The sequence below is a fragment of the Gossypium hirsutum genome, chromosome A01, assembly GCF_007990345.1.
Source record: "Gossypium hirsutum isolate 1008001.06 chromosome A01, Gossypium_hirsutum_v2.1, whole genome shotgun sequence".
In the NCBI taxonomy this organism is placed as follows: Eukaryota; Viridiplantae; Streptophyta; class Magnoliopsida; order Malvales; family Malvaceae; genus Gossypium; species Gossypium hirsutum.
In genome coordinates, this window is record NC_053424.1 from 2,390,717 (window position 1) to 2,512,612 (window position 121,896).

At 32.4% G+C, this 121,896-nt stretch overlaps 6 protein-coding genes, 5 long non-coding RNA genes and 1 pseudogene across 24 annotated transcripts in view; 5 read left to right on the forward strand and 7 right to left on the reverse strand.

The window, feature by feature from the left end:
• LOC107933118 (uncharacterized) overlaps positions 1-3,647 on the reverse strand; it is a 9,170-nt gene extending 5,523 nt beyond the window's left edge. The window contains exons 1-2 of one of the 2 annotated variants that reach the window (XM_016865268.2): positions 3,433-3,647; positions 3,120-3,318 (exon numbers count right to left, since the gene is read on the reverse strand). In XM_016865268.2, the coding sequence (XP_016720757.2) occupies positions 3,120-3,293 (174 nt within the window). In that variant the 5' untranslated portion in view covers positions 3,294-3,318; positions 3,433-3,647. 2 annotated transcript variants of the gene reach the window in all.
• Positions 3,648-18,904: 15,257 nt separating this feature from the next.
• Positions 18,905-23,764, forward strand: LOC121232258 (protein unc-13 homolog). 2 transcript variants are annotated; one of them, XM_041117906.1, is made up of 5 exons: positions 18,908-19,735; positions 19,819-20,703; positions 21,354-21,809; positions 21,954-22,140; positions 22,384-23,764. In XM_041117906.1, the coding sequence occupies exons 1-5, from the start codon at positions 19,115-19,117 to the stop codon at positions 23,352-23,354; spliced, it is 3,120 nt and encodes a 1,039-aa protein (XP_040973840.1). In that variant the 5' UTR covers positions 18,908-19,114; the 3' UTR covers positions 23,355-23,764. The 2 variants fall into 2 exon arrangements, with proteins under 2 accessions (XP_040973844.1, XP_040973840.1); XM_041117910.1 differs by lacking the exon at positions 21,354-21,809 and having other exon boundaries at positions 18,905-19,735.
• A 1,813-nt stretch (positions 23,765-25,577) lies between these two features.
• LOC121232261 (CRIB domain-containing protein RIC7) lies at positions 25,578-29,068 on the reverse strand. Of its 6 annotated transcripts, none has more exons than XM_041117920.1 (5): positions 28,671-29,067; positions 27,796-27,952; positions 27,528-27,628; positions 26,744-26,822; positions 25,578-25,966 (listed from the first exon to the last, which is right to left on the reverse strand). In XM_041117920.1, the coding sequence occupies exons 2-5, from the start codon at positions 27,839-27,841 to the stop codon at positions 25,608-25,610; spliced, it is 585 nt and encodes a 194-aa protein (XP_040973854.1). In that variant the 5' UTR covers positions 27,842-27,952; positions 28,671-29,067; the 3' UTR covers positions 25,578-25,607. The 6 variants fall into 6 exon arrangements, with proteins under 6 accessions (XP_040973854.1, XP_040973852.1, XP_040973851.1 ...); XM_041117918.1 differs by having other exon boundaries at positions 27,796-27,960; XM_041117917.1 differs by having other exon boundaries at positions 28,667-29,067.
• An 857-nt stretch (positions 29,069-29,925) lies between these two features.
• On the reverse strand, positions 29,926-30,710 carry LOC121232264 (uncharacterized). Its single transcript, XR_005930621.1, has 2 exons — positions 30,586-30,710; positions 29,926-30,261 (listed from the first exon to the last, which is right to left on the reverse strand). It is a non-coding gene; the product is annotated as an uncharacterized lncRNA (long non-coding RNA).
• Positions 30,711-31,527: 817 nt separating this feature from the next.
• On the reverse strand, positions 31,528-32,594 carry LOC121232265 (uncharacterized). The gene is made up of 2 exons (XR_005930622.1): positions 32,136-32,594; positions 31,528-31,816 (listed from the first exon to the last, which is right to left on the reverse strand). It is a non-coding gene; the product is annotated as an uncharacterized lncRNA (long non-coding RNA).
• A 5,727-nt stretch (positions 32,595-38,321) lies between these two features.
• Positions 38,322-38,626, reverse strand: LOC121232266 (uncharacterized). Its single transcript, XR_005930623.1, has 2 exons — positions 38,426-38,626; positions 38,322-38,357 (listed from the first exon to the last, which is right to left on the reverse strand). It is a non-coding gene; the product is annotated as an uncharacterized lncRNA (long non-coding RNA).
• Positions 38,627-51,267: 12,641 nt separating this feature from the next.
• On the reverse strand, positions 51,268-56,742 carry LOC121232271 (uncharacterized). 5 transcript variants are annotated; one of them, XR_005930634.1, is made up of 4 exons: positions 53,256-55,687; positions 52,290-52,399; positions 51,513-51,758; positions 51,268-51,409 (listed from the first exon to the last, which is right to left on the reverse strand). It is a non-coding gene; the product is annotated as an uncharacterized lncRNA (long non-coding RNA). The 5 variants fall into 5 exon arrangements; XR_005930631.1 differs by having other exon boundaries at positions 51,268-51,758; positions 52,339-52,399; XR_005930632.1 differs by having other exon boundaries at positions 51,268-51,758.
• Positions 56,045-56,602, forward strand: LOC121232267 (uncharacterized). Its single transcript, XR_005930626.1, has 2 exons — positions 56,045-56,165; positions 56,371-56,602. It is a non-coding gene; the product is annotated as an uncharacterized lncRNA (long non-coding RNA).
• A 6,311-nt stretch (positions 56,743-63,053) lies between the features above and the next one.
• LOC121232273 (tuberculostearic acid methyltransferase UfaA1) lies at positions 63,054-71,232 on the forward strand. Of its 2 annotated transcripts, XM_041117954.1 has the most exons (25): positions 63,054-63,231; positions 63,349-63,547; positions 65,971-66,191; positions 66,274-66,379; positions 66,469-66,570; positions 66,720-66,776; positions 66,866-66,944; positions 67,060-67,207; positions 67,362-67,485; positions 67,645-67,813; positions 68,064-68,092; positions 68,221-68,369; positions 68,459-68,561; positions 68,667-68,762; positions 68,854-68,906; positions 69,003-69,126; positions 69,354-69,416; positions 69,541-69,600; positions 69,689-69,850; positions 69,961-70,034; positions 70,118-70,211; positions 70,354-70,490; positions 70,578-70,658; positions 70,746-70,851; positions 70,938-71,232. In XM_041117954.1, the coding sequence occupies exons 2-25, from the start codon at positions 63,374-63,376 to the stop codon at positions 71,022-71,024; spliced, it is 2,598 nt and encodes an 865-aa protein (XP_040973888.1). In that variant the 5' UTR covers positions 63,054-63,231; positions 63,349-63,373; the 3' UTR covers positions 71,025-71,232. The 2 variants fall into 2 exon arrangements, with proteins under 2 accessions (XP_040973888.1, XP_040973892.1); XM_041117958.1 differs by lacking the exons at positions 63,054-63,231; positions 63,349-63,547; positions 65,971-66,191; ... (4 more) ...; positions 67,362-67,485; positions 67,645-67,813.
• A 976-nt stretch (positions 71,233-72,208) lies between these two features.
• LOC107936105 (uncharacterized) lies at positions 72,209-73,078 on the reverse strand. The gene has a single exon (XM_016868766.2). It carries the CDS (start codon positions 73,076-73,078, stop codon positions 72,209-72,211), a length of 870 nt encoding a protein of 289 aa, XP_016724255.2.
• A 1,291-nt stretch (positions 73,079-74,369) lies between these two features.
• LOC121232276 (protein PROTON GRADIENT REGULATION 5, chloroplastic) lies at positions 74,370-76,285 on the forward strand. 2 transcript variants are annotated; one of them, XM_041117962.1, is made up of 2 exons: positions 74,370-74,849; positions 75,943-76,285. In XM_041117962.1, exons 1-2 carry the CDS (start codon positions 74,577-74,579, stop codon positions 76,045-76,047), a joined length of 378 nt encoding a protein of 125 aa, XP_040973896.1. In that variant the 5' UTR covers positions 74,370-74,576; the 3' UTR covers positions 76,048-76,285. The 2 variants fall into 2 exon arrangements, with proteins under 2 accessions (XP_040973896.1, XP_040973899.1); XM_041117965.1 differs by having other exon boundaries at positions 74,383-74,849; positions 75,971-76,285.
• A 5,047-nt stretch (positions 76,286-81,332) lies between these two features.
• On the forward strand, positions 81,333-120,206 carry LOC121232277 (pre-mRNA-processing factor 19 homolog 1-like; annotated as a pseudogene).
• Positions 120,207-121,896: the final 1,690 nt, after the last annotated feature.

The following is a 121,896-nucleotide window of genomic DNA, read 5'->3' on the forward strand; positions in this document are numbered from 1 at the left end:
CGGACCTGTTAATCGCTCTAGATATAGAAGTGAACCGACCTTGAATAAATTGTTCAAAACTAATAAAAATCGAAATTTTTAAAAAATGTTGAATTTTTTATAAATTTTAAATATATTCTTTAATTTTTATGAAATTTTAATTATTTATTTAATTACTAAATTTTTTATTTTCTATTTTTAATTAAATTTAAAAAACATATTTTAAATTTTAAATAATTATAATTATTATAATAATGAGACGGCTCACATTTGTCCGTACACATACGGATGTGAGCTCCCTCCCAAATAATTAATATTTTATATAATACAAAGAGATAAGCTATTCATTTATATATATATATATAATTTAAAATGCGTAATGGAGCTGGTAAAAACGACAGGTTAATATATTTTTTTCATTATTAAAATTAATTTTTTAAAAAAATTAAAAAAAAGTCTCTACTGGCAAACTATAAATTGTATAAATATAATTTAAAAATATTAATAATTAATACTGGTTACATTCATAATAATATAAATATTTATACTATATATTAAATCTGTGAACCAAACATAAACTTAGTTGAATAATGATTAAAATATAAAAATACAGGAGTTTAAACTTTAAACATTATAAATTTTAAAATCTTTATTAGAGGCTTAGTCAAGGGGGTTGGCAAGGCCCCAACCCCTAAAATGAAAATTTTTCTATTTAAGTTTTTTAAATTTTTTTAAAAATTTTAAATTAATAAAGATAAAATTATACTTTTGTCCTCCTTAAAAATGATAAAATTTTGATTTTATCCTTTAAAATTTATAAAGATATATGCTATTCAAATAGTAAAATTGTATTTTTACTATCGCAAAAATTTAAAATTTTATTTTGACCCCCTAAAAAAAATTTATACCTTCGCCCCTAATCTCTCAATTAAAATTTTATTTGTTTTTATATCAACTTTATATAAATATATTTGTTATATAATTCAAATTTTCATCTATATCATGCGTGTACTATATATAATAAACATAGAATAATTAATAATTTTATCAAGATTTTCAGAAGTCGAATCAATAGTTGAATCAGTCTGACCATCTATTTCCGAATTTAACTAATTCGTTCTATTTAATTAAATAAATTATTTATATCTATCCCTAATTCAACTGTTTGCAAATCAACCTATCTGACTATATTTTTTAGATCGATACTACGTTGGGTTTAATTCTATTTGAAACCCAATGGTCCACACTTATTACCAACCTCTGAAAGTACACCATACTTGGGGCCAAGTGTACAAATACAATTTAATAATAATTTTTATTTATAAAAAATAATTAAAAACAATATATATTTTTTATTTCACTATCTATCAATCACTATCCACAATAAAGGAAAAAAATGCCCTACTGTCCATAATGGAGGAAGCAAAATAAAGAAAGTCAAGAAATTCCAGGACTAACCAAAAACAATGATCAGCCGCCACAAAAGAAGCACTATATAAAGAAATTTGATACATTTTTGAAAAAAATTTGGACTTTAAGTTTTGTTTGACAAAAAAAATGTTGAAAGTACGAAATTTAATCAAAATTCATTATGAATATCGATAGTGTCTTTGTACCTAAATTAGTAATTGGTTTAATTTATCCGATTTGATTAAATAAATTATTAAAATAAAAAAATTCTGATTTTAATTATTTAACTTCTTTTTTATCCGACCAAAAAAAAAACTGTTCCAATAACTTTGACAACAATACAGTGGGGAAGCATTTGTCATTTTAGGTGATTTCAACATCCACTTGAATGATAGAACCAATCCAAAGGTACTTCAATGCCATCTTAGTACCCCCAATAAAAATAATTCTAATTTTATTTTACATAATAATGTAAATTAAAAATAAATTTCGACTCGGATTGGGTTGGCTTTATAAAATGTTGACTAAAATTATATTTATTTATTTTAATTTGATCAGGTTTAAAATAAAAATTGTTTAAATTAAATCGGATTGGATCGATCGATTAAGGAATTAATCGAAAAAATGATGTTGAACCGATTAAATTGTAAATCGGTTGAATCAATTGAACCAAATTTTTTAAATTTTTAATATTTTTAATCGGACCAACGAGACCGATTTGATGATATGAGTCATTGAGAAAATGACTCAATCAAATTTGTTCTTAGTATTTGTAGTTTGTCAATGCAACCCGCTGTTAGTGCATGTAATTGCATTATTTTTCTAAAGTATAAAAAAAATGTGGACGGCCAAGCGAAGACAAAATATTTGTTGAAATTAATTTTTTTAAATGTATGATTTTCTATTTATTTAAAAAACTATTTAAAATGAGTAATAAAAAATTTAATTAAATTTAATTAATTAAAAATTTGATACAAAGATAAATATTAGATATTTTAAAATTTTAAAAACACATAAACTATTTATTTACTTATAAATAAAAGCTTTTGGGTTTTGAAAAAAATTGGTTAGTGCGGTAGTATTTTAATTTGGTAAAGTTGGTGTAAGGCAAAGCTTGCATAATAAACGTGACTGATGTGACTCAAACGCAGGTCATACTTAAAGCGGTGGATACTCTTAACCATCAAATCATCGAATGAAGTTTAAAGTTTAAACTAAAATTAATTTTCAAAAAATCAATTAAATAATTAATTCTCAATTTAATTGATTAAATTACGGGATTAATAATAAATAAATAAAATACATGCAAAATTAATTTTTTTTATCATGAGCAGTATATTTAAAAGTAATTAATTCTCAATCACATGATTAAAACATGAAATGAGCAATTATTACGTTATATCTTGTCAAATCCTTTTTTGTGAAGAAAAATGTTTGATACTATTAAGAATTTAAGGTTAGTACAAATAAAATTACTTAGCGTGTTATAAGATTATTTTTGTCGAAATCCTTTCAAATATTGAATAGAAAGTAAACTCGGATAAATTATTTGTATTTTAAAAAAAGAATACTATTTTTATAATGTAATATGAAGAGAAAAATGGTTTGTATAGTTTTAATATTTAAATAAATTTTAGATATTATAATTAAAAAGGAAATACTTGATTTTATTGTATGCTTATTTAATAATAATAATAATAATAAATAAATAACAAAGAAAAATGCCTTACTGGATTGAGAAACAAGAAGCCAAGGTCTAAATCAACGGCGTCGAAGTTAACAGTCTTTGCATGGCCGCCTAATTGTTCTTCTTTCTCGTAAACCACCACGTCCACGCCGGCTTTGACCAGTACGTAGGCCGAAAGCAACCCTTTTATCCCACCTCCGATCACGGCCACTTCCATCACTGCCGCCGGTACACTGCTTTACCTGTATTTACGCCCAAAAAACACCCGACCCAAACTATCATTTTTCGTCAAAAAGTGAAAAATTGAAATGCAGCTGTCATGTTTGAGGAAAAACTACAAAGAACTTGAAACCTACGTTTAAATGGCTACGAGATCGTAAAAGAAAAATCCAAACGCCAAGAAAAACGGCCAATGGATCCCTTATTGCTTTCCCCAAGGTCATATATATATGAAAAAAAAGCAGCAGGACTTGTTAAAATATATTATCATTGACTAAAAAATAATTCATGCACATAAAAATTGGCATTAAAAATATTATCTCAATTTATTGGAGGATGGTTGATTCAGTGAGTATTGTTTTTTCTGCTGTAAATAGTCTAGTATTTGTTATAATCCCATAAGTTGGTATCAATCACTCTCCCTTCCTACTAAATATTAAAAACATAAGGTAATTTCCGATTTAATTACATCTAAAAGCACGTGTTTTAAATCAGATTCGATAAAAGCATAATTTTTTTAAAAAAATTTAATTATTTTATTTTGAATGATTTAGGTGAGAGAATCATAAAAAAGTGAGCAAAGATTAATTTTAACAAGTTTTATGAAATGGACATCTAACTTACACTGATTTTGTATTTTGGTAATATCTTGAGCTATAGCACTCCGATTTGGTCGATAATGTACGGTTACAAAGGGAATTAGAAGATTTAAATTAGACTTATTTCACAACTCGATGCCAAAGAAACATACCCAAAATTGGCCTAGAAGTTCAGTATGAAAATATGCTAAAAACCTTGAAAAACTCCTTTAATTTATTAAGGGTATTTTTGTCTTTTTGTGTGAATTTTACTTTATAAATACATAGTTTTACCCTATATATATTTCCTTTTTCTTGTTTTCTCTCAATTTTTTTAATACCCAATTTGAAGGAAAATGAGAGGAAATAAAATATAATAATTTTTTAAATGTCATTTTCATCCTTATTTATTTTAATATTTTTTTCTTTGAAATTTCTCTTACTAATATGCTGAAATTATTCTATTTTTTAATATTTTATTACTTTGTTGTAAATGGTTTTATTATTTTTTAAAATATTTTTTATGAATTATTACAACTCTTTAAAAATATTTAAACTCTTATTAAATTTCTACATTTTTTATAATTATTAAATTTTTTTTATTTTTAAAAATATATAATCAAACTAATAATTTTATCAAATTAATTTATACTTTTTTTGGTTAACACTTTTAATTATGATTTTATGAACAACATTAATTTTCTATAATCTATAATTTAATTTAATTATTATATCTCTTTTAAGTAAGGTTATAATTGAAAAAAATATCGAAGCAAATCATTTTTATTTTCCCCCTCTTAGCCAAACAAAAAATATTAAAATTATTAAGCATAAGTTATAAATGCAATTCATGTTACGTGGATATGTAGTTTAGTTTAAATAAATTATGTTAATTTGTTTGTTGGCTTTCAATAAATTCATAGGCATTCGTTATAAGGTTATTTATCAATATAAATAATAATAATAATAATGACATTTGTTGATAAGGATGCGTGCAGAATAGGATCACAAGTTTGACAAGTCGCGAATTTGACCTAGGGCTCTAGACGAATGAAGGAAACTTGCAGCTTGATTAAACCTGAAACGCAACAATTCGAGTTACATCTAATTAAAGAAAGCAACAAATAAAACAAAATAACGAAGAAATTAAGAACAAGGGAATTGAATTAAACTAGGACTCTTAAGAGAGAGTCTAATTCGACTATAGAGACACTTGTTGTAACATCCCAAACCCGGCCTAAATGTTACGGTCGAATTTTGAAGGCTACATGGACCATCAAAATGGCCAAATAAAAATAGTTCTTTGAACATCATCATTTTTGTCAAGGCTTACAAAACTCGTCATCTTTGTTAAAACATCAAATTTTAGGGTTGTCTTTGTAATTATAGTTCATTTACTTAGTAGTGACATTTTCGGCGAAAAAACGCAATCAAATTGCAAAACAGTTTATATTTTCAAAATCGATTTCTTTACTACGCAGCGGAAAATCATAATTTTTACTTAGGCCCAAAATTTTGCAATTACCGGTTATTAAGTCAATTCAAAGCAAAAAAAAAAAAAACATGCAAGCAATTAAGCCCAAAATATTAACCCAAGGCACAGTCCCAATAAAAAAACATTTACAATTCCAACCAAAAATTAATTTTAAATTCAAAATTTTAAATAAGTCCAGTGTCTGATATGAGAATTCCAAAGGCCCAAACCCAGTCCTTAGCTCATGGATTACCTGTAAAGTTTAAACTAAGGGGGTGAGCTTCAAGAGCTCAGTGTGAGCCTAAACAAGGCAACTAAAGAATATTCACAATTTCAACTAGTAAGACAATCAATAATCATGTAGCAATTTTACAAAAAAATTATGGCATCAATTCAATCAATTTCTCAAAGTCATGTTCATGGTACACTTTATGCAACAATTGAAGTCCTACACATACCATTTGCTACACATTATGAGTTCCCTAGAACTCGTCATCCAAACACCAAACAATTGGAGCCGAAGCCCAGCGTGGTTGAATCTTAGAAACAAGATGAATCAACAACCTCTTCAAACGACTCTAATTTTCCCTCTAAGAAAGTGTTATTCGCAAGAAAAAACTTGAAGACGATTCTCATAATCTAAAATATTGTTAAAACTTCTTTTAAAAGAAAACTTAAGTGAAATTCTTGAAGAGAAAAACTTAAAAAGAATTTGTAGGGTGTGTCTCGTATTTTCAGTCAAACAGATAGCGATGTCACGACGAGAAGTTTCTCGACATTGCAATGACGGACAACGTCGTGATGACGTGAATGAGGACGTTGCGACGTTGCGACGTGTTCCCCCTATAAATCGAGTTTTTTCTCGCAATTAAACTTTGTTATCTTTTCTCAGTCTAACTCTGATTATTCTAGGGATGTTTTAGTGATATTTTCACACGAATTTCAGCCTATAAATAAGCTTTTTAGCAATCCTAGATAGTTAGAATAATAACAACAAAATTAAGAGAGAGTTTATGGGAATTTCGGGAAAACTTTGTAATTTTAGGTTCGAGTTTGTTTATTTCTCCATCTTGTAACTCCCTTTTGATTTTTGTCGTTGTTAATGAAATTTTCTTTACTCATGATTTTTTATCATCTTCAGAAAGATTTTTCCACATAAACATTTGTGTCCAATTTTATCGATTTTCGTTCATATTCGTTATATAATCGAATTCAACCTAGATTTGAGTTTTTTTTAACCCATAAGTATCAATATATCTAATAAAAAATAAATACAAGTAAAACAAATGATGACCCACAAACAGCTCAATGATATTCATATATAAACTATTTAAATCATATAAATATCCCAAAAAGGAGATAGGTCCACGATTCCATGGCCATTCGGCCAGAATTCTTTAAATTTAATTTTGGGGCGTAAAGTGAAACAAACTTTGGTGCAAATTGCAAAATTATGAGGGGGTCAGGTGGCAATAATATCAAATATTACATACAAATTGAAATAAAAAATTAAAGAAAACAAGTTGATTGTGGTGATTAATTAATGCCAGCATTCGATATTAAATGTAGTTAGGTGTTACTCCGACAAGTATTTTTATTATGCCACCACCGTCTTCAAAAATTATAAAATAGTTATTCAACTATTCAAAAGTTTTTATTTAAATTACTGGGTTGTTAAGTTTTTTTTTTTAAGTTTGATTTGCGATCTCCAAGAGACGATCTGATGATCAGTATAGTGGATCGATACCCGCCAATAAGTAGAAGAACATACTTATATCCAAGTTGATTTGACGGTCAATATAGGAGATTGAAAAAAAAAGCTATTTGGATTTTGGTTATCAAGTTTAAGGCATTCAAAGTTGTTACATGAAAAATGCTAAATTATTAAAGAGAAGAGAAATGAGAGCTTTCGATTAGTGCAAGCATTGTGAACATAAGGCCATACAGTAGTGACTTTCGAATAGTCAATGACCATTTTGTAACTTTTTGAAGTTGAGGACCAAAACATAAACTTACTAATAGTTTTGTGACATTGGGTATAATTTATCCTAAAAATTAAAAGGTTGCAATATGATTCAAGTTATTGTACTCTTTGTACTTTTATTTTCAAGAATTTAGTTTCTTTATGTTTCGAATTTAACACTGTTAAAATTATTCTATTAATTCGCTAATATAATATTTTAAGGTTTAAAAAAAATACTCACTTAATAGTAATGTAACAAAAAATGATATTGTAATGGACCTAAATTTGACAGAAAAATTTAATGGTGTTATCAATTCTTAAAAGTTTGTATCAATATTTTCCCTCACTATTTGCTTCCACTCACTTGATAGTCATGTAACAAAAAATGATATTGTAAACAACTAAATACTTCCGCTCTTGTTTCTACTAATACAATTTTCTGTCATATTAACATCATACCTTTTCTTTTCACCTTTCTTCCTCACCAGATCCACTTCACTTTCGTATAACTTTCGACTATACCTCAATCTTTCACACCCCAAACAAAATCAAACCATTTATCATATCTGCTTTTTGTTGGCTCTAGTGCTCTAAGTGTAGTATATTCGTTTTGTATACTTGTATTTTTCAAACAAATTGATTTAATAAAAATATTCATTAAGTACATTAATGCATTTTTTTTATTGTTCTCATTGTTTTTGCATGCAAAGCAAAATAGAAGCAAATATTGACTCGTTGGTTATCTAACATTTCACTAATACTAAGCAATATTACATGGTTGGATTGTAATATGAAAAGACAACTTGTCTTAGTAGAAGAACCTAAACATGTCCCTAGTTTAATCGAAAATGAACAAATCAATTTAAAGACTAATATGTTGTCTATTAAATCCAATTGGGGAAATGCTTTTGTTTTAAGCATCGGAGCATATGATTCCCAGAAAATAGAGACATAGATATGACTGACTAGATTAACAGTACATCAGACAATACTTAAGTAGAATAGATCTTAGATCCATTTATAGATTTATTCACTTGTGACATTCATAATGTGACATACATTAATCTTAAGTGGATAATGGATTATGTATGCATGACTCGTATACTTTGCTATAAGTAAAAACCTGAGTGCAAATAGATAAAAAAACTGAAAGCTAGTGTGTTGAATACACGACTTCTGTAGTATGTGGCATCGTTTACAACAGTGGAATTCGTAGCTCAATTAATGGATAAATGATATTCTCTCATTGCATTACATGATAGATGGAAAGTAAATGTGTCCACGAGTTGTTTGTCTTTGTGATAACTATTTAATAATAATTGACTTTTCATTAAGGATTATGTAATGATTATTATGAGATAAAATATGATCATATTAGGAGAACATATAGAAAGGGAAAATGATAATTTTATATAGCGCAATGGGGCAGGAAAGCAATTACCATAAACATTTCATATCCACCGTCTAAAAGAAAAAATTCACTCTGTCTCACCCTACATCCACTTTTCAAAAATAATTTTCCCTCATTTCCTCTCACTTTATTTATTTTGAAATTTTCATCTACTTTTTTATTTTATTTTAATATTTAAAATTTTCTAATATTTTTAAAACAATTTTTATCATTTTATATATAATCAAGGTCAAATTGACAAAAAAAAGTATAAAAACAGAGGAATAAATTTATTATTATACAAACTAAAAAGTGCCACTTAACAGTTGGGTGACAAAAAAAAACAATTTCAAAAACTGTAGTAATTAAATTGTAACTTTTTTTAGTTAAGTACCTAAAACAAAAAATTTCTCATAAATCACTGACTGATTGTAAAATTTACCCATAGATTATTGTATTAATTGAGTAGCTTTGTATCAAACCCAGCTTTTTTATTTAAATAACCCCAAAAAATTAATTAATTTTTAAAATGACCAATTTTTTTAATTAAACACCAAAATGACCTAAAATCTACAGTAAAAGTTGTTGGCGCTAAATGATTTGGCGCCACCAACATACCACATCAGCATCCATGAAAAAAAAATTTAATTTTTTGGTGGAGGCATGTAGAATGACGCAACATGTATAAATACTATAGAAATACTGTAAGTTCTAGAAATATGAGGGACTTCAAAATAGATTTGCCCTTTTTTGATGGAGCCAATTAATATGGCGCCACCAGCCTGACACCACCTGCCGCCTTCTTTCTTTTTTTTTTACTTTTTTACTTTTGTCCCTTTTTTGTGTTTTTATATTTATTTATTTTATTTTATTTATTTTACTTATTTTTTATTATTAATTTTAAAAATTTTGAAATGTATATTTGAAATATTTTATAATATATATTTTTAAAATTTTAAATATATATATTTGAAATTATTTTTAAAAATTTTAAATATATATTTTTGAAATTATTTTTTGAAATTTTGAATATTATTTTTTAAATATTAAATATATATTTTTAATAATATAAAATATTTAAATATTTAAAGATATGACCTTTCAAATTTATTATTAGTTTTTTAATATTTTTAATATTATTTAATTTGTTTTATAATATTTTAAATTATGATTTTTAAATTATTTTTAAAGATATTCGACTTTTTAATAAAAATAACTCAAAAAATTTAATTAATTACCACATGCCCACAAGGATAATGTAGTGTTTAGAACATCCCGCACTCACACCGCCTGTTTTGAAGATCAACTCCTTAGGGCCGTGGCGGGATCCCCGACCGACGACCGATATATTCTGTCAATCGAAAAGTTTCTAAATTTCGGGAATATAGTTCTGCATTCATCGACCTAGCCCTTTGAGCGTTCTCTTTCATGGCATCCCTAATTTTTTGGTAATTAATTAAAATTTTTAGGTTATTTTATTAAAAAGAAGAAAATCTTTAAAAATAATTTAAAAATCATAATTTAAAATATTATAAAATAAATTAAACAATATTTAAAATATTTAAAAACTAATAATAAATTTGAAAGACCGTATCTTTAAAATATTTAAATATTTTATATTATTAAAAATATATATTTAATATTTAAAAATAATATTTAAAAAATAATATTCAAAATTTTAAAAAATTCAAAATATATATTTAAAATTTTAAAAATAGTTTCAAATATATATATTTAAAATTTAAAATATATATTATAAAATATTTCAAATATACATTTTAAAATTTTTAAAATTAATAATAAAAAATAAGTAAAATAAAATAAAATAAAGATAAAGATAACAAAAAAAAGGACGAAAGTAAAAAAGTAAAAAAAGAAAAAGAAAGAAGGTGGTAGGTGGTAGGTGGTGTCAGGCAGATGGCGCCATAACTCCACCAGAAAATGAAAAATTTATTTTTAAGTCCTTCTTATTTTCAGAACTTGTAATATTTTCATAATATTTATACAGGTAGCGCTATTCTACATGGCTCTATCAAAAAATTAATTTTTTTTATGGATGCTGACGTAGCATGTTGGTGGCGCTAAACCATTTGGCTCCACCAACTTTTACTGTAAATTTCAAGTTATTTTAGTGTTTAATTAAAAAATAAATTATTTTGATAATTAATTAATTTTTTAGGTTATTTAAATAAAAAAGCCATAAGAGAAATTTCTCTTGTCCAATCATTCAAGCATTAAATATTGAAGAGCCAAGGAATGTCAAGTGGTGAATTAGAGAAAAAAAAAGATTTAATTATAGAATTTGCCTTCAAATTGTATTATTTTTTTCATTTAGTTACTTAAAGTTTTTTCAAGTCCAAAGTGATATTAAACTACTAATATCGTCTCATTTATCTAATAAAAACGTGACACATAGTACATTCATACAAAACGCTTTGTATGGGATTTGAGTAAAATAAAAAGATTGATAGTTTATGTATTACTTTTGGCGAAACAAACTTTAAATACCTAAATGAAAAAAAAATATAATTTGGGGGGCCAAATTTATACTTAATCCAAAACAAACAAACAAAACCAAGCAAGCAAATTGCCAGCCAAATTGCTATTTTTTTTTCCCACTATATCAGTATTAGATCACTCAAGTCCTTTCATTAGTCTAGCCATCAATTTTGACATTAAATATCCATTCAAATATGACATAGACCATATTTAAAACACATGCAAACATAATATCTCTAGTTGGATTGAATATGAATTCAAATATATATTTTTTATTTTTAAAGTTTGGTTCAAGTTGAATAGAATAAAGATATTTCATTTTATTTTAAAAGTAAAAAATTGATATATATATATATATAAGGGCGAAGTCAGGAAAATTTTTTAGTGGGCAAATGAAATTTTAATTTTTAATACTCTATATCTTTATAATTTTTAAAGAATTAAATCAATTTTTTATAATTTTAAGGGGGCAAAGTGTAATTTTACCTTTACTAATTTAAAATTTTAAAGAGCCTAAATAGTAATTTTCTATTTTAGGGGGGCTGAGGCCCCTACCAGCCTCCCTAGGTTTGCCTCTTATATAGATATATGCATATATAGAGAGTTATAGTCAATGGCGAAGCCTATTTTTTTTTCTTTAGGAGGGTCGGAATTAAATTATATATTTTTACGATAGTAAAAATACAATTTCATCATTTTAAGAGTCTATACCTTTATAATTTTTAAAAGGTTGAATTAAATTTTTAATATTTTTTGGGAGGCCAAAGTACAATTTTACCATTACTAATTTAAAATTTTATAAATTATAAAAAAATAAATTAAATTTTAATATTTTAGGAGGACCATGGCTCCACTATGCTCCGCCACTAATTATAGCCTTATCCTAGATTATTCACATTAAAAATTGACTTGACAAATTGAAAATTATCCGAAAATTATTGACCAAGAAAATAAATTCCAAATGTCTTATAACTTAGAAAGTGAAGCTTAACAATCAACGTTCAACATACAACCACCCGATGGACCCGATGGCTCTATTTGTATAATATTATTCAAGGGATGTTATTAATTTAAGGGTAAATTGTAAGAATAGTCATCCAACTATTTAGTTTGTTCTATTTTGGTCACCTAATTATTAATTTATTTGTTTTAGTTACTAATCTTTTCGAAATTAAATATTTTAGTTGATAGCTACAAATGTGCTTAAAATTTATATGCGTGTTTTAAATATACTCCATGTTAGATCCTAGTTGACATTTAATACCTAATTTATTGGCTAGATTGGCAAAAGGACTAGATTGATACGATACTAATATTTCAAGGACTCAATTAAAATATTTTGAAGTTCAGGGACTAATTTACAAGATGACTCATTGTTGGCGCTTGGTGTAATTAATCATTTAATATAAAAAGTGATTTAGAAATTTTTATTTGATATAATTGTACATATAATTTTTTTTATATAATATCTAGACTACCCATAACACTTCCCCATCCCAATCCTTAAATAACGATATTAATAATATATTAATCAAAATTAAAATTTTATATAACAAATTTTAAGCCGAACTCTAAGTTGTAGTCCATTGGTCGAGTGATCGGGTATTCACTTTCTTTAGGAATTACTTAAGTTTAAATTGCAAAAGTGTTACCTATTATAGTATGTGTCGGTAGTAATTTACTCGTGCTAAAAAACTCAAAATCTAAGCTTAATTATAAACTCTTTTTTTGAATAATCTCGTTATAGGTTATGATCATATTTACTCTTTTTAACACAATGCCCAGAACTACTCATAGTCCCTCCCTAATCCATAAGTAAAAAAAGAATGTGTTTCAGCGCATTCGAACTCACATCCTACTGCATTGACAGTAATGCTCATGCGCTAGTTTTAAGTATAATTTAAATAAAAAATGAAATTTAAAACTAAACCCTCATTTAAAAATTATTCTTTTTTTTTCAGCATTAAATTATTGTTAATGAAAGAAAATGATTGGTACATTACCCAAAATAGATATGTTCATTAAAAAGACAAAAAGAAAAAATTAATTTAAGATAAGGCCAAAATACCTGTGTAATAGGAATTTTTTTAATTTTCATATTTAAATATATAATTTTCTTTTTTATATATTTATACATACCTATCATCGACAAACATTTATTAAAAAATGTCGCTTTTTTAAAAAAAATTAATAATTTATACTTCTTTTTATATTATTTAAGAAAATAAGTTGATTTTAAAAATTAGAATCTAATGTGATAAAAATCGCAGAAGTGCTTTTCAAAAAACATTTTACACCAAATGCGGCTTTTGGTTTGTTGGTTAAATGCATGCATTTTCTACCCTTTAATCTTAGGTTTGAATCTTCCTCCCATATTTATTTGGTTTTCTTTTTTTAAAAGAATTAATTGATGTTTTTAATTTTATTTTTTAGTTAACAACTTATTTATTTATATAGACAAAATAATAAATAATATAATTATATAATAAAAATAATTCATATGTTAAATATATTTTAGGGTAAACTGCACTCATGATCACTTTTGTTTACCTTATATTTTATTTTAGTTACTGAGCCGTTAATTGTCGTTAATGGTGTAATGATAAGCTGACGTGACATATTAAATCATCATTTCAAATAAAAATTTTAGGTTAAATTATATAATTTGTCTCCATATTTTTTAATTTTGAGCAATTTAAATTTTTTTGTTTTTTATTTTCCATTCTTTTCTACTTTTTCTTTTTCTTTTAACTATCCAACCTAATTAAAGTTTTAAATTAGCACTATTTATACAGTGAAATGATAAGTCCGTTACGTCTATAATAAAAAATAATTTATAAGATTAACTTATTATTTTTTAAAATTGAGTTGCTGTTATTGCCCTAAAAAGATTAGATGCTTTGACAAAGTCCACATTAAAAATAATTACTTTTTGTCTCATTATTATATTTTTCTATTTTCCTTCCAATTGCGCTTTTGAAAATGTATCCCATTTATTACACATCATCTTTTCCAGGAAGAATAATATACAAAGAAACAAATCTTGAACTGATATTTTTACTTTTATTTTTTTGTCACAGCATCTTCCTAAAGTTTTAAAATGGTAAATTTTCAATTTAGACCCTTTATAATTTATAAAATTTTAAATTAGTAATAATAAAATTATATTTTAACTTTTTTAAAATGATAAAATTTTGATTTAACTGTTTTAAAATTATAAAAATATAAACTATTAAAATAATAAAATTATATTTATTACTCATCATCTTTTCAAAAAAAAAAGAATAATATATAAAAAAGAGACAAAATTTAAACTAATATATATATTTCTAACTTTTGTCACATCATCTACTCCATTCGGTTCAGTCCACCTAAAAAGCAGTGGCGAATCTAAGGGCATGTCTCTTAAAATAGTAAATTTTTAATTTAGATCTTTTATAATTTAATAAACTCTAAATTAATAAAGGTAAAATTATATCTTGACCTTTTAAAAATGATAAAATTTTAATTTAACTCTTTAAAATTTATAAAAATATAGACCATTAAAATAACGAAATTACATTTATTACACGTAATATTTTCAAAAAAAATAATATATAAAGAGACAAAATTTGAACTAATAAGTTTTTTTTATATTTTTGTCACATCATCTACCCTATTTTGGTCCACCTAAAAAGTATATCTATACTTCAATTATGAGGGGGGGAACTAATTCACCTTTCTCCCCATTCATTCCCCTTTCTATTACATTCAAAGTTGAAATCCAATACTAAAAGAAGAAGAAGAAGAAGAAAGTAAGGAAAGCTCTGAAAGTATCTATATTAATATTATTATAAGGGTATTTTTATCTTTTCAGATTTATATAATTTTAAATAAAATAATTTAAAAAATCATTATTTTTGAATTGAACGCAATATCAATAATTTTATGTTTTAGAAATCTCTTATCAATAATGATAAAATCTAGTTATGATATTAAGATTATAAATGTCCAGATTCGAGTTTAAATAAAAAAAATTAAATATTTATGACAAAATTTACGTTTATATGTGAAAATAAAGGAGGGGTAATTAAACCTAAATATAATATAATTAATTAAAATTTAAATAAAATTAAATATAAAAAATAAATTAGACTCAATAAAAATAAACAAACAAAATTAAAATTGAATAAATCGATGTAACGAAAGCTCTAAAATTGAATAAATGTAATTATTAAAATAATCCTAATGTTTAAAAATCTTGTGTTTCACTTCATTTCTCATGTAAAATTTTCATTGTAGTCCGCATCTCGACTTGTTTTTTAATGCATCAGATAATATCGTATTTACATCGAAAATTATCAATAAAGTATCAAAATTAATAGAATTTATGTCTAGAAATAATTAAAATGAATAAAAAAGTATCTCAATTCAGCAATGTATCAAAAGGATAAAAAATAAAATTTACCAAATTCCTTTCCTCTCATTTTATCTCAAATTAGGCATTAAAAATAGAGTAAAATAAGGGAAATATTATTCTTTGCTATCAAATTTTTTTTATTTATTTTGAGCTATTTTTTAAATTTTGATAAAGTTTGCCACAAAAAAAGGTTCATTTTGAAACAAATAAGTATTGAAGAATATTGGGGATTTTTCTATTTATGACCAAAACTAAATGCATACTTGCAAATTTGTCCATTTCAATTTAATTACTAGTAACACCTTGAAATTGGGGTTAGAAGAATTAAGGTATGTTGGTTGAATCAGAGTTTCGGTTGGGCTGTTAAGTTAGTTTTTGTGTTTAAGGAAAAGAATGAGTCTACTAGTTTAGTGGTAAGACTTTAGCTTACGTTTAGGTCTTTGTGCGTTAAGTGAGTTTTTTTTTTTGGCTTTGGTTTCAAATTAATGTTAAGCGATATTTAAATTGCTAGAGAAAATTATTTTCAAAAAGAAATTTTTAAATATTGATCAGCGTTTTGTGTTGGGTCATTTCGATGGCCAAAGTGACCTTCGAATTTTGATCGAAACTTTTGGGCTGGGTGAAGAAGAATAAGAAGAATAGATTTTAGGTCTCATGAGATATCCAAAATGAGTTAGTAAGAAATATGTTGGTTAATAGTACTTAGTGTTTCCAATTTATGATAAAAATTCTAAATTAGTCCTCAAATTTTAAAATGTTCTAATTGAATCCTTAAAGTATCAACATTGTATCAATTAGCTTTTTCTGTCAGCCTACCATAATCTTAGTCTCTTAGATGTTAAATATAACATCAAAGATGACATGAAGCATATTTAAAATATATGGATCAAAATTTCAATACTTGTGTCTTACCATAAGGACAACTTTAGAGATGACGTGTTAAAAAACAAATAGTTCATGAAAATTTACAAGGGATGTTTCTTTTTCTTTTGTTTTTCCTTTTAACGCGTTAGATCCAAATTTTCCATGTGATAGATTTAAATGTGTTTCAGATTTGATGAATGGGTTTTAAATATATTCCAATTCATATTCGAGTTAACATTTAACATCGAAGCTAACGGCTAGATTGACAGAAGAAGTTGATTAATATGATATTGAAACTAAGGACTCAATTAAAATATTTTAAAGTTTAAAGACCAATTTAAAATTTAATTTAGAGTTCAGAAATGTTTGGTGCAATTAACCCAAATAAGTTTAATACTTAAATATTAAAGAACAAATTTAACAAATCTATATCAATAATCTCTCTATATTTGTATCTATATTTTTTCTCTAATTTTCCCGAATAAGGTAGGTCGAAGCTAAAAATTTATTTTAAGGGGGTTGAAATTAAATTATAAATTTTTAAGGATTAAAGTATAATTTTATCATTGTATATACTTATTTTTTTAGAATATTTAAATGGACTAAAATGATATTTTATCATCTTAGAAAGCGTAAAACAAAACGTTACTATTACATTAACTTAAAATTTTAAAGGGACTAAAATAATATTTTGTCCTTTTGGGATACAAGATCCTTACCCATCCCTTGGGGTCATCCCTGCAAATAATGTTTTCTTTTTTATTTTCCTTTTAATACATTAGACGTGTTAAAAAAATCAAATTTGAGAAATTGAATTTAGATTGATTGGGTTTGAATTATTTTTTAATAAAATATACTTTAATTTAATTTTAATTATAAAATATATAATAATAGTATATTTTAATGTGATTTATTTTGATTTTTATTATCATTTATAGCTCAGATAATTTATTTTTCTATATTTTCTCTGTAGACATTGAATTTCATTCCGACCCGAAATATTAAATCTTATTTAATCTAATTTTAATTTTCAACTTAATAGTCCACAAAATCACCGATTTATTGAATTATTTTCATTTGAAATAACTTAATTGAAAAATTTTCAAACTTTTAAATTTAATTTTTTTTACTGGACTTGCATTAAAATTTAATTTTGGACTTGTTTGTAATTTTGCGAAATTTGATTTGAATCTTTTGAATTTTAAAGTATGTGTAATATGGGCCTTTATTTTACTATTGGATTAATTTTGGGCTTTTAACCCATTAGTTTTTGAGTATCTACATCTACATCTCTCTCTCTCTATATATAAAATATAAAAATCAAAAAGGGAAATTACAAAAGAGTCTCTCAATTTTTCAAATCTTTTCAATTTAGTCCCTTCTCCCTTGTAACTTTGATTTTACAAAATCAAAGAGGAAGACAAATTGACGGTTTCTTCTTTCTATTTGGAGATGTTGCAGCTGATTGGTATGATTGGATACACCGTAACAAATAGTTGGCAGCTTGGACTGCCTTTATCGATGCTCTTGTCAAGCATTTCCGATCTGGTGATCTTAAAGAACCAGAGAAGTTATTGGCTAAACTTCAACAAGTTTCCACAGTGAGTGATTATCGCTCTCGATTTGAAGCAATCACCAACCGTACCATGTACTTGCCTCCACAATTACATGAGCAACGTATTACTTTAGAGAAAGGGCTTGTTAAGCCGACATATATCATTCAGACAAGTTTACTCTTATTTAATTTTAATGTAAATAAAATAAATTTATTCATTTTAACTCGAATTTTATTTCGCTCAATTTGATTTAAAAAAATTTAAATTGAGTTAAGACAATAAAGTAAGACTCACCAACTCGTCTAATTCAAAAAAATTTCATTTAAACGCATACCTCTACATACAGTAGTGTATCTAGCATGTAGGCAAAGGTCTTGTCCTCTCTTATTGAGTTGAGGGATCAATCTATATATTAAGTAATAATTCAACTAAAACTCCTAAAAGATATTTAACCAATGTTTGAGATGCTAAATCTGAACTGAACCTAAACTCTCTTAATAAGACTTAGTATGCCTTTGGACGGACGATTGGTATGATGCGGTAAAATCTTTTACCTCACAACTATAATAACTAATCTTATCGTTATCATTGTTCTTAATCTTATCGGAAGTAAATACACCGCCCTTCCAAATACACCCTTAATAACTAGTCAATATAAAGACTAAAGCATGCTTTTTCACTAGGGTTTTTGTAAGAGTCTTAAATGCCATGATTGGGAATATGTGTTTAATTTAATTTTGATGGAACCAAACGTGAGCAAATGAAGTCCATTGAATTAATTGGGTTTAAATTTCCATGTTTTTTGGACACTACAATGTTGGCAAACCTTAAAAAACCATTACCACCACCACCAACAAATATTTTTTTGTTTGTTTGTTCGTTTTCTTCTGTCTTTTTTTTTTCTTAACACAAAAATGCTGGCATCATAACCAACAAAATCTCTGTCTTTTTTATTTTATTTTTCTCTCTCTTTATTCAAAGAAATGAAAAAATCTTTTGTCCATCCGTTTTCTATCTTGTCGGATTCTCCCACCATTTTTCCCGTTTGTTATTGAATTCCTCTTTTCCTCAATCCCCAACTCCCTTTTTTGTAGCCATGGGCCGGCAATCTCACCGGGACTATTTCTCCGGTCATGTACATGGCGCTTCCACCGCCATTAGCCCTACCTCTACTAGTACTTCCATATCTGATGACAACAATAACACGGACCTTGTATGGCCCTTTGGCAAGCTGGAAGATCTCGATCACGATGACATCCGTGAAGCGGCGTACGAAATATTCTTCACGGCTTGTCGTTCATCGCCGGGGTTCGGAGGTCGGAATGCTTTGTCATTTTACTCTTCGCAAGATCATCATGGGAATGGGGATGGAGGATCAATGCACGGGTCGGGCGGGCGAGTGAGCGCGGTGGTGACGATGACTCCTACGAGTAAGGTTAAAAAAGCCTTAGGGTTGAGGATGTTGAAAAGATCGCCTTCTAGGCGGATGTCGATGTCGTCAGTTAATGGTGGAGGTTCGACGCCGTCGGTGTCACCCATTTCTCATCATGGACACAGTAATTCCGTTTCATTTTATAGCTCCGGAGGGTTTTCAACGGTGCCGACACGGCCAAGGCGACCTTTGACGTCTGCCGAGATTATGAGGCAACAAATGAGGGTTACCGAACAAAGTGATAATAGGCTTAGGAAAACTCTCATGAGAACCCTTGTTGGCCAAGTAAGTATACTACATATCAATGCAATATGTATATGATTGTATTGATTGATTGTGATTGTAATTTCTTCTATTATTTTCAATAGATGGGAAGGAGATCGGAGACTATCATCCTTCCTCTTGAGCTTCTTCGTCAATTAAAACCATCGGAGTTCAACGACATGAGCGACTACCATTTTTGGCAAAGGCGTCAACTCAAAATCCTAGAAGCAGGCCTCCTCAATCATCCGTCGATCCCTCTCGAAAAATCGAATTCTTTAGCGAAACGTCTACGAGAGATAATCCAAGCCAGCAAATCCAAGCCTATAGACACTGGCAAGAACTCTGATACGATGAGAACGTTATGCAATTGTGTCGTTTCTTTGTCTTGGCGAAGTGCTAACGAAACTTCTAGCGATGCATGCCATTGGGCCGATGGGTTCCCTCTCAACATCCACATATACATCTCCCTCCTTCAAGCCATATTTGATATTCGAGATGAGACATTAGTCCTCGATGAAGTCGACGAATTGCTAGAGTTGATGAAAAAGACTTGGTCTACATTGGGGATCAATAAGTCAATCCACAACGTTTGTTTCACTTGGGTGTTGTTCCAACAATACGTTGCGACGAATCAAATGGAGCCTGATCTTCTTTGTGCCGCATATACTATGTTGACGGAGGTGGCGATTGACGCTAAGAAGATTGATCGAGAGGCGGCGTACGTGAAACTATTGATGTCTATGTTGGTTTCGATGCAAAAATGGTCGGAAATGAGGTTACTTCACTACCATGAGTATTTCAACAAAACAACAGTTGGTGGAGTGGAAAACCTTTTACCTTTGGCCTTATCATCAATGAAAATATTAGGTGAAGATGTTACAATAAAGGAAGGGGAAGGGAGCAAGAAAGGGGACACAATGCTTGTGGATTCAACTAGTGATTGCGTTGATCATTACATTCGATCTTCTTTGAAAAATGCGTTTGCAAAGGTGAGTTTTATTTTTGAATTTTAAAACATTTTAATTAAATACTCAAAGCAGCAGTATTAAAATCAACCAGTTTCTTCTGTCAATCTTGTCATTAGCTTGAGTTTTAACACTGAGCATAACTAAACACATGGATAAAATTGTACCTACTTGTGTACGTATTCACAACTTAGATTTAGGGATAAGTAAAAGCTGAATAAAACCAATTTAATGACATGTTTAATTTTTTGGATGTGGGTTAAACTGGTGATGGATTAAGGATTCTATTAGAATTATTAAGTTGATCAGTTATTGGATATTAAAATTCATACTCGAATTGATTGACTTAATAAATTTAATATATATTTATTTTTAAATTATTTTAAACTATTTTTAAACAAGTCAAATCCAAACCATCAATATGATAGGTACACTCATCTTTATATATATAGTTTGATCCACATGTTTTAAATATGCTTCGCATCAAGTATAAACTGACATTTAATGTCTAAATAGATAACTAAGTTGAAGGAAGAACTTATTTAATACAATATTAATACTTTAAATACTCATTTAAAATATTTTAAAATTTTGATATCAATTTAAAATCTAAACAATACTATATTTTACTGTCAAATATAAACTCATTTGCTTGCATAACGTTTGATATATAGATAATAGCAAATGAAAATTTGAAAAACGCTAAGGTCGGAGAACGGGCGGAAGTTAGCGAAGCTCTGCTGCAATTGGCTAAAGAAACCGAGGATTTGGCCGTAAGGGAAAGGGAGTTATTCAGTCCGATATTGAAACGGTGGCACCCGACCGCAGCCGGGGTCGCGGCAGTAACGCTACACCAATGCTATGGTGCAGTGTTGAAGCAATACTTAGCCGGGACGAGCATACTCAATAGCGAGATTGTTGAGGTACTACAGCGAGCCGCAAAGCTAGAAAAGGTGTTGGTCCAAATGGTAGTCGAGGATTCCGAAGAATGCGAAGACGGAGGTAAAGGAATTGTCAGGGAAATGATGCCCTATGAAGTCGATTCAATCATAATGAAGCTTTTGAGGCAATGGCTAGATGAAAGGTTGAAGCAAGCCAAAGAGTTGCTTTGTAGAGTAAAAGAAACCGAAGTATGTTGCAAACATGGTGCATTGTCAGTGAACAAGATGATGGCACATCATCTAATTTTTGGACAGTGCATAGCATTATATACTATCAGCGCATCAAATATGAAATATACCATTATAGTGATTAGGGTTTTTAATGTGTTGCAGACATGGAACCCGAAGTCGAAATCCGAGCCGTACGCACAATCAGTTGTGGAGCTAATGAGCATAGCCAAGGAAATGGTGAATGGTTTCTTTGAGATCCCCATTGGGATTACAGATGATTCAGTTCTTGATCTAGCTGAAGGCTTAGAGCAACTCATCCAAGAATACACTACGTTTGTAGCCTCATGTGGTGAGTATAAAACCTTTGCATTGTGTTTTATAGACCTGTCTGAGTGTAGGGTTATCTATCTGAGAATAAATGAAGTCGAAAACTTTTTCTTAAAGTGGGAGTGGGCAAAATTCAATTATTAAGTTATGAATTTATAATTTTTGGAGGGATTAAACAAATATTTAACCATTTAAGGGCTAGGATTGAATTATAAATTTTTAGGGATTATATGCAATGTCACCATTACATTAAATGCAATTTCAGGGTCAAAGCAGAGTTATCTCCCTTCACTTCCTCCTCTAACAAGATGCAACGGAGATTCGAAGTTTTTCAAGCTTTGGAGAAAGGCAAATCCTTGCACCACTAGAGTGACAGAGGTAACCCAATTCATGAAGACGGAAGGTCAACATCCTCGCCCGTCGACGAGTCGTGGGACGCAACGTCTTTACATTCGTATCAACAGCTTGCACTACCTAGCCTCCCACCTACACTCACTCGACAAAACTCTTAGCCTCTCGCCAAGGGTCTCGACACGGAACCGTTTCAGTATGCACCTTGGTGTTGGTTGCACTTCGTCTTCCTACTTCGAACACGTCAACGCATCCATTCAAGCAGCGTGTGATCACGTGTCGGAAGTTGCCGCTTACCGCCTCATTTTCCTCGATTCAAGTCCCGTATTTTACGAGACCCTATACGTGGGTGATGTAGCCAATTCAAGGCTACGACCCGCGATCCGGATCCTAAAGCAAAACCTAGCACTCCTTACCGCTATACTCACGGACCACGCTCAAGCATTGGCAATGAAAGAAGTGATGAAAGCATCGTTCGAAGCTTTCCTCATGGTGTTGCTCGCGGGGGGACCGTCTCGGACATTCCAACGGTCTGACCATGAGATGATAGAAGACGATTTCGATAGCTTGAAAAGGGTTTTTTGCACTTGCGGAGAAGGGTTGCTATCCGAGGACATAGTCCAAAGGGAGGCCGAAGTAGTTGAAGGTGTGATATCATTGATGGGACAAACCACCGAACAATTAACTGAAGATTTCAGCATCGTGACATGCGAAGCCAGCGGCATTGGCTCCATCAGTGGAGGCCAAAAGCTACCTATGCCACCGACGACGGGTAGGTGGAATAGAGCGGACCCGAACACGATCCTAAGGGTGTTGTGCCATCGGAATGATAGAGCAGCCAATAATTTTTTAAAGAAATCATTTCAATTGGCAAAAAGAAATTGATTGGGGGGAAATCAAATTTGTATAGATATCGCATATACATGAAGAAGATGAGGTTTTCTAGCATTGATTTTTTTCATAGATGTAAAATATACTAAAAAATTAAAAGGAAATCAATGGTTTAACTTAAAATGTTATTGTCAAGATCTTGTTAGTTGGGCTAGAGAGAGCAAATGTACATTTTTTGTTTCATTTTTAGGTTTCTAGCATTAGTTTTTTTTTTTAGTTAAAATCATTAGGTATTTTTAATTGGGTAAACTGTTAAAATAGTCACCTCTGTTTGCCTCGAGTTACATTTTAGTCACTTATGTTTGAAATGTTACGCTTTAGTCACTTACATTATTGTGTTGTAATATTTTAGTCACTGAGTAGTTAATTATCGTTAACAGTATAACGGTAAGCTGATGTGGCACGTTAAATCACCATTTCGAACAAAAAATTTAGGTTAAATTCTACAATTGGTCTCTATATTTTTTCATTGTAAGCAATTTAATTTTTTTTATGCTCCTTCAACTTTCCTTTTTATTTATTTTCCATTCTCTTCTGCTTCTCTCTTTGTTTCCCTACTTTCTCCATTTCTTTTAACATAGTTTTTCTATGTTTTCCATTTGTTAAAACCAGCCCACAAGCTCGCCTCACTCGAAAAAATTAAATTGCTTAAAAAAATAAAAGTGTAGGGACTAGTTTTAACAAATGGAAACATAGAAAAACTACATTAAAATAAATGGAGAAGCAGAAAAGAAGGGAAATTAAAGAAAAATAAAAGAAAGTTAAAAAAATAAAAGAAAAAAATTAAATTGCTCAAAATGAAAAAATATGGAGACTGATTGTATAAATTAACCTAAAATTTTTGTTTGAAATGATGATTTAAAGTGCCACGTCAACTTACCATTACACCATTAACGGTAATTAACGACCCAGTGACTAAAATATAACATGAAGTAAATAAAAATGACTATTTTGATAGTTTACCTTTTTTAATTTCTTCATAGAATGTAATTAATTGCATATTAAAAAATAAGAAAAAATTATAAAAAATGAAAGTCATGGTTAATTGCCTAAATACGAACTAATTGCTTTTACCCAAATCATACCTTTAAAATTATTTTATGACTTGAATTAGGGTAAGATATTTCAATGGGATTTTCATTTGAAAATTTTGATAATTTTTAGAATTTTTTTTTAAAATTTTGAGAGAAGATAGAATTTTCTTTCCTAATTTTTACAATAAAAACTAAAGTTTCCCTACTATATATTTGGTGCCAATGAATTTGAAATTATTTTTTGATATAATGCTTTCTACCTGTAAATCAAAGAAAATTGAGCTTAAGTATCCTTGTCCAGGCTTAGGGGTCTTGACCTCAAAGTTTTAAAAAATTTTAATTAGACCCTAAAAATTTTAAAAAATTATATTAAATCTTTGAAATTTTAAAAAAAATTCAATTAAACCCTTCAAAATTTTTTGTAAATTTTCATTAAACCTCCAAAATTTTTAAAAGTTCTAATTAGACCTATCAATTTTTTTTTAAAAAAATTATCATTTGAAAACCCTCAATTTTTTTAAAATTTTTAGTTACCCAGAAAAACCCTTAATGCCAAAATCCCCACTGGTAATCAACTTCACGTGTTCCTAATTACTACAATAGTAATAATGTCAATTAAGCTAAAGTTCTCAGCAATAAATTTTGAATTGATTAAATCAACCATAAATATATAGAATAAAAGAGAACAAAAAAAGTTACTAAAGATTTCATCATAAAATTACTCTTTTATAACTAATTGAGTTTTAACTCGACTAGTATGAGCATTGTTATCAATCCAAGAGGACATGAGTTCGAGTGCGTTGAAATGCATTATCCTTTCATTTATGGGTTAGAGAGGAGCTATGGATAGTTTTAAGCATTGTATCAAAAAGAATAAATATGATTAGAACCCTAAAAAAGATACCGTAGCTTTTACTATAGTTGACAACTGTTATTTTAAAGTTTCAAAATAATGTTTTAAGTAGCTCTAACAATCGCCAATACAATACAATGGTATATGCTCTCTCTTTTTTTCTTTTTTTCTTAAATTTAATTTCAACGAATTTCCCCAAGATTTTAATTTCGTTGTTTAAAAAAAATGTTTTCTGTTGACGTTTAAGCCATGAAAGCCATGTAAGCCATGCAAAGCACTATCACGTACGTTGTTATCCTCCTCTCCTCTCTCTCTCTCTCTCTCTCTCTCTTTTGGTTCTTTGAAAGCTTCCGTAATTCTTTAAGATTCGAGCTCGGTGACATCTGGCAAAGAGCCTTCTTTCGTTCTTGACGAGATCGAAGACCCGTCGGATCCGCCTGATGATGCCTTCGACTTCTTTCGTCGAGATTTCTTTGGAATGTCGGGTAAGTCTTGTGAAGGTGACTCACTGCCGTTGCTGCTACGATTGGAGTGGCGCCTGCCTTGGGAAGATGATTCTCGGGCGGGGGAATCCATGGAGTTGTTGGATGAACGGTTGCCCCTCGAGCCTTTCTCGCTGACTTTCGACGACTCTACGGCTGTGCCATTTTCTATTGATGCTTTGCGCCTTGGCTTCTTTGGCTTCTCATTGCTTGTCGGCGGCAATGACTCATGATCTCCTGCACCAAAAAAAAAAAATCATTAGCAGGTTCAACAATAATTAATTAATTAATTAATTATATAAGTCATAAAATTTAAAAAATTATAAAAACTGATTTAATGGTCAATTTTTTATCTCGATTTTTTTCCAATTTCGAATAGTTCACACAACAGCGGGTTCAATCCTATGTTTGAATTAATACAATCCTCAGTTCTAAATCCAATCGGCCAAATTAAAATGACTTTTACATCAAATTTATCTAACAAAGTTAGCATAAGTGATTTAAGATCCAAATCTCAACATTATTTGCATGGAATGAACAAATTCTTCTACTATCTTTAAGGTCAATTTATTGTTTACATCTTCGTATTATACTCTATTTGAGAATTAATTATTATAATTTGACATAATTTGATCCTTCAACTTAATCCAAATTAGCAATATTATTAAAAAAATCATTTGTAGAAAAAAAAAGTTAAAATCAAGAGACTTGAGATAAAAACTTTATTTACATGATAAATTATTGAAAAATAGCTATATATTTTGATAATTATAATTTCAATTTCAAGTTTTGATTTTCGATTTTTGATTTTTTTTTTTAAATTTCTACAAAAGTGAATTAGTGAAATTTTTAATAATGTTAGCAATTTTAACTAAAAATAACACTAGTCGTGGTACGAAAGCCAAAATAATGTCAAACTAAGTTATAGAGACTAAACCCTCCAAGTTAATCACAGTATAAGGACTAAAACTGTAAATTGACCTATTTTAAAGAAGCAAGAAATAAGGAGCAAACCTGCAGCTGAAGGCGTCTCTTGTAGATTATTAGCTAACGTATCCGATGAGAGCTCTTCAGCTGAATTAAACTCATTCATCTACATGAATTTAAATAAAAAAATCACTTACAAATTATAAGTTACATATATATAACTCACAATTACGACTAGAGGTGCCGAGACGGGTCAGATTCGAGCTAGCCTAGGCATGATACTAACATACTTTATGTTTGTCCAAGTTCGGTCCGGTCTGAAATATGGGCTTAAAATTTTGTCCAAATCCATTCATATTTGTAAAAAACTAATCCAAGCCCATTTTAGGTTCACCCTATAGTAGTATTATTTATATTATATTATATAATATTTATATTATATTATTTTAATATTTAATAATTTTATACATTTTTATTTATTGAAATTTTTTATATAGTCATCTTAACATTATTTTAATGTTTACCCTAGAGTAGTATTATTATTTGGTATAAGTTTATTTTTTTAATGTGTTCTAAATTACATAATATATAAAAATAATATAATATAAAGTATTATAAACTTAAAAACGGGTCGGGTTAAGCTTGACCCTTGAATGTTTAAGCCCGAGCATGACCCATATTGTAAACAGGCCTAATTTTTTTTACCCAAACTTATTTTTCGAGCCTAATATTTTTACCCAAACCCTCCCCAAACTTTGAGTAGGCTTTTGGACTTGGGGATAGCCCGGTCCGTGAATAAATCTAATTACGACGTATCAATTACAACAAATATCAACGACAAAAAGAATTCTAAAAAAAAAAGAAATCATACCCAGCTAGGCTTATTGGCAGAAGGACCATCCATACCAATATGAGCAACATGTTTTACATCTGTAGGATTCCCTATTTGCATTTCTTGTTCCTTTTCCTGTTCTGCAAAATAAAATAAAAAAGTGTCAAATCTTTTCGTATTCGATATAATTCTTCTACTTGCATACAAGTTATCGATACATGAATTAACCGAGTTAAGCTTAATTACGTAAAAAATAAAAAAAAAAGGAGTTGAAAGTGAAAAATAAAAATTTGGGGGGTATACTCACCAAATATATCGGAAATGTATCTTAAACCTTTTAGAAGACCCTTCATATTTTGGTGTCAAGAACGGTGGAAAATTCCCTTTGGCAATTTGTCAATATGAAATGTTCTTCTCCAAGGTTTGTTGATGTCAAAATCAGAATGAAACTAATAACCCACAATCTGTTTGGCTTTATAATATTAAAAAAAAAATAAGGTCTAATTTTGTCGACTGAGTCTTAGCTCAATTGACAGCAATATAGGAGGACGTGGGTTCGAGTGCGGATTCAGGAGGGGCTATGGGTAGCTCTAGATTTTTGTGTCAAAAAAAAACACATATGACCAAAACCTATAATGAAATTGTTCAAAAAAAAGTCTAATTTTGATTTTAATCCTTTAATTTAAGTATAACACTAATAACACTGATTATTGTTGCCGTTGTGATCACATGAGAAAGAAATCCACATAATCTTTTAAAAAACGTATTATTAATTTGAATTTAGCAGATAATTAAATTACGTTTAATTAAATGAAAAATACACTATTTTAATAATTAAAATAAATTAATTTTGTACCTGTTTTTTCCTATCTATTCTTTTTCAATTTGATGCTTGAATTCACTTGGTTTCAATTAAGTACATAAGTTTGGTTTCAATATTCAATTAGGCACCTGAGATTTTTTAAATGTTTGTTTTTTACTAAAGCACTCGTTTCAAACATTTATTGGGTTATATGATGCCGTTTAATCTAAGTACCAAATTGAATATGAAAACCAAACTCAGCTGTCAAATTAAGACAAAAACAAAAAGAAATCCCGGATATCAAATTAAGCATTAAAATCGAATTCATATACCAAAATTATATTAACCCTTGAAAGATAGAAGGGAAGGGAAGTACCTACGAGGAAAGCTGCATGAGCTAATGAAGAAACGATTCTCAATCAAAATGAATTCATTTGCACTCTAGAATCTCTTCCTTCAACAGAAAAATATAATCATAAATCATTCAAGGAAAACCAAAATTTTTCAAAGGGTATGAATTTTCATACGAAAAAAAAAGGAAAAAAAATCCAAAACTCAAGGGGGATGAAAAAAAATTAAAATAAGAAAAAATTAAAAACTCTCCTCCAATTCTTGATTGTAATTAATAAAGATGTTTCCTTTTTTTAATTTTTTTTTTTTTACAATCAAGAAAAGAGAGGGAAATGTGGGTGAAAGGGAAATTCTCGAAGTATGAAAGTGAAAGGGAGGAAGAAGAGAGGAAAGCTTCGCTTTCCCATTGTTGGGGTCAATAATAAAACCGCATTTTTAGGTGGAAAAACCATGAGAGGAGGAGGTTTAACTTTAACTTTCTCTATTTTTGGGAGGTTTCTATTTTTTTTTTTTTTGCTTATTAACAATTTCCCATGAGGGAAATACAATTAAGGAAATTAACGGCAATAACCTACCTTTGCCTTTATCTATCTATTTATCTAAATCTATATATCTACATATCTATATATATATAGAGAAAAGTAAGAGATTCTATATTAAGGGTTGAGATTAATGTTATCGGTCACCAAACCGTTTATACCAATTTAAAAAATCAATCGGTTCAAACCGTCAAATTTTTTTTTGTCTCGATTTATTTCTTTTTACCTAGGAAACCTTCTTTAAAGTGGTACTTTCTTGCTAAGACAAGGGTGAAACAAAAAAATTGCTTTAAGGGATAAGAGATAAATAATAAATTTTGGGGGATAAAGTGTAGTTTACCATTATTCTAATATGTAATTTCATAAAATTTTAAAGAATTATTTGTTTTCGCCGCTATTTTGAGGTCTCGCTAGAAAGCCCACTCTCTTTTTGAATCATCCTCCATTGCCTTGCAAGTAAAGCTTGGTTCATATGCTCATAATATCTCAGCCAAGACCACCCTTTCATCTTGAGATTTTTTATGTTATTTTTAGTGAATATGAACACCTAATTAATAGACCACAACTTGGGGCTCACACTTTGATCTTGATTGACAAAGTTTATCCCATCCTCTAAAATGCATATTTTAAAAAAAATTATTCTTGTAATTTCGCTAAAAGTTTCTAATGGTTGTATTAAGAGTCTAAGTAAAAGACATTGGTGCTTTGAAACAAGAGAAGATGTAATTTGGGGCATTGGCAAGGATTGACTTAATCATAATGGATTTTGTAGAAGCCCAAATTAGCCCGGGCCTTTTACAAAAATAAACCCAAAATTAAACCCAATACTACACCCAAATCCAACAGATTTAACCCAACTAAACCTACCCAACCAGCCTACATCCACCAAAACCCCAACCCACTAAATTAACCCAACTACCAAACCCAAAATAAAAAGAAATCCTAACTACCCTCAAAGCCCAAAACAATGTGGCCCAAACCCTAACAAATAAACAACAAAATTTCCAAACCCTAGGTGCGCCGCACCTAGGGCCTTTTGCCGTCTGCCATGGTCACCTGCTCCACCGCCCATGCCAATCCCCTGCAAGCAGTAACAAGAAAAGACAGAAAAGAAAGAAGTAGACAGTGTAACAAATGGGCTATAAAGCCGAATGGAAACTATTGTAAAAGGGGATTTCTTTTTCAGTCATTTTTCGATCAATACAAAAGGATTTAAACACAAACACAAACAGTAATCCGAGAGAAATCAAAAGAACACAAGGATAACACCAAATCGAGCAACCAAAATACCGATATAAAAATTTTAAGGTGATTTAGCCTTTTATCATTTATTTTCAGATCTACTTCTATACACTTCACATATATATATTCAAACAAGTAAAAAATATAACAAAAAAAAACTTACCTTTCGGGATTCCGGCCACCGCACACGCCGGCGCCAGCGACGGAGAAGGTCCGGCGATCGGACCGGTGACCAGCCCATGGCCGGAAATCTCTTCCCTCCCCCTCTCCCTTTTCTCTCCCTTTTTTTTTTTCTCTTTTCCCCATTTCAAATGATTTTTAATTTTTTTTTGTCTTTTATAGGGACCAAAACGGTTCGTTTTGATCCCCCCATTTAAAAGAAAACGACGCCGTTTTGACCCCGGGTCGGATTGATCCGACCCGACCCGCTAGGATCCGCTAGTTTTTTATTAAATGGGCTAATTGCGCAATCGGTCCTTCCGCTTTTTCTATGTTTCACGATTAAGTTTCTGTATTTTTTAAAAATCCCCCCACAATTTTATTCGCATTTCAAATAAATCCTGGTTGATACAATACAGTCTTAAGGGCTTGGAAATATTGCGCTTTTGGTCCCTCTAGGTCATGCGCGCGTTGCAATTTGGCCCGATTTCCTATTTTATTTCTAATTTCACCCCAAGAATTCTGTTTTGGTCTCAATTTCATCCTTTTTTGTTTTTGTTAAATAGTATTTGTAATATTAATTTTGCTATATTATTATTATTTTATTGTTACTTATTATTATTATTATTATTATTGTTATATACATATTATTTATACTATACTTAATATTATTATTATTATATTTAGTATTATTATTTATAAATATTAGTGTATATTTTTATCATATATGTATATATGTATACTCTTTATATATGGTATTTTTTTAACATTATTATATTTACTATTATATTTATTATATTTTATATATTATTATTTACTTTCCTTACCTTATTATTATGTCATACTTTCTTTTGTATTTCTACTATTATTGTTATTATTATTATATTGTTATATCCAATTTTGGCCTGGCCAACAAGAAATAAAAACCCAAATTAATTCCAAAATATAAAAGTCCCAAAACAAAGTCCATTTTACAAAAAAAAAAAAAGAAAAGAAAAAACAGCAAGCCTAATTTTCACATTGAATAGCTCAAACCCAAAACTAATGACCCAAATGATACAAAACCCTAAAGCCCACCTAGCCCAACAAACTAAACATTTTTCAGCAGCAAAAAAACCTAGCCATCAAGATTTCAGCCGTCACTCCCCTCTGCCCTTGGCCATCACGCGCACCACCACCACCGCCTGGGGCACCAACCACCGGCCTTCCACGCGTCTGACACCTGCAAGATGAAACTAGCACGCGAAACACAAGAAACGAAGAAGAAAAATTAGCAAACAACATGGAAACGATAAAAAGAATAAAAACACAAAAAATGAATCTTGTATTTTTCGGCTTTAAAAGCCACATCTCTCCTTGTAGTTTTTTTTTAAGCACACTAAAATCAAAAAAAAGGAATAGAACCGAAGTTTAAAAGGTTTAGTTTTGTTTCTTTTTCTCTTTTCTTTTGGTTCTTCTTTCGTTTTCAATTCATCTTGTTTTTTATTTATTGATTTCCCTTTGAAAAATCGATTTTAACAAAGAAACGTAGACAAAAAAATAAAAGAGGCGTACCTGGGTTGCGCTCTTCCGCCGTATACAGCGGTCACCGCCATTGTCGACCGGCGGTTGCGTCGGACTATCGAACGGCCCTATAGGCCGGATATGAAGGAAGTTTTGAGAGGAGAGGAGGAGAGAACTCCAAAGTTCTTTTAGTTTTTTTTAACCAAAGGCTGAAAAATGAAATTTCCAAAAAAAAAAACTAGGCTTTTATAGAACACTAAAACGACGTAGTTTCAGACCCTCCCCACACGCCTCAAAACGGCGTCGTTTTGGGGGGGGAGGGAACCCGAATCCGACCCGCTCCACAAAGGGGATCCTTTTTTTTTGGGGTTATTTTCGTAAATGGGGCTCCCAATTTTGCTATGTGCTTCGATTAAATCCCGCCTTATTTTCCTTTATTTTTTTAATTTGACCCTTTTATTTTATTTCGCATTCAATTTAGTCCCTCGATTTACCCAGGGAAATGGCTTACTTGATGTGTTTGGGACATTTTCCCTATTAGACCCTTGCCTTTTAAACGCATTCTATTTCAATCCCCGGCGCCCCTTTTATTATTTACGATTTATACCCTACATTTTAATCCATTTCCAGCTCGATCCTTAACCTTTTAAAATTAAACCGTTTTATATATTCTGCTTGTTTATTATTTATATATATATTTTATTTTAAACAATTTTATATATACTATTATCTTAGTTTTTTTTACATATTAGTTCTTTTCAACTATTTCATGCTTTATTTATTTTAAAATCATTTTGTAATATTCATTTCAAATTGTTTTATTATACATTGTTTTAAGTTATTTTATACTTTTATCTTAAGTTTTTCGCATAAGTTATTTTAAACTCCTTTACATATTATTTATTTTAAATATTTTTATATGTTATTTTACTTTAAACTTTTGATATGCAATCTTTTTTTTTATATGTCGTTTAGTTATACCATTTTATATGTAAATTTCTTTCAAATACTTTTTTATTATTTGTTATAAACCTTTTATTATTATGTATTTTAAGATTTCATGTATTATTCATATTAAATTATTTTATGCACATTTTTCATATACTGTTTGTTGTGAATTTATTTTATTTCAAAGCCTTTTATATGTTAGTTTGATTTGTTTTATTTTAAGTTGCTCCAGATATTACTTTATTATTTTGAATACTAATGATTTTTAAATTACTTTATATTATTTATTTTAAATTGCTCTTATAGTATCTATTCTAAACCTTTATATATATATATATATTATGTATTTAAAATATTCTTATTATTTGTTTTAAGTAGTTTATATTATGATTTCATTTCTATGTTTATTAAAGATGATATTAAAAGTAATGTACGTCGTGTGAATATTGTCATTACATGTTATTGAAATTATTTATTTAGCATCCTCATATTGTTGACATTCATTAACTTTGCATTTGATTCGTGTTTTATTATTCAATGCTCTATATTATATTTTTTGTTTTATTCCATTTAAATCGCATCGTGTATGAAGTTCAAACGTATTCATCCAATATAGGTCGTTTCGTTTTTAGTTTAAACCAAATAAATACACATCGTTTTAAATTTCATATTTGCTATTATGTCATGAAAAGAAAATTCTCTAAAGTAAAAACAATATTCCGTATTTGGAAATTCGAGAAATCGTGCCCTACGTGTTGGGTTTCGATTTATCATTTGACCGAATAAACGGATATCCTTTTTAAAAATTTCAATGCATGAGTTTTGGAAATCATAAGATGATTTTGGGTATCGAAGGTTGGAAGTGTCGTGTCCTACATGTTGGATGTGATATTTTACTCCTTCGAAACAAGAGAATCTTAATATCTACTTCAAGTTAGCTAAACACTCATAAAAAGGGATCGTATTTCAAAATTTATTTTAAATCTTTTCAATTTTCGATATTAAGGCATTAATTAATCAATTACGTACCAATTTTGGACGTTACGAGGGTGCTAATCCTTCCTCGTACGTAATCGACTCCCGAACCCATTTTCTCAAATTTCGCAGGCCAAAATCGTTGTTTTAGTAAACCAAAACGTTTTATTAAAATGACCAAACTTCTTGGTGATTCGATCACACCTAAACAAAAAAGATTGGTGGCGACTCCCAATTTTCGTTTCCATTTTCAAAACCAAAGTCGATCCCCGTTTTTGTCAAAAAAATGGTTTCGACAATTATTATATTATTATTATTTATTATTATATTTATATAATATTATTGATAGGTACTTTTAACATTATTATTTCTAATACGTAAATGCTATGTAAATATTTTAATACTATATTATGTATGTATTTTTCAACGCCATATTATGTATATATTTTTAATGCTATGTATACACTTTGTAATATTATTATTATGTATATATTTTAATATCATTAGTTATACATTTTTGTACTATTTCATATATATATTTTTCTATATTATCCTTATTATTAGTATTAATATTAGTGCTTTTTATCATATGTATATATACTCTCAATATTATATTTTTATATGTATACTCTTAATACCATATTATTCTTATTATTTTCACTATTATTACTTACTTTTAATATTATTGTTATTATCTACATATATGTATAGATATTTTCATGTACTTATTATAAATGTATCATTTTCTTATTTTATTATTATGTACATACATTTTTCAATATTTATTTTATATATATATGTATATATTATGTATATATTTTAACATTACAAGTTATATTTTTACTATCTTAGGTATATACTTCAAACACTATATATAATATATTTATAACACTATTACTATTTATATATATTTTACGTACATACTCTTAATATCATTATTATGTATATATATTCATTATTTTTTTTTCGTGTTTGATACTATTATTACGTTTAATATATCGCATGCATTGTCATTGTTTTTAATATTATTGTCGTATTTATTATGTGCTTTGATGTATTTCTAACTCTTATTTTTCGTTTCCCGCCCATTTTATATCGTCTCGCTGTTCACCGTTTTAAAGATGTTTATTCATGTTTTTTAATTTAAACAAGGCAACGTACCGATTTAACATTAAGTCATCGATTTCATCGCTATGTTGGGTGAACATCAATCGATTCGTGTTAAAACGGTATGTCCTTCTCAAAAATCAAAAAAATTAAAAATTCTCATGTTTCAACCGGATCACGATGAAATGTTACATTGAACTCGCATTTTTGAAATTTGAGGCAACACATGTTTAATAAGATACCAATTTCGGGCGTTACGAGGGTGCTAATACCTTCCTCGTGCGTAACCGACTCCCGAACCCCAATTTTTCTCTGAATTTTGACGTAGACCTAAACTCGGCCTTTTTGTTATCCCAAAATAAATTTTTCTTTGAAAAAGAGGATTCATTAGGTGTCCGATCACACCTAAGGAAAAAGATCGGTGGCGACTCCCCTTTTTAATAAAATCGCAAGTCGATTTTCAAATTTTCAATAAATCGCCTCAATTAGCGACCGAAAACAAAAATTTACGTCACTACAGATTTGTCTTATGTTGCTAGTATCTTAAGCTTCCAATGTGCAAATTTAGCTTCCATCTTGTCCATCACAAGTTGAAATATTTCCTTTTTCTCTTGTATGCTATTAAGGTCCACTCCAAGACAGCTTCTAGGTTTATTGGTTGCTTTGACCTTTAGGGTTTTATATATTGAACATCCTTTTGAACTGGGATAATAATTTTTGCACAAGTAAATGTTACACTTATCATAATTAATTCTAAGACCTCACATTAAGTTTATCAAAGCTATTATGTCCCACCTTCGTTCTTTGGATTTCCCTTTTTCCTATTAGCACTCATCATGAATGCAAGAGGAATGTTTTAGCATAAGATAAACAAATAAGGTGACAAGAGATCACGTTATCTAGTTCCTCTTGTAAGATTGAAAGGTTCTATTGGCTCTCCTTTCAGAAGGATCCGGTGGCTTACTGTGGTGATTCACGTCATGATGAGCTATTAATACAATGATCATTGAATCATATTATCTCGAGATCACATTGAAGGAAGGGAGGTCCAACTTATCCTATCATAAGCTACGCTGAGGACCCGTTTGCCTTTACTTTTACAGTTAATATCTTGAATGATTTCAACACTAACTAACATATTGTCATTGATATGTCTATTGCTCACAAAGGCATATTGTAAAGGATTAATGAGTTTCCCTAAAACTAGTTCAAGCCTGTTCACTGAAGTCTTAGCGATAATTTTGTAGATGACATTGCAAGGACTAATGGGTCTATGAGCTTCTACGGATTCTAGATTGAGCTTATTGGAAATCTAAGGCATTATAGCTCCTATTGAGCAAAGCTTTGCCTCAAGACTTATTGTTTGCCTATGTAAATTCAGCTATGTTGTTCTTTCTGCCTATGAAAATTTTCTAACTTGGCTCCCCTTGAGTTGATATAATTGCCTCTTTAGACCTTTAAACTTTTGTAAAATTTAGTCCCCGCTATAAAATTTTTGTCTTCACATCTTACCCACAATAGTATGTCACACTAAACTCATACCTACTTTCAACTATTTCCCACTTTGGGTTCACATTGTTGAAATATCCTGTTCCTAATTTTGTCAAAATATCTTGGTTGCGTTCACGTTGTTCAAATATTCTTTGACTATTATCAACAAAAAAATATTTTTTTTACGATTTTTTATACAATATTTAAAATTATTTATAGTCCAACTTTTAAACAAGAGAATAATGTGTTCACTACAGGAGAATAGACTTTTAGCGGCGATTTTTTTAGCCTTTAGCGGCGCTTTTAGGCGCCACTAAAACTTTTAGCGGCGTTTTAGAAATCGCCACAAAAAACGCCGCTATAAGTAACGCCACAAAAATTTGTGGCATTTATTGGAAAAAAACGCCGCTAAAGGTCAAGGCTTTTAGCGGCGTTTGTGGGAAAAACGCCGCTAAAGGCTTTTAGCGGCGTTTGTGGGGAAAGTGCCGCTAAAGGTCAAGGCTTTTAGCGGAGTTTGTGGGAAAAGCGCCGCTAACGGTCAAGGCTTTTAGCGGCGCTTTTTCTACAAATGCCGCTAATTTTGGCAGATTTGTAATATTTTTTTTCACCAATATCCAGCCCTTCCTGCATTAAAATCCAACCAAATACAACAAATATAATATAAAATGCAGCCAAAAACAGCAAATTTAACATAAAAATACAACCAAAAACATTAATTCTAAATGATACTTCAAATTTAACTAAAGATATATGATATAATTAATAAATAAAGTATAATTTAAAACATTTTTACAATAATGTTAAACGTGACAAAACTTAAAAACATTCTTACAATAAGAAAACTAATGTCTAAAACGGCGGCTTTGGCGATTGCTGAAACATATGCATCATCTGCTGAAGCTGTAGCTGGAGGTCATCGTACTTTTTGCTCTGTTCTGCTACCATCGCTCGTGCCTCTGCCTCTCTCACTGCAGCCGCTGCCTCCCTCTCTGCTGCCTCCGCTCTAAGTTGTTGCTGGAGTTCTTCATATTTTCGTTGAACCTCGGCAATTTGCTCAACCGTGTTCGCTTGCATCTGAGCTGTCTGGTCCCTTAACCTCTGAACTTCAGCTTGAGCTTGGCTTCCGGAAGGCATGTATTGCTGGGAGCCGAATCCAAAATATTGGGTCGGGGTAACACCAGATCCTTGAAATCGAACCCGACCGTACCTTTCAGGACCCAAAACTTTAGTGATAATTCTGTTATCAATGTTCTCAAGATTAACAGAACTATCACTCGAAGCAATCGCTTCATATTCCGCCTTCTTCTCCTTTAGTTTCTCCTAAAAAATCAATTAAATAGTTAGAAACGAAATATATAATAAAAAGAAATGCAACATAACTTAACATTATTTAAAACTACTAATGATGAATTGAATTAAACAATTATAATTAAAGATTATAAATATTTAGAATAAATCAAATATTATTAAGTGAATATACCATAATTTCTCCAGCTTCGGATGTCATAGGAGATCCATCTTTCTTCCTATGCGTAATCTCAAAAAGCTGAAGGCGTCCACCTTTTTGTCCGGATTTGACTTCCTACAATATAGTAGTAAGAATATTATTTAATAATAGAAAGTTATTAATATTTGAAAGAATTAATAAATTCATAATACCTTGGCCTCAGCTACAGAAGCAAAACTTCTCGACCCTGCCGTGTGCGTGAATTTTTGTTTTTGCCTGCTGCTTGTTCCAACTCGCTCACGGTCCTACATAATAAAATTATTATTACGTATATAGTAAACACTATATATAAGAGTTTGGAAATACGCAATACCTCTCATTTCTTTGAATTCCAAAATCTAACCGCATCTTCCCATTGATACCTCAGCATTCCTGGCGGAACATTTCTCAGTTTTTCCTCGAGGCTTATGTCTTTCTTAAAATATTGTTTCTTTAAAGTGCTTTTATTGTCTCTCCATCTTTTACCTAATGCCTTCTTGATATAATCATCGGAGACTTCTAAAGCAAATCACTCCTAAAAAAACATAAGTTTAGAATGTAAATATAAATGAAACTTAAACCAAAGTATTATAAATTGCATTTACATTTTGTTACCTTAATATTAGCGAGAGCCTGGTTTTTGTTGCTATCAGGCATGTGATGCCATGATTCGTAGTTGATGGGCAACATATTTGCATTCCGTGCTAAAATGCCCAAATAGCCTGCTAAAAGTCGAGCTTCAGATCCAACAGGCTGACCATGAGTATTTCTACTTAATTTAACACGCTCGACAGGATCTAAGTCGTATAAATCTCTAAGTAGCGTACGTCCTCGAACTCTGCGCGTCCCACCACTTTCAGCTGAAAAATGATATACTATTATTATATTAAAATTGAGAAATAATTCAATAATAAAAGTCAACACATGTAAAATGAACATAACATTACTTTGAAATTTTTCAGGCTCATCAAGTGTCTCCGGCACATTCGAAGATCCAACAACTGTCTGCTGTTCACTATTTCTTTCTTCCGAATTTGGAGTATTCTGGACAATACTTAAATCTCATACTCTTCTTCTATGCATTTTTCCTGCAATACACATAAAATAATTAAAGTTTTAGTAACAAATTACAACAATAGTAGTACATATAAAATAGTTAAATTATATAACATGACAAAGATTAAAATTATAATATTACATATAATTAAAAAATTGTAAAATCTTACTACATCATTATTCGTAAATATCTTCATCCACATCATGTCGAACCCATTGATGTTGTGTATTAGTACTAGGGATATTTTCATCTAAGTTTTGTTCTGGAAAAGGTAATGTTTCTGATCTTTCGACGATGTCATCTCTACTTCCATTACCCATTTCAAACAAGTCTCTAGGGGTGTTCCGGAGTACAACATACCAACCCTCATCAGTTGGATCTTTCGAATAAAAAACTTGTTTCACTTGAGAGGAAAATACATATGGCTCGTCTATCAATTGTTGTCCAATGTGAATCAAGCGAGAGAAATTCAACATTGTAAAACCAAATTGATCTTCTTTAATTCCTCGAGCAGTATTAACATCAGCCCAATCACACCGCAATAAGACAACTTTCCATCTGCCATAGTAATCCAACTCAATAATGTCGGTAAGAAGTCCGTAATACTCCACATTACCCTCAACCGGATTACTGTCCCTAGCACTAGCATAACTTGTAATTGAAGAATTAACAACAACTCCACAATTTTGAGTTCTCCTCATTCTCTCACGATACTTTGTATGAAATCTGTATCCATTGATGAGGAAGGCACTATATCTTTTTATTATTCTGTTTGGACCTTGGGAAAGCCATTTAACTTCGTCATTGACGTCCTTTCCACTCCAAACCTATTGAATCAAAAGTAAATTGAATAATTAACTAAATTTCGGGATTATATGTAACTTATTAACTTTAGTTACATACCGTTTGACTTAACCATTCATGAAAAGATTCTGTGAATAACTTATTAATCTCTCGATGTTGCAATCTTCAAGAGCGTGCACGAGATCTCAAAATTTGTTTGTACTCACTATGTTAAAAACAAGTGTAATTGGTTAGAAGATAAACAAATCAAAACGACAAATATGTGAGGAAATTTTAGAACTTACTTGCGTAACGATTCAACTAAATCGTGGTGAAAAAGTACATATCGATGTGCTTGTATCCATGATATATCATCTAATTCTGCAATTTCAACTTTGCCGATTGGTTCTCCATAACTTTGGAATAAATAAGTTTCGGCCAAGTTATGATCATTGAGCCCAGCATTTCTATTTGGTCTATTCAATCGTGTTTCAACATCTTCTAAATATCTAGAACAGAATGTCATGCACTCCTCTGCCAAGTAGCCTTCAGCAATTGATCCTTCTGGATAACGCTTATTGCGACAATAAGATTTCAATTTGCTTAGGAACCTAAACACGATATACAATATTTATCAAAAGTTGTAACTAAATGTATAGACACGAATAAATAAATACTTGACAAATAAATTAGCACATTTCTATTGGATACATCTATTGATAAAAAACCGGTCCACCAAGTATTGCTTTGTGAGGGAGATGGATTACCAAGTGCACCATAATAGTGAAGAAGGAAGGTGGAAAGATCTTCTCCAAATTGCATAAAGTCAAAGCAGCTCGATCTTGTACTTTCTTAAGTTTTTCAACATCCAAAACTTTGCCACAAATAGCTTTCATTATATTGGATAGTTCAATTATACAGGACGTCACATTTTTTGACATGCAGCACCGTAAAGCAACTGGGAGTAAATCTTGCATCAAGATGTGGTAATCATGTGATTTTAATGAATATAATCTTCGATCTTTAAGACTCACACATCGAGATATATTTGACGCATACGCATCTGGGACCTTTATATCCTTCAACACCATACAAAACACCTCTTTCTCTTCCTTTGACATTGAAAAAATAGAAGGCGGCAACCGATATTTCCAATTCCAAGAAGACACGCACCTTTGAGGAAACACTTAAAAAATCCCACACTTCATGTTGTTCAGCCACATTGGGTATAGACAACAGATCCTGTAAAGAGGTGGCTTAGTTAAAGAAACAAGTTCAAAAGTAACCATCCTAAAAAAATGAAAAACTAGGACATAAATTACTTGCAGATATTTGTCAAGATGAATGCACCGCTAATGAACAAAAGCATCCTCTTTGGGGGGCAAATGTAATGAATAATTGGGAATTTCTTTTAGATGTCGATGCAACCGTTCAAAATTTCTGTATCTGCAATTTAAAAAGAGAGAGAGAAGATTAACTATTAAAGAAGAAAAAATCAAATTCTCATAGCTTTATTTTTTCCTCTTGAGATCAATACATTGCGGTTTAAACTTTGGCACATAACAGGGACACTGTCCAGCAAAATAGCTTTGGCACATAAAATATCTTAAATATGCAAACATTTCGACCTTTTTCTTTTTTTTTCCAAAACCTACTTAAACATACACTAAACACACCTATTGAAAAAATGTAAAGCCTTTGCCAATCAACAAAACTAACAAATAAACATATGATAGGGAGAAAGCACCTACTGATTCAAAATAAACAAACCTTAAACATGCATATCATATGTCTATATTTATTGTTCACTCAACTAAATCTCAATCATTTTTATTAACAGGTATGGATTTGAACCAATAGAAAAAGAGCAACTATGTTTTCAATGGAAATTGAAAGGTAACCATGGGTTTTGAAATTAGATGCTCCACTCAAAGTTGGGGACCAATAGTGATATTCCAACAGAAAGATACCACATGTTTATTCATTGTTGAAGCTAAGAAATTCTAACTGGAACTACTCCACATTTAAATTAGGCACAAACCTCCCTAGCAATTTCTGAATTAGTACACATGTTCCGAAATAGGAAACACGAGCAACTCAATTCAGTAAAACTAATGTTCCTACTATATTAGTTTATTAGTATAAAATTTTTGGGTAAAACAAATAATTCACAAAATTCACAAACTTCAGAATTTATGTATTTAGAATTATGTATTTATATAAACACAAAAACAATTCATATAAGTTCAATCACGAAGACGACATCCAAACCTAACTAAGTTATAGAACACACACACAGATAAATATATATATATAACTCCTATTAAGCTTTCCAAGAACAAGATTCAAATTTTCAAATTCCAGTTTTCCAGCAGGAGCTATTAAAAGAAAATACAACTCCACTTAGTACAAAACTGAATCAAGCAACACAAACCCAGATAAGAAACTTGAATGAACTTAGAATATAACATAGCAAATAACGAAAAGAACCAGTCAAATTGAAATCTGAAGCAGAAAAGAAATATGCTTTTCCGTTGAACCCAAAAATTATCGAGGAGATGAGCAGAGAAGAACTTACAGGTGTAAACGAAAAAGGCAAAAGGGATAGTTAGAAACCTAAATCCAACGCCTACAGGACACTTGACACTTCAAATACCGATCATTAATATAGAAGAAACAAACTTTGAAAATCATTAATCGAAGAAATAGGTCTTTAGTATATCAAGCAAAATGGGTGTAAACATACAGAGCACATAAAATAAAGCATACATTGTTTAACATCAAGATCAGTTGAAAATGCAGCAAAGACAACAAAGAAGCCGAAAGAAGAAAAATTAAGGCATACCCAGATCTTCCTTTCAGCAAAGATTTCTGGGTGTTTATTTTCTCCCTCAGATCTAAACCTTTGATACTTGCAGAGAGCAATTTTGTGAGAGTGAGAGAAGCTTAAAATTAGATACAGAGGGGAGGAGTGGGAAATGCAGAGTGTGGGAAATTTAGGGTTTAGGGGCAATTTCGATTTAGGGGAGAAAGAAATTTTAATTTGGGGAAATTTAGGGGTTTCGGGTATGAAAAGCATGAAAAGGATGAAACAAAAACGGCGCCGTTTTGCTAAAGATAACCACTTCACTAAATCACACTTGGAACGACGTCGTTTCAATTAAACATTTAGTGGCGTTTTACAAAAGCGTGCTATTTCTCAGTCTTTGCGGCGTTTTTTACGAAAGCGCCACTAATTCTCTATTTTTTAGTGGCGTTTTTGTAAAAACGCCGCTAATGCCTCTGCACACAAATCATAAAACGACTTCGTTTTGCCTGATTTGAACTTTTTTTGCGGCATTTTTTACAAAAACGCCACTAATGCATTTAAATTTTAATAGTTTAATTATTTCTTAAATTCCTTTTAAACTAATTTTGTTTACTTTCAAACAATATATCTAATTTGAAAAAAATTAAATTATATTGAATAATTATTATTTAAATTTTAGGTAAATAATTTCTAATAATTATTTAAAACATGAAATGAATTCAAATAAAAAATATATATATATATTCAAAACCATTTATGATAAAAATGAACTTGACAACCTTGAGAAAAAATGAAAATTTTTAAAACATTGGGTTTTTATTAAGAATATTTTTAACTAGGTGTGACCAATACTTATAAAATTAAATTTCATAAAATAAAATTTTAAAAAAATTCTTTTAAGAGATCATTATTATCTGCATCTTAAAATTAAAGTAAGACGAGTTTAATTTCGAGAGTCCATTACATGCAAAGAAAGTTATAGCATCTTGTAATACTCTGAAATTGATACATTATTAAACACATATTATTTTTTAGATTTTGAAATTATAAATTCAATTTCAATATTTAATCATGAGGCTATAAATTTTAAAGCGCTCATGAATTTTATAATTAGAATTTAATTTAAAAAATAAAAATACTAATTTTATTTTATTTTATTTTTAAAATTGATTCAAGTTTAAGAATTTCATGTTAACATTTCGTACTCAATAATTTTATGAACCACCTCATCAAATTTCATATAATACTAAATCCATGCGTAATTATCTGGGAATATAAACATATACATCGTAAATACATGTATAAACATGAGATCAAGTATTTAATTAAACCACACTACGAGCACTCCAAAACCTAGATTCAACCAAAACATCATTTAATCAATTAACCCTTAAACCCTAACACTAACCCTTATAACCTTAAACATTAAGACCCTAAACCCTAATTAAATACTTTAAAATAGTAACAAACCCCAAACAACAAACTAATTTAAAACACTATACCCCAAATCCAAGATAACAAACCCGACCCATACCATTAACTTAATATATATACTATACCATTGAACCGGCCTAAACCATAAACTTAAAATATATTCTACCATTGAACCCTAAACCATAGGCTTTAAACCTTAAATATTAAACCCTAAATCTAAAATAAATTTAATCAATATTAAGTACTGCTTCCACAATTTATTATAAACATAAGCTTTTACATTAATATCTATATATATACACATCAACATCCATATGATTTTTTGGGGGGGGGTTTAGGGTTTTGGAGTTTATGGATTAGTGTTTATGTTTTATGTTTTAAAATTTAGGGTTTAGGGTTTAATGTTTAAGATTTAAGGGTTTACAGAAAGCCATACAACGTCGATTTTAATAGCTTGGTAACTTAAATAAAAATTTGTAAATAGTTTAGTTATCAATTTGTAACTTTTCATAATTAAGTAACAAAAATGAAACTTTCTCATAGCTAAGTGATGAATAGTGTAGTTTATATTTTTTTATAAAGTTAGCTTTAAATACGAAAATAATTAAATCGAATTCAAAATAAAAATAAGAAAATAATATGAAAATTAAATCAGATCAAATCAAAACGAGTGTCGGTTACCCTACTAAAAAAAGCCTTCTAAACTTTTTGCGGCGTTTGGACCAAAAACGCCGCTATTAATCAGTTTTTAGTGGCGTTTTGGATAAAAACGCCACAATTGATCAGTTTTTAGTGGCGTTTTGGATAAAAGCACCACAATTATTCAGTTTTTAGTGGCGTTTGGGATAAAAACGCCGCAATTGATCAGTTTTTAGTGGCGTTTGGGATTAAAACGCCGCTATTGATCAGCTTTTAGTGGCGTTTTGCGAAAAACGCCGCTATTGACCAGTTTTTAGTGGCGTTTTTGCCAAAAACGCCGCTATAGTTTAGCTTTTAGTGGCGTTTCGGACAAACGCCTCTAATGTTTATTATTTGCGGCGTTTTTTGTTAAAACGCCACTAAAAGCGCCGCTAAAAGTCTATTTTCCTGTAGTGGTTTTAACGCACTCAAATTTATGTCATTTTACACTGACAATAATATTAATGTCAATTAAAATAAGACTCAATCTACCATGTTGTCCAAATATTAAGTTCTTACCGTGATGCTATATGCTACCCGAAGGTGGCTTTGGGTTGAAAAATTTCTATGATTTTGAATATTACTTGCATTCTTATACATGTATCACTTATTATTTTGTCATAAAGTTTCGATAAGAATTAATTGAATTTTCACAAAAGAAAATTTTCATGTCAAAACATTTATATATAATAGATTTCGCTTTCACATTTTCTATCAATTTAATTTTTTTAGTTACATTTAACCATTAATTTTTAAAATCTGTCAATTTGCTCTCTTTTTTAATGAAAATACAAACTAAAACATTAATTTCTTTTAATGAAGTTAGCGTGATAATCCACGTACACTTTATATTGGTATGATACTATTTGTCTTATATGACACACCCATAAATATTTTAACATTTTAGTCAGTATTTTTATTAAAAAAGAATCAATTCTGCTTTTTCTAAAAGGTTGATGATTAAATTTAACTATTTTTTAAAAATTAAAATCAAATTTAACTAAAAAAATAAGGACCAAATTGATAAAAATATAATCATTAAAGACTAAATTTATTATTAAATCTATACTAAATCACCAAAGTATTGTTCTAGTTGTTGTTATCACACCACAATTGTTAGAAAGTTCTAAGAGTAAAGTAAAAATTAATACAATATTATTTAATGCAAAATCCTATCTAATATTAGTAAAGTCGAATCTGTGTCGAACAATGTAGACCACTTATGAATGCATGTCCTGTCTTATTCGTAATAATGTAAATATACATGCCCCATGTATGAATGCACTGCACGTCTCAGTCCTATTCACAGGGAAAAAGCTGGACATACTTGCAGAGATTGCAGTAAACAAGTGTGACTTTACATTGCAAAGTATTGCCTTTCCTTACTGAAAATAGAAAATATCATTCGCACTAAACTTATTCCTACTTTAAATTATTTTTAGTTTTGGTATTTACATTGTCGCCAATACAGTAAGACGTGGGTTCGAGTAAGTTGAAGCACATTAATTATCTTCTTATTTATGGGTTAGAGAGAGGTTATCGGTAGTTTTAGGTATAGTGTAAAAAAATATATATGATTAAAACATATAATAAGATTATTACCATAAGGCTATATGCTACCCAAGGACGAAACTACAAGGTTGGTAGGGACCCCGGCCTCTCTAAAATGGAAAATTTTTCATTTAGGCTTTTTAAAATTTTTAAAATTTTAAATTAGTAAAGGTAAAATTGTATATTGGCTCCCCTAAAAATATAAAATTTTGATTTAATCTTTTAAAAATTATAAAATATAGACTATTAAAATAGTAAAATTACATTTTTACTATTGTAAAAATTACAATTTAATTTCAGTCCCTAAAAAAAATTTCTGATTTCATCCCTAATGCTACCATAGATAAGAAGGCTGCCTTGAGTTGTTTATAAGAATTAATTAAGTTTGAGAATTGGTTGATTAATTTTATTTTTTAATGTATGATTCAGTTGTAATTGGACTTATTGATAGTATAAAAAATAAGAGGCTAATATATATAGATGTATCTGAATTTGACAATTTATACTTAGTTGATATTTAAAAATTTTTACAAACCTAATTAGTATATCTAAACTTGAAAACCGTAAATCAACTTGGTACTTGTTTTAGGTACTTGACTAACACCGTTAAAATACATTGACGTGGCACTAACGATCAATATTATGGTGACACATGGTAGCCTTACATTTTTAAAATGTAGGGTTGCTGCGTATTTTAATGATATTAATCAGGTACCTAAATAAATTACCAAGTTGGTTTACAGTTTCTAATTTTAAAAATTTGTTAGGTCCAAAACAAAAGTTGAAGTGCCAAATAGGGATAAGTTGCTAAGGTACCTCCATATTTATTAACCAAAAAATAAGAGATGGACATAGAAGTTTGGTTACACAATTTGAAAACTTCCTATATTTACAAGACCTTATTCAAAGAGTAATCCACTTTACATCTGCTTATATAAGGCGTAATTTCAATTCAACTCATTTACCAAGTTCCAGTCTCGTCACTATAACAAGTATTCTCTTAAATAATCATATAATCAATGATCTTTTTAGCGTAAACTTCTTCAAAAAATAAATCTTTTCAAATAAAGAAACTCAATGACATTGAAAGTCTTCAAAAATATTCTTTTTGGACTTGATTTTCTTCTTGTTTTGATTTCATTAAAGTGTACTAAAAATCCTTAAAAGATAAAAGAATTCAATAGTTTTGATTATGACAGTAGTTTTAAATTTTTGAATTTTCAATCCGATAACGATTAAATTAATTGACTAAAATGGTGTAGCTTTTTCTTTTTACGAATATTATGAGAAGATAGCAAGCAGACAGGGTAATATATTTATCACATAATATTTTGAAAATAACAGGTAATCATTTAAGCCATAAATTCGAAATGCATGTAGATTAAGAATGATACAGAAACTAAACCCATAATGTTCACATAGCATAAGGACTAATACCAAATTTGACCATTCTAGAATGCATTTTATTTTGGTCCCCATGTGATATCGAAAACCCATAAAATCTTGATTCATTTATGGTTGAAGATATTTAATTCCAAAATAAATTGCTAAATGACAAATTTCTCTTAAAACTTTAATAAGATTCAACAATTATCGGAGTCCACCAGTCCCTCGTTTCCATGAAGTTGTTCCCCAAGCACGTGTCGTTTTGGTCCCCTTCTTTGTTGCTCACTCACCGATGCATGCCCGTGAAATTTACAATTTTGTTGTTTTCCTTGTCGAGTACGATTTCAGAAATGGATAAATAGCTGAATCAATTCAGTTACCGATTGGTTAGTTGAATCAGTTTATTTGATTTTATTAAAATATTGAAAAAGTTTACTTGGTTCAATCGATTTTTATCCAGTTTAATTGGTCTATTCTGACAATAATGTTTGAATTAGATTGAATTAGCCGGTCAGATCAAGAATCGGTTTGAGTATCGGTCTGAAGAATACTATCAGATCAATCAAACCATGAACCGATGTGAATCGATTGAATTTTTAATGATTTTTAATCGAATCAATTGAACTGATGAACCGATGGCTAGACTAGTTCAACCACCAGCCTCATTTTAAAAACATTGCATGTCAACTCTCGAGTCAACTGGTTTAATGCCTTTTTCGGACCGATATCCCGACCGGTTCAAACAATCATAAAGATAATTTCGTTATATATTTTTTTTATAAAGGAAAATTGCATTTTATATCACTAACTTAGGGGTAAGTTCAATTCAGTTCAATTCCATTTGGTCAGCTTTTTCTTTTAAATTTTTGGGCTGATGATTTGATTTATTTCGATTTTGTAATTTTTCAAAATATTTTTATTTTATAACCTTTAAACATTATTTAGTAAAATTTTGAAGTATTTTTAATAAATATTTCATTAACTCTCACATAACTTTTTTATATAAAAATTTAAGTTTATTTCACTATTTTAAATAAAATTATTTATTTTTACATCATACAAATAAAATTAATTATGAATTAAGTAAAAATAGAATTCGGTTTAGTTCGAATAATTGCAATTTTTTAACTTTTTTTTCAAAAATCATCCAAACACTTTGACTCGAATCGATTTTTATTGTTCAATCCTACCCAAAATTATAATCTACATTTTAAATTAATCTCAAATTTTAGAATAACTCAACCGAGTCGTATCATATCAATTGGATTGTTTTGCCGATCTAAAGTTTAATTATACCTTTGGACTTTGTACCCTTTAAATTTTTAGAATTTAATCTCTCTATTTTTAGTTCAGGAAAGTTAATCCATTTACTTGCTTGATTTAAAAATTAAATTCTAAATGATAATATTATTAACGTACTTCAATTGAATTTGAATATGTGACATTTTAATATTCAAATATCTTATTTGAAAATTAAAGTCAAATTGATAACACGTATTTAAATTTAACGGGAATCAATTAACAATGATATCAATTAGACTTTAAATTTTAAATTAAACAAATAGAGGGACTAAAATCTAAATATCTAAAGATTACAGAAATTGGAAGCATAATTAGACCTCAGTCTGACCTAAAAAAATTGGAGGTGTTTTTTTTTTTTATAAACAATTAATTATACCTCAAAATTTCTCAATCAATTTGTATTTTTAAAATCAAATTGACATGTATGCTCTATTTTATATTTTTTTTAGAAGTAAAAAATAATATTAAATTTATTTCTCACTATGCCATGTTGGGTTTTAGAATCATAAGATCTAGAATATAATATCCTCCTTTTGGGAAGAAAAATCATAGTTGGACATGAATCACATGTTATCTACTATAATTTATTTGTTGGATGAAAAAATAAAAAAAAATTCGTTGTATACCGAGGAATCATAATGAGGTTATCGGTTATATAATTAAATGTGTTGTAATCAAAAATTTAAATTTACAGTTATTTGAAGAACTCCCAATTTTGATATAAGATTTATTGTTTGCTGACAAGCTCGTTCTTGCTATTTTTGGGCCCTAGGTTAATCAATAAAATAAGATTTTAGGTTCCTTAAAAATTAAAGAAATTCTGTATTAGGTCCCTCAAAAGTTAGTAAAAAGAATTTGAGCCCTTAAAAGCTAAATAAAAATAAAAAAAAATTAAACACTTAAAAATTGATTTTTTTTTTACTTTTAGAAGTTCAAAAAAAATTGACTCTTTTAAAACAAAAAAATATTATTTTAAACCCCTTTTAATCTTGGACGCTAGGCAGCTACACTTTCAGACAACCCAAATCCAGACCTGATTGCTGGCCATAATGTGTCAATGTCAAATTAATTTCAACTGATTAATTTATTGCTTTTTATGTTGTTTCCCGCCAAAAAAAAGTGAGAAATAACACATTAGACATGAATCACGTTGTATGTATTATTTGGACAAAAAGTAAGAGAATTTAATGAACAAAATTGGCAAGTTGATATTTTCATTTAAATTTCCCATAAATTGGGAAAAATCCCAATCTACAAATTTCATATATTTAACTCTGTTGGAATTCTAGATTTTTTTTTCTTTGATATATTTAATGATAGATTTTAAGTATACAAAATGATAAATTTAACCTTAAATATTTATATATTTTTTATTAATTTAATTTTTATAGTTAAATTTAATTTTTTAAAATATTAATTTTTTAACGATACTGATATGACGACTCACGTGGCAGGAACCTTATATACACGATGCTTTGCGCTTGTCCAAATATTTGTTATTAAGTGGAATCTAGAATAGATTTTAGGTAAAAAGTATGTTACTAACTACTACAAAGTCAAGAAAGTCACAAAGCATATAAGGAATGATGGATTATGTGTATTTATATTCTAGAAGGACTTAACACCTATTGAATATGCATGTTCAATTTCTAGACTTACAAAAATTCGAGGAAATTAATATCGGACAAAGAATTTGTGGAAGAATACCAATTAGATCGTCAGTATTTCATTCCAAAAATGGAAATCTAATGAAAGGATAAAAAAAGTTACAAAAATAACAGAGATTACATATGGGTTCTAATGAAATAGTCGATGAAATTAGAATAAGTCTTATTTAAATTGTAACAATTCTAGTGGAGTGGTAAAGAATGAATATTTTGCATTTGAGGATAATGCGACAACTGGTTTCATTAAGTTCTAGTGGTTAGGAAACTTTGTAAGTCGTGTAGAAAGATATAAGATATGAAATATGATTCATTTACTCCAATAACGCAGTGAGAGATTGTTAGGTTTTTTGCGCTCTAAGTATAGTAATTTCATCATATTTGATAAAGTGTTAAAATTGTCAAATTAATTATTCATGGAAATATACGAATGTCATTCCTTATCATTATTATAGGTGTCATCAATGGTTTTGCATGTAAAGCAAAAGGTTAAACAAATATTGACCCATTGATTATCTAAGGCTTAATTAATATTAATAGGTAATCTGAATGGTTTGTAGTCCATAGGATTAGATTAAACAAATGGCTCATGTTGTAACACCCTTTGCCTGACCCGATCGCCGAGCTTGAGCTACAGAATGCTACTCTAGTTACCTGAGCATTAACCATTAAATAAACATACAATTCATGATATTATACACTTAGATACAAGCAAGCCAGGTATATGATTCAATATATAACTAATTTCGGGACTTACATAGGCTTAAGAATACTCTTATATTAGTCCACTCTTGAATTAGGACCAAATTGTAAGATTTCAAAATGTTTGGATCGACATCGCGGCTTATTCATTTCCTCATCACGACATGGCCATCTCAGTATGTCACGTCGCATCAACATGTCTATGCTCGTCACGACGTCATTCTGTGATGGCAACGTTGCAACGTCAAAAGCTCGAGGTCACGAAATTATTCATGTTTTTGGCAAAATGCATATTTGGTACCTAATTCAAGAGTTGTAAACCATGTCTTTCTAAGTATTTAATCAATATTGTACAAAATAATTTATTAAACCATTCCAAACCATATCCAAGTACAAAAGCACCTAAATCAGCCATTCAAGATTATACTATCCAAACATTCACATTTCACCATTCAAGTTTATTTACTTCTCAAGTCAATTAGCCATATTTAGAGTACTATTATCTTCAATTCCTATCCTCAATATGCAATTTAAAGACTAAGTAATTTGCTAAACTTGATATGAACTAACCAAATCAATCACCAAACCATATAACATACCTAACATTCAATTCACTATTTACAAGTCATCAAGCATTCGAGCTACTTCAAATGGTCCAAATTCAAATCATAGCAAATCAATCATTCATGAATAAGATCATTACTTTCATAACATCATCTTAACCAAATTATGCCTCATTTGGTTTCATACCATAGGTCATAATCAAATCAATCATTATCATTGTTAACATGAGACTACCAAATTCCAAAATACCCAAATACATACTACGTACTTTTAAGTACATGTCACATAGTCTAGATTCAAAATGATTTTATAACTACCGTCTTGAGATAGTGTGTGCTCCTCTGCTGATCTGGCTCGACAGTTCTGCAAGGTTAAAATCTACAACGAAAGTAAACAACTAAGGTAAACATTAAGAATGCTTAGTAAGTTCAAATAAAAACTAAATCATACATTGATCATTAAGGCATAGTTAACTAATCTATTGGGCAACCAACTTAACTATCCTTGGCGCATTATGACATAACTATTCATATAACAACGTCAACAATTAAATGCATTAGTTACATTCTAGAATCATAAATAATATTACAATTTAAACAAAATCTTGTAACAATTCATAAATCAAGCATCACTAAATACCATTTCATTTCCATCCCATAATTTAATTACCATTTTCATTCAACTAAATATCGCTCGATAGAACTATAGTAAAACGGATTCGAATATACGGGAATAAGTTGCTCGCACGAGCTGACAGTATACCAGGGTTGCTCACACAAGCTAACATTATAATAGAGTTGCCCAAAAAAGCTGGTATTATATCGAGGTTACCTGTTCGGGCTAGACCTATTATACGTCTAACTCAAGAATCTACAACAGACGCTAGATCTCGCAATAACATGTAAAATCCTTGATCAATCACATATATAACCCTAATGAGATGTCATACGTATCCTAATATTTTACTAAGTTCACTCGAGCATCATTTCTATATAAATGTCAATATAAATTCTTGTACATAATTTAATTTTTCATTTTCAAGTCATGCAATCAATCAATAATCATATTTACGTATTGTATTGTTTCCATAAAACTGATATTTACACGAATTTACAATTCAGTCTATTTCGAGACATATATGCCAAATTCAATAATTCTACTCAATTCTAATATATAAATATAAATTCAAATATAATTCATACATAGAATAAATAGAGTGGTATATGGAACTTACCTCTTTAAAATATGTAAAGCAGATACTTCAAGGGCTAATCGGTAATGTTAGCTTTCCCCCGATCAACTCAACTTTGACCAGATTCTTGATCTAAACAATTATTTTATATAACCAATCAATAACAAATATTCTCATTATATGCTATGATACGTACGAATATATATGAACTCAACTTTTTTATGTCCATATAATTTATTCAATTTAGTTTTTAAACTCGAGATAATTATAATTTTCAATTCCAAACCTCGAATTAAAATCCGATTTAAATTATTCTCACTAGGGACTTTAAACTTTCTATTTCTAAAATAATTTTGTAACAAGTTTTACATTTATTCAAATTGGTCTCTAACGTAACAAAGTTAACAATAAGCTAATTTAACTTTACAATCTAGTCCATTCCATATTCTGAAAGACAACTGTCGAAACCATCTTTCAAAATTTTAAATTTAATGAAAAACGGGGAATCAAATTTTTTGAAAAACGGAACGTGGAGTCGCCACCAATCTTTTATTTAGGTGTGATTGGGTCACCTGATAAAACACTTTGTTTTATTAAAAACGATTTTGGCCTACGTAAATATGAGAAAACGGGTTCGGGAGTCGGTTACGTATGAGGAAGGATTAGCACCCTCATTACGCCCAAAATTGGTATCAAATCGATTAGATACTGTCCTTATGTCTAAAAATTTTAAAAATGTTTTTTGAAATGAGATTCTTTTTAATAACGTTTGAATAACCCGAATTGATTGCCAAAAATCTTCTTGTTTCGACTGCCGAAAGTTTATAATTAGAAAATTACAAAAGGATGCTCAACTATTTAGTCCAACGAAAAATCGAAACCCAATACAGTAGGGCACGATTCCTCGAATTTCAAAACATTAAACATTGCCTCGCCTTAGAAAACACGAGTGAAATTCTGAAGGGATACTTGATTATTTTGAACAAACGGGAGATTGCAACCCAGCACGATAGGGCACTATTCCCCGAATTGCCAAACATCGAACATTTCTTTCGTTTTAAATAGTTTTTAGAAAACGTGAGTGAAATTCCGAAGGAATCTTCGATTGTTTTGAACAAACGAAAAAGCGCAACCCAGCACGATAAGGCACGATTCTCAAATCGCCAAACATCGAACATTTCCTTCGTTTCAAAGATTTTTTAGGAACCATGAGTGAAATTCTAAAGGGACGTTCGATTATTTTGAGCAAACGAGAAATTGCAACCCAGCACGATAGGGCACTATTCCGCGGATTGCCAAACATCGAACATCGCCTTCGTTTTGAAAGGTTTTTAAATGAATAATTATAAAACTAGCTTAAAACGCCTTAATAAGACGAAATTAATCATAAAAATTTGGATTTTATAGAACCATATTTCATAAGCCAAGTGGAAAACGATGATATGGGAAATAATATGAAAACTAAAACAACACATAACATACAAAACAATATGGAAACAATTTGAAAACTATTTAACATGAAAAGTTACAAATGAACAACATATGACAGGGTTTGAAATGATTTGCATATATAAAAATAAAACTAATAAATAATATTGAAATAAACATTGTGAAAGAAGAAATTTGGAGCAAATAACATACACAAATATTTTAAAAACAAAGTATATCTATTTAAAGGTGATGATATATATACAATAATAAAAATCAATGTAAACAATATATAATGAAGATATGATAAAAATAAAGAATAAACAATATGCATGACAGAATAACAAATCAATATATAATAAAACGATATATACATGGCAAATTAATATAAACAAATCTTCGAATGATAATAAATGGATTTAAAATAAATGAAGAAAAAGAATTTTGAAACCAATACATGTATATAATTTTAACCTAAAAACTTTTAAAACTAGGCAACACATGAGAGAATTTGAAGTAAAGTATATAATGAGGATAAGTAATAATCTGTGGAGGAGCTCTAAAATAAATATTACATGAAAAGAAATATGAAATACCGAAAAAATCTAAACAAAATATATTGCCTTAAAATTGATAACACATAAGATAAAAGCTTAATAGAATTAATACATATATAAAAGTGATAGATGATGATGTAAAAAAAAACAAAATAAAATCTCTAAAAGAGATAAATTGTGTATAAACAAATTTTATATATATATACATATATGTACCTAAATAAATTAAAAAAAAAGAGAAATATGTACATAAAATAATATGAAATCGACAACATATTTATATGAAAAATAATGCATAACATAATAACATATGAAATTATTTAAAATAAATATTAAATAAATTTTGAAAACCCAAAGAAATCTTAATATATATATAGAAGAGATCACAAACTAAACAATATAATAATTTTAAAACAATGAAGAATAATATGTTTTAAAATATATATATATAAAAGAAATATCATTAAACTAAATAAACTCAATTGAAACAAAAATAAGTTAAGAGAACAATTTATAAATAAATACAATTATTAAAACAGAATTGAGGACCATAATTAAACGCGCCCAAACAAACAGGGATTGAAATCGCAAATGTCCCAAGTCCCCCAAAACGAAGTGCTGAGGCACGGACCAAAGTGCAAACGCGCGCAAATCATAGGGACAAATTAAAAATAAAGCAAATTAAAATTAGGGCCCGATCGGATGGTAGCATGAAAAGGGAAGGACGAATCATGTAATTATCCCTCTTTTAAACAAAGGCGAGGATCCGACTATGGGTCGGGTCAACGCGCGGGTTCCACGACACATTAAATGACGTCGTTTGGCTTGTGCATAAGAAACCCCAAATGCATTTGTCCCCAAATCGAATAGAACAGAAGGGATTTCTCCCTTCCTTCCTTGCTAGGGAGCAAATGGATCAACCCCGCCGCTAATCCATCTCGAACGCGAATAACAGTGGCCGGAGAAGGTACTCTCAACCCTTTTCGCTCTCTTTCCCCCCCCTTTTTTCGTATGTTTGCCGGATTGATTCAAAGTAAAGGAAGAAAAATGAAATAATCACCCTTGATAATCTCTGAGTATATCTCTTTTTTTTTGTAAACTGCTTTTGAACTGATTTCTATTTTTTCAATATGCGTGTGCTCCCCCTTTGGTCGGCTCGTGGGTTTCACCAGCGCATAATGCGCCTCCACCACCGTCGCGGTTTCAACCAGAGCCAAAAGGATCTGTCAACCTTCGACCGGTTGAGCCAACGTCGACTAAATCGACACAAAAACAGTAAATAAATTCTCTTTTTTAGATTCATCGAATCGATTCAAAAATAAAGTAAAAAAGAATAAGAACTGAGAAAAAGCTCCAAATCACCTTTGGTAAACTGTTTTTGAATTGATTTCCTCTTTTTTTCAATCGGTCCTCTTTTTTCAATCGGGCCCCCTTAACAATTTTTTATTGCTTTTTATATAACCAAAACGAAAAGAAATCAAACTTGGAACTCAAGGATAAAAACACTAACATTTAACTATCTAGCCAAAGCTGAAAGTGTACATAATTAGAAGCATTTGCCTATCATATCTATTAAAAACACGTTCAACTAGACTTGTTTTCTTAAAATCCTGATAAATTTCACAAAAACCAACTTAATCCGATAATTATGGTTAAAAATCTAATATTTTTGAATTATTCACCCTAAAACCTATTAAAAATAATTCACATCAATTAAATCCTTCCATCTACCTCGTTCAATAGAGGCAGCACACCATGGGCAAAGTGTCATTGGCTGTTGGTCAAATTACATTTTAGATCCTTAACTTTATAAAATTATATAAAAAATAGTACTAAAATCTAGCCAATAAAATCTTCATACGATTGACAAAATCAGGGGTCCAAAATTCGAGACTTATTATATATAATTATATATTTTGTCTTCTTATAAATATAATATCATTTATGATCCTTTACATGAAATCGGTTAATTTGGATCTGATACAATTATTTAACGATTAAATAAATAAAACTTTTTTTAAGTATATTTTAAAAGCTTAATTAAAATATTTTGGTAATAAAAAATAATAATTTAGATTTCAAACCATAGTAATTTAAGAGGTTAGGTGGAATATTAAATCGTGAAGTAATAGTATCAGAAAAAAATATCATATCATATCATATATATATAATATGTATATTGTACTGTGTTTGTCTTTTCTGTGTTCTCCAACCCCCATTCAATAATGGTGTCTCAGCTGCCATCACTTTCAAACCGATTTCAGGGCTTGTAACACGTATGGTTCTGCTAATATAACTTATTTCATATGTAAGGGTAATTAAATAATTTTTTACGTAAATTTATGTTCGATTGATTGGTGACACTAACTAATAATAGTATAGATTATTACTTCTTATACTATCTCACGTGACACGAACAAAAGTATCCTTGTAAGGATATTTCAGATGTGCAAGGGTAATTTAATAATTTTTCAACCAAAATTAGTTTTAAATTGACTCTTGACACCAACTAATATTATTATTGCTTATTTTGTCTCATGGCACCAACGAAAGTACTATTATAAGAATATTACTTAGATCAAATATGTAAGGATAGTTTAGGAATTTTCCAACCAAGTTAGGCGTAATTTAGTTGTGTTTTTGAAAAGTACTTTTAAAATGTACTGTCAAAAAATATATTTGAGAAAATAAATGTCTACTTTAGACATGATTTTATAAAGTTACACATATGCATTTAAATAATGTTCAAATTAGTTAATATTATAAAAAAAATTACTATAATTTGTTGTTAATATTTTAATATATGAAATATAAATTTTGAATATTTTTTAAGCAACTAATATTAATTATTTATAAAATTTAATTCGAATATATAAATTATATCTTAAATATTAAAATATAATCAATAAAAATTTAGATATATAACATTATATATTTCAATAAGAAAATAATTACATACCTAATATAAATATTATATAAAATATCTTATAAGGGTTAAAATTATCCTTTGATCCTAAAAACTTTTTTGTCAAAAGTAAAAGCTAAACAAAAGCATTGATTTTTTTTGAGACAAAAGTATTCCTAGACAAATTGTTTTTTGCTTTAGAGAAAAAACTGTTTCTCCTAAGCCAAAAATTGGCCCAAAAGCATTTTCTTTAAAAAGCTGAAACTTTTAGGTAAAAAAAACACTTTTGATAAATATTCTTAAATTAGGTCATGTATTGCTTATGGTTCCGAAAGCGTTTTTCAAAGGTAATGCTAAACTAATTCTAAAAGACCGATTAACCCGTGACACCAATTAATAATTCTGTAGATCACTATTGCTTATACTATATCGTGACATTAAGTACCGTTGTTATAAGAATATAACTTATTTCAGATACGTAAAAATAATTTAATAATACTTTATTTCAGTTAATGTAGAGATGAGACGCGACACCAATTAATAATATTATAAATTTCACGTGATTACTGACGCTTGGGTACAGTACATTTTGGTTTCATCTCTCTCATAATAATAATAATAATAATCCCATCCGCATCTCAATGGAATCTTTAAATGATTTTCTTTTCTATTTTTTATTCAATAAATTTCCCATTTTCCATGAGACGTTAATGACACATTTGAACATTAATCAATAATGGAAGGGAAAAGTATCATGTATTTTGTTTAGGGGTTAATTCCATCAAGTGTGTGCGAAATTTTATTCAAATTTTAAATTAGTCCTTAATTTTCATAAATTTCTAAATCAATTTATTAACCTTGTTGTTAAATGTTAAATAATATATGACATTTAATGTATTCGGAGGTGAAGTTAGAAAATATTTTTAGGGGGTAAATTTAAAATTTTTATTATTTTTAAGAGGGGTAAAGTATAATTTTACCTTTGTAAAAAAATATTTTAAGAATGTATTTAAAACATGTGAGTCAGATTGTAATTAGGTGTACCTACTAGGCAGAACGTAAGAGGCAAAATTTTGGAAAATTATCATTAACTCTACAATTTTTTGAAAATTTTACTTGAGCTCCAATTCTTTTAGAAATTATAATTGATGCCTACAAAAGTTTTAAAAAATTTAATTTAACCCTCTAAATTTTTTATAAGTTATAGTTGCTTTTCTCAAATTTTTTGAAAAAAATTTAATTAGACCTTTCAATTTTTATTTTTATTTTTTAAAAATTTTAGTTAAGCTCCTCAAAACTTGACGCCACGCTCTGTCACTGGTACTATCACATATATAACTTGAATTAGGGGTGAAGTTAGAAATTTTGCGTTAAGGTTGTGTTAAAATAAATTGAATTATTAGTTTTTAAACAAGTCCAAAAATGAAACATTATCATTTAATCAAGAGGCTAAAATGACTTTAAATGATTTTTTTTAGAGGGTTCAAGATCGGAATTTTTCCATTTTTCAACCGGGGGAGGCACTTTGTTTGAATATGACGTGTTAAAAACTGTCAATTGAATTTAAGAATATTTTTTTAACATGTTAGATCCAAGCTATTATTTTAATAGGTACACATGTATTTATAATTAAATTTACGTATTTTAAATATTTTTACATATAATTTGCGCTGACATTTAACAGACAAGCTAATAGGTAAAATGATGAAAAATATGATTAATACGATACTGATAATTTGAATATTCAATTAAAACGTTTCGAACTTTAGGGACTAATTTAGAACAATATCATAATATAAATACGATTAATGCAATTAACCTTATTTAAAAGAAAGTGTTCTTTGAAGAAGATTGATTGATTTGGAATCATGTGTTTTGTTCCCCCAATAATTATCCCAAAGTGCATGCCACGGTTGCATTGATAATTACGGAAATTATTATTTTAAAGTAAATTTAACCTTTTTTTCTTATGATTACACGTTTGCAATTAAAATGTTTAAAAATGGAGATTTATATTTAAAAATTTTTGAGATTTGTCAATTAAGTCTTAGCTTGATTAGTATGAGTATTCTTGTTAATACAGGAGAACGTGGGTTCGAGTGTGCTAAAGCATACATCCTCCTATTTATGAGTTGGGGATGGACTATTAGTAGTTTTAGACATTGTGCCCAAAAAAAAAAGATATAGTTAGAATTTATAAAAGATTGTTCAAAAAAATTTCGAGATTTTAAAAAGATATATATTAAAAATAAATTTTATTTCATAGGCTTAATATATCATTTGGTATTTAAGTTTGACACATTTTTCTAATGTAGTGTATGTATTAATTTATCAATCTAATTTAATACTTGTATTTGACAGAAGTTATATATTTTGGTACCCAAAGGAATTTTTTACCTAAATATTTTTTAAAAAAATTAAATACTGAAATAGGTTGTTAGCTGAATTATATACGAAAAAGGTATTTTTTTTGGGTCACGTCTATCTGACAGGCGCAACCAACTTTTTTTTATATTAAAACTTTTTTTTAAATTATTATTTTATTGGTGCAGCCTGCTTGTATTTTTTTTTCCGGATTAGTATATGACCCGTGTAGAGATACAAAAATGGTATACAAAAATGGCAATTTATAATAGATTACTAACAAAATATTTAATAAAATAATTTTACATTACTAAAAACTCACCAAATACTAAACTGAACACAACAATTTATAACATTATCCTAAATTACTATTAAATTAATTTTAAAATAATTACAAACACAACAATTTATAACATAATCCTAAATTACTAACAAATTAATTTTAAAATAATTATAAAAAAATTACATTTATACAAAATATTAACTCAAAACCATAGACACTAAACATAAACAATTTATAAATAATAGTTAAAAAAATATTTTTGTGCGGGGCAGAGGAGGGGGAGGTAGTCATGGCTACCTGAGCGACTTGTCTCGGGTATTTTTACCCGTATTTTGACATGTTGATTGTATTTTAACCTTATATATATTTAAATATTTTTTAATAAAAATAAAATAATAATATTTTACTTGAAGTGAAAAAAAATATTTTAATATAAAAAAAAGTTGTTGCGCCTATCAGATTGGCGCAACCCAAAAAAACATACAATTTTTGTATATAATTCAGTTGACAACCTATTTCAGTATTTAAATTTTTTAAATTATTTAGATAAAAAACCAAATCCAAAAGTAACGGTGTTAATTCTTTACTGTTGAATTAAGAGGGCCAAGACTAGAAAAACACATACATGTGATAAAATTTGAACCTAAAACTACGGGTCTGTTTGATTGCCAGTAAAATATTTTCCGTAAAATGATTTTTGGAAAATGTTTTACTTTTCTGTAAAATGATTTACTGGAAAATATTTTCTGGTGTTTGATTGAATCTGTGTAAAATATTTTCGGCTGTTTGGCAGATTTCCTGGAAATATTTTTCGAAAAAATTGTTTTTACATATATTGATATATATTAATAAATTTTTATATTTTAAATTATTTTTACATATATTGCAATGATTTATTTATAATAATACTCAATTATTAAGCCACAATATTAATCGTTATAAATTGAAAAAAATTAATATCAAATAAATTATTTGTAATTGTGTTAAAAAAAGTATTGAATAATTAAAAAAATAAGTTACTGAAAAATCGATAAATAGAAGCAATTTTCTACCGGAAATGAAGGAAGGAATGAAGGAGGCGAAAGAGAGGAGAGCACGGAAAATGTCTTACGGAAATTGAAAGGGTAAGACATTTTCCCTAAAATATAACCCATTTTCCCTTGTTTTGGAGTTCATTTTCCAAATGGAAAATGTTTTCCGCCAATCAAACGCTGGAAAAGTTAGAAATGATTTTCCGGAAAATCAATTTCTTCAATCAAACAGACCCTACATAACATCGTTTATCGCATTGGTTGTTTGTGTGCATTAATATTATAATATTTTTTAAAATTACTTAATGATTTGAAAAATATATGATTTCACTTTAATCAATGCTATTAAATGTGTTTTTACTTAAAATATATTTAAGTTTAAAATAATTTTAATATTATCGATATTAATAAGGTGACAGATCATATTTTGAAAGAAACTCGAGGCGAAATGGAACAATTAATTATTCATAAAGAACCATTAGGTATTACGAGAGATTTATTGAATGATGATATCTATCACGCTACCTATCCATTACTTGAGGAAGATTATTTTCGTGACAAATGACAGTTTATAAACTATGCCACATAGAAAATTTTTTTTTGTCGAAACCAAGGTGTCCACTGCCGATAACAGTGACTAATCTTCTCATCACGGATGCTTCCCAAAGAGGTAAACGACTAGCAATAAAATGTGTTCCATTCCAATGAGTAGAAATTTCTTTTCTTTTTGGAACCTTATAATGCTATAGTATATATATAATTGTCTTCACCCACACAGTGAATATACTATAATCTAGTTTTCTTATTACGACTCTACTTATGCGGTAAAAAAAATATAAAAGCTATCAATATCTTTAACAATAAGATTGAGATTTTGAGAATTTTAAGAACTCAAGTTCGAAGTTTCATATCACGCGCGGATTTTCAATTCAATTTTTTTTAATTAAATCTCGTATGCTTAAGAGAACTACATACTTAGATGAAACTAACTGATAATAAAATATTAAATATGTACAATATTAAAATGAAAAAATGAATTAAATTGTAAGAAAAATGAAATTAAAATACGAAGAGACTTTTTTTTTTAAATTTCTCTAAACCAATTGGTAATCGATTGACTCGTAACACTAACTTAATCAAAAAATACTCTATTTAAATTTATTCTCGTATAAGTTGAAATATATTATGATTTTGAAGCACATGTGCATTGTAAGGGTATGGGGTTTTAATTATAATTTGTGATTATTTTATAAATATCATTTTCAGAAAATTTTAAAACATAATATTAAAATAATCGTTCTCGATTTCCAATTTTTAACATTTTTCTTATATATATATTATATATCACCATCGGGAAAGCAATTTCGAATCAATTGAGCACTATAATGCACTGCAACTGCTAGTGTTGAATTTTAAGTGAAATTTTCAAAGCATTACTTCTTCGTAAAACGTAGGTTTCAACTTCTTTCAAGCCTTTCATCAAACATGGCATCTACATTTTAGTTTACCACTTTCTTTCTGACGATAAATGATGATTTGGGTTGGGTTTTTTTGGACGTAAACGCAGGTAAAGCAGTGTAACGGCGGCAGTGATGGGAGTGGCGGTGATCGGAGGTGGGATAAAAGGGTTGGTTTCGGCCTACGTACTGGTCAAAGCCGGCGTGGACGTGGTGGTTTACGAGAAAGAAGAGCAATTAGGCGGCCATGCAAAGACTGTTAAGTTCGATGCCGTTGATTTAGACCTTGGCTTTTTGTTTCTCAATCCAGTAAGGCTTTTTTCTTTGTTTTTAATTATTATTATTTTGCATTTTTTTTAAAAATAAGCTTATTATTAAACCAAGTATATATATAATTAGTTAAAATAAATCATATTATTGCGATAGTATTTTTATATTTTAATATCATCGAGTTTAGTATAACGTGTTAATCGGATATTTATTTGTATATTTTTAACTGTAACATTACTCTTAATTAAGTAATTGGTTCAGTTGATGTTTTTTTTGTATATTTTTAACTGTAACATCACTCTTAATTAAGTAATTGGTTCAGTTGATGTTTTTTTGTAACTGAATCACTCAAACTGTCGGTTTTTTATCCGATTGATTAGTTTAGTTTAATTAAATAAAATACTAAATATTATAAAAATAAAAAAAATTCTAATTCGACCGGTTAAACAGTCAATTTAATCAATTTCTCAATCTGATTCTATCGATTTATAGATCTAACTGATTTAACTTTTTTCTCTAAGTCATACTATCGGTTTGGTCTGATCCGGATCTATCAACCTTGGGTTACTAATAACCATTTTCTCTTATTAAAAAAAAACCTACATAAAATCGTACTAAAAAAAGGAAACACAAGCTTTGCCTAAAGTACACTCGAAAGTTACAACTTTTTTATTTTAAAAAAGTTGCAATTATATTGCATGCACTTATAAATTATGTTATTAGCCCTGTGTTTTAAAAAGTTATGAATTTAATCAATGTATTTTTTTAAAATTTAAAATTTCAATACTCACTAAATGATAATCATTAAATTTATTAAATTATGTTATTTCAAAAATTTAATGCATTAAACATATTATCATATATGTAATATTATGTCTGCTTATTATTTTTACATATTACTCACTAAAAGCTTGATTAATAGATTAACGACTGTCATTTGTGTCAATACTGAAATTTTAAAATTTGAAAAGTATAAGGACTTAGAGCCAGTTTAGCATTACTTATAATAAACACTTTTGGGACAAAAAAAACACTTTTGAGATAAAAACATTGTTAAATAAGACGCTTTTGAGCTTTTGCTCACAAGCGTTTTTGGGACAAAAAAAGTAATTTTTTAACCAAAAGCAAAAACATAAAATTTTAGGTTTTGCTCACAAGTGCCTTTTGGCCCAGAAATACTTTTTGAGAAGTAATGTTAAATTAAGTCTTAGAATGATCTAATTAGATAATATAAATTAAATCTACAATTGTACATATAGGACAAGACTGGTAATTAAATTTAACCTAATGGATTAACAACTAGTGTTTAGATGAGAACCAAAATTTTAAATTTTGAAAAGTATAATAACTAAAATTTATCAAAATAAAATATTAAAATTAAATTTACAATTTTAATAAAGTGTAAGGATTAATAGCAGAATTTTACATACATGCACACCCTTACCTTAGTACTAAAACATTTAAGTATGATTTGATTGGTCTGTCACTTGTCTGTCGGTGTGGGATTAGGATCTTTGTACTTTTAATATTACTGCACAAACAGTTTCACCCACGTCATTAGTGTTCATGGTATTCAATCACCTCTTACGAAAATTAAGTAAATATTTTTTCGTATTTAAAATAATCATTGAATATTATTTTTAAATTATAAATATGTTTTAAATACGTGATTTTATATGTATATGTGTACGTGATAAAATTGTTAGTATGTATAAAAAGTGAAAATATTTAAGAGATCCTTGTATTATTGGAACTGTTTTAAATTAGTCTATTTATATTATTAAACGGATTGGTTTAATCTTTATACTATTAAAAAAAATTAAATAAGGTCAAATTAAAATATAATTAATATTTACTGTTTCACAGAGTTCATTTTTTTAAAAATTTTTTTGGTTTTATAATAAAATATTTTATTTAAAATTAAATTACAATTGATAAAAAATAAATTTTTAAGACAAATTTTATATAAAATAATATTAACTCTATTTCAATTTAAACTCATATAATTTTTTTTAATAATATAGAAATTAAATTAATTAATTTAATAATAGAGGGACAATATCAGGTCTGTAACACCTTTGAGTTGAAATGTGGACCAACCTCATTAATTAAGTCAACGCTAACTGTTTTACTATAAATTTAATTATTTTACTATTAAATAAGTCTAAATTTTAACAAATTAATATAATTATTATTTAAAAATATATGATTTAATCCTTAAAAAATAATTTAAATAAGTATAAAAATTTTAAAAATATTTACTCTATTAAATAATATATAATATTATTTTAATCTATAAATGTTTACTCTAAATTTAGTCGTATTTAAATCTTTTTAATAGAATAATAATTTATTTAATAATTAAATGACTAATTTGATAATTTCGTAATTTATTTAATAATGTTTGTGGTATACGAAACACTGCATGAAATTTATTAATTGTATGAAAAAAAACATGACAGGCAAGATATGCAACACTGTTGGATATGTTCGACAGCCTTGATGTTGATGTAGAAACATCCGATGTTTCATTCTCTATAAGCCATGACAAAGGCAACAATGGCTATGAATGGTGCAGTCAATATGGATTTTCCAATTACTTTGCTCAAAAGAAGAAACTGTTGAACCCTTTCAATTGGCAAAACCTCAGAGAGATCATCAAATTCAGCAACGATGTCGAAAGGTTAGCTATTGCCTCTTCCAAGCTATCTTACATTATTACATGTTTTAACCAAATGAAACATTTTGGACATTGTGTGTTGCAGTTACCTTGGATCACTTGAGAACAACCCAGACATTGATCGTACTGAGACCTTGGGACAGTTTATAAAATCAAAGGGCTACTCTGAAAATTTTCAAAACACTTACCTGGTGAGCATTTTATCTCACTATTGAGTTTTTTTTTTATATATATATTACTTATGGGAATTAATCAATGGGAAATGTTGAAATTTGAGTAGGCTCCAATATGTGGTTCAATGTGGTCAAGCTCCAAGGAAGATGTTATGAGCTTTTCAGCTTTTTCCATCCTTTCATTTTGCCGTACTCATCATTTGTACCAGGTGCTTGATTATTTTCCTAAATGGATACTACTTAGTCTTTATATATGGCTATCATATTGTAGGCTTAATTTGCATTAGACTCTTCCTATATAAAACTCAATGTGTCGGTTTCGTTTGTTGATCTTTTTGTTTTCCTTTTCCATCTTCAGCAATTTGGGCAGCCACAGTGGTTGACTATCAAAGGGCACTCACATTTTGTTAAAAGGGTGAGCATTTTTCTAGTTTCCTAAACTCTCCACATACGGTTCTATTGATGTAAGCTAATTAAAAGTATAATCCAATTCAATGAAATCAGGTTAGTGAAGTGCTGGAGACTAAAGGTTGTCAATTTAAACTTGGTTGTGAAGTACAATCTGTTTTGCCTGCTGATAATGGTGAGTGCTTGCCTCGAAAATCATCCATCTTTCAATATTTACCAGGAAAAATATGACTTTTTCATATCAGATTTTACAGACCCCTGAGGATAGTTGTGTATAAATGGATTGACAGGTACCACCATGGTCTGTGGAGATGGTTTTCAAGAAACTTACAATGGATGCATAATGGCTGTTGATGCTCCCACTGCCCTAAAATTATTAGGAAATCAAGCAACATTTGAAGAAACAAGAGTACTGGGTGCTTTCCAATATGCTACCAGGTACTAAAATTTGTACTCCCTCGTTGATCTGTTTGCCTTCGAACGTCTCAAAATTAATATGCAAGTATAATCTAATCTATTTTGCACGTTCTTTAGTTTATTTAAAGTGAGCTACTAAAATTCATGAAATCTAATCAATTGTTTCTGTTGGCAGTGATATTTTCCTTCACCGGGATAGTACTTTAATGCCACAAAACAAATCAGCTTGGAGTGCATTGAATTTTCTCAATAGTAGCAAAAATAATGCATTCTTAACATACTGGCTCAATGCATTACAGGTATGTCAAAAAATTAAGTTTGCTAATATTGTCTAACATCTAGGGAAGCATAGAAGATTCTTGTCAGATACCATTTATTTCATCAGAATTACTAAAATACTTGGTTGTTTATCCAGTTATAACTTGAGTAATGCTGAGTGGTTCTTATTCTTTTTACAGTATATTGGGAAAACAAGTGAGCCATTTTTTGTGACTGTCAATCCAGACCATACCCCGAAGAATACCTTGCTTAAGTGGTCGACTGGCCATGCAATTCCCTCTGTTGCTGCATCAAAAGCTTCACTTGAGCTTGGTCAGATTCAGGGGAAGAGAGGAATCTGGTTCTGTGGTGAGATCCTCATGAAATTAGTTAACATTTTGGACCAAAATTTTGGGGAGAAGTAAATTATCAAGGGATGAAACTAGCTCTTTTAGTTCTCTTCCACTAGCTATAGATTTGTGAAGTATTATTGCTACTGTTATGGTGCTGTGCTTTTATATTTCTTGTGTTCTAAAACCTTCATTAGCTGTCATTATAAGATAATAAAGCACGATGTCAACTGCCTCTCGTCTGAGTATCTGTTTTACAATTATTTCAGGCTATGACTTCAATCAGGATGAACTAAAGGTACCTCTACCTAGTAATTTCTGCTTATTTTCAACTCTTAACAAGCAAGATAAATTCCTTTAGTTTAGGCTGCAATGAAAGTACAAGAATCCACAAAGCATGTTTCTAAGGTGCTCTTTTTTTCTCAGGCTGGTATGGATGCTGCACATGGTATCTTGGGAAAGCATTCTTCTGTTCTGCACAGTCCAAAGAATATGTCACCCTCTTTCATGGAAACAACGGCACGCCTCTTTGTTACTAAATTCTTTCAACAATATATATCTATGGGCTGCGTAACGTGAGTTCTTAAATATAATCACTCAATGTTAGTTCACTGCATGTTTTTCTACTTGAATTTGACACAATTGACCATGTGGCTATCATCAGTTTCTTAGAGGAAGGAGGCAGAATTTTCACTTTCAAAGGAAACATGGAAAAGTGTCCTCTTAAAACAGTTCTGAAAGTGCATAATCCTCAGTTTTACTGGAGGGTACACACCACACATTACTTAATTCTTAATTCAGTTGGATTACTTGTTAATATTAAACTCTATTGTCACCTTTGCTTATGAGCATTATATGTGCTTTCCCTCCAGATCATGAAAGAAGCTGATATAGGCCTTGCAGATGCATATATCCATGGAGATTTTTCTTTTCTTGATGAAACTGAAGGCCTTCTTAATCTTTTCCGGGTAAGAAAATGTTATCGAGATCTGTTCCTATACATACAATAGAAATTAGGTTTGTTATGATTTATCATAATCTTCATTGATAACTTTGCAGATTCTTGTTGCCAATAAAGAGAACTCAGCTGCCTCAGGATCGAATAAAAGAAGGTTCATTATAAGCTTGAAGAAGAATCTAGATTGCAATACTGGTAGAATCCATAAATAAAACCGGTTTATTAAGCATGGACATTTATTTGGTTGCAGGACTTGGTGGTCACCTGCTCTGTTAACAGCTAGTATATCATCTGCAAAGTATTTTGTGAAGCATCTCTTAAGACAAAATACTATTACACAAGCTCGTAGGAACATTTCTCGTCATTATGATCTGGTAAGTGATCATGACTCCAATACCGACATATTAGAACGACATAGAGTATTCAACCTCCAACATGTTATTTTTATTACACAGTTGCAAACTCTATCCGGATAACTCTTTGTTAAAGAACTATTTGTCTTTGTAATTCGGTGTTACCTAGTGCTACCAACAAAGAAGACTATTTGCAATAGGATTTATCGAATCAAAGCTAACTAATTCCCTGCTAATTGTGTTTGCAGAGTAATGAACTTTTCACTCTATACTTGGGTAAAATGATGCAATACTCTTCTGGAGTCTTTAGGGTCAGTATCCCAATTTCTATAATTTTTTTCTTTAAAGTGTATGAACAAAGGACTTGTTTTCCATGTCATGTTGGGATTTTATCCTTTTCGAGATTTGTGACACTAATATTAAGTTGCTTTACAGACGGGAGAAGAACATTTGGACGTTGCACAGCGTAGAAAAATCAGTTCTCTAATTGAGAAAGTGAGAATCCGAGATGATCTAATCCGCATTCTTCATTTTTTTTTTGCTACGATCATTTATTTGATTGTGTTGTTTTCTGTATATACAGGCAAGGATAGAGAAATGGCACGAAGTTCTCGACATTGGGTGCGGTTGGGGAAGTTTAGCTATTGAAACTGTGAAAAGAACAGGATGCAAATATACTGGCATCACTCTATCAGAACAGCAACTGAAATATGCTCAAGAAAAAGTGAAGGAAGCTGGACTCCAGGTATCCATGTCTGAAAATGGCTTCTGTCTGCAAACTTCTTGTTCTTTTAGACTTAGTGAAAAAACAATTTGCACCTTCTTTTCCCATAGTTAACAAGTTTTTATCATCAGGATAACATCAAAATACTTCTCTGTGACTATCGTCAGTTACCTAAGGAACACCAATTTGACAGAATCATATCTGTGTAAGTTATAAATTCCGTCAGTTAACTATAATTAATAGTGACATGTCATATAGTTTTTAATATTTTGCAATTATATCCTTTAGAGAGATGGTAGAACATGTTGGTGAAGAATATATTGAGGAGTTTTACAGATGCTGTGACCAATTACTGAAAGAAGATGGACTTTTTGTTCTTCAGGTAATGTTAAAATGGTGAAAATAGTACTTTTGCCTTTGTATTAGCTTTTATAGTAACTTCAAAACTCCAATTATCTGTTCTTCATTGCTTTTTTTCCCATTAACGTCCAAGAGTGGTCTTCTTTTTTTGTATTTTTTTTCAGTTCATATCTATCCCAGAAGAGCTTTCCAAAGAAATCCAGCAAACAGCAGGTTTTCTAAAGGAATATATATTCCCCGGTGGAACCCTGCTTTCTTTGGATAGGAATTTATCAGCCATGGCTGCTGCAACAAGATTCAGGTAACATTCATTGTTGTTTAGACAAATCAGTGATGCTTTGTCCTTTGTTCTACAATACAAATTGACCAAGTATTATTATGAGTGCAGTGTGGAGCATGTGGAAAATATAGGAATGAGTTATTACCACACACTGAGATGGTGGAGAAAACTTTTCCTGGAAAACACAAGGTACCTACATATTGTGCCAATTTTGATTCGCATGAAAATCGAGTTTGGGGTTCAATGAAAACTAACATATTTTGTTTTCCTCTTCAGCAAAGTTCTAGCTCTGGGATTCGACGAGAAGTTCATGAGGACATGGGAATACTATTTCGATTACTGCGCTGCCGGTTTTAAGACAGGAACCCTTATAGATTACCAGGTAAAACTCCATACATGTCTGTTAATGCTATGTGAACCTAAGATGTTAAAGCTAAGATATTAATCCATTTGTGTATGTGATTGCAGGTTGTATTTTCGCGGGCCGGAAATTTCGGTACACTCGGAGATCCATACAAAGGTTTCCCTTCTGCATACTCCTTCATGGATGATTGAACAAAGTGTGGTTGAACATTGATCCAAAGAAGCAAACAAAATTATCACCACATGCCAGTGTTAAGAACAACCTATCTCCCTAGTCCCTACTTTTCTTTATTATGGCTATGTTTGCAATGCAAGAATAAGCAAACATTGTAATGTCAATAAAGTTTGCACTTTTGTAGACTGGATGGATGTTATCAATGAAGTACCTAGTTTATAAGTATTATTGCCTTGGTCACAACTTTTTGAGGTATAATTCATACCATACATGCATGCAAGCAATACATATATATATTACCTATATGAACATAACTCGTTGATACTAAGTACCAACAAGGAGCAAAAGATGATGGTAATGTGATCCGATTCCTTCGTGAAGGATGAAGAGCTGAATGGTAAGGCTGAAGGAGGTCGAGACGAGGAAGAAGGAAGAGAATCCCTTTCTCTCGTGTGCCTAGACTTATATAGTAGGTCATCCTTTGTCTCATCAATGCTTGTTTGGCATCTAATCACTAACCTTTGATCGATCCGCACACCTATACGGTCCACCATGTGGCACTGTGAGACAAAGGGATTCTCCAAGTCATTCTCCTCCTTCTTCCTCGTCTCGATGTTCTTCAGCCTCACCATTTGGCTCTCCACCCTACATCAGTGAACCAGACCACATCACCACCATCTTCTCCACTTTGTTGGGGGTAAAAGTGCCATGGAGGCCCTTCTATTATGAGCCAAATTATATTTTACCCCTCTATTGAAAAAAGTAGAAATGGATGAAAATTTTAATTGAAAGAATCAGGATTAATTTGCTCAATTTTGAGTAAAGAGGCCTTCTATTATGAGCCAGATTATATTTTACCCCTCTACTGAAAAAAGTAGAAATGGATGAAAATTTTAATTGAAAGAATCAGGATTAATTTGCTCAATTTTGAGTAAAGAGGCAAAATACAATCTAAGTCTACGGTACTTTTAGCCTTTGTTGGGGTACTTAGTATCAACATAGCTTAATAAAGAAAATTTCACTACAACAATAACAATAAGATCAAATCAACCAGAGAGGCAATCTAATTCCATAGTTAAGTAACGATTAACAAGTAAGAAAAATGTATGGTTATATAATCAAAATGGATAACTCTTCAAAGAGGTAATATATGTACTAAGACTAGTTGAGGGTTCAAAAAACATACACAAAATTACACATTTCACTCCATCTCAAGTTCATGAACAGGGCGCATCAATAAATTATCTGTAGATTCAAGCTGAGCCAACAATGGACCACTTGTGTCTTCACACCTCAAATTCTTAAAGCTTGACAAAATCCCAAACCCAACAAAACTGATAATCATAATCAAAATCCCATGAACAGCAAACAAAAGATTCACCAAAGCCACACCTCTCATAATATCATCTTCAAGCTCACAATGGACATCAGCATTAGGACTACGAGGCAAAACTTCCATTTTCTTACACCCTTCGAAAACAAAAGCATCAGTGTATAAACATAACCCAGTTTGTAATAACCAAGTCCCTTTAAAAACCAATCCAAAACACAACAAAAACTCAGCAAAAAAAGCAGTTTTTTTAACAGACAAAACCAAACAACACCCGGCACAAAGGAGGGTTAATTGAGCAAGCAAGTTATAAACGATAGTACCAAGACCAGTTATACCAACACCAATGAAATAATACTCAACAAGAAAAGCTATACAAGCGTAAAGAAAGATGAAACTTTCATTAAAAAGGAGATGATCAAGGGAATCATAAAGAACAAGGAAAATAATGAGTATCCAAAACAGAGAAAGGCTTGAAAATTGCTGGAAGAAGGAGAAACGATACGTGGAATGGCCTGAAAGTGATGAAAAAATGAAGATTTCGGCAAAAGAAGCAAGGGGAAGAGCAACGGCGAGGATGTAAAGATCTAAGTTTTTCCATTTGGGATTGGAGAAATACCATGGTTTTGATTTGAATAAAGATGGGTTTTTTAAGAAATGGGATGATGAACAAAGGAAACGTCGGATGCCAATTGGGGTAAAGAAGAGACTTGCTAACAAATGGGTTTCTAAAGAAGCCATTGTTGGATTTTGGAGTCGGGAATTGTTTTTTCTGCTTATTTTTGATGAATCGATGATGGTGGTGGGTTGCAATGGGAATGTTGTTCTTCTTGGTCGGATCGGTAGAGCTGACTTTTTCAATTTCAATTTTTATTTTTTGGGTATAATTCTGGTTCTAGTCCCTATTAGGTACCTGTAATTATAAATATGGATAAGTCTTTGTACTTTTTAAAATTTGGAGTTAAGTCCCTATATTTTATTTCCAGGAATTTAATCCATTACTTTTTCAGATTTCAAAATTCATGTCTAACTATTAACACTCTTAATTTTTTTATTAAATTCAAGTTAAATACAATGTTATTTTTTTAATTACATGGCTTTAAGTAAATTTTTCTATTTAAAAATATCACACCAAGAAATTTAATTAAAATAACTGTATAAGGACTAGATTTCAAATTTTTAAAAAGTTCGAAGACTTGTATTAACCTTATAAATAATATCTGTGTGAATATAATTAGAATGGAAGGGTTAATACACTATTTCATACTTAAATTTGACTTCAATGTTCACTTTGGTACCTGATTTCTTTTCCATTCTATACTTGATTTTGTTTTTGTCTTAATTTGGTACCTAAGTTTGGTTTTAACTTTCAATTTGGTACCTATATTTTTTTACCTATATTTTTTCTTTGTCTCAATTAAATACTTATGTTTTTTTATTAGAGCTTACGTGCGTAATATCCATTGAGCCACGTAACACGTAATGTTATTTATTTTATGTATTAAACTAAACATTGAAATCAAACTTATGTACCAAATAATATATTAACTCAGAATGAAATCAATACAAAGCACAATCAAACTAAAATCTAGAATATATTCAGGCTCCAATGGTGGATTTAAACCTAAGGTAGATTTATGTTGACCTTATAATTTTTTTAATAGTACACAATTAGAAGGTTAGTACACACACGTAGGTAGAAATATATCCGCACTACACATTATGTCAAAAAAAAAACTATCCAAAGAAAGACCTACCATTTGCTCCTCGAAAACTCAAACTCAAGTGAATTCTATAGGTTAACAACTCGTTAACCGTATAATTATCATACATATCTCTCTTTTTAAATCAAGATTATTTGAATTAGACTGAATAGATTGATTGAATTAGTTGAACTGAGAATTGATTGAGATATTAATTTAGAGAAAGATATTAAATCAGTTAATTCATAAATCGATTGAACGAGAAAATTAAATCAAAATTTTAATATTTTTATTTTTTATAAAATTTTTAGTGATTTATTTAATGGAATGAGAGCTAAAAATTCAAGCCAACGCCAGAATTTGTGGCTCCTAATGCTTTAACAAAAAAGAATGGAAAACATCAAAAGTTCTGGAAATTTCACCAAAAAGATATTCATATCCCCTCTTTCACTTACAGAAAAACCCAGCTTCAAAAATCAAGCTTCATCTAATTCACAAACTTCTTTGACTCGCCGCCACATTCACTGGTTGTTTCAATGGTCGTTTCGATTTCGGCAACCGGGTTTAAATCAGGTTTAGGAACTTCCTTGTACGGAAGTTGGGGTCCTTGTTCTTCAGATTCTGACTGGTTGGTTAACTCAGTTCCGAGCCAGGTTCGAGTTGGGAAACCTGTTAGATCAAAGCCTATGATGAAGAATGTTAATGAAGGGAAAGGATTGTTCGCTCCGCTTGTGGTTCTTACTCGTCAAATCATTGGCAAGAAAAGGTTTAATCAGCTCAGAGGAAAAGCCATTGCCTTGCACTCTCAGGTTCGGTTTTTAATCATTTATGCTATGATTATTGTGTTAAATAAGTGATTATAAATCGGATTTCCAAGTTTATTTATTAAAGAAATTGAGTTAGTGTCATCGAATACGAATTTAATTAGAGAATTTTAAATATATATTAAATTATAAAAATTATAAATATATAAACTATTAAATTGTTTATTATTGTTAAAATATATAATTTAATTTCAACTCCTCCAAACAAATTTTTTACCTTCACCTTCGATAAGTTCAAACTATGTTCATTGAAGCTCTAATTTAATAGCAAAGTTGATCCCTTTACTACGGAAGTTTTTATATTAAGAATCAGATTACATTTTGTCTCTTTTATTAAAAGATAGACAAATTAATTTTTATATGTTAAATCAAAGTGCAAATTGGTACTCGTGCTAATAATTTCGTTTATTTTTACGGTTAAAAATTAATCTCAATACATCAGTATGAGGTATATATAAAATATTTGGTTATTTCGTCATTCACATCAGTTTTTAACAATAGATATTGATGAAATTCTTAATAGACAGGCTTGGCCTAGGGTTATTTGGAGGTGCAGCCACTCAGTGTTCAAAACTAAAAATGGTTCAAAATATTATTTTCCAATTGTTAAGGGGTCTAAAAATTTTTTTTTTTTAACTTTTAAAGGCCAAGAAGATTTTTTTACTAACTTAAGAGACCTAAATTTTTTTTTTCAACTTTTAAGGAATCTAAAATTTCATTTTTATTATTTTGCCTAGGGGCCCAAAAGTGTCAAGAACGGACCTGTTAATAGAAATGGTTAGTTTACGCTTTGATCTAACATATATGTACTAATTTACCTATTTTTTAAGTAATCTAACAAAATACAATTCGACTTTTAGTATAAAGATTTTCATGATACTTTTACCAACCCTAATAACTTTGAATTTTTATGTTCAAATTTCACCATATATGAGCTTTATTTAAATTTAAGTTTAGATATATTTTGATTATCCATTCATCTATTTGTGTATTATAATAATTAATTATGATGTGTTAATTAATTTTGATTGTAGCTGGCAATGATTGTATGAAATATTTGCTGAAATTTGAAATTCAGGTAATTACTGAATTTTGCAAATCAATAGGGGCTGATGCTAAGCAAAGGCAAGGGTTGATTCGTTTAGCCAAGAAGAATGGGGAAAGGCTTGGATTCCTTGCATGATAATGATAACTTATGAATCAAGTTCCGGGCTAAAGTCGGACATAGGTATACGTTAGAGATGGATGTGTTTCGATTTTTTAAACTTCTTTTATATATTTAAAGGATGATATTTTTATAGATATAATACGAAGAATTTAACACTATGTTTAATTCGATGTAATATAATAAAACTGTAATGAAATAGAGTTGTAATGTAATAGAGTTGTGATCAGTAATTTAACTTTTTGGTTGAATAGAATGGAATAGAACTGTAATAATATTTGTCGAAGCCATTTTCAAATCAAGTTTTGGAAAATGAGAATCGATTTTAAAAACGCAAACGGGAGTCGCCACCAATCTTTTTAGGTGTGATTGGATCACCTTTAAAACATTTGGTTTTAAAATCATTAGTTTTGGTCCACGAAATAAAAGAACGGGTTCGGGAGTCGGTTACGTACGAGGAAGGATTAGCACCCTCGTAACGCCCAAAAATTGGTACCTAATTGATTATCAAATGTCTTTAATGTCGAAAGAAAAAAAAATTTAAGATGTAGTCCTCTTTAAAATATTTTAACTTTGAAAATTGGGATTCACTAGCGTCAAGTATTGACATTAAGTTAACCCTTTTTTGAAATTCCTATCTCGAAACAGTAAAAAGTTATATCTAATAAGTTAGGACATATTGCTTTGAAATTCCAATATAGTGGCTTGCATTTAGAAAACCTCTAAAAAAACTTAGAAGGGTACTTAATTATTCGAATTCAACGAGAAAAGCGGCAACCCAATAAGTTAGGGCACTGCTTTCTCAAAATTTCCAAACACCAAGCATTGTCTTATTTGCAAAAAAAATCTTATTTCGAGGTAACAAATAAATGAATAAAACGAATAAAAAGATAATAACGAATAAGCTATGAAATATTCGAGATTAAAAAAAACTAGTAATAAATAAACAATCATTATGTAAGACTAAAGAATGATAGTATAGTGAAGATAATAATAATATTAATAGTAATAATACAAGTAAAAATTTTGGAATGATGTGTGAAATTATATATATGTATGTGAATATATAGATAAGTAAATAATATATATAGTGAGTGAAGAGTAAAAGGTAAAATAAGTGTATTTAAAGAGTAATGGGTAAAAATATAATAACAATATAATAGTAGTAATAACGTAATAGTATTAGAAATATACGATATATAATATTGAAGGTAAATACATAATATATACATATTAGAAATAATCATAATATTAGAAACAACTATTAATAATACTACATAAATAGATATATAGTAGTAGCATATACATGATATAGTTAAAAATATATAAAGTAAGATAATATGGGAAATAAAAAAAATATAAACGATATAATATTAGGGCATATGCAAAACAATAAAAATACAATATTAAAAGATATATATATAAAATGTATACATAATATAATATTAAAATATTTACATGGCATATACATAATAATGTAAAAAATAAACTATTAGTAATATTATAAATATATACATATAGTAGTAATAATAATATAAAGGTATTTCATATAAACAGGCATGCACGTAAAAAAAAAAGAAAAGAGAAAAATAATAATTACAAAAGTATTAAATCAAAATAATATGTAGAAACATGTTTATTTTAAAAAGAATAACTGAAACTTAATTGAGAGAAGAAACAAAATCCAAGAGATAACTTACAAGTAAAACAAATTATTGAAACAAAATTTTGGGCTAAAATTAATTGCGTATAAATGTCCGAGATCTAAAATTAAAAATGCTCCAAATCTTAAAATACCGCGCAAAGGGGGCAAATTGAAATAGCAAACAGACTGCAGGGCCAATTTAAAATAATATAAAAAACTTAAATATGGCCCGATTGAAGGCTAGCACAAAGGAGGGGACCAATTGCGTAAATTACCCAATTAAAGGTAACATGCATGGTCCCAAGCAAAAAGCTGATTCCACTCCCCCCATGCTACTTTGTTTTATTATTAATCAAAAACACTCCCCCATGCTATTTTGTTTTATTGTTAATTAAAACTATTTCCCCATACTATTTTGTTTTATTGTTAATTAAAACTACTTCCTCATACTATTTTGTTTTATTATTAATTAAAATCATACTTTATTTTCTTTTTCTTTTTTTTATCGTGAAAAAAACCTTTTTTTTTTTTAAAAACAACAAAAAAAGAGTTAAAACATCACCCTACCACCCTACATTCATTTTTCAAAATAGAGAGAAGGCTCTCAACTCTCTCAACCCTTCCCCTCCTTCGGTCATCAGACCGGCCATCAACCGTCACGCCGGTCACCGGTCACCGGCCACCGACGGCGGCGCCGCCGTCCACGGTGGCCAAAAAATCTTTCAAGGCCTTTTTTCGCTTCTCTTCTCGAGTAGAGCCCGGATTTGGGGTTAAAACGACCCAAAAACCTTCAAAAATTAATGAGAAGCACCCTAGAACTCAAGAATCTATTCGATTTTTGGCCACCAATCTTCGGTGGTGGCTTCCTCGGTCGTCCACGATGTTGGAAAACTGAACACCGGTAAGTTCCTTCCCTCTTTCCCTTTTTTATATTTTTTTTGCAAGTTTTTTTTGTTAAAAATATTTGTAAAATAGATAAAACGAACGAATAGAAAGAAGATCAAAAAAATAAAAATAAATAAATAAATAAAAATAAGGACAAACACCTTTTGAACTTGTTTTCTCCTTTCGATTTCTCCCAAAAATCTCTGTAATACAACCCCTCTAATACAATCTCTTCTCTCCAAAATACAATCGATTCCCCCCTCTCCCTTGGCACAAGGAACATAGGGCTTTTATATAGCCCAAAATCCAAAGAAAAAATACAAAGAATTTTATTTTTTGGTGTTTTTCTTTGCTGTCCTTTTTTTTGTCTTCTTTTGCAGGTATAAAGTGGTGGAGGCAAGTGGGTGTGCTGGTGGCAGACAACTGGTAGTGGCGTAGGTGGCCAAGGTGGGGTGACGGCTAGGGTTCATCACCACTTTTCTTTGCTGAAAATTGCTTAGGTTTGGGTAGTTCTAATTTGGGCTGGTTTTGGGTATTGGGTTTGGGTAGGTTTAGTTATTGTAATTGGGTAGTTTTGATTTTTGGACTGTTTAACATTGTAAATGGACTTGGAATTTGGTTATGTGGATTTTATTTTTTGCTTGTTTGCTTGGGCCAAAAATTGGCCATTACAATATTCTTGTGTTTGGTTGAATGAAATGATATTGTAATAACATAATTAAAAAAGTCAAAATGGCTAGAGTACTCTTAGCAGAATTTCTTTAAGGAGATGATATTTTAATATTATTTTTAATATAATATTTTTATATTAAATTATATTAAAATCTTCTAAATATTTTATTTTTATATTTTTTAAATACAAGTTTTAAAGGACTATTCTGAAATATTTTTTGTTATTCAATGTTACATGAAATAGTCATTCTTTGCTTATATCAAAGAATAACTATTATATGAAGACAAGTAATAGGAAAGTACTTGCCATTCTATTAAATTAGTATTACGTTTAACCAAACAAATGAATGGTTTACTATTTAATGAATAAGGATAAGGATAAATACCTTACACTCTAAGTCATGTAGTGCACCTTGTAAAACCTTCAGTTTAACTATTCTATATGATTTTCATGCCATATATACGCGTGAAATTAAAGTATATAATTATAATTGTTAATGCAAGAAGATATGGATTTGAGTATGTTGAAATGTATTATTATTCTATTTATATTGTGTCAATAAAAAATAAATATGATTAGAATCTATAATCAGGATTATTAAAAAAATGTATATAATTATAATTTTATTTCTTAAACATGGCAAGGGATAAATATATATATATAATTTTAAAATAACATATTTCAATTCACTATTTATATTTTTTTTAAACTTAAAATTTTAAAATAATTTTGGAAATCAATGTAAATCAAGGTTTTATTTTAACAAAAGGTTGATTAAACACTACAAGTTTTGGTTGACTTATTTTATATATTTTTTTACATGGACAAATGGGAAGGGGGCAAGCAATGGACTCCCTAAAAAGGGAATGGTGGATTTATTATTTATGAAATTATATATTTGTATAATAGTAAATTTATATTTTGGTTTTCAAGTAATTTTTTGACTTCGTTCTTACTCACGACTTATGCCGTAAGTTTAAGTAATGGGAATTACTTGCTTGTAGTGTACCCGTGATAATAATTTACTCTAGCATCGTCTCCAACCTAAAATTTCAAATATTTGGGAATCTCAACTTAAGTTTAAATTTAACTCAACTTCATTTGGTTATAACTCTAAGAAAAAAAAAATTGAAATGTCATAATTTTTTGTATTTTTTATTTCAAAATTCAGGTATAGCAGTTAACACTATTAATTTATTTGTTAAATTTATTAGTATGACATTTTAAAATGTGAAAAGAATACTCATTTGATAGTCATGTATTTAAAAAATAGCATTATAATTAACATGGATTTAACATAAAAAAACAACATTAACAATTAGAAATGAATTTTGAATTATGAAAAGTTGAGGGACTGGTTCTTTGGAATAAAAGTCTAGGGACTAAATTTCAAATTTTCAAGGATTACAAGGATTTATGGCACATTTTAACCTAAAAAAATATCATGGTAATAAGGTATAAGAGAAAGCTCAATGTCATTGAACTTTTTGTAACTTTACATTTTAGTCTCTAAACTTCAAAGTTACAAAATGGTCACTAAACTATTTGAAAGTTTTCATTTAAGTCACATGTTACAAAATAGTCATTAAACTTCAAAAAGTTACAAAATGGTCACTAAAAAAATCGTTGTTGTATGACATTTTTTATTCGAACTGTGTACACCCATCAAAAGTTCTGGTTCCCCTTCTCTTCTACAGTACAGTTTTTTTTTTCCATGAACAATTTTGAACATCATGAATTTGAGAACCAAAATTCGAACGACCTTTTGGTTTATTGCTAACACTGATTGTCGAATCGACTTGGATAAAATGTATGTTTATATACTCGTAAATAGGTATTGATCCACCGTACCGATCATTGAATCGCCATTTGGAGTTTGTTAACTAGACTTAAAAAGGAAAACATAAAAGCCCAGTGACTTAAATAAAAACTTCCGAATAATTTAGTGACTATTTTATAATTTTTTAAAGTTTAATGACTAAAATCTAAATTTACTAATAGTTTAGTGAACTTTCGTGTAATTTACCTTAAAAAAAATCTCATGGTAACATGGTAAAAAAGAAGAAGATTAAATCACAAATTTGATAAAATTACAGGTACTAAAAAAAAATTGATTTGTTTATTTCTTTCTCACTATTTTCTAGCTGCTGGTTGGCTGGCTGCTGGTAGCGGCCTCCTTTTTGGCTCCGAATTTCAGACCCTAAAACGAAGCTCGAAACCGTGAATTCCTCTTTTTCACAATGAACTGTTCAAGTAAGCTCTTCCTTTCTCTCTTTATTTATCTTTATCTTTAAACGTTTGTTTTTGTATTTTTGGTGATCTGAGAGGTTTTGATTGTCCGTACAGTCTCCGGCGAAGTGCCGGAGGAGCCCGTCGTCTCCAAGAAATCCGTTTTGCTTTACGAGAAACGCTTAATCGAGCGACACATTGCGGTTTGGCTTCTCTTTATAATTTTACGCCTTTTTTTGAAAAAAAAACGTGTCTTATGTTTGGTTTTGTAGTTTAACATTATTTCCTTAGTATTTGGATGAATTAGCTGCAACGTTTAATAGATTACTTTGTTTTTTCTGTTTTCATTAGGATTATGGGAAGTGTCCGGTTACCGGAGATCCACTTACTATGGACGACATTGTCCCGGTCAAAACCGGCAAGGTGATTTTTATTCTTGGTTGTTTTCCTTACCAGCACCTGTTTCTATTACTTCTTTTGAGCTAATTTGTTTGTTTCTATGCTGTTTGATGCAGATTGTAAAACCTAAATCCTTAACCGCGGCCAGCATTCCCGGGATGCTTGGAATGTTTCAGAATGTATGTTTTTCTTAATTCATATAACCCTTGAATATACTTTTTTCCCCTTATGTATGAATTAGTATAAAGCATTGTATACTTCCAAGTTTTGAGACCATCCTTCTTTTTTGTTATGCATAGTAAGTGGGAGATTTTCGCTTGTTCTTTGTGATTTTGTAATAATTCTATTGTCAGTTTTGCCACATAGGTCAAACTTTGAAACTTTATTTTTAGCTATTTGTTACTAAAGCAAAACTTACAGATAAATTTAGTTGTGTTTATGTTGATTTGCTTTAGTGTTTTGCTTCTGATGTTGCATTACTTTGCTCATTGCAGGAATGGGATGCTTTAATGCTATCCAATTTTGTATTAGAGCAGCAGTTACATACAGCTAGGCAGGAGCTGAGTCATGCACTCTACCAGGTAATGACGTTAAGGTTTTAGGATTCTGTTGATCTTTTGACATTCATATAAACCTTTCAATTGATTAGTTTTTTAATATTATATTAAACCATTGCATTAGAAAGACCAGGATATTTTACATGTTTGTTACTTTTATTCTAGATTTATGCAAAAAATCTTTTTTATTATGTGGTGTTAGATCTTTCGTCAAAATTTATTTACAGTCTTGCTAGTGGTTTAATTCCTTTTAACATTGAGAAGCTGAGTAATTTAGCTCAATGGCTGTATAAAAGTCTTTTATTTTTAGCCTTGACTTTTGATGTATTGTATAGTGTGTGTTGCAGTTTCTTCATTGGGGATGCTTTGTTTGTAAGATATTTACTTTCATCTCAGAACTTAAGTGATTGAAATTATCTTTTTATGATCCATCATGTTGCGAAATCTGATAATAAAAGAATATTGAGTTTTAGCTCACCGAGTGATCTCCCCCCCTTTCTTTTCCTAGTCCTTTAATGTTTTTATCAAATTATAATGTAGTTCTGTCTATCTTTTTTACAGCATGATGCTGCCTGCCGAGTGATTGCAAGACTTAAAAAGGAAAGGGATGAAGCCAGGTCTTTGCTTGCACAGGCTGAGAGGCAGGCACCCTTGACAGCGTCGGCTGCTACTGCCAATGTTTCTGCTCTTAGCAATGGAAAGCGAGGTTCTTTCTCAGTATGTTATTCATTAATGTTATATATCTTTAGCTAATTCGGTATCTTATTTGAGATCTATATCTGTGATCATAGTTGCTGAGGATGGAGATATGGGCCCTGGTTCAAAGCAAATGCGCCCTGGGGTTTCTGAGAGTATTATTGCTGAGTTAACTGAATGTAATGCAGCTCTGTCACAACAGCGTAAAAAGCACCAGGTATTCCTCATTCAGTTTAGCTCGAGTAATTCCGACTATCTCTTTGTTGACAATATCTATACATTGTCTTTCTATCCCCTCCATCAATCTCTTCAATGTGTTCTCTTTTCAGATACCTCCAACATTGGCTCCCGTTGATGCTTTGGAGAGGTACACCCAACTTTCTAGCCATCCCCTTCACAAGACAAATAAACCAGGGATCTCTTCAATTGATATCAATCTTTCAAAGGTGTGTATTTTCCTTAAAATCATCCTTTTCATGTAACTATATTCTTTTCTTCATTTTACTAGGCTGGACATAGTTATCTTTGGATGTTGCATGTAGTGGACTTGTTATTTAGCAGCAAAATAAAGGAAATGGGGAATAGATCTGTTAGCAACAAGGTTTGAATGTTAAATTTGGAAATCCTGTTAAAGAGATTACCAAGATGATGGCTAAGCTCATTTTACATTTTTTCATCCATGTGATGTTAGACTAGCAATTTCCTACATTTTCATGCATTTTGAAGGCCACATTGGTCCACCGTGTGGAACCCAAAACCCTGTGCCAGGTTCTAGTCTACTGACTGCATTCTTCTGCTTTTAGGGGAGTATAAATTGCCTAGCAGATGCTAAAATCACTGCACTAGTGTATATTATAGTTATAGAAATCTGTTTTATAGACGAGTATGTTAAATGTAATTGGAATAGCCTCTACTTTCTATTTTTCTCCATTCTTTGAAGCTTGCGCATTTTTTTTTTCAATCTGTGTGTTTTTTTTTTAAATTAATGTTAAATGTAATTGGAATAGCCTCTACTTCTTATGTTTCTCTGTTCTTCAGAGCTTGTTCATTTACTTTCTTTTACATCTGGTGTTTAGGACATTGTTGCAACAGGAGGAATTGATTCAAGTGCTGTACTCTTTGACCAAACATCTGGAGTGATCTTATCAACCCTGAGTGGCCACTCTAAGAAGGTTTATTCAGTTTCTTTTATGGTTTTAAGGGATGCTGTTTACATTTTTCTTTTAAAATTTTATTCTCTGACTCCATTCTTTTTTAGGTTACAAGTGTAAAATTTGTAGCTCCAAGCAATGTAATTTTAAGTGGATCAGCAGATAAGGTAAGCCAATTTTTCAAGTCCCACAAGTTCCAGTTTTTGTTCTTTTCTGTGTTCCTTATGTCAGGTTTAATCTTGCATTATTTCTTTAATTTTTAACTTGCATAACTAAACTACTCTGTATTTTTTTAACCTTAATAAACTACTACAATTTCTTTTTAATGTTTTAGCTTGCATCACAGTTTGATTGTCTTTCAATTTTTTTAAGACTGTACGCATTTGGCAAGGGTCTGAAGATGGAAACTGTGACTGCAGGCATATTTTGAAGGATCATACTGCTGAGGTGAATATATGCTCAAATCTAAATAGTCTGAATACTATGATTATCAAATTCTTATTCTTGTTTATTTTCTGCCTTGTGGAAATCCGAATAAATTTATCTTCTACACTTTCAGGTGCAAGCTATCACTGTCCATGCTACAAATAACTACTTCGTAACTGCTTCCCTTGACTCAACATGGTGCTTTTATGATCTTTCCTCTGGCTTATGCTTGACACGGGTCCTAATCATTGTATCCATCCCTCTGGTCTGTACGGTTTTCAGTTACTGTGAATATGTAAATCATAGCTTGTGAAGTAAATGGATTGATTAGTCAGTTGTTAATTTGAAGTAACTTATGTTAGAATCTCAATCTTCCTAATTGACTGCAAATGCCATGTTCACCATTTTCTTTATTACTTTCAAAGGAAATATGTAGCCACAGTTTTCTTTAGTGGTAGGGCGATGGTAAAATGATTTTCTTTTTCATTGAACTTAAGGTATTTGTTTCATTTATTTTGAAGTGGAAACCCTATAATACGAGTCAGTTTTTGATTTCTACAGGTTGAAGACCCTTCAAATTCAATGGGCTATACATCTGCTGCTTTTCATCCTGATGGTCTCATACTTGGAACAGGCACCACTGAAGCCACTGTTAGAATTTGGGATGTGAAGAGTCAGGTATGTAGAAACCATGTTATATGAGACCTGAACTTATGTTATCAAATTTCATATACTGTTTTTGTGTTCCATTTTATGAAACAACTATTTTATGACCCTTCAGGGAAATGTTGCCAACTTTGATGGACACACTGGATCAATAACGGCCATATCTTTCTCAGAAAATGGTTACTTCCTTGCAGTAAGCACCTAATCAAATATGCACATTACGTTGATGGCATGAATTATGCAATCTGATTTATGTTTGAACTCCAGACTGCAGCGCACGACGGTGTTAAGTTGTGGGATCTGCGCAAATTAAAAAAATTTCCGGTCATTTGAATTATATGATCAAGATACACCAACAAACTCTGGTACGTAACATCTTGATAACAGTTGTGCCTGGCTTATTAGCTTGTTTCCTATTGGCTCCCTCTTGAGAGCAAGCAAGATACATGATGGTGTTTTTGGCTTACATTTTTGTCTTTGAAAGTATTTTTTTCCATATACTCCATGCTTCTCACATTGGCAGCTTTTGAGCCAAGGGAGAATGTAAGGCCCAAATTTTGCCCGGGGCCCAATAAAACCAAACCCAAATTAAACCTAGCCCATTACCTAGTTACAAGCCCAAACCCAATTTTGGCCCAACCTAATCCCATTACACTAGCCCAACCCAAACACAAAAAAAAAATAAAAAAAAATAAAAAAAAAACCTTGGCCACCTACTCCACCACCCTTGTTGGCCACCCACCTTGGCCATCTACTCCACCGCGCTTGTTGGCCACTCACTTTGGCCACCTAAATCACCCCAACCACTTCACTTGTTTACAAAAACTTTATTTGTAAAATTTGGCTATAAAAGCCATTCAAGACTTTGTTTTTTAGGGGTTGTTTTTTGTTTTTTGGAAGAGAGGTTTTTTTTTTGTTTTTGGAGGAGGTTTATTTTTTGGAGGAGGGTTGTTTTTTGTTTTTTGGAATAGGGGTTGTTTTTTGTTTTGGAAAGGCTAGTTTTTGGAGATTAATCAAAGATCAAAGCAAAAGAGGTTTCTTTTGTCTATTCTCATCTTAAGTTCTTTGTTTGTTTATTGTTTTCCTTTCAATTTTATTTTGTTTTTTTTATATACGAAAGTAAAGATAAAAGTAAGAAGCTTACCCATATTTTCATTACCGAAAAATGTTTTTTTTTGAGGTCCGGCCGCCGTGTACGGTGGCGCTGATGGCGGCCCATGGGGGTCCATGACCGAAGCAAAGCCGGACCAACGGCCGGATTTAAAAAAGAGGGAGAAAGAGAGTGGAGAGCTTTGTTTTATTTTTTTTATTTTATTATTTTTACTATTATTTATATTATTATTTCTCATGTATATATTATTATTTATATTATTATATTATATGCCCTCTCCATATTTATTTATATTATTACTATCATTATTGTTACTTCTATTATTTTTATTTCTGACTACTATTTTTATATATATATGTTTTATTGTTTGTATTATTATTATTATTATTATTACTATCACCCCTATTGTTATTACTTTACTTTTGTATTCTAATATATTATTAATATTACTTATATTTTCATTATTTTTGCTATTACTATTATTATTATATATTAATGTATATTTTTATGTATATATATTTACATATAGTATTGTTTTTTTATTACTTTAATTTAATATTTTTATTATATTTGCTTTTTGTATTTCTATATTATTATTATTATTATTATTATTATTATTATTATTGTTATTATTATTATTTTTATCATTGTTTGTGTTATTTATTTATTTACATATATATCATTTACTGAAGTTTTTATTTTACTTTTCATTATATTTGATCTGTGATTATTTCGCGTGTTAGCTAATTTTTGTTATTCTCGTCTCTTATTTTATTTTATATTAATGCATCTATTATGCTCATGTATATTATCCCGTTTTTTTATTTTATTTCGATTTACAAATATTACTTTATGATTTCTAATTCTCTAAATCTAATTCAAGTTAAATGAGTATATTCCAAGCCGGTTTATAATTATTCGTTTAAAAATTCTTTAAAACGGAGACGATGTTCGATGTTTAGCAATTCGGGGAATCGTGCCCTATCGTGTTGGGTTGTAATTTCTTGTTTGTCCAAAATAATCGGATGTCTCTTTAGAATTTCGTTCAAGTTTTTTAAAAACCTTTTAAAACGAAGGAAATGTTCGACGTTCGGCAATTCGGGAAATCGTGCCTTATCGTGCTGGGTTGCAATTTCTCGTTTGTGCAAAATAATCGAATATCCCTTTGGAATTTCATTCACATTTTCCAAAGCGAGACAATGTTCAACGTTTAGAAATTCGAAGAACCGTGCCCTACTGTGTTGGGTTTCGATTCTCTCGTTGGACTAAATAATTGGGCATCCTTTTGCGGTTTTCAACATATAAATTTTTGAAGTCAAAATTTGTCATGTTTTTGAGGGCTTAAAGGATCATGTCCTATCGTGCAGGATGTGATGTTATATTCCTCTTAGGCAAGAGAATTTTGATGACTAACTTGAGTTACTCAAATGTTATAAAAAAGGAATCACATTTCAAAAACATTTTTTAAAGCTTAGACATAAAAACAGTATTTAATCGATTTGGTACCAATTTTGGGTGTAGTGAGGGTGCTAATCCTTCCTCATGCGTAACCGACTCCCGAGTCCGTTTTCTAAAATTTTTGTAGACCAAAATTGTTGTTTTAGTAAATCATAAATGTTTTATTAAAATAATCAAATTTTTAGGTGATCCAATCACACCAAAACAAAAGATCGGTGGCGACTCCATGCATTTATTTTTCAAAAGTCGATTACCCTTTTTTTTAAAAATTTTAAAAATTTTAAATCGAGGAATGGTTTCGACAGCTTGGCGACTCCGCTGGGGAAATTTGAGAGTCGAGCCATAAAAATCAATTATTTACTGTCTTTTTGACGAAAATTGAAAATTTACTTTAAAAATTATGTATCTTTTGGTTGCATTTGATTGTGTGATTGTTTTAGTACGGGTCTTGTAAAAAAAAACACTGCATTTCATTGCATGACCACTGTGGTCACACCTTCTAAGTGGGAGTAAGAAACTACGTTTTCGTGAGGTTTTCACCTTCGCATGGGCTAGTGGATTGCTTTCGGGGTACATCCGTACCTATGATTTCGTGAGATTTTCATCTCCGTATGGTCATAGTGAAATGTATCCCCCTGAATCGAACTCGATCTATATGAGCCTATAATGGGTGAGGATTGAGGAATCTGCTAGTTCGGGTACCTTATCTCTAAAACTAAACCGCATATAATAAACCTTAGGAACCATCCTTGGATGAAGCCGCGTCAAGCCTTAGTACTTACCCGTATATGCGTCATAATTATCGTTTGTGCTTGCATTCTATCGCTATTATTTGACACTAACCGGTGTTTTGTTTTGTTTTGTTGTCTTTTTTGCATAACATTGCATAATAAAGGAGGCGTTAATCTGTATTCAATTACTAAGTTAGAAAATTTGACATGGAGAATGAATTTCTTAGTAAAGTTGAGAATAATGCGACCGTTCGTGCATGGTCGGAGAGGCTGCAATCAGAGAGAGGGGATAACTTGGTAAAAGGGTATGTATCAGAGCTGCAAGATTTCACTCGCGTCAATGTAATACAGAACGAGCTACAAGAGTTGAGAGACATTTGGGCTAGTTGGAATGAAGGAATCAAGCAATTGTTTTACCAAAATTATGGTGACGTATCCTACCTGCTAAGCATTAGAGTGGATAAGAATTTGTTCCGAGCCTTGGTGCAGTTTTGGAATTTTGCGTACAAGTGTTTCACTTTTGGGGAAGTGAATTTGGTATCTACCATGGAGGAATACACTACTTTGCTCAGGTGTCCCAAAATTTAGGTCCGAAAGACTTATGCTCGGGTTTTTAGTAGTTAGACATTCGTGAAGAAACTGATGAGCATTTCTGGGATTAGCGAGCCTTGGGTCACTAGTCGGATTCAGCAAAAAGGAGATAGCAAATGTATCCCTTGGGAGAATTTGCGAGATTTGATCTTGACACATCCAGATGAAAGAAAGAGGGTTGATATATTTGCCTTAAGCATATACGGATTAGTGATCTTTCCTAAGGCTTTGAGGCACGTGGACGAGGCGGTCATTGACTTGTTTGATCGTCTTGAAAAGGGAATCACACCGGTGTCGGCAATATTGGCAGAAACGTTCAGATCTTTGAGTTCATGTCGAAACAATTACAAATCGCCCCATCAGAATTGGAAATTGTAAGGCAAGATTTCAAGAAGAAGAGTTTGGAGCTTAGGAAGAAGATTGAACAGTTAGAAGAAGAGAAGATGCATCTAAGGTTAGACACTGATGTTCAGAGGTCAGAGGCTGAGAAATGGAGAAAAGGAAAAACTCAGGCTGAAGAAGACCTAAACAGCTTGAAGACAAACTACAAGAAGCTGCGCCTATCTATGAGGACTGCGGGTTTAGGTAAGACTTCCGAATAATGGCGTCACGAAATTCGAGAAGAAAAAGCCAATACCGATCGGTGGGAAAGAAAATTTCGAGAAGCTCAAGCACGAAACGAAGATTGGGAGAAGAGTCTGTCGAAGAGCAGAAACGAGCGAGGTGAACTAAGGGCTAGAGTGGCAGAACTTGAGAAGTCCCTACATCAGTACCGAAACCGCAACACCCCAATAGAGCTGAGGGTAAGCTTGAGCCATATAGAAGAGATGAAAGGAAGGATAGGAGAGTTAGAGGCATCACTGCAGAACTGTGAGATGCAGATCCAGTTTTTCGAGGCAAACGAAGATCGTTGGAAAGAGCAGCTTCACCATGCGCAAGACCAAGTCAGAAACAGAGATTACCTTATTGGGGAAGCCATGACCCAAATTCGGGAGGTAGCAGACTACTTGCAAACTTTAGCGGTTCAAGCAGACGTACTGAGCGTGAAGTATGAGTTGGAGTCGGATCGCGGACAAGAGCTGGCCTTATTGCTTAGAAAAATTAGGACTTTAAGTGTTAGAGCGAAATTTTATTTGTAATTCGACTTTACGTAAAAGATTTTATTTTCGAGTGAAATTTTCTAAGGGTAATTGAATCAAAATTGATGCCTCCTTTACATTAATGCATTTGCATTACATCATATCATTATGCATTAAAGGCCATAAGAGTTTTCTAATTAATTAATTAAAAATTATTTCAGTAACCTGGAAATTAACGAAAACCAACCAACTACGCACTCTTACGGTACAAGAAAAAAATCAATGGATAAGAGACTCGAGAAATTGGAGCAAATGTAAAAGGACATGCAAGAACAAATGCAGTCTCAGATAGAAGAGCAGCTAGCCAGGATTCAGCGAGAGATAAAGGAGCAAATGATGGAGTCCCAGAAAGAAATGATGTCCTAGTTATCCAAATTGCTGTTGGGAGGAATGGATAAGGGAAAGAGTCCCGTGGACCAAGTTGAGGAAACCAATGAAGATCTATAATATCCCTTGGCTTTACTCCGGTGCATATACCGATGAAACCCGAGATTAACCTACAAAAATCATCGGTCACAATCATGCCCCAGCAAGTTCAGGCCGGAGCTTCAATTCCGATAAACTTCCAAGCTGGCTCAGGCTCTAACTTTGTCAACAACCCGAACTATCCTCCCGTTCTCGACTTTGATGAAGCTGCTGAAGAGGAAAAGGTGAGGATGGATTCGCAAAAATAATTAGAACATTGTAGATGGTTCGAGGAAAAATTTAAAGCCATCAAGAGCGCGGATCATCATCAAGGGATTGATGCCAAGGATCTGAGTCTGGTCCTAGATTTAGTCCTCTCCCCTAAATTCACAATGCCTGAATTTGAGAAATACAATGAAACAAGTTGCCTTGAAGCCCACATCACCATGTTTTGCAGGCGAATGACGGGATATGTTAACAATGACCAGCTACTAATCCACTGCTTTCAAGATAGTCTGGTTAGAGCGGCGTCTGAGTGGTATAATCAACTGAGCCGAGCCAAGATTAACTCATGGAAGGGCCTGGCTCAGGCCTTTATGAAGCAATACAATCATGTGACGGACATGACCCCCGACAGAATCACTCTCCACAATATGAAAAAAAAGTCAAATGAAAGCTTCAGACAGTATGCACAAAGATGGAGAGAGGTGGCCATACAGGTTCGGTCGCCACTTCTAGAAAAGGAGACGACAATGCTCTTTATTAACACATTGAAAGCCTCTTTTATCACCCATATGTTAGGAAGCGCCACAAAAAGCTTATTCAACATAGTGATGACAGGGGAAATGATTGAGAATGCTGTGAGGAGCGGCAAAATAGAGTCGGAAGAGAGTACCAGAAAATCGGCCTCAAGGAAAAGGGACAATGAAGTGAACAACACGAGCACATTCAACAAGGGGCAGTCCAAGTCAATTACCGTGAATCAACCCAAAACAATGACTACCAATCAACAAAGCTCTGTAAGATAAGAATCCAATTCGAGAAAGAACACAGAAAGGCCACAATTCACCCCTATACACATGACATATAGGGAGTTGTACCAGAACCTACTCAACACTCATATAGTATCCCCTTTCTACCTAGAGCCACTGCAGCTCCCGTATCCCAAATGGTATGACACAAATGCCCAATGTGAATACCACGTGGGAATTACCGGGTACTCAATCGAGAATTGCACTGCGTTCAAGAAAGTAGTCGAAAGACTCATTAAGGTGGGGATTGTAAAATTTGATGACCCAGCCACGCCCAATGTAGCAGGAAACCCACTCCCCAATTATACTGACCAATGAGTGAATGGGATAAATGAAGACTTGAACAAGAAGACCAAGTATGAGGTGGCAGAAGTCAGGACCCCGTTAAGGCGGGTATGGAAGGAGATGGCCAAGAGAGGATTGATTGTGTTGGACTCGAGGGAAGAATCCAAAGAAGAGAGAAACTACTGTGAGTTTCACGACAAGGTGGGGCATGAAATCCAAGATTGCGTGGAGTTCAGAGCCCTAGTACAAAACATGAACAATAAAGAAATTGAATTTTATGAAGAGATCGAAAACCCCGTAGGAGATATATGTGCGTCGAAGGAAGAATCAACGGCACAAAATCGAATGCCTAACTATCCCGTGGTGATCATTTCAAGACCCAAAAATAATGAAGCCGGAGTACAAATGCCACCGAGGGTCATAATCCAAAGACCTACAGTTTTTCCTTACAAAGACAGTAAAAAGGTCTCATGGAATTATGATTGCAGTGTGATGATGTCGGGAAAGGAGAGCCCAGTTAACGCTTTAAGAGGGGACTAAGGCAAGGGTTTCTATACACGTAGCGGGAGGCGTTACGATATGGCGAATGAGGAGGTGCAGCCCATAAAAGGAAAAACCCAGGTGGTTAAAGAAATGAAGGGAAAAGCAGCCAAACATATTAATGAGCCAGTTAACGAAGAGGAGGCCAAGGAGTTTTTAAAATTCCTAAAGCATAGCGAATACAGCGTGGTGGAACAACTATGTAAACAACCAGCCCGTATTTCGGTGTTGGCCTTACTTCTAAGCTCGGAAGTTCATCGTAGCGCGCTGATGAAGGTCTTAAACGAGACATACGTTGCCAATGACATCTCTGTTAACAAGCTGGACCGTTTGGTGAACAACATAAGTGCCGACAATTATATCTTCTTTAATGACGATGAGATACCACCCGGAGGCATGGGGTCGACTAAAGCTCTACATATCACCACGCGCTGTAAAAGGTACACGCTGCCAGGCGTACTGATTGACAATGGGTCGGCTTTGAACGTCCTGCCTTTGACCACGTTGAATAGATTACCTATAGACAGTTCTCACATGAAGAAGTGCTAGAACATCGTAAAAGTATTTGATGGCACGGAGAGAAAAGTGATGGGCAGAATCGAGGTGCCTCTTCAGATTGGGCCAAACACATATGAGGTGGATTTTCTCGTAATGGACATCAAGCCCTCATACAATTGCTTGTTGGGAAGGCCCTGGATACATTCGGCTGGGGCAGTGCCTTCCTCGTTGCATCAGAAATTGAAGCTAGTATCGGAAGGGAGATTGATAACGATCAAGGCTGAGGAGGATATTATTGCAACTGTGAGCAATAATGCACCCTATTTGGAGACAGATGACGAAGTAATCGAATGCTCATTTCGATCTTTGGAATTTGTTAATGCGATGTTCTTCGCCGAGGGAAGCGGAATTCTGGTGCCAAAATTGTCCAAAACCACGAGGATGAGCCTCCAGCTGACGATTGGAAGAGGGGCCCTACCCGAAAGGGGACTTGGGAGACATCTGCAAGGAAAGGTTGAAATGCCAATGCCGGAAGACAAGAGAGATCGCTTAGGTTTAGGATTTAAGTCGAATGCGAAGAAGGGAGCTGGAAAAGAAGCAAGAAAGAAGAAAAACTCGATTAACGGGGGAGGAAATCAAGTGGGAACCAATGACATTCCCCCATATATCGAAAACATTTGTGTCCGGAGGAATCATTCATTCCGAGAGAGACACACCAATTACGAGAGCTATAGGAGAAAGGCTGAAAAGCTTGGACATCAACGTCATATGCGAAGAGGAGACTGGAAGAGAGAATTTGTCGGGCATTTACCTCTGTACGCCTGCAAGTGTTCTGGACAACTGGACTGCGGAAGAGATTCCTGTAGTTTTTAGAATGGATTCAGAGTAATGTCTAAAACACACTTATTGCTCTAGGCCTAGGAGTAATAAGAATCTTTTGTGAAATAGGCCGATGTTTAAAAATGTCATTTCAGTAAAATGCACGGTTATTATCATTTTTGGGCAAATGTTATCTCGTCATTTTAATTTCATTCATAACCATACAAATGATTACTTTCGGATTCTTTTATTCTTGAAACATTCTTTTAAATATTCTTTCATTCCTCATTCATAATCATATCATGCAAATAAATGTTTCGAATTCTTTTGATTCTTTGTATCTGCCTTCGTCATCATAACAGGTCCCTAGATATTAATGTTACGAGTGACATTGTTAGCGACTCAGAATTTCCTTTCGAGCAAGATTTGTGTATGGATGATTCTCAGGATTTTGAAGAGGACCAAAGCTGTAACCTATCTCCTGATTTGTTGAGGATGGTAGAACAAGACGAGAAATAAATCCTACCTCACAAAGAATCAGTCGAAATTGTGAGTTTAAGAGGACAAGAGGTGAAGATCGGAACATGTATCATCGCGGAGATGAAGCGAGACCTCATTGAATTACTTCAAGAATTCAAAGATGTGTTTGCATGGTCATTCCAAGAGATGCCCGGGTTAGACACTGACATCGTGGTGCACCGACTCCCCATAAAAGAAGAGTGTAAGCCTGTTCAGCAAAAACTCCGAAGAATGAGGCCTGATGTCTTGCTAAAAATAAAGGAAGAAGTTCGAAAGCAGTTTGATGCTGGATTCCTGAAGGTGGTAAAATACTCAGATTGGGTAGCCAACATCGTCCCTAATGTGTGTGGACTATAGAGATTTGAATAAAGCCAGCCCAAAAGACAATTTCCCACTACCTCATATCGACACCCTAATGGACAACACGGCGGAACACTCACTGTTTTCATTCATGGACGGTTTTTCGGGATATAACCAGATTAAGATGCATCCTGAAGATATGGAGAAAACCACATTTGTAACTATGTAGGGCACGTTCTGCTACAAGGTGATGCCGTTTGGACTAAAGAATGCAGGGGCAACTTATCAAAGAGCAATGGTAACCTTTTTTCACGACATTATGCATAAAGAAATCGAGGTCTATGTTGATGACATGATAGCTAAGTCTCGAACAGAGAAGGAGCACATACAAGTCCTGGGGAAATTGTTCTTGAGGTTGAGGAAGTTTCAGCTGAAACTTAACCCCGCCAAATGTACCTTTGGAACCAAGTCTGGAAAGTTGCTCGGATTCGTGGTTAATTAGAAAGGGATCAAGATTGATCCAGACAAAGTTAAAGCCATACAAGAGCTATCCCCGCCACACACTCAGAAAGAAGTTCAAGGCTTTCTAGGAAGATTAAATTACATTGCTCGGTTCATTTCACAACTGACCGAGAAATGTGACCCTGTTTTTCGACTCCTCAAGAAACATAACCCAGGTGAATAGAATAAAGAATGCCAAAGGGCTGTCGACAAGGTCAAACAGTATTTATCCAACGCCCCAGTGCTGATGCCACCTAACCCCGATAAGCCGTTGATACTATATTTGGTAGTATTCGAGAACTCCATGGGATGTGTATTGGGTCAGCATGACGAGTTGGGAAGAAAAGAAAAAGCTATTTACTATCTCAGTAAAAAGTTCACGGAATGTGAGGTGAGGTACCCGCCGATAGAGAAGTTGTGTTGTGCCCTAATTTGGACAACCCGAGGACTGAGGCAGTATATGTTATATCACATCACTTGGCTTATCTCAAAATTGGACCCCTTAAAGTACATGATGGAGTCAACAGCTTTGAATGGAAGGATGACCCGATGGCAGATTCTACTTTCTGAATTCAACATAGTCTATGTGAACCAGAAAGCAGTAAAAGGAAGTGCAATAGCAGATTTTCTGGCCAGTAGAGCTTTGGAAGACTACAAGCCTTTGAACTTTGACTTCCCGAATGAAGACCTAATGTGTGTTGTTACCACTGAAGAAGGTGCCCTAGAAGAACTTCCTTGGAAATTAAACTTCGATGGGGCGTCAAATGTTGTGGGCAATGGAATCGGGGCCGTCTTGGTATCCCCAAATGGAGATCATTATTGGATTTTGATTGTACGAATAACATGGCGGAATACGAGGCGTGCATCATGGGAGTCCGTGCAGCTATAGAACGTAAGATTAAAGTGCTAGAGGTGTATGGAGATTCTGCGCTAGTGATTTATCAACTCAAGGGAGAATGGGAGACCAGAGACCCCAAGTTAATCGATTATCGGAAGCTGGTCCTGGAATTGATTAAAGAGTTTGATGACATTACCTTCCACGAGACGAAAATTAGATGGCTGATGCTTTGGCTACCTTAGCCTCCATGATCAAGGTGAACAAAAAAGAAGATGTCAAACCCATCCGGATGAGCATTTATGAAACTCCGGCCCACTGTTATAATATTGAAGAAGATGAAGAGAGATATGATCACCCTTGGTATCACGATATATTGCAATACATGAAGAATCGTGAATACCCAGACCAGGTAAGCGAGAATGACAAAAGAACGCTAAGACGATTGGCCATCGACTATGTCTTAGATGGAGATATCCTATACAAAAGAAGAAAGGATCAAGTGCTATTAAGATGTGTAAATGCTGTAGAGGCTAAGAAAATCTTAGAAGAAATCCATGAAGGCATCTGTGGGACACATGCTAATGGCTTTACAATGGCCAGGCAAATTATGAGATTCGGGTACTATTGGTCCACCATGGAAGGAGACTGTGTCAATTACGCTAAGAGATGTCATAAATGTCAAATCTACGGAGACAAAATTCATGTGCCTCTTTCACCGCTGCATGCCATGGTTTCTCCATGGCCATTCTCTATGTGGGGCATGGATGTGATTGGACCAATATCACCGAAAGCTTCCAATGGTTATCGGTTCATCTTCGCGGTTATCGACTACTTCACCAAATGGGTAGAAGCCGCTTCGTATGCTAGTGTGACTAAGTCGGCAGTGAGCAAGTTTCTGAAAAAGGAGATTATATATCGATATGGAATGCCAGAGAGGATTATATCTGACAATGCATTAAACTTGAACAATAGTACGATAGCGGAAGTCTGCAGTCAATTCAAGATTAGACATCACAACTCGTCACTGTCGAAACCATTCCTCGATTTAAAAATTTTAAAATTAAAAAAAAAGGGGTAATCGACTTTTGAAAAACAAATGCATGGAGTCGCCACCGATCTTTTGTTTTGGCCTAAAAATTTGGTTATTTTAATAAAACATTTATGATTTACTAAAATAACAATTTTGGTCTACAAAAATTTTAAAAAACAGGCTCGGGAGTCGGTTACGCATGAGGAAGGATTAGCACCCTCACTACGCTCAAAATTGGTACCAAGTCGATTAAATACTGTCTTTATGTCTAAGCTTTAAAAAATGTTTTTGAAATGTGATTCCTTTTTGATAACATTTGAGTAACTCAAGTTAGTCATCAAAATTCTCTTGCCTAAGAGGAATATAACATCACATCCAGCACGATAGGACATGATCCTTTAAGCCCTCGAAAACATGAGGAATTTTGATTTCAAAAATTTATATGTTGAAAACCGCAAAAGGATGCCCAATTATTTAGTCCAACGAGAGGATCGAAACCCAACACGGTAGGGCACGGTTCTTCGAATTTCTAAACGTTGAACATTGTCTCGCTTTAGAAAACGTGAATGAAATTCCAAAGGGATATTCGATTATTCTGCAGAAACGAGAAATTGTAACCCAGCACGATAGGGCACTATTTCCCGAATTGCCGAACGTCGAACATTTCCTTCGTTTTAAAAGGTTTTTAGAAAACATGAACGAAATTCTAAAGAGACATCCGATTATTTTGGGCAAACAAGAAATTACAACTCAACACGATAGGGCACGATTTCCCGAATTGCTAAACATCGAACATCGTCTCCCTTTTAAAGAATTTTTAAACGAATAATTATAAATCGGCTTGGAATATACTCATTTAACTTGAATTAGATTTAGAGAATTAGAAATCATAAAGTGATATTTGTAAATCAAAATAAAATAAAAAAAACGGGATAATATACATGAGTATAATAGATGCATTAATATAAAATAAAATAAGAGACGAGAATAACAAAAATTAGCTAACACGCGAAATAATCACAAATCAAATATAATGAAAAGTAAAATAAAAACTTAAGTAAATGATATATACGTAAATAAATAAATAACACAAACAATGATAAAAAAAATAAAATAATAATAATAATAATATAGAAATACAAAAAACAAATATAATAAAAATATTAAATTAAAGTAATAAAAAAACAATACTATATATATACATAAAAATATACATTAATATATAATAATAGTAATAGCAAAAATAATGAAAATATGAGTAATATTAATAATATATTAGAATACAAAAGTAAAGTAATAACAATAGGGGTGATAGTAATAATAATAATACAAACAATAATACATATATATATAAATAGTAGTCAGAAATAAAAAATAATAGAAGTAACAATAATGATAGTAATAATATAAATAAATATGGAGAGGGCATATATAATATAATAATATAAATAATAATATATACATGAGAAATAATAATAATATAAATAATAGTAAAAATAATAAAATAAAACAAATATCTCCACTCTCTTTCTCCCTCTTTTCTAAATCCGGCCGTTGGTCCGGCTTTGCTTCGGTCATGGACCCCCACGGGCTGCCATCGGCGCCACCGTACACGGCGGCCGGACCTCAAAAAAAACTTTTTTCGGTAATGAAAATATGGGTAAGCTTCTTACTTTTATCTTTACTTTCGTATAAAAAAATTAAAAAGCAAAATAAAATTGAAAGGAAAACAATAAACAAACAAAGAACTTAATATGAGAATAGACAAAAGAAACCTCTTTTGCTTTGATCTTTGATTAATCTCCAAAAACTAGCCTTTCTAAAACAAAAAACAACCCCTATTCCAAAAGACAAAAAACAACCCTCCTCCAAAAAACAAACCTCCTCCAAAAAACAAAAAAACACCCCCCACAAAAACAAAGTCTTGAATGGCTTTTATAGCCAAATTTTACAAATAAATTTTTTGTAAACAAGTGGAGTGGTTGGGGTGGTTTAGGTGGCCAACAAAGGTGGTGGAGTAGGTGGCCAAGGTGGGTGGCCAACAAGGGTGGTGGAGAAGGTGGCCAAGGTTTTTATTTATTTATTTATTTATTTATTTGTGTTTGGGTTGGGCTAGTGTAATGGGATTAGGTTGGGCCAAAATTGGGTTTGGGCTTGTAACTGGGTAATGGGCTAGGTTTAATTTGGGTTTGGTTTTATTGGGCCCCGGGCAAAATTTGGGCCTTACAGCTGCCCCTCTTTACTCATTGTTGTGTAAGGAGAATGGAACAAAGACTATAAAAATGACCAAATTTGCCCGGTCTGGCTAAACCTCAAAATCTTGCTCATTATCTTTCCTAAAGGTATTCTGATGTCTTCAGGAGTGTCAAATTTGCTATCTTCAACTTCCTTCTTGAAAACTCAGGAACACCGATCTGTTATTTTCGATCTGCTCTCTACCGCTACAGAAACGCCAAATCTGTTATCTTCGATCTGCTCTCCGCCGTTACGGAGACGCCAAATCTGTTATCTTCGATCTGTTCTCTGTCGCTACAGAGACGCCAAATCTGTTATCCTCGATCTGCTCTCTGCCTCTACAGAGACGCCAAATCTGTTATCTTCGATCTGCTTTCCGCCGCTACAGAGATGCCAAATCATCTTCAATCTGCTCTCCACCGCTACAGAGATGCTGAATCTTGTTACCTTCGATCTGCTCTCCGCCGCTACAGAGATGCCAAATTTGTTATCTTCGATCTCCTCTCCGCCGTTACAGAGATGCCAAATCTGTTATCTTCGATCTGCTCTCCGCCGCTACAGAGATGCCAAATCTGTTATCTTTGATCTGCTCTCTGCCGCTACAGAGACGCCAAATCTGTTATCTTCGATCTGCTCTCCGCCGCTACAGAGATGCCAAATCTGTTATCTTCGATCTGCTCTCCGCTGCTATATAGACGCCAAATCTGTTATCTTCGATCTGCTCTCCGCCGCTACAGAGATGCCAAATCTGTTATCTTCGATCTGCTCTCTGCCGCTACAGAGACGCCAAATCTGTTATCTTCGATCTGCTCTCCGTCACTACAGAGATGCCAAATCATCTTTGATCTGCTCTCCGCCGCTACAGAGATGCCAAATCATCTTCGATCTGCTCTCCGCCCCTACAGAGACGCTAAATCTTGTTACCTTCGATCTGTTCTCTGCCGCTATAGAGATGCCAAATCTGTTATCTTCGATCTGCTCTCCGCCGCTACAGAGATGCCAAATCTGTTATCTTCGATCTGCTCTCTGCCGCTACAGAGACGCCAAATCTGTTATCTTCGATCTGCTCTCCGCCGCTACAGAGATGCCAAATCTGTTATCTGTTTCAAGGAAGGTCAGATCTACTATGCTTTAGCATGTTACAATACTGTTTAGGGGATAAAGGCACATCGATCTTCATTGTCCCTTGAAGGACTTAACCTGTATAATGTATATGAGTTCATGCCTAATGATTAGGATGCCATGACTCGAATGAGCCAAATGCTCCTAACTAAATGAATGATTACGAATGTATAAATATCATGAGAGTGGTTTCTTTTTAAATGTTTAAGGTATCGTTGCTAATAGTTCATCTGGGTTCTCATCGATGTACTATCGTGTCTTCTTGCTTAGTCGTTATCTTTGATAAAAGATTCAAAGAAATAGTCACAACTTGGACTATTCTTTCTCCAATGTTTCCTTCTTTTGAGTCTGGTTAATTCTGCCTAGTGGCCCTGCTTCAGGTCCTTGTACTGTTTAGAAACTTTCCAGAGTAATATGCGTAACCTCTTTTATGTGAATGTTATAGGTCTAAAAATCGTGATTTCAAAAAATGCTCGAAAGAGATTATCATAATGGACAAGATGAAATTTTATTGAGCAAAATTTGAAGTGAATACATTAAACAGGACAACAAATCTGGTAAGGCTCAAAATAAAATGAGGAAAAGGTGCCCCAGATATGCAGCACAAGCTTCACTATTCTAGTTTCTCAAAGGCTCATTCGAACCAAATGTGTGTTCAGGAGATCCCGCGTCTTTTGTTGATGCTCTAAGGTGTAACATTCTTCTGTCTTGCTAATTTCGGGAGGACAAGACTGTCATATGCCCCATATTCAAAATTTGAGCTGCCCGTTTTCGGGTTTTCAACTTAAAGGCCCTTTTGGTTCCAAAGTGCCCTTTGTGAGTTTTCACCTTTGCCTTTTTTTTTTTGCGAATTCAAAGCGCCCTTTGCGGGTTTTCACTCTAGCCGCCCTTTCTTCAGGTGAAATACTTCTTGACCGAATCCGAGTTTACAGGATTGGGCAAGTTTCTACCGTCCATTTCGGCTAGAATCAATGCTCCTCCAAAGAAAACTTTCTTCACCACGTAAGGCCCTTCCCAATTAGGCATCCATTTCCCTCGAAAGTCATTCTGTATGGAAAGGATCTTTTTCAAAACCAGGTCTCTCTCGTGGAATTCTCTAGGGCGAACCTTTTTGTCATAAGCCCGCATCATTCGCTTTTGGTACATCTGACCATGACGGATAGCTCTTAACCTATTTTCCTCAATTAGGTTTAATTGATCATATCGAGACTGGATCCATTCAGCTTCTTCTAACTTTAACTCTGACAACACTCGAAGAGACGGGATCTCGACTTCGATTGGCAACACCGCTTCCATTCCGTAGACCAAAGAGAAAGGGGTTGCCCCAGTTGAGTTTCTAACTGACGTTCGATAAGCAAAGAGGGCAAATGGCAACTTCTCATGCCAGCCTCTGTAGGTTTCGTTCATCTTCCCCACAATTTTCTTAATGTTTTTATTGGCCGCTTCCACTGCCCCATTCATCTTTGGGCGATATGATGACGAGTTATGATGTCTGATCTTGAATTGACTGCAGACTTCCACTATCGTACTATTGTTCAAGTTTAATGCATTGTCAGATATAATCCTCTCTGGCATTCCATATCGATATATAATCTCCTTTTTCAGAAACTTGCTCACTGCCGATTTAGTCACACTAGCATACGAAGCGGCTTCTACCCATTTGGTGAAGTAGTCGATAACCGTGAAGATGAACCGATGCCCATTGGAAGCTTTTGGCGATATTGGTCCAATCAATTCCATGCCCTACATAAAGAATGGCCATGGAGAAACCATGACATGCAGCGGTGAAGGAGGCACATGAATTTTGTCTCCGTAGATTTGACATTTATGACATCTCTTAGCTTAATTGACACAGGTTCCTTCCATAGTGGACCAATAGTACCCGAATCTCATAATTTGCCTGGCCATTGTAAAGCCATTAGCATGTGTCCCACAGACGCCTTCATGGACTTCTTCCAAGATTTTCTTAGCCTCTACAGCATCTACACATCTTAGTAGCACTTGATCCTTTCTTCTTTTGTATAGGATATCTCCATCTAAGACATAGTCGATGGCCAATCGTCTTAGCGTTCTTTTGTCATTCTCGCTTGCCTGGTCCGGGTATTCACGATTCTTCATGTATTGCAATATATCGTGATACCAAGGGTGATCATATCTCTCTTCATCTTCTTCAATATTATAACAGTGGGCCGGAGTTTCATAAATGCTCATCTGGATGCGTTTGACATCTTCTTGTTTGTTCACCTTGATCATGGAAGCTAAGGTAGCCAAAGCATCAGCCATCTGATTTTCGTCTCGTGGAAGGTAATGGAAGGTAATGTTATCAAACTCTTTAACCAATTCCAGGACCAGCTTCCGATAATCGATGAACTTGGGGTTTCTGGTCTCACATTCTCCCTTGAGTTGATAAATCACTAGCGCAGAATCTCCATACGCCTTTAGCACTTTAATCTTACGTTTTATAGCTGCACGGACTCCCATGATGCACGCCTCGTATTCCGCCATGTTATTCGTACAATTAAAATCCAATTTACTAGTGAATGGATAATGATCTCCATTTGGGGATACCAAGACGGCCCCGATTCCATTGCCCACAGCATTTGACGCCCCATCGAAGTTCAATTTCCAAGGAAGTTCTTCTAGGGCACTTTCTTCAGTGGTAAGAACATACATTAGGTCTTCATTCGGGAAGTCAAAGTTCAAAGGCTCGTAGTCTTCCAAGGCTCTACTGGCCAGAAAATCTGCTATTGCACTTCCTTTTACTGTTTTCTGGTTCACATAGACTATGTCGAATTCAGAAAGTAGAATCTGCCATCGGGCCATCCTTCCATTTAAAGCTGTTGACTCCATCATGTACTTTAAGGGGTCCAATTTTGAGATAAGCCAAGTGGTGTGATATAACATATACTGCCTCAGTCTTCGGGTTGTCCAAATTAGGGCACAACACAACTTCTCTATCAGCGGGTACCTCACCTCACATTCCGTGAACTTTTTACTGAGATAGTAAATAGCTTTTTCTTTCCTTCCCGACTCGTCATGCTGACCCAATACACATCCCATGGAGTTCTCGAATACTGCCAAATAAAGTATCAACGGCTTATCGGGACTAGGTGGCATCAGCACCAGGGCGTTGGATAAATACTGTTTGACCTTGTCGAAAGCCCTTTGGCATTCTTCATTCCATTCACCTGGGTTATGTTTCTTGAGGAGTCGAAAGACAGGGTCACATTTCTCGGTCAGTTGTGAAATGAACCGAGCAATGTAATTTAATCTTCCTAGAAATCCTCGAACTTCTTTCTGAGTGCGCGACGGGGATAGCTCTTGTATGGCTTTAACTTTGTCTGGATCAATCTCGATACCTTTCTCACTAACCACGAATCCGAGCAACTTTCCAGACTTGGTTCCAAAGGTACATTTGGCGGGGTTGAGTTTCAGCTGAAACTTCCTCAACCTTAAGAACAATTTCCTCAGGACTTGTATGTGCTCCTTCTCTGTTCGAGACTTAGCTATCATGTCATCAACATAGACCTCGATTTCTTTATGCATCATATCGTGAAAAAGGGTTACCATGGCTCTTTGATAAGTTGCCCCTGCATTCTTTAGTCCAAGCGGCATCACCTTGTAGCAGAACGTGCCCCACATAGTTACAAATGTGGTTTTCTCCATATCTTCAGGATGCATCTTAATCTGGTTATATCCTGAAAAACTGTCCATGAATGAAAACAGTAAGTGTCCCGCCGTGTTGTCCACTAGGGTGTCGATATGAGGTAGTGGGAAATTGTCTTTTGGGCTGGCTTTATTCAAATTGTCTTTTGGACAGGGACGATGTTGGCTACCCAATCTGAGTATTTTACCACCTTCAGGAATCCAGCATCAAACTACTTTCGAACTTCTTCCTTTATTTTTAGCAAGACGTCGGGCCTCATTCTTCGGAGTTTTTGCTGAACAGGCTTACACTCTTTTTTATTGGGAGTCGGTGCACCACGATGTCAGTGTCCAACCCCGGCATCTCTTGGTATGACCATGCGAAGACATCTTTGAATTCTTGAAGTAATTCAATGAGATCTCGCTTCATCTCCGCGGTGATACATGTTCCGATCTTCACCTCTTGTCCTTCTCTTAAACTCACAATTTCGACTGATTCTTTGTGAGGTAGGATTTGTTTCTCTTCTTGTTCTACCATCCTCAACAAATCAGGAGATAGGTTACAGCTTTGGTCCTCTTCAAAATTCTGAGAATCATCCATACGCACATCTTGCTCGAAAGGAAATTCTGAGTCGCTAGCAGTCTCACTCGTATCATTAATATCTGGGGACCTGTTATGACGACGAAGGTAGATACAAAGAATCAAAAAAATTTGAAACATTTATTTGCGTGATATGATTATTAATGACGAATGAAAGAATATTTAAAAGAATGTTTCAAGAATAAAAGAATTCGAAAGTAATCATTTGTATGGTTATGAATGGAATTGAAATGACGAGATAAATTTGCCCAAAAATGATAATAACCGTACATTTTTCTGAAATGTCGTTTTTAAACATCGGCTTATTTCAAAAAATATTCTTATTACTCCTAGGCCTAGAGCAATAAGTGTGTTTTGGACATTACTCTGAATCCGTTCTAAAAACTACAGGAATCTCTTCCGCAGTCCAGTTGTCCAGAACACTTCCAGGCGTGCAGAGGTAAATGCCCGACAAATTCTCTCTTCTAGTCTACTCTTCGCATATGACGTTGATGTCCAAGCTTTTCAGCCTTTCTCCTATAGTTCTCGTAATTGGTGTGTCTCTCTCGGGATGAATGATTCCCCCGGACACAAATGTTTTCGATATATGGGGGAATGTCATTGGTTCCCACTTGATTTCCTCCCCCGTTAATCGAGCTTTTCTTCTTTCTTGCTTCTTTTCCAGCTCCCTTCTCATTTGTTTCGCATTCGGCTTAAATCCTAAACCTAAGCGGTTTCTCTTGTCTTTCGGCATTGGCGTTTCAACCTTTCCTTGCAGATGTCTCCCAAGTCCCCTTCCGGGTAGGGCCCCTCTTCTAATCGTCAAGTGGAGGCTCATCCTCGTGGTTTTGGACAATTTTGGCACCAGAATTTCGCTTCCCTCAGTGATGAACATCGCATTAACAAATTCCAAATATCAAAATGAGCATTCGATTGCTTCGTCATCTGTCTCCAAATAGGGTGCATTATTGCTCACAGTTGCAATAATATCCTCCTCAGCCTTAATCGTTATCAATCTCCCTTCCGATACTAGCTTCAATTTCTGATGCAACGAGGAAGGCACTGCCCCAGCCGAATGTATCTAGGGCATTCCCAACAAGCAATTGTATGAGGGCTTGATGTCCATTACGAGAAAATCCACCTCATATGTGTTTGGCCCAATCTGAAGAGGCACCTCGATTCTGTCCATCACTTTTCTCTCCGTGCCATCAAATGCTTTTACGATGTTCTGGCACTTCTTCATGTGAGAGCTGTCTATAGGTAATCTATTCAGCGTGGTCAAAGGCAGAACGTTCAAAGTCGACCCATTGTCAATCAGTACGCCTAGCAGCGTGTACCCTTTACAGCGCGTGGTGATATGCAGAGCTTTAGTCGACCCCATGCCTCTGGGTGGTATCTCATCGTCATTAAAGAAGATATAATTGTCGGCACTTATGTTGTTCACCAAACGGTCCAGCTTGTTAACGGAGATGTCATTGGCAACGTATGTCTCATTTAAGACCTTTATTAGCGCGCTACGATGAACTTCCAAGCTTAGAAGTAAAGCCAACACCGAAATACGGGCTGGTTGTTTACGTAGCTGTTCCACCACGCTGTATTCGCTATGCTTTAGGAATTTTAAAAACTCCTTGGCCTCCTCTTCGTTAACTGGCTTATTAATAGGTTTGGTTGCTTTTCCCTTCATTTCCTCAACCACCTAGGCTTTTCCTTTTATGGGTTGCACCTCCTCATTCACCGTATCGTAACGCCTCCCGCTACGTGTATAGAAACCCTTGCCTTGGTCCCCTCTTGAAGCGTCAACCAAGCTCTCCTTTCCCGGCATCATCACACTGCAATCATAATTCTATGGGACCTTTTTGCTGTCTTTGTAAGGGAAAACTGTAGGTCTTTGGATTATGACCCTCGGTGGCATTTGTACTCCGGCTTTATTATTTTTGGGTCTCGAAATGATCACCACGGGATAGTTAGGCGTTCGATTTTGTGCTGTCGATTCTCCCTCCGATGCACATATATCTCCCTCTACGGGGTTTTCGGTCTCTTCATAGAATTCAATTTCTTTATTGTTCATCATGTTTTGTACTAGGGCTCTGAACTCCACGCAATCTTGGATTTCATGCCCCACCTTGTCGTGAAACTCACAGTAGTTTCTCTCTTCTTTGGATTCTTCCCTCGAGTCCAACACAATCAATCCTCTCTTGGCCATCTCCTTCCATACCCGCCTTAACGGGGTCCTGACTTCTGCCACCTCATACTTGGTCTTCTTGTTCAAGTCTTCACTTATCCCATTCACTCCTTGGTCAGTATGATTGGGGAGTGGGTTTCCTGCTACATTGGGCGTGGCTGGGTCATCAAATTTCACAACCCCCACCTTAATGAGTCTTTCGACTACTTTCTTGAACGCAGTGCAATTCTCGATTGAGTGCCCGATAATTCCCGCGTGTTATTCACATTGGGCATTTGTGTCATACCATTTGGGATAAGGGGGCTGCAGTGGCTCTAAGTAGAAAGGGGATACTACATGAGTGTTGAATAGGTTCTGGTACAACTCCCTATATGTCATGGGTATAGGGGTGAATTGTGGCCTTTCTGTATTCTTCCTCGAATTGGATTCTTGTCTTACAGAGCTTTGTTGATTGGTAGTCACCGTTTTGGGTTGATTCACGGTAATTGACTTAGATTGCCCCTTGTTGAATGTGCTCGTGTTCACTTCATTGTCCCTTTTCCTTGGGGCCGACTTTCTAGCACTCTCTTCCGACTCTATTTTGCCGCTCCTCACAGCATTCTCAATCATTTCCCTTGTCATTACTATGTCGGAGAAGCTTTTTGTGGCGCTTCCTAACATATGGGTGATAAAAGGGGCTTTCAAGGTGTTGATAAAGAGCATTGTCGTCTCCTTTTCTAGAAGTGGCGGCTGAATCGGTATGGCCACCTCTCTCCATCTTTGTGCATACTGTCTGAAGCTTTCATTTGACTTTTTTTTTCATATTGTGGAGAGTGATTCTGTCGGGGGTCATGTCCGTCACATGATTGTATTGCTTTATAAAGGCTTGAGCCAGGTCCTTCCATGAGTTAATCTTGGCTCGGCTCAGTTGATTATACCACTTAGACGCCGCTCCAACCAGACTATCTTGAAAGCAGTGGATTAGTAGCTGGTCATTGTTAACATATCCCGTCATTCGCCTGCAAAACATGGTGATGTGGGCTTCAGGGCAACTTGTTCCATTGTATTTCTCGAATTCAGGCATTTTGAATTTATGGGGGATGACTAAATCTGGGACCAGACTCAGATCCTTGGCATCAATACCTTGATGATGATCCGCGCTCTCTATGGCTTTGAATTTTTCCTCGAGCCATCTACAACGTTCTTCCAATTATTTTTGTGAATCCATCCTCCCATTTTCCTCTTCAGCAGCTTCATCCAAGTCGAGAACGGACGGATAGTTTGGGTTGTTGACAAAGTTAGAGCCTGAGCCAGCTTAGAAGTTTATCGGAATTGAAGCTCCGGCCTGAACTTGCTGGGGCATGATTGTGACCGATGGTTTTTGTAAGTTAATCTCAAGTTTCATCGGTATATGCACCGGAGTAAAGCCAGGGGGTATTGGAGATCTTTATTGGTTTCCTCAACTTGGTCCATGGAGCCCTTTCCCTTATCCATTCCTCCCAATAGCAATTTGGATAACTGGGACATCATTTCTTTCTGGGACTCCATCATTTGCTCCTTCATCTCTCGCTGAATCTTGGCTAGCTGCTCTTCCATCTGAGACTGCATTTGCTCTTGCATGTCCTTTTGCATTTGCTCCAATTTCTCGAGTATCTTATCCATTGATTTTTTTCTTGTACCGTAGGAGTGCGTAGTTGGTTGGTTTTCGTTAGTTTCCAGGTTACTGAAATAACTTTTAATTAATTAATTAGAAAACTCTTATGGCCTTTAATGCATAATGATATGATGTAATGCAAATGTATGAATGTAAAGGAGGCATCAATTTTGATTCAATTGCCCTTAGAAAATTTCATTCGAAGATAAAATCTTTTACGTAAAGTTGAATTACAAATAAAATTTCTCTCTAACACTTAAAGTCCTAATTTTTCTAAGCAATGAGGCCAGCTCTTGTCCGCGATCCGACTCCAACTCATACTTCACGCTCGGTATGTCTGCTTGAACCGCTAAAGTTTGCAAGTAGTCTGCTACCTCCCGAATTTGGGTTATGGCTTCCCACATAAGGTATTCTCTGTTTCTGACTTGGTCTTGCGCATGGTGAAGCTGCTGTTCTTTCCAACGATCTTCGTTTGCCTCGAAAAACTGGATCCGCATCTCACAGTTCTGCAGTGATGCATCTAACTCTCCTATCCTTCCTTTCATCTCTTCTATCTGGCTCAAGCTTGCCCTCAGCTCTATTGGGGTGCTCCAGTTTCGGTACTGATGCAGGGACTTCTCAAGTTCTGCCACTTTAGCCCTTAGTTCACCTCGCTCGTTTCTGTTATTCGACAGACTCTTCTTCCAATCTTCGTTTCGTGCCTGAGCTTCTCGAATTTTTTTTCCCACCGATCGGTATTAGCTTTTTCTTCTCGAATTTCGTGGCGCCATTGTTTGGAAGTCTTACCTAAACCCGCAGTCCTCATAGATAGGCGGAGCTTCTTGTAGTCTGTCTTCAGCTGTTTAGGTCTTCTTCGGCCATAGTTTTTCCTTTTCTCCATTTCTCAGCCTCTGACCTCTGAACATCAGCGTCTAACCTTAGATGCATCTTCTCTTATTCTAACTGTTCAATCTTCTTCCTGAGCTCCGAACTCTTCTTCTCGAAATCTTGCCTTATAATTTCCAATTCTGATGGGGCAATTTGTAATTGTTCCCCGTTAGGCCGAGCATTCTCCAAGCTTGGCCTAGGAATATTATCATTAATCCTCTTCCTAAACCACTCGCTATACTCAGGCGTTACTATGGAACCGACGGCTAACCTCTTCATCCAACAAGTTTGCTTCCAAGCATCCGATAACTCCCGAACTCTCTTCTTATAATGAGCACCTTTAAATGAGAATTCACTCTGAGCAAGCCCATAGGTCGTGGGTACAAACTGCCTCGACTTATATTACCTCAAGGCTAACAGTGGAGTATACCCGGTAGCTCCCCAAAGTCCTAACAATGGCACCCAATCGAAGTTACCACATCGGTACATGATCTCGTCAAGAACCATCCAATAAGCTCTCCACTCGATATCCTCCTCCTTGAGGTTCTGAAGAATGTCCATCCACTTCTCCTCTGAGATATCCTCTCTCCTCTGTATAGCTGCTTCTTCTTTCAATGGAAAATAACCCTCGGAGAAGACTCGATAGGAAACTTTGTCTACCTTCCAAAAGTACCCGTAGAACCATGCCATCAATAATTGTGCACATCCAATGAATCGCCCCTCGCCTGTCTTTCGACATGAGCTCAAAAATCTGAACGTTTCTGCCAATATTGCCGGTACCGGTGTGATTCCCTTTTCAAGGCGATCAAACAAGTCAATGACCGCCTCGTCCACGTGCCTCAAAGCCTTAGGAAAGATCACTAATCCGTAGATGCTTAAGGCAAATATATCAACCCTCTTTCTTTCATCTGGATGTGTCAAGATCAAATCTCGCAAATTCTCCTAAGGGACATATTTGCTATCTCCTTTTTGCTGAATCCGACTAGTGACCCAAGGCTCGCTAATCCCAGAAATGCTCATCAGTTTCTTCACGAATGTCTGACTACTAAAAACCCGAGCATAAGTCTTTCGGACCTGAATTTTGGGACACCTGAGCAAAGTAGTGTATTCCTCTATGGTAGGTACCAAATCCACTTCCCCAAAAGTGAAACACTTGTACGCAGAATTTCAAAACTGCACCAAGACTCGGAACAAATTCTTATCCACTCTAATGTCTAGCAGGTAGGATACGTCACCATAATTTTGGTAAAACAATTACTTGATTCCTTCATTCCAACTAGCCCAAATGTCTCTCAACTCTTGCAGCTCGTTCTGTACTACATTGACGCGAGTGAAATCTTGCAGCTCCGATACATACCCTTCTACCAAGCTATCCCCTCTCTCTGATTGCAGCCTCTCCGACCATGCACGAACGGCCGCATTATCCTCGACTTTACTAAGAAATTCATTCTCCAAGTCAAATTTTCTAAATTAGTAATTGAATACAGATTAACGCCTCCTTTATTATGCAATGTTATGCAAAAAAGACAAAACAAAACAGAACACCGGTTAGTGTCAAATAATAGCGATAGAATGCAAGCACATAAACGATAATTATGACGCATATACGGGTAAGTACTAAGGCTTGACGCGGCTTCATCCAAGGATGGTTCCTAAGGTTTATTATATGCGGTTTAGTTCTAGAGATAAGGTACCCGAACCAGCAGATTCCTCAATCCTCACCCATTATAGGCTCATATAGATCGAGTTCGGTTCAGGGGGATACATTTCACTATGACCATGCGGAGATGAAAATCTCACGAAATCATAGGTACAGATATACCCCGAAAGCAATCCACTAGCCCATGCGAAGGTGAAAACCTCACGAAAGCATAGTTTCTTACTCCCACTTAGAAGGTGTGACCACAGTGGTCATGCAATGAAATGCAGTGTTTTTTTATAAGACCCGTACTAAAACAATCATACAATCAAATGCAACCAAAAGATACATAATTTTTAAAGTAAATTTTCAGTTTTCGTCAAAAAGACAGTAAATAATTAATTTTTATGGCTCGACTCTCAAATGTCCCCAGCGGAGTCGCCAAGCTGTCGAAACCATTCCTCGATTTAAAAATTTAAAAATTTTAAAAAAAAGGGTAATCGACTTTTGAAAAACAAATGCATGGAGTTGCCACCGATCTTTTGTTTTGGTGTGATCGGATCACCTAAAAATTTAGTTATTTTAATAAAACATTTATAATTTACTAAAACAACAATTTTGGTCTACAAAAATTTTAGAAAACGGGCTCGGGAGTCGGTTACACATGAAGAAGGATTAGCACCCTCACTACGCTCAAAATTGGTACCAAATCGATTAAATACTGTCTTTATGTCTAAGCTTTAAAAAATGTTTTTGAAATGTGATTCCTTTTTGATAACATTTGAGTAACTCAAGTTAGTCATCAAAATTCTCTTGCCTAAGAGGAATATAACATCACATCCAGCACGATAGGACATGATCCTTTAAGCCCTCGAAAACATGATGAATTTTGACTTCAAAAATTTATATGTTGAAAACCGCAAAAGAATGCCCAATTATTTAGTCCAACGAGAGAATCGAAACCCAACACGGTAGGGCACGGTTCTTCAAATTTCTAAACGTTGAACATTGTCTCACTTTGGAAAACGTGAATGAAATTCCAAAGGGATATTCGATTATTTTACACAAACGAGAAATTGCAACCCAGCACGATAGGGCACGATTCCCCGAATTGCTGAACGTCGAACATTTCCTTCGTTTTAAAAGGTTTTTAGAAAACATGAACGAAATTGTAAAGAGACATCCGATTATTTTGGGCAAACAAGAAATTACAACCCAACATGATAGGGCACGATTCCCCGAATTGCTAAATATCGAACCTCGTCTCCGTTTTAAAGAATTTTTAAACGAATAATTATAAACCGGCTTGGAATATACTCATTTAACTTGAATTAGATTTAGAGAATTAGAAATCATAAAGTGATATTTGTAAATCGAAATAAAATAAAAAACGGGATAATATACATGAGCATAATAGATGCATTAATATAAAATAAAATAAGAGACGAGAATAACAAAAATTAGCTAACACGCGAAATAATCACAGATCAAATATAATGAAAAGTAAAATAAAAACTTAAGTAAATGATATATACGTAAATAAATAAATAACACAAACAGATAAAAATAATAATAATAATAATAATATAGAAATACAAAAAGCAAATATAATAAAAATATTAAATTAAAGTAATAAAAAAACAATACTATATATAAATATATATATATATATATACATAAAAATATACATTAATATATAATAATAATAGTAATAGCAAAAATAATAAAAATATGAGTAATATTAATAATATATTATAATACAAAAGTAAAGTAATAACAATAGGAGTGATAGTAATAATAATAATAATACAAACAATAATACATATATATATAAAAATAGTAGTCAGAAATAAAAAATAATAGAAGTAACAATAATGATAGTAATAATATAAATAAATATGGAGAGGGCATATATAATATAATAATATAAATAATAATATATACATGAGAAATAATAATAATAATATAAATAATAGTAAAAATAATAAAATAAAAAAATAAAACAAAGCTCTCCACTCTTTTTCTCCCTCTTTTCTAAATCCGGCCGTTGGTCTGGCTTTGCTTCGGTCATGGACCCCCACGGGCCGCCATCAGCGCCACTGTACACGGCGGCCGGACCTAAAAAAAACATTTTTCGGTAATGAAAATATGGGTAAGCTTCTTACTTTTATCTTTCCTTTCGTATAAAAAAAAGTAAAATAAAATTGAAAGGAAAACCATAAACAAACAAAGAACTTAAGATGAGAATGGACAAAAGAAACCTCTTTTGCTTTGATCTTTGATTAATCTCCAAAAACTAGCCTTTCCAAAACAAAAAACAACCCCTATTCCAAAAAACAAAAAACTACCCTCCTCCAAAAAACAAACCTCCTTCAAAAAACAAAAAAAACACCTCTCTTCCAAAAAACAAAAAACAACCCCTAAAAAACAAAGTCTTGAATGGCTTTTATAGCCAAATTTTACAAATAAATTTTTTGTAAACAAGTGGAGTGGTTGGGGTGGTTTAAGTGGCCAAGGTGGGTGGCCAACAAGGGTGGTGGAGTAGGTGGCCAAGGTTTTTATTTATTTATTTATTTATTTATTTATTTATTTTTGTGTTTGGGTTGGGCTAGTGTAATGGGATTAGGTTGGGCCAAAATTGGGTTTGGGCTTGTAACTGGGTAATGGGCTAGGTTTAATTTGGGTTTGGTTTTATTGGGCCCCGGGCAAAATTTGGGCCTTATAGTCACCATATCGCCCAAAGATGAGTGGGGCAGTGGAAGCGGCCAATAAAAACATTAAGAAAATTGTGGGGAAGATGACCGAAACCTACTGAGACTGGCATGAGAAGTTGCCATTTGCCCTCTTTGCTTATCGAACGTCAGTTAGAACCTCAACTAGGGCAACCCCTTTCTCTTTGGTCTACGGAATGGAAGCGGTGTTGCCAATCGAAGTCGAGATCTCGTCTCTTCGAGTGTTGTCAGATTTAAAGTTAGAAGAAGCTGAATGGATCCAGTCTCGATATGATCAATTGAACCTAATTGAGGAAAAGAGGTTAAGAGCTATCCGTCATGGTCAGATGTACCAAAAACGAATGATGCGGGCTTATGACAAAAAGGTTCGCCCTAGAGAATTCCATGAGGGAGACCTGGTTTTGAAAAAGATCCTTCCCATACAAAAGGACTTTCGAGGGAAATGGATGCCTAATTGGGAAGGGCCTTACGTAGTGAAGAAAGCTTTCTCTGGAGGAGCATTGATTCTAGCCGAGATGGACGGTAGAAACTTGCCCAATCCTGTAAACTCGGATTTGGTCAAGAAGTATTTCACCTGAAGAAAGGGCGGCCAGAGTGAAAACCTGCAAAGGGCGCTCTGAATTCGCAAAAAAAAAAGAGGCAAAGGTGAAAACCCACAAAAGGCACTTTGGAACCAAAAGGGCATTTGAGTCGAAAACCCGAAAACGGGCAGCTCAAATTTTGAATATGGGGCATATGACAGTCTTTTCCTCCCGAAATTAGCAAGACCGAAGAATGTTACACCTTGGAGCATCAACAAAAGACGCGGGATCTCCTGAACACACATTTGGTTCGAATGAGCCTTTGAGAAACTAGAATAGTGAAGCTTGTGCTGCGATATCTAGGGCACCTTTTCCTCATTTTATTTTGAGCCTTACCAGATTTGTTGTCCTGTTTAATGTATTCACTTCAAGTTTTGCTCAATAAAATTCCATCTTGTCTATTATGATAATCTTTTTCGAGCATTTTTTTGAAATCACGATTTTTGGACCTATAACATTCACATAAAAAGGTTACGCATATTACTCTGGAAAGTTTCTAAACAGTAAAAGGACCTGAAGCAGAGCCACTAGGCAGAATTAACCAGACTCAAAAGCGGGAAACATTGGAGAAAGAATAGTCCAAGTTGTGACTATTTCTTTGAATCTTCTATCAAAGATAACGACTAAGCAAGAAGACATGATAGTGCATCGATGAGAACCCGGATGAACTATTAGCAACGATACCTTAAACATTTAAAAAGAAACAACTCTCATGATATTTATACATTCGTAATCATTCATTTAGTTAGGAGCATTTGGCTCATTCGAGTCATGGCATCCTAATCATTAGGCATGAACTCATATGCATTATATAGGTTAAGTCCTTCAAGGGACAATGAAGATCGATGTGCCTTTATCCCCTAAATAGTAGGGTAACATGCTAAAGCATAGTAGATCTGACCTTCCTTGAAACAGATAACAGATTTGGCGTCTCTGTAGCGGCGGAGAATAGATCGAAGATGATTTGGCATCTCTATAGCGGCGGAGAGTAGATCGAAGATGATTTGGCATCTCTGTAGCGGCGGAGAGTAGATCGAAGATGATTTGGCATCTCTGTAGCGGCGGAGAGCAGATCAAAGATAACAGATTTGGCATCTCTGTAGCGGCGGAGAGCAGATCGAAGATAACAGATTTGGTGTCTTTGTAGCGGCGGAGAACAGATCGAAGATAACAGATTTGACATCTCTGTAGCGGCGGAGAGTAGATCGAAGGTAACAAGATTTGGCGTCTCTGTAGCGGCGGTGAGCAGATCAAAGATGATTTGGCATCGCTGTAGCAGTGGAGAGCAGATCGAAGATAACAGATTTGGCGTCTCTGTAGCGGCAGAGAGCAGATCAAGGATAACAAATTTGGCGTCTATGTAGCGGCGGAGAGCAGATCGAAGATAACAGATTTAGCATCTCTGTAGCGGCGGAGAGCAGATCGAAGATAACAGATTTGGCGTCTCTGTAGCGGCGGAGAGCAGATCGAAGATAACATATTTGGCATCTCTGTAGCGGCGAGAGCAGATTAAAGATAACAGATTTGGCATCTCTGTAGCGGCGGAGAGCAGATCGAAAGTAACAAGATTTGGCGTCTCTGTAGCGGCGGAGAGCAGATCGAAGATAACAGATTTGGCATCTCTGTAGCGGCAGAGAGCAGATCGAAGATAACAGATTTGGCATCTCTGTAGCGGCGGAGAGCAGATCGAAAGTAACAAGATTTGGCGTCTCTGTAGCGGCGGAGAGCAGATCGAAGATAACAGATTTGGCGTCTCTGTAGCGGCGGAGAACAGATCGAAGATAACAGATTTGGCATCTCTGTAGCGGCGGAGAGCAAATCGAAGATAACAGATTTGGCATCTCCGTAGCAGCGGAGAGCAGATCGAAGATAATAGATTTGGCATCTCTATAGCGGCAGAGAGCAGATCGAAAATAACAGATCGGTGTTCCTGAGTTTTCAAGAAGCAAGTTGAAGATAGCAAATTGGACACTCCTGAAGACATCAGAATACCTTTAGGGAAGATGATGAGCAAGATTTTGAGGTTTAGCCAGACCGGGCAAATTTGGTCCTTTTTATAATCTTTGCTCCATTCTCGTTACACGACAATGAGTAAAGAGGGGCAGCTGTAAGGCCCAAATTTTGCCCGGGGCCCAATAAAACCAAACCCAAATTAAACCTAGCCCATTACCCAGTTACAAGCCCAAACCCAATTTTGGCCCAACCTAATCCCATTACACTAGCCCAACCCAAACACAAAAATAAATAAATAAATAAATAAATAAATAAAAACCTTGGCCACCTACTCCACCACCCTTGTTGGCCACCCACCTTGGCCACCTACTCCACCACCCTTGTTGGCCACCCACCTTGGCCACATAAACCACCCCAACCACTCCACTTGTTTACAAAAAATTTATTTGTAAAATTTGGCTATAAAAGCCATTCAAGACTTTGTTTTTTAGGGGTTGTTTTTTGTTTTTTGGAAGAGAGGTGTTTTTTTTGTTTTTTGGAGGAGGTTTGTTTTTTGGAGGAGGGTAGTTTTTTGTTTTTGGAATAGGGGTTGTTTTTTGTTTTGGAAAGGCTAGTTTTTGGAGATTAATCAAAGATCAAAGCAAAAGATGTTTCTTTTGTCTATTCTCATCTTAAGTTCTTTGTTTGTTTATTGTTTTCCTTTCAATTTTATTTTGTTTTTTTTATATACGAAAGTAAAGATAAAAGTAAGAAGCTTACCCATATTTTCATTACCGAAAAAGGTTTTTTTTTTTTAGGTTCGGCCGCCGTGTACGGTGGCGCCGATGGCGGCCCGTGGGGGTCCATGACCGAAGCAAAGCCGGACCAACGGCCGGATTTAGAAAAGAGGGAGAAAGAGAGTGGAGAGCTTTGTTTTATTTTATTATTTTATTATTTTTACTATTATTTATATTATTATTATTATTTCTCATGTATATATTATTATTTATATTATTATATTATATATGCCCTCCCCATATTTATTTATATTATTACTATCATTATTGTTACTTCTATTATTTTTTATTTCTGACTACTATTTTTATATATATATGTATTATTGTTTGTATTATTATTATTATTACTATCACCCCTATTGTTATTACTTTACTTTTGTATTCTAATATATTATTAATATTATTCATATTATTCATTATTTTTGCTATTACTATTATTATTATATATTAATGTATATTTTTATGTATATATATATTTATATATAGTATTGTTTTTTTTATTACTTTAATTTAATATTTTTATTATATTTGCTTTTTGTATTTCTATATTATTATTATTATTATTATTATTTTTATTTTTATCATTGTTTGTGTTATTTATTTATTTACGTATATATCATTTACTTAAGTTTTTATTTTACTTTTCATTATATTTGATCTGTGATTATTTCGCGTGTTAGCTAATTTTTGTTATTCTCGTCTCTTATTTTATTTTATATTAATGCATCTATTATGCTCATGTATATTATCCCGTTTTTTATTTTATTTTATTTCGATTTACAAATATCACTTTATGATTTCTAATTCTCTAAATCTAATTCAAGTTAAATGAGTATATTCCAAGCCGGTTTATAATTATTCGTTTAAAAATTCTTTAAAACGGAAACGATGTTCGATGTTTAGCAATTCGGGGAATCGTGCCCTATCGTGTTAGGTTGTAATTTCTTGTTTGCCCAAAATAATCGGATGTCTCTTTAGAATTTCGTTCATGTTTTCTAAAAACCTTTTAAAACGAAGGAAATGTTCGACGTTCGGCAATTCGGGGAATCGTGCCCTATCGTGCTGGGTTGCAATTTCTCGTTTGTGCAAAATAATCGAATATCCCTTTGGAATTTCATTCACGTTTTCCAAAGCGAGACAATGTTCAACGTTTAGAAATTCGAAGAACCGTGCCCTACCGTTGGGTTTCGATTCTCTCGTTGGATTAAATAATTGGGCATCCTTTTGCGGTTTTCAACATATAAATTTTTGAAGTCAAAATTCATCATGTTTTCGAGGGCTTAAAGGATCATGTCCTATCGTGCTGGATGTGATGTTATATTCCTCTTAGGCAAGAGAATTTTGATGACTAATTTGAGTTACTCAAATGTTATCAAAAAGGAATCACATTTCAAAAACATTTTTTAAAGCTTAGACATAAAGACAGTATTTAATCGATTTGGTACCAATTTTGGGCGTAGTGAGGGTGCTAATCCTTCCTCATGCGTAACCGACTCCCGAGCCCGTTTTCTAAAATTTTTGTAGACCAAAATTGTTATTTTAGTAAATCATAAATGTTTTATTAAAATAACCAAATTTTTAGGCCAAAACAAAAGATCGGTGGCGACTCCATGCATTTGTTTTTCAAAAGTCGATTACCCCTTTTTTTTTAAATTTTAAAATTTTTAAATCGAGGAATGGTTTCGACAGAGAAAATTGTAAACGAATAAAGCTTTACTTTCTCGTGATAAAAGTTTTTAATTGTGAAAAGCTTTATCTAGCAGCAACTTTAATTCTGTTCTTTGTATTTTCAGTGGATTTCGACCATAGTGGGAGTTACCTTGCAATTGCTGGCTCGGATGTAAGGTAGGTGCTCTTAGGGTCTTCAAATCTTAGTATATAGTTTATTGGAACCAAAACTTAAATTCGGTGTAGAGACTGTTGCACTTGACATTTAAATAGAATGCTTATTTTCCTGGCTAGAGATTGTCTGACTATGTTGTTAGATAGTCAATAGACATTTAAAATTTCATTTCTTGTGATATTTGGTGGATACCGATTTAATTTTGTGCTTCCAGAGTGTACCAAGTTGGCAGCGTCAAAGCAGAATGGAATTGCATCAAAACTTTACCTGATTTATCTGGCACTGGTTTGTCTTCTGTTCCCTCATTCTATCAATGAATTTAAAAAAGAAAAGAAAAAAAAAACTCTTACCAGCCGGCTGCAATGGTTGAAACAGGAACCTGTAGTTTGTGTGGCACGACAAAAAACCAATTCCACCGGAAAAATAAGGGTCTTATGTGTAATTTCTCAAAATTTTATTTTTAACTAACAAGACCTCAACTTGTTTTATATGAAAGATCATACCATTAACATTAATAAACAGGTCGACCCCGGCCTGGTTTTTTTAACATTGCAATCTATTATTGTTACTGATAGCCAGTAGAAGTTGAAGTGCATTATTCTCCTGTATTTGCAGGTCGAGCAACTTGTGTCAAATTCGGTTCAGACGCAAAGTACTTGGCAGTAGGATCAATGGATCGTAACCTCCGCATATTTGGCCTTCCCGAAGGTGATGCTTCAATGGAATCATAAAAAGGCTCCTTCTGTTCAACTTATTTGGCAAGTTGGCTGTTAAAACACTCTTTAAGATTGCTAATTGCGACTGTCGTGTTTTGTGGTCGGCATAATTGGAGATTTCGAGGTATGTTCAAATATTTAGTTTCTTCTGTTCCCAAAACACATTTGAGGCTTAGGGCATTGATGTTTACCAGTTTTGGCCATTTACTCCAGCAATGTATGTGCTTTGTATCATCTGAAAGATGTTCAAGAAATGAAAAGCCAACCAATTTACCTGTCACTTTTATCGTAGGGAAACATAGAGACAAATTTTCAATTGGAAATTCCCCTTACTACCCTAAACATTATTGAATATTTATTTTTAGAACCCCCCCCCTTTTTTAGTTTCATTGTGTAGCCTTGATTGGTGTTTATTTATGGATGGTATATGTAGTTCTATGAAACCATTATCTATAATACACTTGGAAATTTGTGTATTCATAAACTCGTGTTATATTTTTGTATATTCGTCTTGTTGGATATCAATTCGAATGAGAAGAGTTGGATCTTTTTTGCAATTTTTATTATTATTATTTGAATTTAGTCTAGCATAAAGGTGTTCATGGGCCAGGTTTAATTATATTCAAGTTGAGTTTATGCATAGTATTAATATATGATATATAAATTGCATTAGCTTGGTGAGTCAAGCTTGAAATGTAGACTTTAAATTTCACCCCTTCCATATTTATAAATGGCAAAATGATTTCCTAATATTATTTTTTAGGGTAAACTATAAAAATAGTCACTTATCTATGGTTTAAATTACATTTTGGTAATTGAACTTTAATTTGTTATGAAATGGTCACCAACATTATTGAATTGTTAACATTTTAGTCAATGAACCATTAACTGAAGTTAATGGTATAACAACAATCTGATGTGGCTTATTATTTTATCATATCAAACTAAATTTTAAGTTAAATTGTACTAGTCCTTATACTTTTATTTTTTTGAACAATTTAATTTTTTTATTTCTTTATTTTTCTTCTCTTCTTTTCTTTTATTTCTCTCTTTATCTTATTTTTCACTACAAAAACATAATCTTTTGCTCACCAAATAAATGAAATCCTTGTTCTTATTCACATATTCCTAAATTGAATTTCATTCAAAACGAATACCAATCATTCTTAATCAAATTTTGATTTAAATATAATTTAATTTTGAAACTAAAATTGGATCTAATTAATCAATAAAAAAATCATATTTTAATCAAATCTACATATAAATTAAATTTTTTATATTCAAATCATAAAATACTTTTATAGATATTTTCAAGCAAACTTAATTGGAAGCCGAGCAATTTAGTACAACTTTCTTGTTTCAACTCAAAAAGTGAGGTGAGGTGTTCTATCTGGTTCGGAACAGAAGTTAATCTATTGCACCAACTAATTGGCAACATTCGAAGAGCGCTTAGACATTGGATTTCTCCCGGTAAGGAATCCAACATCGGACAGTCAACGAGACACAATTCCTCGAGATGTGTCGAATGATCCCATCAGATAAAGACGTAAATCGCTCGCTGGATACGACCTTTAGAACGCGGAGTGATGTTATGCCACGGACTCCATTACCGGGAAACGAAAAAAAGACTGTTGCAGCCACTCAAAATCAAACTCCCTAAAGCATTTTTGTAATGCTTCTGGAATGTCTTCAAGCTTCTTGCAACCATTGAAGTTCAAGTGTTTAACCATCGAAAGATTATCCAGCTTGTTCAACAAAGACTTGAGTTCGGGTAAGGATGCTATTGTCAACTCCTCAAGGTGAGTCTGATTTTGCAACAAACCAATGAGAAAATTTGTCACGCTAGATAGGTCATGGATCTCGATTGAACCGATATCGCGACGACTTAGAAACGAGGCATTCTTCCTTGTCCAAATTCGAAGGTTTGCAATTCAATCAACTCAGGGCATTTCTTGAACGTCAAGATTCGCAGACGAGGAAAATTTACCCTTTTGTTGACTGTTTTCGATGTCTCCAAAACAGGCATCGAGTCAATATCGAGTCCCTCCAATGATGAGAACGGATTAACCCCATTTCCATAGAATTCACTGCTAATGCACTCCACAACATCCATTTCCCTTATTTTAAGAAACCTGAGCAATGGTAGTTCACCTAGAGGTGGAAGATGCGAACATCTTTTACACCGGTCAAGCTCAACCAAGACCAGATTCCGTAAATCAGTCAACCATCCAGGAAGCTTT

What these genes read in the sequence shown, in the direction of transcription:
- LOC121232258 (XM_041117906.1), top strand. Translation starts at nt 19,115, where the DNA reads ATGGGCCGGCAATCTCACCGGGACTATTTCTCCGGTCATGTACATGGC. An exon ending in TGAAAAATGCGTTTGCAAAG is followed by an intron (nt 20,704 to 21,353) that starts GTGAGTTTTATT and finishes TTTGATATATAG; the next exon opens with ATAATAGCAAATGAAAATTT. An exon ending in GTAGAGTAAAAGAAACCGAA is followed by an intron (nt 21,810 to 21,953) that starts GTATGTTGCAAA and finishes AATGTGTTGCAG; the next exon opens with ACATGGAACCCGAAGTCGAA.
- LOC121232261 (XM_041117920.1), bottom strand. Translation starts at nt 27,841, where the DNA reads ATGAAGGGTCTTCTAAAAGGTTTAAGATACATTTCCGATATATTTG. An exon ending in ATACATTTCCGATATATTTG is followed by an intron (nt 27,629 to 27,795) that starts GTGAGTATACCC and finishes TTTATTTTGCAG; the next exon opens with AACAGGAAAAGGAACAAGAA. An exon ending in CTGCCAATAAGCCTAGCTGG is followed by an intron (nt 26,823 to 27,527) that starts GTATGATTTCTT and finishes AAATTCATGTAG; the next exon opens with ATGAATGAGTTTAATTCAGC.
- LOC121232273 (XM_041117954.1), top strand. Translation starts at nt 63,374, where the DNA reads ATGGGAGTGGCGGTGATCGGAGGTGGGATAAAAGGGTTGGTTTCGGCC. An exon ending in TCAGGATCGAATAAAAGAAG is followed by an intron (nt 68,907 to 69,002) that starts GTTCATTATAAG and finishes ATTTGGTTGCAG; the next exon opens with GACTTGGTGGTCACCTGCTC. An exon ending in TCAGTTCTCTAATTGAGAAA is followed by an intron (nt 69,601 to 69,688) that starts GTGAGAATCCGA and finishes CTGTATATACAG; the next exon opens with GCAAGGATAGAGAAATGGCA.
- LOC107936105 (XM_016868766.2), bottom strand. Translation starts at nt 73,078, where the DNA reads ATGGCTTCTTTAGAAACCCATTTGTTAGCAAGTCTCTTCTTTACCCCA.
- LOC121232276 (XM_041117962.1), top strand. Translation starts at nt 74,577, where the DNA reads ATGGTCGTTTCGATTTCGGCAACCGGGTTTAAATCAGGTTTAGGAACT. An exon ending in CCATTGCCTTGCACTCTCAG is followed by an intron (nt 74,850 to 75,942) that starts GTTCGGTTTTTA and finishes TTTGAAATTCAG; the next exon opens with GTAATTACTGAATTTTGCAA.